The sequence below is a fragment of the Mesoplodon bidens genome (assembly GCF_964165515.1).
Source record: "Mesoplodon bidens genome assembly, chromosome: X".
Taxonomy (NCBI): Eukaryota; Metazoa; Chordata; class Mammalia; order Artiodactyla; family Ziphiidae; genus Mesoplodon; species Mesoplodon bidens.
In genome coordinates, this window is record NC_138163.1 from 313,573 (window position 1) to 435,592 (window position 122,020).

At 56.3% G+C, this 122,020-nt stretch overlaps 6 protein-coding genes across 25 annotated transcripts; 5 read left to right on the plus strand and 1 right to left on the minus strand.

Moving 5' to 3' along the window:
• Positions 1–55,644: 55,644 nt before the first annotated feature.
• IKBKG (inhibitor of nuclear factor kappa B kinase regulatory subunit gamma) lies at positions 55,645–80,907 on the minus strand. Of its 10 annotated transcripts, none has more exons than XM_081222548.1 (11): positions 80,811–80,863; positions 75,879–76,064; positions 72,474–72,675; positions 68,914–69,125; positions 64,435–64,550; positions 61,782–61,934; positions 61,196–61,271; positions 60,052–60,195; positions 59,620–59,762; positions 59,390–59,451; positions 55,645–59,101 (listed from the first exon to the last, which is right to left on the minus strand). In XM_081222548.1, the coding sequence occupies exons 3-11, from the start codon at positions 72,658–72,660 to the stop codon at positions 58,959–58,961; spliced, it is 1,236 nt and encodes a 411-aa protein (XP_081078674.1). In that variant the 5' UTR covers positions 72,661–72,675; positions 75,879–76,064; positions 80,811–80,863; the 3' UTR covers positions 55,645–58,958. The 10 variants fall into 10 exon arrangements, with proteins under 10 accessions (XP_081078674.1, XP_081078681.1, XP_081078682.1 ...); XM_081222555.1 differs by having other exon boundaries at positions 59,390–59,466; positions 64,435–64,553; positions 80,811–80,862; XM_081222556.1 differs by having other exon boundaries at positions 64,435–64,553; positions 80,811–80,828.
• Positions 76,463–89,922, plus strand: G6PD (glucose-6-phosphate dehydrogenase). 4 transcript variants are annotated; one of them, XM_081222540.1, is made up of 13 exons: positions 76,463–76,603; positions 77,463–77,590; positions 85,244–85,281; positions 85,362–85,470; positions 85,993–86,210; positions 87,300–87,458; positions 87,546–87,671; positions 87,923–88,016; positions 88,295–88,481; positions 88,569–88,804; positions 88,893–88,969; positions 89,055–89,147; positions 89,249–89,922. In XM_081222540.1, exons 1-13 carry the CDS (start codon positions 76,492–76,494, stop codon positions 89,337–89,339), a joined length of 1,668 nt encoding a protein of 555 aa, XP_081078666.1. In that variant the 5' UTR covers positions 76,463–76,491; the 3' UTR covers positions 89,340–89,922. The 4 variants fall into 4 exon arrangements, with proteins under 4 accessions (XP_081078666.1, XP_081078665.1, XP_081078668.1 ...); XM_081222539.1 differs by having other exon boundaries at positions 76,464–76,603; positions 77,460–77,590; XM_081222542.1 differs by lacking the exon at positions 76,463–76,603 and adding an exon at positions 76,790–76,896.
• Positions 89,923–94,014: 4,092 nt separating this feature from the next.
• FAM3A (FAM3 metabolism regulating signaling molecule A) lies at positions 94,015–101,964 on the plus strand. 4 transcript variants are annotated; one of them, XM_081222560.1, is made up of 10 exons: positions 94,018–94,209; positions 94,549–94,621; positions 96,468–96,581; positions 97,178–97,201; positions 99,256–99,379; positions 99,483–99,541; positions 99,886–99,936; positions 100,256–100,340; positions 100,417–100,543; positions 101,273–101,964. In XM_081222560.1, the coding sequence occupies exons 2-10, from the start codon at positions 94,609–94,611 to the stop codon at positions 101,366–101,368; spliced, it is 693 nt and encodes a 230-aa protein (XP_081078686.1). In that variant the 5' UTR covers positions 94,018–94,209; positions 94,549–94,608; the 3' UTR covers positions 101,369–101,964. The 4 variants fall into 4 exon arrangements, with proteins under 4 accessions (XP_081078689.1, XP_081078686.1, XP_081078687.1 ...); XM_081222561.1 differs by lacking the exon at positions 94,018–94,209 and adding an exon at positions 94,216–94,431; XM_081222562.1 differs by lacking the exon at positions 94,018–94,209 and adding an exon at positions 94,260–94,447.
• Positions 101,965–105,940: 3,976 nt separating this feature from the next.
• SLC10A3 (solute carrier family 10 member 3) lies at positions 105,941–109,639 on the plus strand. 3 transcript variants are annotated; one of them, XM_081222559.1, is made up of 2 exons: positions 105,941–105,966; positions 107,836–109,639. In XM_081222559.1, the coding sequence occupies exon 2, from the start codon at positions 107,974–107,976 to the stop codon at positions 109,405–109,407; it is 1,434 nt and encodes a 477-aa protein (XP_081078685.1). In that variant the 5' UTR covers positions 105,941–105,966; positions 107,836–107,973; the 3' UTR covers positions 109,408–109,639. The 3 variants fall into 3 exon arrangements, with proteins under 3 accessions (XP_081078685.1, XP_081078683.1, XP_081078684.1); XM_081222557.1 differs by lacking the exon at positions 105,941–105,966 and adding an exon at positions 106,494–106,604 and having other exon boundaries at positions 107,716–109,639; XM_081222558.1 differs by lacking the exon at positions 105,941–105,966 and adding an exon at positions 106,494–106,604.
• Positions 109,640–110,231: 592 nt separating this feature from the next.
• Positions 110,232–113,273, plus strand: UBL4A (ubiquitin like 4A). 3 transcript variants are annotated; one of them, XM_081223270.1, is made up of 5 exons: positions 110,232–110,381; positions 110,556–110,661; positions 110,877–111,091; positions 111,206–111,312; positions 113,222–113,273. In XM_081223270.1, the coding sequence occupies exons 1-5, from the start codon at positions 110,334–110,336 to the stop codon at positions 113,256–113,258; spliced, it is 513 nt and encodes a 170-aa protein (XP_081079396.1). In that variant the 5' UTR covers positions 110,232–110,333; the 3' UTR covers positions 113,259–113,273. The 3 variants fall into 3 exon arrangements, with proteins under 3 accessions (XP_081079396.1, XP_081079395.1, XP_081079397.1); XM_081223269.1 differs by lacking the exon at positions 113,222–113,273 and adding an exon at positions 112,703–112,853; XM_081223271.1 differs by lacking the exon at positions 113,222–113,273 and having other exon boundaries at positions 111,206–111,391.
• A 2,759-nt stretch (positions 113,274–116,032) lies between these two features.
• Positions 116,033–117,794, plus strand: LAGE3 (L antigen family member 3). The gene is made up of 3 exons (XM_081223272.1): positions 116,033–116,391; positions 116,745–116,873; positions 117,125–117,794. The coding sequence occupies exons 1-3, from the start codon at positions 116,177–116,179 to the stop codon at positions 117,237–117,239; spliced, it is 459 nt and encodes a 152-aa protein (XP_081079398.1). The 5' UTR covers positions 116,033–116,176; the 3' UTR covers positions 117,240–117,794.
• Positions 117,795–122,020: the final 4,226 nt, after the last annotated feature.

The window sequence follows — 122,020 nt, forward strand, 5'->3', positions numbered from 1 at the left end:
CATACCATACCACGCAGAGATTCTCAACTTGTTTTCATCTTTCTTAGTACCCAGCTATCTACTTTGCTCTTTCTCTAACTGCCACACGGTTTTCCACTAGGATGGGCTTATTGTAATTCACTGAATCTTTACTCAGTTGAAGTTTTTTTACTCAATGCTAGAATTAACATTCTGGTTAACTCTGCCTTGTTGGCATATGCAAGACTTTCTCTATGATAGATTCCCAAAGGCGGGCCAAAGGGTAAAAACAGCTTCAACTTCAATATAAAATGCCAAATAAATGTCCCGATAGATTTACTAACACTCCAACTGATGAAGTATAAGAGTCTTTGTTTCTAACAAATATTGGAGGTTGTTAATTAGTTAAATTATTCCTACACTAAAACCTGCCCTGTTCTCACCAAAAGGAAGACTTGAAAGGATCAAATTGGTTCCAAGTAACTTAACAGAGTCCCAGAAACAAGCTCAAGAATATGTTTGGGAACACAAATATCCAGCATCCAAGGTAAAATTTCACAGTGTCTGGCATCCAATATAAAATCACCAGGCATGAAAGCAGCAGGAAAATCCAATCCCATTAGGAGAGAAATCAATCACAAATAGGCATCCCAACTGGAAAGGAAAAGTAAGACTACCTTATCTTCAGACCACCTGATCGTGTATGTAGAAAATATGATGTAATTCACAGAAGAGCTACTAAAACTATAAGCAAATTTAGCGAGGTTGCAGGAAACACTATCCGTTAGAGGGGGCTAACTCCTCCCCCAAAGACTTAATTGTCCCAAAACTTTTCTTCACTCGTCTGAAACAAGGTCAGTAGACCACAAAGGTCCAGTTCCAGTGTTTCTGGGTTGTTTGATCTTCTCCTGCAAACTAAGCTTTTTATTTTGGCAGGAATCAGACCTACTGGTACAAGGTGGTGGGCAAGCTAGAATTCTGGTGGGAGGGCACACTTTCTGAGCAGCAACCATGTACCGTACACCAACGGCCTTAAAAAATCAATAGAAAAGTGAACTCTTACCTCAGTACTTCTACCCATTGAAATCGACCTTGAGGACATAACCAGCCAGGCAAATACTTACACAGAAGAATTCCACTGACTCGTTACTTACAATAGGGATAAACAGAAACGTATTAAATGTTTAACACTTATAGTTCTTCTTTTATGCAATGAAGTACATGTTTTTGAAGGAATTTTAGGGGAAAAAAAGCTCCTATGTTAAGTGAAAATAATTCAGGAAAAAAATTAACCATGAACTTGCAAAAATTACATTATATTATTGTTATATGTAAATGAAAGTATACAACTAAGAAGATATCCCAGAATACTGGTAGTAGTTAACGCTGAATGACAGGACATAGTGCATTTTAATGTGCTTCCACTTCCTAAACTGTCTTCAGTTACCTTGTACTACTAGAATATCTGAAGCCCAGAACCTTCCCTTGGAACCAAGGACAAAGCAAGAAACCGTGGAGGCGCAGTACCTGAAAGTATACTCAGACACGGAATAGTAGTTCAGTTTTATTTTCTGCCGTAACAAACATTTCAGCACCCTCCTCCTCCAGCAACAGGGAAGCAACAGGGAAACAACAGGGCCAAGATCTTGTGCCCAAGACCAATGCAAGCAAACAAATAGGGCCCCATAATGAAGTGGCAACTAGTATAGGAGTCAACGCCCTGGGGAGGGACGCCCTGCCTAGGAAGAGACGCTAGGTGAGTCCTACGCCCCCTCTCCTGGCCCGGGCTTAGTGGAAACACGGGACACAAAGTGCTGCATGGTCCGAACCAACGGGGAAGGCTGGGTGAGACCGGAGGTGATGGAAATCTGGAGTCGGCCAGGGTCCTCAGCACTCATTGGGCTAAAAGGGAGAGAGCAAAAGAAAACCAAGGTAAACATGGTAACTGTGAGCGGAACGCTCTGCCCCTCAGCGGGGGGCAGGCTCGGCGCGCAAGTCCACGTCCTCACACCTCGCCTCTGGGGTCTCCAACTCACTCTTAGAACGAGCCCGGCCACCGGCCCCCGGCCAGCGCCCCCCACCGGGGCCCCTCGGAGAACACACACGGCGACGGTGCTGCCGCTCACCGCGAGCTCCTTCCACACCGCCCCTCGGTGGGGCTGCGCATGCGGCGCCGGGGGCTGGCAGGCCCTCTCTGCCTGCCCTCTCTGCCTCCACGGGCCACCGGAGGGGCACCGGGAAGGAGCCGGTGGCGGCACAGTCAAGGAACCGTCGACCTGGCCTGGGCCGCAGGCCTGCGTCCCCTCAGGCCGTTCTCACTTGTCTCGGGCCCCTCCAGGTCTGCTCCCCTCCCTTCTGGTCCCTCAGGCCGTCTCCCCCCACCACCTCTCCCAGCCCCCGCTGACCCCCGGCCCCCCACCAGGCCAGCGCCTCCAACGGTCTTGGTCCCCCTTCCCCCACCCCTTCACATCCCCCGACTGACCCCCTTCTCCCCCCCCTTCCACTGCCTCCCGAAGGCGCATCCACCGGCCTCTCCTCAAACAGAATACAACTGGAGCAATTGGCCTCCGGATCCGCTGCCCACGGGCCCGACAAACTCACCCAGCCCTGAGGCGGCGTTTGCATCTGGTCCCCGCGCAGGGTCTCCACCTGGTCCCCGCGCAGGGTCTCCACCAGGTCCCCCCGCAGCGTCTCCACCAGGTCCCCCCGCAGCGTCTCCACCCTGTCTCATTGCGGCACATCCACCTCGGTTTCCCGGGAGATGGCGACCGGGCCCTGCGACGCCGCGTATGCCCGACCGGCGCAAAGCGTGTCCGTTCGGCCCACGAGCAGGCGGCAGCTGTGCGGCCGGTGGACCTCCACCCTCTTCTGGGACACCTCTGGGGCCTTCTCCGCCGCCCTGGACTACACCACCTCGCGCCACGCCGCGGCCAGCGCCTGGGGCTGCCTCCTCCATGCTGCCTCAGGCTTCGCTTCTGCCCTCCACGCCCAGCACGAGCTTCTGAGGAAACGAGGCCGCCACAGGAAGCTCTGCCCCTAGGTGGCTGACGTCACTGGGGCTACCAGAGGAGCGCCTGTGCAAGCAGGCCCCGCCGCCATTCCCCAGATGTCACGTTTGCGAGGCCTCTGGGCACGTGACTGCTTCCCAGCAAACCGGCAAACCCCAGGCGAGCCCGATGCACCTCCAAGTCTGTGCTGGTGCCAGCCGGGCCACCCTCACGTGTGACCAGCTTGCTGAGTGCAGGTCCCTGTCATCAACTTCTGCAGGGAGTCGGGTGCCTCTGGGACAGGCCCGGCCAGCCCTCTCGTCTCCCACACGTAGCTCAAGTCTGCATGTGTGTGTGCATGCACACGCATGCATGTGTGTGCACGTGCACGTGTGTTGGGGCCCGGCCCTGGGGGGCTGAGGCCAGAGACGCAGAGCGGGCGGTGCCTGCCCGTCTGGGGAAGGAAGTGGGGGACTGCTTCTGGGCCTGTTGTGGACGGCGTGGGGCCAGGCCACCAGCGGCTCCAAGGCTCCAGGGACACAGACTGCAGCCACTCCAGGCTGCAGGCTTGGCCCGGGCCGGCCAGGTGCGTGGGGAAAACCGGCTGGACGCAAGGGCTGCGGCAGGAGGGGTGGGGGGCGCAACCCCAGGGCCACCCCGAGTCTCCTGGCCCTTTGCTGGCACAGCCCTCATGGCCTTTCCCTCCCACAGGAACAAAGTCTTGCAGCTCTCCGGAGGGCTGGAGGTTCCGGGGGCCCTCAACTGGGAGGTGACCCTGTGTCTCCTGGCCCGCTGGGTGCTGGTCTACTTCTGTGTCTGGAAGGGGGTCAAGGCAACAGGAAAGGTACAGCCGGGGTGACGGCAGGCCTGGGGGCAGCACTGCGTGGGGGGCTGTGGGTGTCTGCCAGCGACCACTGCTGCCACGGGAGGAGACTGCACCAGGGCCAGAGCCCGAGGAGGGGCAGGGACTTCAGTCCGGGCCACTTGATCCCCACCCCCCTGGCTGGAGAGTCCTCCCCACCCTGCGCCTCCAGGCCCGGCAGCCTTCCCTCCCGAGTGGAGGGGGAGAGGCCCCGGCAGCGGGTGCCCCTTCCCTGCGGTGGGGGGCATCCCTGGCTCGCCTTCCCTCCCTTCCAGTTTCTCTGGGTTCTGGCTCTGAGTCAGTTTTTGACCTTCTCGGTCTGTCTTCCTCACCTGCCTGTCTGCCCTGGGGCACCCAGCAGGGAGCCTGCACACATCCCTCCCTCAGGGGCTCCCTGTCAGGTTGCGGGGACAACTGTGTGAACAGACACAATAAGACAGCGTGCCGACGGTTGCGGGACACGCGGGACACGGCCAGGTCTCTGGAGGGCGGGAGCATTCCAGCAGGGTCCGCAGAGCAGCCGCTTGGCGCTGCTTGGGTGGGAGGCAGAGGCCTTTGCTGTGGTCTTGATCTTGCCTCTGTCTCTGGCTAGCTGAGTTCTAATCCCCGGCACCGAGGACCCCCGCCTCTCTGCAGACGAGGACCTGGAGTCGGCACGGGAGGCGTGGGACCTGCCTGCGGGCTGCGGCCTCGCTCCCTGCCTCTCCCTCCCTCTGCAGCTGACCTGTACTTCTTGCCGTGGGGCTGCTGGTGCCCCAGCCAAACACCCAGCTTCCTTTGGGAGGAGCCGTGGCTCTGATGAGTAGAAGGGGGTGCCGCTGGGTGGCCTCCCTCCTCAGCACTGAGCACACCGGCCAGCTGTGGGGGGGGGGGGGTGCGGACGGGGACCGTGGCCTTCCTGGCAGCCCTGCGCAGGCTGAGGGCCCCTAAGGGGGAGGTGGGTGCCACAGGACCCCTCTGAGGGGCCCCGCCCCCCAGGTCGTGTATTTCACCGCTACATTCCCCTACGTGGTCCTGGTTGTGCTGCTCGTGCGGGGAGTGCTGCTGCCTGGAGCCCTGGACGGCATCGTCTACTATCTCAAGCCCGGCTGGTCGAAGCTGGCGTCCCCTCAGGTGAGGTAGAGGTCGGGTCGGGGGACACGGTGCGGGAGCAGGCCGGCCTAGCAGGGCTCCTCACAGCTGCTCTCCCCTCGCTCACCTCCAGGTATGGATAGATGCCGGGACCCAGATTTTCTTTCCTTACGCCATTGGCCTGGGGGCCCTCACGGCCCTGGGCAGCTACAATCGCTTCAACAACAACTGCTACAAGTAGGCACTACGGCCCTGCCACCCCTGCCCTGCCTGCCCGTGGGCAGCAGGCAGTCTCACCAGCCCACATGGTCCCCTCTGCCCCCAGGGATGCCATCATCCTCGCACTTATCAACAGCGGGACCAGCTTCTTTGCTGGCTTCGTGGTCTTCTCCATCCTGGGCTTCATGGCCACAGAGCAGGGCAAAGTGCGGGCTTTCTCTAGTTGTGGCAAGTGGGGGCTACTTTTCGTTGTGGTGTGCAGTCTTCTCATTTCTGTGGCTTCTCTTGTTGCAGAGCGTGGGCTCTAGGTGTGAGAGCTGCAGTAGTTATGGCACGTGGGCTCAGTAGATGGGGCTCGTGGTCTCTAGAGCTCAGACTCAGTAGTTGTCGCCACAACTTAGCTTAGCTGCTCCGCGGCATGTGGAATCTTCCCGGACCAGGGATCGAACCCGTGTCCCCTGCCTTTGCAGGCGGATCCTTAACCACTGCGCCACCAGGGAAGTCCCTTGCCTTCTACCTTTGGTTGGGCACTACTCTAGGTGTGTTGGCTGCCTCATCTCATTAGCAACTCTGAAGTAAGCAGATGGCATTCTGCCCTTTTTACAAATGGGAAAACTACAGCTCAGAGAGATTAAATAAGCGGCAGAGCTGTGACTTGTCCATGTGACCCCAGGGTCTGTGTTCCTGCCTGTACATGGCCAACATGATCTACCCATTCGTGTTCCAGAGAAATATCAATAAAGAATACAGATGCTTATAAGAGGCCCTCCCCAAGTTAAGTCACATGCTCCCTAAAAGAGGTTTTCTGTGTGATCATCTCTAGCACATTAATACCCATTTCTGTCAAGTACCATTTATCGGGATGGGGTGATGTCTGCAAAAATATGGACAGAGGGATCCTGATGGGGCTTCAAGGCAAGCTCACGCCTTTTATAAGTAATGCACTTGAGGAGAAAGTGGGATGCGATTTCAAATAGGGTGGCCAGCAAAGCCTGGCTGAGCGGGTGACATTTCAGTAACCCCGGTGAACTCTGGATGAAGAGTTCTAGACAAGAAAAGGCCAGTGCAAAGGCCCTGAGGCAGGAATGAATGGGCCTCGTTTCTCCTAAAGGGCAAAGAGCCCTGTGGGGCTGGATTCAAATAGGCAAGGGGAAAGGGGAAGGGGAAGGGGAAGGGGAAGGGATGAAGCCAGAGAGGATACAGGCTGGATCACGTAGGACTTTTCAGGCCACTGTAAGGCTTTGTTTTCAACTCTGACAGGGAGCCCCTTGGAGGGTTTGGAACTGAGTAGAACAAAAACAATCAAAAATATCCACATTGGCTTAAGCCAAAGGGAGAATTTCTGGGTCTGTGTAACTGAAATGTACAGAGGTAGTTCCTGTCTTCAGGCTTGGCTGGATCCAGGACTCGGTCCTCTGAGATCTGTCTCCTTGCTCTAGCTTCCCCTCTGTCCATTGCCAGCCTGCCTCCCCTGCAGCCCCAAAAGTGTCACTGGTTGGATGGGATCACCACGGCCGCAGGAAAGCAGTGCTCCGATTGGCCAGGCCTGAGCCACATGCCCACCCCTGGAATCAGAGGTGACGTCAACTCTATCAGAACCATAATGGCCGAGAGAAAAGGAAAGGGGAGATTTTCTAGCGTGACATGACGATACCAGTACCAAGAGAAGGGAAACGGATGCTGGGTGACAAAACCCATAGATGTCCTCTACAGTGGTGCAGACTTTTCATCAAATTCATAATCCATTTCCAATGTTTTAAAGGAACAAGACTAGGAAAGATTATTCCTTAATCTAATAGAACAGTATTTTTATTTTCCCAAAATAAAAATACTTATGTCAAAAGTAATACATACGTGATGAAAATACTTAAACAATACATACGTGTGAAATTTACAAGGTGGAAGTTTCTTTCCCTAACGCTAATGTCTGGAGATGAGCATTCCTGACAGTGGAGGGGGCTCACTCTAGGTAGTTACTATGCATATCCCCGCACTTTCACACGGTGGCAGCACACTGTGAGAAGAGAACATACCATACCACGCAGAGATTCTCAACTTGTTTTCATCTTTCTTAGTACCCAGCTATCTACCTTGCTCTTTCTCTAACTGCCACACGGTTTTCCACTAGGATGGGCTTATTGTAATTCACTGAATCTTTACTCAGTTGAAGTTTTTTTACTCAATGCTAGAATTAACATTCTGGTTAACTCTGCCTTGTTGGCATATGCAAGACTTTCTCTATGATAGATTCCCAAAGGCGGGCCAAAGGGTAAAAACAGCTTCAACTTCAATATAAAATGCCAAATAAATGTCCCGATAGATTTACTAACACTCCAACTGATGAAGTATAAGAGTCTTTGTTTCTAACAAATATTGGAGGTTGTTAATTAGTTAAATTATTCCTACACTAAAACCTGCCCTGTTCTCACCAAAAGGAAGACTTGAAAGGATCAAATTGGTTCCAAGTAACTTAACAGAGTCCCAGAAACAAGCTCAAGAATATGTTTGGGAACACAAATATCCAGCATCCAAGGTAAAATTTCACAGTGTCTGGCATCCAATATAAAATCACCAGGCATGAAAGCAGCAGGAAAATCCAATCCCATTAGGAGAGAAATCAATCACAAATAGGCATCCCAACTGGAAAGGAAAAGTAAGACTACCTTATCTTCAGACCACCTGATCGTGTATGTAGAAAATATGATGTAATTCACAGAAGAGCTACTAAAACTATAAGCAAATTTAGCGAGGTTGCAGGAAACACTATCCGTTAGAGGGGGCTAACTCCTCCCCCAAAGACTTAATTGTCCCAAAACTTTTCTTCACTCGTCTGAAACAAGGTCAGTAGACCACAAAGGTCCAGTTCCAGTGTTTCTGGGTTGTTTGATCTTCTCCTGCAAACTAAGCTTTTTATTTTGGCAGGAATCAGACCTACTGGTACAAGGTGGTGGGCAAGCTAGAATTCTGGTGGGAGGGCACACTTTCTGAGCAGCAACCATGTACCGTACACCAACGGCCTTAAAAAATCAATAGAAAAGTGAACTCTTACCTCAGTACTTCTACCCATTGAAATCGACCTTGAGGACATAACCAGCCAGGCAAATACTTACACAGAAGAATTCCACTGACTCGTTACTTACAATAGGGATAAACAGAAACGTATTAAATGTTTAACACTTATAGTTCTTCTTTTATGCAATAAAGTACATGTTTTTGAAGGAATTTTAGGGGAAAAAAAGCTCCTATGTTAAGTGAAAATAATTCAGGAAAAAAATTAACCATGAACTTGCAAAAATTACATTATATTATTGTTATATGTAAATGAAAGTATACAACTAAGAAGATATCCCAGAATACTGGTAGTAGTTAACGCTGAATGACAGGACATAGTGCATTTTAATGTGCTTCCACTTCCTAAACTGTCTTCAGTTACCTTGTACTACTAGAATATCTGAAGCCCAGAACCTTCCCTTGGAACCAAGGACAAAGCAAGAAACCGTGGAGGCGCAGTACCTGAAAGTATACTCAGACACGGAATAGTAGTTCAGTTTTATTTTCTGCCGTAACAAACATTTCAGCACCCTCCTCCTCCAGCAACAGGGAAGCAACAGGGAAACAACAGGGCCAAGATCTTGTGCCCAAGACCAATGCAAGCAAACAAATAGGGCCCCATAATGAAGTGGCAACTAGTATAGGAGTCAACGCCCTGGGGAGGGACGCCCTGCCTAGGAAGAGACGCTAGGTGAGTCCTACGCCCCCTCTCCTGGCCCGGGCTTAGTGGAAACACGGGACACAAAGTGCTGCATGGTCCGAACCAACGGGGAAGGCTGGGTGAGACCGGAGGTGATGGAAATCTGGAGTCGGCCAGGGTCCTCAGCACTCATTGGGCTAAAAGGGAGAGAGCAAAAGAAAACCAAGGTAAACATGGTAACTGTGAGCGGAACGCTCTGCCCCTCAGCGGGGGGCAGGCTCGGCGCGCAAGTCCACGTCCTCACACCTCGCCTCTGGGGTCTCCAACTCACTCTTAGAACGAGCCCGGCCACCGGCCCCCGGCCAGCGCCCCCCACCGGGGCCCCTCGGAGAACACACACGGCGACGGTGCTGCCGCTCACCGCGAGCTCCTTCCACACCGCCCCTCGGTGGGGCTGCGCATGCGGCGCCGGGGGCTGGCAGGCCCTCTCTGCCTCCACGGGCCACCGGAGGGGCACCGGGAAGGAGCCGGTGGCGGCACAGTCAAGGAACCGTCCGTCGACCTGGCCTGGGCCGCAGGCCTGCGTCCCCTCAGGCCGTTCTCACTTGTCTCGGGCCCCTCCAGGTCTGCTCCCCTCCCTTCTGGTCCCTCAGGCCGTCTCCCCCCACCACCTCTCCCAGCCCCCGCTGACCCCCGGCCCCCCACCAGGCCAGCGCCTCCAACGGTCTTGGTCCCCCTTCCCCCACCCCTTCACATCCCCCGACTGACCCCCTTCTCCCCCCCCTTCCACTGCCTCCCGAAGGCGCATCCACCGGCCTCTCCTCAAACAGAATACAACTGGAGCAATTGGCCTCCGGATCCGCTGCCCACGGGCCCGACAAACTCACCCAGCCCTGAGGCGGCGTTTGCATCTGGTCCCCGCGCAGGGTCTCCACCTGGTCCCCGCGCAGGGTCTCCACCAGGTCCCCCCGCAGCGTCTCCACCAGGTCCCCCCGCAGCGTCTCCACCCTGTCTCATTGCGGCACATCCACCTCGGTTTCCCGGGAGATGGCGACCGGGCCCTGCGACGCCGCGTATGCCCGACCGGCGCAAAGCGTGTCCGTTCGGCCCACGAGCAGGCGGCAGCTGTGCGGCCGGTGGACCTCCACCCTCTTCTGGGACACCTCTGGGGCCTTCTCCGCCGCCCTGGACTACACCACCTCGCGCCACGCCGCGGCCAGCGCCTGGGGCTGCCTCCTCCATGCTGCCTCAGGCTTCGCTTCTGCCCTCCACGCCCAGCACGAGCTTCTGAGGAAACGAGGCCGCCACAGGAAGCTCTGCCCCTAGGTGGCTGACGTCACTGGGGCTACCAGAGGAGCGCCTGTGCAAGCAGGCCCCGCCGCCATTCCCCAGATGTCACGTTTGCGAGGCCTCTGGGCACGTGACTGCTTCCCAGCAAACCGGCAAACCCCAGGCGAGCCCGATGCACCTCCAAGTCTGTGCTGGTGCCAGCCGGGCCACCCTCACGTGTGACCAGCTTGCTGAGTGCAGGTCCCTGTCATCAACTTCTGCAGGGAGTCGGGTGCCTCTGGGACAGGCCCGGCCAGCCCTCTCGTCTCCCACACGTAGCTCAAGTCTGCATGTGTGTGTGCATGCACACGCATGCATGTGTGTGCACGTGCACGTGTGTTGGGGCCCGGCCCTGGGGGGCTGAGGCCAGAGACGCAGAGCGGGCGGTGCCTGCCCGTCTGGGGAAGGAAGTGGGGGACTGCTTCTGGGCCTGTTGTGGACGGCGTGGGGCCAGGCCACCAGCGGCTCCAAGGCTCCAGGGACACAGACTGCAGCCACTCCAGGCTGCAGGCTTGGCCCGGGCCGGCCAGGTGCGTGGGGAAAACCGGCTGGACGCAAGGGCTGCGGCAGGAGGGGTGGGGGGCGCAACCCCAGGGCCACCCCGAGTCTCCTGGCCCTTTGCTGGCACAGCCCTCATGGCCTTTCCCTCCCACAGGAACAAAGTCTTGCAGCTCTCCGGAGGGCTGGAGGTTCCGGGGGCCCTCAACTGGGAGGTGACCCTGTGTCTCCTGGCCCGCTGGGTGCTGGTCTACTTCTGTGTCTGGAAGGGGGTCAAGGCAACAGGAAAGGTACAGCCGGGGTGACGGCAGGCCTGGGGGCAGCACTGCGTGGGGGGCTGTGGGTGTCTGCCAGCGACCACTGCTGCCACGGGAGGAGACTGCACCAGGGCCAGAGCCCGAGGAGGGGCAGGGACTTCAGTCCGGGCCACTTGATCCCCACCCCCCTGGCTGGAGAGTCCTCCCCACCCTGCGCCTCCAGGCCCGGCAGCCTTCCCTCCCGAGTGGAGGGGGAGAGGCCCCGGCAGCGGGTGCCCCTTCCCTGCGGTGGGGGGCATCCCTGGCTCGCCTTCCCTCCCTTCCAGTTTCTCTGGGTTCTGGCTCTGAGTCAGTTTTTGACCTTCTCGGTCTGTCTTCCTCACCTGCCTGTCTGCCCTGGGGCACCCAGCAGGGAGCCTGCACACATCCCTCCCTCAGGGGCTCCCTGTCAGGTTGCGGGGACAACTGTGTGAACAGACACAATAAGACAGCGTGCCGACGGTTGCGGGACACGCGGGACACGGCCAGGTCTCTGGAGGGCGGGAGCATTCCAGCAGGGTCCGCAGAGCAGCCGCTTGGCGCTGCTTGGGTGGGAGGCAGAGGCCTTTGCTGTGGTCTTGATCTTGCCTCTGTCTCTGGCTAGCTGAGTTCTAATCCCCGGCACCGAGGACCCCCGCCTCTCTGCAGACGAGGACCTGGAGTCGGCACGGGAGGCGTGGGACCTGCCTGCGGGCTGCGGCCTCGCTCCCTGCCTCTCCCTCCCTCTGCAGCTGACCTGTACTTCTTGCCGTGGGGCTGCTGGTGCCCCAGCCAAACACCCAGCTTCCTTTGGGAGGAGCCGTGGCTCTGATGAGTAGAAGGGGGTGCCGCTGGGTGGCCTCCCTCCTCAGCACTGAGCACACCGGCCAGCTGTGGGGGGGGGGGGTGCGGACGGGGACCGTGGCCTTCCTGGCAGCCCTGCGCAGGCTGAGGGCCCCTAAGGGGGAGGTGGGTGCCACAGGACCCCTCTGAGGGGCCCCGCCCCCCAGGTCGTGTATTTCACCGCTACATTCCCCTACGTGGTCCTGGTTGTGCTGCTCGTGCGGGGAGTGCTGCTGCCTGGAGCCCTGGACGGCATCGTCTACTATCTCAAGCCCGGCTGGTCGAAGCTGGCGTCCCCTCAGGTGAGGTAGAGGTCGGGTCGGGGGACACGGTGCGGGAGCAGGCCGGCCTAGCAGGGCTCCTCACAGCTGCTCTCCCCTCGCTCACCTCCAGGTATGGATAGATGCCGGGACCCAGATTTTCTTTCCTTACGCCATTGGCCTGGGGGCCCTCACGGCCCTGGGCAGCTACAATCGCTTCAACAACAACTGCTACAAGTAGGCACTACGGCCCTGCCACCCCTGCCCTGCCTGCCCGTGGGCAGCAGGCAGTCTCACCAGCCCACATGGTCCCCTCTGCCCCCAGGGATGCCATCATCCTCGCACTTATCAACAGCGGGACCAGCTTCTTTGCTGGCTTCGTGGTCTTCTCCATCCTGGGCTTCATGGCCACAGAGCAGGGCAAAGTGCGGGCTTTCTCTAGTTGTGGCAAGTGGGGGCTACTTTTCGTTGTGGTGTGCAGTCTTCTCATTTCTGTGGCTTCTCTTGTTGCAGAGCGTGGGCTCTAGGTGTGAGAGCTGCAGTAGTTATGGCACGTGGGCTCAGTAGATGGGGCTCGTGGTCTCTAGAGCTCAGACTCAGTAGTTGTCGCCACAACTTAGCTTAGCTGCTCCGCGGCATGTGGAATCTTCCCGGACCAGGGATCGAACCCGTGTCCCCTGCCTTTGCAGGCGGATCCTTAACCACTGCGCCACCAGGGAAGTCCCTTGCCTTCTACCTTTGGTTGGGCACTACTCTAGGTGTGTTGGCTGCCTCATCTCATTAGCAACTCTGAAGTAAGCAGATGGCATTCTGCCCTTTTTACAAATGGGAAAACTACAGCTCAGAGAGATTAAATAAGCGGCAGAGCTGTGACTTGTCCATGTGACCCCAGGGTCTGTGTTCCTGCCTGTACATGGCCAACATGATCTACCCATTCGTGTTCCAGAGAAATATCAATAAAGAATACAGATGCTTATAAGAGGCCCTCCCCAAGTTAAGTCACATGCTCCCTAAAAGAGGTTTTCTGTGTGATCATCTCTAGCACATTAATACCCATTTCTGTCAAGTACCATTTATCGGGATGGGGTGATGTCTGCAAAAATATGGACAGAGGGATCCTGATGGGGCTTCAAGGCAAGCTCACGCCTTTTATAAGTAATGCACTTGAGGAGAAAGTGGGATGCGATTTCAAATAGGGTGGCCAGCAAAGCCTGGCTGAGCGGGTGACATTTCAGTAACCCCGGTGAACTCTGGATGAAGAGTTCTAGACAAGAAAAGGCCAGTGCAAAGGCCCTGAGGCAGGAATGAATGGGCCTCGTTTCTCCTAAAGGGCAAAGAGCCCTGTGGGGCTGGATTCAAATAGGCAAGGGGAAAGGGGAAGGGGAAGGGGAAGGGATGAAGCCAGAGAGGATACAGGCTGGATCACGTAGGACTTTTCAGGCCACTGTAAGGCTTTGTTTTCAACTCTGACAGGGAGCCCCTTGGAGGGTTTGGAACTGAGTAGAACAAAAACAATCAAAAATATCCACATTGGCTTAAGCCAAAGGGAGAATTTCTGGGTCTGTGTAACTGAAATGTACAGAGGTAGTTCCTGTCTTCAGGCTTGGCTGGATCCAGGACTCGGTCCTCTGAGATCTGTCTCCTTGCTCTAGCTTCCCCTCTGTCCATTGCCAGCCTGCCTCCCCTGCAGCCCCAAAAGTGTCACTGGTTGGATGGGATCACCACGGCCGCAGGAAAGCAGTGCTCCGATTGGCCAGGCCTGAGCCACATGCCCACCCCCGGAATCAGAGGTGACGTCAACTCTATCAGAACCATAATGGCCGAGAGAAAAGGAAAGGGGAGATTTTCTAGCGTGACATGACGATACCAGTACCAAGAGAAGGGAAACGGATGCTGGGTGACAAAACCCATAGATGTCCTCTACAGTGGTGCAGACTTTTCATCAAATTCATAATCCATTTCCAATGTTTTAAAGGAACAAGACTAGGAAAGATTATTCCTTAATCTAATAGAACAGTATTTTTATTTTCCCAAAATAAAAATACTTATGTCAAAAGTAATACATACGTGATGAAAATACTTAAACAATACATACGTGTGAAATTTACAAGGTGGAAGTTTCTTTCCCTAACGCTAATGTCTGGAGATGAGCATTCCTGACAGTGGAGGGGGCTCACTCTAGGTAGTTACTATGCATATCCCCGCACTTTCACACGGTGGCAGCACACTGTGAGAAGAGAACATACCATACCACGCAGAGATTCTCAACTTGTTTTCATCTTTCTTAGTACCCAGCTATCTACCTTGCTCTTTCTCTAACTGCCACACGGTTTTCCACTAGGATGGGCTTATTGTAATTCACTGAATCTTTACTCAGTTGAAGTTTTTTTACTCAATGCTAGAATTAACATTCTGGTTAACTCTGCCTTGTTGGCATATGCAAGACTTTCTCTATGATAGATTCCCAAAGGCGGGCCAAAGGGTAAAAACAGCTTCAACTTCAATATAAAATGCCAAATAAATGTCCCGATAGATTTACTAACACTCCAACTGATGAAGTATAAGAGTCTTTGTTTCTAACAAATATTGGAGGTTGTTAATTAGTTAAATTATTCCTACACTAAAACCTGCCCTGTTCTCACCAAAAGGAAGACTTGAAAGGATCAAATTGGTTCCAAGTAACTTAACAGAGTCCCAGAAACAAGCTCAAGAATATGTTTGGGAACACAAATATCCAGCATCCAAGGTAAAATTTCACAGTGTCTGGCATCCAATATAAAATCACCAGGCATGAAAGCAGCAGGAAAATCCAATCCCATTAGGAGAGAAATCAATCACAAATAGGCATCCCAACTGGAAAGGAAAAGTAAGACTACCTTATCTTCAGACCACCTGATCGTGTATGTAGAAAATATGATGTAATTCACAGAAGAGCTACTAAAACTATAAGCAAATTTAGCGAGGTTGCAGGAAACACTATCCGTTAGAGGGGGCTAACTCCTCCCCCAAAGACTTAATTGTCCCAAAACTTTTCTTCACTCGTCTGAAACAAGGTCAGTAGACCACAAAGGTCCAGTTCCAGTGTTTCTGGGTTGTTTGATCTTCTCCTGCAAACTAAGCTTTTTATTTTGGCAGGAATCAGACCTACTGGTACAAGGTGGTGGGCAAGCTAGAATTCTGGTGGGAGGGCACACTTTCTGAGCAGCAACCATGTACCGTACACCAACGGCCTTAAAAAATCAATAGAAAAGTGAACTCTTACCTCAGTACTTCTACCCATTGAAATCGACCTTGAGGACATAACCAGCCAGGCAAATACTTACACAGAAGAATTCCACTGACTCGTTACTTACAATAGGGATAAACAGAAACGTATTAAATGTTTAACACTTATAGTTCTTCTTTTATGCAATAAAGTACATGTTTTTGAAGGAATTTTAGGGGAAAAAAAGCTCCTATGTTAAGTGAAAATAATTCAGGAAAAAAATTAACCATGAACTTGCAAAAATTACATTATATTATTGTTATATGTAAATGAAAGTATACAACTAAGAAGATATCCCAGAATACTGGTAGTAGTTAACGCTGAATGACAGGACATAGTGCATTTTAATGTGCTTCCACTTCCTAAACTGTCTTCAGTTACCTTGTACTACTAGAATATCTGAAGCCCAGAACCTTCCCTTGGAACCAAGGACAAAGCAAGAAACCGTGGAGGCGCAGTACCTGAAAGTATACTCAGACACGGAATAGTAGTTCAGTTTTATTTTCTGCCGTAACAAACATTTCAGCACCCTCCTCCTCCAGCAACAGGGAAGCAACAGGGAAACAACAGGGCCAAGATCTTGTGCCCAAGACCAATGCAAGCAAACAAATAGGGCCCCATAATGAAGTGGCAACTAGTATAGGAGTCAACGCCCTGGGGAGGGACGCCCTGCCTAGGAAGAGACGCTAGGTGAGTCCTACGCCCCCTCTCCTGGCCCGGGCTTAGTGGAAACACGGGACACAAAGTGCTGCATGGTCCGAACCAACGGGGAAGGCTGGGTGAGACCGGAGGTGATGGAAATCTGGAGTCGGCCAGGGTCCTCAGCACTCATTGGGCTAAAAGGGAGAGAGCAAAAGAAAACCAAGGTAAACATGGTAACTGTGAGCGGAACGCTCTGCCCCTCAGCGGGGGGCAGGCTCGGCGCGCAAGTCCACGTCCTCACACCTCGCCTCTGGGGTCTCCAACTCACTCTTAGAACGAGCCCGGCCACCGGCCCCCGGCCAGCGCCCCCCACCGGGGCCCCTCGGAGAACACACACGGCGACGGTGCTGCCGCTCACCGCGAGCTCCTTCCACACCGCCCCTCGGTGGGGCTGCGCATGCGGCGCCGGGGGCTGGCAGGCCCTCTCTGCCTCCACGGGCCACCGGAGGGGCACCGGGAAGGAGCCGGTGGCGGCACAGTCAAGGAACCGTCCGTCGACCTGGCCTGGGCCGCAGGCCTGCGTCCCCTCAGGCCGTTCTCACTTGTCTCGGGCCCCTCCAGGTCTGCTCCCCTCCCTTCTGGTCCCTCAGGCCGTCTCCCCCCACCACCTCTCCCAGCCCCCGCTGACCCCCGGCCCCCCACCAGGCCAGCGCCTCCAACGGTCTTGGTCCCCCTTCCCCCACCCCTTCACATCCCCCGACTGACCCCCTTCTCCCCCCCCTTCCACTGCCTCCCGAAGGCGCATCCACCGGCCTCTCCTCAAACAGAATACAACTGGAGCAATTGGCCTCCGGATCCGCTGCCCACGGGCCCGACAAACTCACCCAGCCCTGAGGCGGCGTTTGCATCTGGTCCCCGCGCAGGGTCTCCACCTGGTCCCCGCGCAGGGTCTCCACCAGGTCCCCCCGCAGCGTCTCCACCAGGTCCCCCCGCAGCGTCTCCACCCTGTCTCATTGCGGCACATCCACCTCGGTTTCCTGGGAGATGGCGACCGGGCCCTGCGACGCCGCGTATGCCCGACCGGCGCAAAGCGTGTCCGTTCGGCCCACGAGCAGGCGGCAGCTGTGCGGCCGGTGGACCTCCACCCTCTTCTGGGACACCTCTGGGGACTTCTCCGCCGCCCTGGACTACACCACCTCGCGCCACGCCGCGGCCAGCGCCTGGGGCTGCCTCCTCCATGCTGCCTCAGGCTTCGCTTCTGCCCTCCACGCCCAGCACGAGCTTCTGAGGAAACGAGGCCGCCACAGGAAGCTCTGCCCCTAGGTGGCTGACGTCACTGGGGCTACCAGAGGAGCGCCTGTGCAAGCAGGCCCCGCCGCCATTCCCCAGATGTCACGTTTGCGAGGCCTCTGGGCACGTGACTGCTTCCCAGCAAACCGGCAAACCCCAGGCGAGCCCGATGCACCTCCAAGTCTGTGCTGGTGCCAGCCGGGCCACCCTCACGTGTGACCAGCTTGCTGAGTGCAGGTCCCTGTCATCAACTTCTGCAGGGAGTCGGGTGCCTCTGGGACAGGCCCGGCCAGCCCTCTCGTCTCCCACACGTAGCTCAAGTCTGCATGTGTGTGTGCATGCACACGCATGCATGTGTGTGCACGTGCACGTGTGTTGGGGCCCGGCCCTGGGGGGCTGAGGCCAGAGACGCAGAGCGGGCGGTGCCTGCCCGTCTGGGGAAGGAAGTGGGGGACTGCTTCTGGGCCTGTTGTGGACGGCGTGGGGCCAGGCCACCAGCGGCTCCAAGGCTCCAGGGACACAGACTGCAGCCACTCCAGGCTGCAGGCTTGGCCCGGGCCGGCCAGGTGCGTGGGGAAAACCGGCTGGACGCAAGGGCTGCGGCAGGAGGGGTGGGGGGCGCAACCCCAGGGCCACCCCGAGTCTCCTGGCCCTTTGCTGGCACAGCCCTCATGGCCTTTCCCTCCCACAGGAACAAAGTCTTGCAGCTCTCCGGAGGGCTGGAGGTTCCGGGGGCCCTCAACTGGGAGGTGACCCTGTGTCTCCTGGCCCGCTGGGTGCTGGTCTACTTCTGTGTCTGGAAGGGGGTCAAGGCAACAGGAAAGGTACAGCCGGGGTGACGGCAGGCCTGGGGGCAGCACTGCGTGGGGGGCTGTGGGTGTCTGCCAGCGACCACTGCTGCCACGGGAGGAGACTGCACCAGGGCCAGAGCCCGAGGAGGGGCAGGGACTTCAGTCCGGGCCACTTGATCCCCACCCCCCTGGCTGGAGAGTCCTCCCCACCCTGCGCCTCCAGGCCCGGCAGCCTTCCCTCCCGAGTGGAGGGGGAGAGGCCCCGGCAGCGGGTGCCCCTTCCCTGCGGTGGGGGGCATCCCTGGCTCGCCTTCCCTCCCTTCCAGTTTCTCTGGGTTCTGGCTCTGAGTCAGTTTTTGACCTTCTCGGTCTGTCTTCCTCACCTGCCTGTCTGCCCTGGGGCACCCAGCAGGGAGCCTGCACACATCCCTCCCTCAGGGGCTCCCTGTCAGGTTGCGGGGACAACTGTGTGAACAGACACAATAAGACAGCGTGCCGACGGTTGCGGGACACGCGGGACACGGCCAGGTCTCTGGAGGGCGGGAGCATTCCAGCAGGGTCCGCAGAGCAGCCGCTTGGCGCTGCTTGGGTGGGAGGCAGAGGCCTTTGCTGTGGTCTTGATCTTGCCTCTGTCTCTGGCTAGCTGAGTTCTAATCCCCGGCACCGAGGACCCCCGCCTCTCTGCAGACGAGGACCTGGAGTCGGCACGGGAGGCGTGGGACCTGCCTGCGGGCTGCGGCCTCGCTCCCTGCCTCTCCCTCCCTCTGCAGCTGACCTGTACTTCTTGCCGTGGGGCTGCTGGTGCCCCAGCCAAACACCCAGCTTCCTTTGGGAGGAGCCGTGGCTCTGATGAGTAGAAGGGGGTGCCGCTGGGTGGCCTCCCTCCTCAGCACTGAGCACACCGGCCAGCTGTGGGGGGGGGGGTGCGGACGGGGACCGTGGCCTTCCTGGCAGCCCTGCGCAGGCTGAGGGCCCCTAAGGGGGAGGTGGGTGCCACAGGACCCCTCTGAGGGGCCCCGCCCCCCAGGTCGTGTATTTCACCGCTACATTCCCCTACGTGGTCCTGGTTGTGCTGCTCGTGCGGGGAGTGCTGCTGCCTGGAGCCCTGGACGGCATCGTCTACTATCTCAAGCCCGGCTGGTCGAAGCTGGCGTCCCCTCAGGTGAGGTAGAGGTCGGGTCGGGGGACACGGTGCGGGAGCAGGCCGGCCTAGCAGGGCTCCTCACAGCTGCTCTCCCCTCGCTCACCTCCAGGTATGGATAGATGCCGGGACCCAGATTTTCTTTCCTTACGCCATTGGCCTGGGGGCCCTCACGGCCCTGGGCAGCTACAATCGCTTCAACAACAACTGCTACAAGTAGGCACTACGGCCCTGCCACCCCTGCCCTGCCTGCCCGTGGGCAGCAGGCAGTCTCACCAGCCCACATGGTCCCCTCTGCCCCCAGGGATGCCATCATCCTCGCACTTATCAACAGCGGGACCAGCTTCTTTGCTGGCTTCGTGGTCTTCTCCATCCTGGGCTTCATGGCCACAGAGCAGGGCAAAGTGCGGGCTTTCTCTAGTTGTGGCAAGTGGGGGCTACTTTTCGTTGTGGTGTGCAGTCTTCTCATTTCTGTGGCTTCTCTTGTTGCAGAGCGTGGGCTCTAGGTGTGAGAGCTGCAGTAGTTATGGCACGTGGGCTCAGTAGATGGGGCTCGTGGTCTCTAGAGCTCAGACTCAGTAGTTGTCGCCACAACTTAGCTTAGCTGCTCCGCGGCATGTGGAATCTTCCCGGACCAGGGATCGAACCCGTGTCCCCTGCCTTTGCAGGCGGATCCTTAACCACTGCGCCACCAGGGAAGTCCCTTGCCTTCTACCTTTGGTTGGGCACTACTCTAGGTGTGTTGGCTGCCTCATCTCATTAGCAACTCTGAAGTAAGCAGATGGCATTCTGCCCTTTTTACAAATGGGAAAACTACAGCTCAGAGAGATTAAATAAGCGGCAGAGCTGTGACTTGTCCATGTGACCCCAGGGTCTGTGTTCCTGCCTGTACATGGCCAACATGATCTACCCATTCGTGTTCCAGAGAAATATCAATAAAGAATACAGATGCTTATAAGAGGCCCTCCCCAAGTTAAGTCACATGCTCCCTAAAAGAGGTTTTCTGTGTGATCATCTCTAGCACATTAATACCCATTTCTGTCAAGTACCATTTATCGGGATGGGGTGATGTCTGCAAAAATATGGACAGAGGGATCCTGATGGGGCTTCAAGGCAAGCTCACGCCTTTTATAAGTAATGCACTTGAGGAGAAAGTGGGATGCGATTTCAAATAGGGTGGCCAGCAAAGCCTGGCTGAGCGGGTGACATTTCAGTAACCCCGGTGAACTCTGGATGAAGAGTTCTAGACAAGAAAAGGCCAGTGCAAAGGCCCTGAGGCAGGAATGAATGGGCCTCGTTTCTCCTAAAGGGCAAAGAGCCCTGTGGGGCTGGATTCAAATAGGCAAGGGGAAAGGGGAAGGGGAAGGGGAAGGGGAAGGGATGAAGCCAGAGAGGATACAGGCTGGATCACGTAGGACTTTTCAGGCCACTGTAAGGCTTTGTTTTCAACTCTGACAGGGAGCCCCTTGGAGGGTTTGGAACTGAGTAGAACAAAAACAATCAAAAATATCCACATTGGCTTAAGCCAAAGGGAGAATTTCTGGGTCTGTGTAACTGAAATGTACAGAGGTAGTTCCTGTCTTCAGGCTTGGCTGGATCCAGGACTCGGTCCTCTGAGATCTGTCTCCTTGCTCTAGCTTCCCCTCTGTCCATTGCCAGCCTGCCTCCCCTGCAGCCCCAAAAGTGTCACTGGTTGGATGGGATCACCACGGCCGCAGGAAAGCAGTGCTCCGATTGGCCAGGCCTGAGCCACATGCCCACCCCCGGAATCAGAGGTGACGTCAACTCTATCAGAACCATAATGGCCGAGAGAAAAGGAAAGGGGAGATTTTCTAGCGTGACATGACGATACCAGTACCAAGAGAAGGGAAACGGATGCTGGGTGACAAAACCCATAGATGTCCTCTACAGTGGTGCAGACTTTTCATCAAATTCATAATCCATTTCCAATGTTTTAAAGGAACAAGACTAGGAAAGATTATTCCTTAATCTAATAGAACAGTATTTTTATTTTCCCAAAATAAAAATACTTATGTCAAAAGTAATACATACGTGATGAAAATACTTAAACAATACATACGTGTGAAATTTACAAGGTGGAAGTTTCTTTCCCTAACGCTAATGTCTGGAGATGAGCATTCCTGACAGTGGAGGGGGCTCACTCTAGGTAGTTACTATGCATATCCCCGCACTTTCACACGGTGGCAGCACACTGTGAGAAGAGAACATACCATACCACGCAGAGATTCTCAACTTGTTTTCATCTTTCTTAGTACCCAGCTATCTACCTTGCTCTTTCTCTAACTGCCACACGGTTTTCCACTAGGATGGGCTTATTGTAATTCACTGAATCTTTACTCAGTTGAAGTTTTTTTACTCAATGCTAGAATTAACATTCTGGTTAACTCTGCCTTGTTGGCATATGCAAGACTTTCTCTATGATAGATTCCCAAAGGCGGGCCAAAGGGTAAAAACAGCTTCAACTTCAATATAAAATGCCAAATAAATGTCCCGATAGATTTACTAACACTCCAACTGATGAAGTATAAGAGTCTTTGTTTCTAACAAATATTGGAGGTTGTTAATTAGTTAAATTATTCCTACACTAAAACCTGCCCTGTTCTCACCAAAAGGAAGACTTGAAAGGATCAAATTGGTTCCAAGTAACTTAACAGAGTCCCAGAAACAAGCTCAAGAATATGTTTGGGAACACAAATATCCAGCATCCAAGGTAAAATTTCACAGTGTCTGGCATCCAATATAAAATCACCAGGCATGAAAGCAGCAGGAAAATCCAATCCCATTAGGAGAGAAATCAATCACAAATAGGCATCCCAACTGGAAAGGAAAAGTAAGACTACCTTATCTTCAGACCACCTGATCGTGTATGTAGAAAATATGATGTAATTCACAGAAGAGCTACTAAAACTATAAGCAAATTTAGCGAGGTTGCAGGAAACACTATCCGTTAGAGGGGGCTAACTCCTCCCCCAAAGACTTAATTGTCCCCAAACTTTTCTTCACTCGTCTGAAACAAGGTCAGTAGACCACAAAGGTCCAGTTCCAGTGTTTCTGGGTTGTTTGATCTTCTCCTGCAAACTAAGCTTTTTATTTTGGCAGGAATCAGACCTACTGGTACAAGGTGGTGGGCAAGCTAGAATTCTGGTGGGAGGGCACACTTTCTGAGCAGCAACCATGTACCGTACACCAACGGCCTTAAAAAATCAATAGAAAAGTGAACTCTTACCTCAGTACTTCTACCCATTGAAATCGACCTTGAGGACATAACCAGCCAGGCAAATACTTACACAGAAGAATTCCACTGACTCGTTACTTACAATAGGGATAAACAGAAACGTATTAAATGTTTAACACTTATAGTTCTTCTTTTATGCAATGAAGTACATGTTTTTGAAGGAATTTTAGGGGAAAAAAAGCTCCTATGTTAAGTGAAAATAATTCAGGAAAAAAATTAACCATGAACTTGCAAAAATTACATTATATTATTGTTATATGTAAATGAAAGTATACAACTAAGAAGATATCCCAGAATACTGGTAGTAGTTAACGCTGAATGACAGGACATAGTGCATTTTAATGTGCTTCCACTTCCTAAACTGTCTTCAGTTACCTTGTACTACTAGAATATCTGAAGCCCAGAACCTTCCCTTGGAACCAAGGACAAAGCAAGAAACCGTGGAGGCGCAGTACCTGAAAGTATACTCAGACACGGAATAGTAGTTCAGTTTTATTTTCTGCCGTAACAAACATTTCAGCACCCTCCTCCTCCAGCAACAGGGAAGCAACAGGGAAACAACAGGGCCAAGATCTTGTGCCCAAGACCAATGCAAGCAAACAAATAGGGCCCCATAATGAAGTGGCAACTAGTATAGGAGTCAACGCCCTGGGGAGGGACGCCCTGCCTAGGAAGAGACACTAGGTGAGTCCTACGCCCCCTCTCCTGGCCCGGGCTTAGTGGAAACACGGGACACAAAGTGCTGCATGGTCCGAACCAACGGGGAAGGCTGGGTGAGACCGGAGGTGATGGAAATCTGGAGTCGGCCAGGGTCCTCAGCACTCATTGGGCTAAAAGGGAGAGAGCAAAAGAAAACCAAGGTAAACATGGTAACTGTGAGCGGAACGCTCTGCCCCTCAGCGGGGGGCAGGCTCGGCGCGCAAGTCCACGTCCTCACACCTCGCCTCTGGGGTCTCCAACTCACTCTTAGAACGAGCCCGGCCACCGGCCCCCGGCCAGCGCCCCCCACCGGGGCCCCTCGGAGAACACACACGGCGACGGTGCTGCCGCTCACCGCGAGCTCCTTCCACACCGCCCCTCGGTGGGGCTGCGCATGCGGCGCCGGGGGCTGGCAGGCCCTCTCTGCCTCCACGGGCCACCGGAGGGGCACCGGGAAGGAGCCGGTGGCGGCACAGTCAAGGAACCGTCCGTCGACCTGGCCTGGGCCGCAGGCCTGCGTCCCCTCAGGCCGTTCTCACTTGTCTCGGGCCCCTCCAGGTCTGCTCCCCTCCCTTCTGGTCCCTCAGGCCGTCTCCCCCCACCACCTCTCCCAGCCCCCGCTGACCCCCGGCCCCCCACCAGGCCAGCGCCTCCAACGGTCTTGGTCCCCCTTCCCCCACCCCTTCACATCCCCCGACTGACCCCCTTCTCCCCCCCCTTCCACTGCCTCCCGAAGGCGCATCCACCGGCCTCTCCTCAAACAGAATACAACTGGAGCAATTGGCCTCCGGATCCGCTGCCCACGGGCCCGACAAACTCACCCAGCCCTGAGGCGGCGTTTGCATCTGGTCCCCGCGCAGGGTCTCCACCTGGTCCCCGCGCAGGGTCTCCACCAGGTCCCCCCGCAGCGTCTCCACCAGGTCCCCCCGCAGCGTCTCCACCCTGTCTCATTGCGGCACATCCACCTCGGTTTCCCGGGAGATGGCGACCGGGCCCTGCGACGCCGCGTATGCCCGACCGGCGCAAAGCGTGTCCGTTCGGCCCACGAGCAGGCGGCAGCTGTGCGGCCGGTGGACCTCCACCCTCTTCTGGGACACCTCTGGGGCCTTCTCCGCCGCCCTGGACTACACCACCTCGCGCCACGCCGCGGCCAGCGCCTGGGGCTGCCTCCTCCATGCTGCCTCAGGCTTCGCTTCTGCCCTCCACGCCCAGCACGAGCTTCTGAGGAAACGAGGCCGCCACAGGAAGCTCTGCCCCTAGGTGGCTGACGTCACTGGGGCTACCAGAGGAGCGCCTGTGCAAGCAGGCCCCGCCGCCATTCCCCAGATGTCACGTTTGCGAGGCCTCTGGGCACGTGACTGCTTCCCAGCAAACCGGCAAACCCCAGGCGAGCCCGATGCACCTCCAAGTCTGTGCTGGTGCCAGCCGGGCCACCCTCACGTGTGACCAGCTTGCTGAGTGCAGGTCCCTGTCATCAACTTCTGCAGGGAGTCGGGTGCCTCTGGGACAGGCCCGGCCAGCCCTCTCGTCTCCCACACGTAGCTCAAGTCTGCATGTGTGTGTGCATGCACACGCATGCATGTGTGTGCACGTGCACGTGTGTTGGGGCCCGGCCCTGGGGGGCTGAGGCCAGAGACGCAGAGCGGGCGGTGCCTGCCCGTCTGGGGAAGGAAGTGGGGGACTGCTTCTGGGCCTGTTGTGGACGGCGTGGGGCCAGGCCACCAGCGGCTCCAAGGCTCCAGGGACACAGACTGCAGCCACTCCAGGCTGCAGGCTTGGCCCGGGCCGGCCAGGTGCGTGGGGAAAACCGGCTGGACGCAAGGGCTGCGGCAGGAGGGGTGGGGGGCGCAACCCCAGGGCCACCCCGAGTCTCCTGGCCCTTTGCTGGCACAGCCCTCATGGCCTTTCCCTCCCACAGGAACAAAGTCTTGCAGCTCTCCGGAGGGCTGGAGGTTCCGGGGGCCCTCAACTGGGAGGTGACCCTGTGTCTCCTGGCCCGCTGGGTGCTGGTCTACTTCTGTGTCTGGAAGGGGGTCAAGGCAACAGGAAAGGTACAGCCGGGGTGATGGCAGGCCTGGGGGCAGCACTGCGTGGGGGGCTGTGGGTGTCTGCCAGCGACCACTGCTGCCACGGGAGGAGACTGCACCAGGGCCAGAGCCCGAGGAGGGGCAGGGACTTCAGTCCGGGCCACTTGATCCCCACCCCCCTGGCTGGAGAGTCCTCCCCACCCTGCGCCTCCAGGCCCGGCAGCCTTCCCTCCCGAGTGGAGGGGGAGAGGCCCCGGCAGCGGGTGCCCCTTCCCTGCGGTGGGGGGCATCCCTGGCTCGCCTTCCCTCCCTTCCAGTTTCTCTGGGTTCTGGCTCTGAGTCAGTTTTTGACCTTCTCGGTCTGTCTTCCTCACCTGCCTGTCTGCCCTGGGGCACCCAGCAGGGAGCCTGCACACATCCCTCCCTCAGGGGCTCCCTGTCAGGTTGCGGGGACAACTGTGTGAACAGACACAATAAGACAGCGTGCCGACGGTTGCGGGACACGCGGGACACGGCCAGGTCTCTGGAGGGCGGGAGCATTCCAGCAGGGTCCGCAGAGCAGCCGCTTGGCGCTGCTTGGGTGGGAGGCAGAGGCCTTTGCTGTGGTCTTGATCTTGCCTCTGTCTCTGGCTAGCTGAGTTCTAATCCCCGGCACCGAGGACCCCCGCCTCTCTGCAGACGAGGACCTGGAGTCGGCACGGGAGGCGTGGGACCTGCCTGCGGGCTGCGGCCTCGCTCCCTGCCTCTCCCTCCCTCTGCAGCTGACCTGTACTTCTTGCCGTGGGGCTGCTGGTGCCCCAGCCAAACACCCAGCTTCCTTTGGGAGGAGCCGTGGCTCTGATGAGTAGAAGGGGGTGCCGCTGGGTGGCCTCCCTCCTCAGCACTGAGCACACCGGCCAGCTGTGGGGGGGGGGGTGCGGACGGGGACCGTGGCCTTCCTGGCAGCCCTGCGCAGGCTGAGGGCCCCTAAGGGGGAGGTGGGTGCCACAGGACCCCTCTGAGGGGCCCCGCCCCCCAGGTCGTGTATTTCACCGCTACATTCCCCTACGTGGTCCTGGTTGTGCTGCTCGTGCGGGGAGTGCTGCTGCCTGGAGCCCTGGACGGCATCGTCTACTATCTCAAGCCCGGCTGGTCGAAGCTGGCGTCCCCTCAGGTGAGGTAGAGGTCGGGTCGGGGGACACGGTGCGGGAGCAGGCCGGCCTAGCAGGGCTCCTCACAGCTGCTCTCCCCTCGCTCACCTCCAGGTATGGATAGATGCCGGGACCCAGATTTTCTTTCCTTACGCCATTGGCCTGGGGGCCCTCACGGCCCTGGGCGCCTACAATCGCTTCAACAACAACTGCTACAAGTAGGCACTACGGCCCTGCCACCCCTGCCCTGCCTGCCCGTGGGCAGCAGGCAGTCTCACCAGCCCACATGGTCCCCTCTGCCCCCAGGGATGCCATCATCCTCGCACTTATCAACAGCGGGACCAGCTTCTTTGCTGGCTTCGTGGTCTTCTCCATCCTGGGCTTCATGGCCACAGAGCAGGGCAAAGTGCGGGCTTTCTCTAGTTGTGGCAAGTGGGGGCTACTTTTCGTTGTGGTGTGCAGTCTTCTCATTTCTGTGGCTTCTCTTGTTGCAGAGCGTGGGCTCTAGGTGTGAGAGCTGCAGTAGTTATGGCACGTGGGCTCAGTAGATGGGGCTCGTGGTCTCTAGAGCTCAGACTCAGTAGTTGTCGCCACAACTTAGCTTAGCTGCTCCGCGGCATGTGGAATCTTCCCGGACCAGGGATCGAACCCGTGTCCCCTGCCTTTGCAGGCGGATCCTTAACCACTGCGCCACCAGGGAAGTCCCTTGCCTTCTACCTTTGGTTGGGCACTACTCTAGGTGTGTTGGCTGCCTCATCTCATTAGCAACTCTGAAGTAAGCAGATGGCATTCTGCCCTTTTTACAAATGGGAAAACTACAGCTCAGAGAGATTAAATAAGCGGCAGAGCTGTGACTTGTCCATGTGACCCCAGGGTCTGTGTTCCTGCCTGTACATGGCCAACATGATCTACCCATTCGTGTTCCAGAGAAATATCAATAAAGAATACAGATGCTTATAAGAGGCCCTCCCCAAGTTAAGTCACATGCTCCCTAAAAGAGGTTTTCTGTGTGATCATCTCTAGCACATTAATACCCATTTCTGTCAAGTACCATTTATCGGGATGGGGTGATGTCTGCAAAAATATGGACAGAGGGATCCTGATGGGGCTTCAAGGCAAGCTCACGCCTTTTATAAGTAATGCACTTGAGGAGAAAGTGGGATGCGATTTCAAATAGGGTGGCCAGCAAAGCCTGGCTGAGCGGGTGACATTTCAGTAACCCCAGTGAACTCTGGATGAAGAGTTCTAGACAAGAAAAGGCCAGTGCAAAGGCCCTGAGGCAGGAATGAATGGGCCTCGTTTCTCCTAAAGGGCAAAGAGCCCTGTGGGGCTGGATTCAAATAGGCAAGGGGAAAGGGGAAGGGGAAGGGGAAGGGGAAGGGATGAAGCCAGAGAGGATACAGGCTGGATCACGTAGGACTTTTCAGGCCACTGTAAGGCTTTGTTTTCAACTCTGACAGGGAGCCCCTTGGAGGGTTTGGAACTGAGTAGAACAAAAACAATCAAAAATATCCACATTGGCTTAAGCCAAAGGGAGAATTTCTGGGTCTGTGTAACTGAAATGTACAGAGGTAGTTCCTGTCTTCAGGCTTGGCTGGATCCAGGACTCGGTCCTCTGAGATCTGTCTTCTTGCTCTAGCTTCCCCTCTGTCCATTGCCAGCCTGCCTCCCCTGCAGCCCCAAAAGTGTCACTGGTTGGATGGGATCACCACGGCCGCAGGAAAGCAGTGCTCCGATTGGCCAGGCCTGAGCCACATGCCCACCCCCGGAATCAGAGGTGACGTCAACTCTATCAGAACCATAATGGCCGAGAGAAAAGGAAAGGGGAGATTTTCTAGCGTGACATGACGATACCAGTACCAAGAGAAGGGAAACGGATGCTGGGTGACAAAACCCATAGATGTCCTCTACAGTGGTGCAGACTTTTCATCAAATTCATAATCCATTTCCAATGTTTTAAAGGAACAAGACTAGGAAAGATTATTCCTTAATCTAATAGAACAGTATTTTTATTTTCCCAAAATAAAAATACTTATGTCAAAAGTAATACATACGTGATGAAAATACTTAAACAATACATACGTGTGAAATTTACAAGGTGGAAGTTTCTTTCCCTAACGCTAATGTCTGGAGATGAGCATTCCTGACAGTGGAGGGGGCTCACTCTAGGTAGTTACTATGCATATCCCCGCACTTTCACACGGTGGCAGCACACTGTGAGAAGAGAACATACCATACCACGCAGAGATTCTCAACTTGTTTTCATCTTTCTTAGTACCCAGCTATCTACCTTGCTCTTTCTCTAACTGCCACACGGTTTTCCACTAGGATGGGCTTATTGTAATTCACTGAATCTTTACTCAGTTGAAGTTTTTTTACTCAATGCTAGAATTAACATTCTGGTTAACTCTGCCTTGTTGGCATATGCAAGACTTTCTCTATGATAGATTCCCAAAGGCGGGCCAAAGGGTAAAAACAGCTTCAACTTCAATATAAAATGCCAAATAAATGTCCCGATAGATTTACTAACACTCCAACTGATGAAGTATAAGAGTCTTTGTTTCTAACAAATATTGGAGGTTGTTAATTAGTTAAATTATTCCTACACTAAAACCTGCCCTGTTCTCACCAAAAGGAAGACTTGAAAGGATCAAATTGGTTCCAAGTAACTTAACAGAGTCCCAGAAACAAGCTCAAGAATATGTTTGGGAACACAAATATCCAGCATCCAAGGTAAAATTTCACAGTGTCTGGCATCCAATATAAAATCACCAGGCATGAAAGCAGCAGGAAAATCCAATCCCATTAGGAGAGAAATCAATCACAAATAGGCATCCCAACTGGAAAGGAAAAGTAAGACTACCTTATCTTCAGACCACCTGATCGTGTATGTAGAAAATATGATGTAATTCACAGAAGAGCTACTAAAACTATAAGCAAATTTAGCGAGGTTGCAGGAAACACTATCCGTTAGAGGGGGCTAACTCCTCCCCCAAAGACTTAATTGTCCCCAAACTTTTCTTCACTCGTCTGAAACAAGGTCAGTAGACCACAAAGGTCCAGTTCCAGTGTTTCTGGGTTGTTTGATCTTCTCCTGCAAACTAAGCTTTTTATTTTGGCAGGAATCAGACCTACTGGTACAAGGTGGTGGGCAAGCTAGAATTCTGGTGGGAGGGCACACTTTCTGAGCAGCAACCATGTACCGTACACCAACGGCCTTAAAAAATCAATAGAAAAGTGAACTCTTACCTCAGTACTTCTACCCATTGAAATCGACCTTGAGGACATAACCAGCCAGGCAAATACTTACACAGAAGAATTCCACTGACTCGTTACTTACAATAGGGATAAACAGAAACGTATTAAATGTTTAACACTTATAGTTCTTCTTTTATGCAATAAAGTACATGTTTTTGAAGGAATTTTAGGGGAAAAAAAGCTCCTATGTTAAGTGAAAATAATTCAGGAAAAAAATTAACCATGAACTTGCAAAAATTACATTATATTATTGTTATATGTAAATGAAAGTATACAACTAAGAAGATATCCCAGAATACTGGTAGTAGTTAACGCTGAATGACAGGACATAGTGCATTTTAATGTGCTTCCACTTCCTAAACTGTCTTCAGTTACCTTGTACTACTAGAATATCTGAAGCCCAGAACCTTCCCTTGGAACCAAGGACAAAGCAAGAAACCGTGGAGGCGCAGTACCTGAAAGTATACTCAGACACGGAATAGTAGTTCAGTTTTATTTTCTGCCGTAACAAACATTTCAGCACCCTCCTCCTCCAGCAACAGGGAAGCAACAGGGAAACAACAGGGCCAAGATCTTGTGCCCAAGACCAATGCAAGCAAACAAATAGGGCCCCATAATGAAGTGGCAACTAGTATAGGAGTCAACGCCCTGGGGAGGGACGCCCTGCCTAGGAAGAGACGCTAGGTGAGTCCTACGCCCCCTCTCCTGGCCCGGGCTTAGTGGAAACACAGGACACAAAGTGCTGCATGGTCCGAACCAACGGGGAAGGCTGGGTGAGACCGGAGGTGATGGAAATCTGGAGTCGGCCAGGGTCCTCAGCACTCATTGGGCTAAAAGGGAGAGAGCAAAAGAAAACCAAGGTAAACATGGTAACTGTGAGCGGAACGCTCTGCCCCTCAGCGGGGGGCAGGCTCGGCGCGCAAGTCCACGTCCTCACACCTCGCCTCTGGGGTCTCCAACTCACTCTTAGAACGAGCCCGGCCACCGGCCCCCGGCCAGCGCCCCCCACCGGGGCCCCTCGGAGAACACACACGGCGACGGTGCTGCCGCTCACCGCGAGCTCCTTCCACACCGCCCCTCGGTGGGGCTGCGCATGCGGCGCCGGGGGCTGGCAGGCCCTCTCTGCCTCCACGGGCCACCGGAGGGGCACCGGGAAGGAGCCGGTGGCGGCACAGTCAAGGAACCGTCCGTCGACCTGGCCTGGGCCGCAGGCCTGCGTCCCCTCAGGCCGTTCTCACTTGTCTCGGGCCCCTCCAGGTCTGCTCCCCTCCCTTCTGGTCCCTCAGGCCGTCTCCCCCCACCACCTCTCCCAGCCCCCGCTGACCCCCGGCCCCCCACCAGGCCAGCGCCTCCAACGGTCTTGGTCCCCCTTCCCCCACCCCTTCACATCCCCCGACTGACCCCCTTCTCCCCCCCCTTCCACTGCCTCCCGAAGGCGCATCCACCGGCCTCTCCTCAAACAGAATACAACTGGAGCAATTGGCCTCCGGATCCGCTGCCCACGGGCCCGACAAACTCACCCAGCCCTGAGGCGGCGTTTGCATCTGGTCCCCGCGCAGGGTCTCCACCTGGTCCCCGCGCAGGGTCTCCACCAGGTCCCCCCGCAGCGTCTCCACCAGGTCCCCCCGCAGCGTCTCCACCCTGTCTCATTGCGGCACATCCACCTCGGTTTCCCGGGAGATGGCGACCGGGCCCTGCGACGCCGCGTATGCCCGACCGGCGCAAAGCGTGTCCGTTCGGCCCACGAGCAGGCGGCAGCTGTGCGGCCGGTGGACCTCCACCCTCTTCTGGGACACCTCTGGGGCCTTCTCCGCCGCCCTGGACTACACCACCTCGCGCCACGCCGCGGCCAGCGCCTGGGGCTGCCTCCTCCATGCTGCCTCAGGCTTCGCTTCTGCCCTCCACGCCCAGCACGAGCTTCTGAGGAAACGAGGCCGCCACAGGAAGCTCTGCCCCTAGGTGGCTGACGTCACTGGGGCTACCAGAGGAGCGCCTGTGCAAGCAGGCCCCGCCGCCATTCCCCAGATGTCACGTTTGCGAGGCCTCTGGGCACGTGACTGCTTCCCAGCAAACCGGCAAACCCCAGGCGAGCCCGATGCACCTCCAAGTCTGTGCTGGTGCCAGCCGGGCCACCCTCACGTGTGACCAGCTTGCTGAGTGCAGGTCCCTGTCATCAACTTCTGCAGGGAGTCGGGTGCCTCTGGGACAGGCCCGGCCAGCCCTCTCGTCTCCCACACGTAGCTCAAGTCTGCATGTGTGTGTGCATGCACACGCATGCATGTGTGTGCACGTGCACGTGTGTTGGGGCCCGGCCCTGGGGGGCTGAGGCCAGAGACGCAGAGCGGGCGGTGCCTGCCCGTCTGGGGAAGGAAGTGGGGGACTGCTTCTGGGCCTGTTGTGGACGGCGTGGGGCCAGGCCACCAGCGGCTCCAAGGCTCCAGGGACACAGACTGCAGCCACTCCAGGCTGCAGGCTTGGCCCGGGCCGGCCAGGTGCGTGGGGAAAACCGGCTGGACGCAAGGGCTGCGGCAGGAGGGGTGGGGGGCGCAACCCCAGGGCCACCCCGAGTCTCCTGGCCCTTTGCTGGCACAGCCCTCATGGCCTTTCCCTCCCACAGGAACAAAGTCTTGCAGCTCTCCGGAGGGCTGGAGGTTCCGGGGGCCCTCAACTGGGAGGTGACCCTGTGTCTCCTGGCCCGCTGGGTGCTGGTCTACTTCTGTGTCTGGAAGGGGGTCAAGGCAACAGGAAAGGTACAGCCGGGGTGACGGCAGGCCTGGGGGCAGCACTGCGTGGGGGGCTGTGGGTGTCTGCCAGCGACCACTGCTGCCACGGGAGGAGACTGCACCAGGGCCAGAGCCCGAGGAGGGGCAGGGACTTCAGTCCGGGCCACTTGATCCCCACCCCCCTGGCTGGAGAGTCCTCCCCACCCTGCGCCTCCAGGCCCGGCAGCCTTCCCTCCCGAGTGGAGGGGGAGAGGCCCCGGCAGCGGGTGCCCCTTCCCTGCGGTGGGGGGCATCCCTGGCTCGCCTTCCCTCCCTTCCAGTTTCTCTGGGTTCTGGCTCTGAGTCAGTTTTTGACCTTCTCGGTCTGTCTTCCTCACCTGCCTGTCTGCCCTGGGGCACCCAGCAGGGAGCCTGCACACATCCCTCCCTCAGGGGCTCCCTGTCAGGTTGCGGGGACAACTGTGTGAACAGACACAATAAGACAGCGTGCCGACGGTTGCGGGACACGCGGGACACGGCCAGGTCTCTGGAGGGCGGGAGCATTCCAGCAGGGTCCGCAGAGCAGCCGCTTGGCGCTGCTTGGGTGGGAGGCAGAGGCCTTTGCTGTGGTCTTGATCTTGCCTCTGTCTCTGGCTAGCTGAGTTCTAATCCCCGGCACCGAGGACCCCCGCCTCTCTGCAGACGAGGACCTGGAGTCGGCACGGGAGGCGTGGGACCTGCCTGCGGGCTGCGGCCTCGCTCCCTGCCTCTCCCTCCCTCTGCAGCTGACCTGTACTTCTTGCCGTGGGGCTGCTGGTGCCCCAGCCAAACACCCAGCTTCCTTTGGGAGGAGCCGTGGCTCTGATGAGTAGAAGGGGGTGCCGCTGGGTGGCCTCCCTCCTCAGCACTGAGCACACCGGCCAGCTGTGGGGGGGGGGTGCGGACGGGGACCGTGGCCTTCCTGGCAGCCCTGCGCAGGCTGAGGGCCCCTAAGGGGGAGGTGGGTGCCACAGGACCCCTCTGAGGGGCCCCGCCCCCCAGGTCGTGTATTTCACCGCTACATTCCCCTACGTGGTCCTGGTTGTGCTGCTCGTGCGGGGAGTGCTGCTGCCTGGAGCCCTGGACGGCATCGTCTACTATCTCAAGCCCGGCTGGTCGAAGCTGGCGTCCCCTCAGGTGAGGTAGAGGTCGGGTCGGGGGACACGGTGCGGGAGCAGGCCGGCCTAGCAGGGCTCCTCACAGCTGCTCTCCCCTCGCTCACCTCCAGGTATGGATAGATGCCGGGACCCAGATTTTCTTTCCTTACGCCATTGGCCTGGGGGCCCTCACGGCCCTGGGCAGCTACAATCGCTTCAACAACAACTGCTACAAGTAGGCACTACGGCCCTGCCACCCCTGCCCTGCCTGCCCGTGGGCAGCAGGCAGTCTCACCAGCCCACATGGTCCCCTCTGCCCCCAGGGATGCCATCATCCTCGCACTTATCAACAGCGGGACCAGCTTCTTTGCTGGCTTCGTGGTCTTCTCCATCCTGGGCTTCATGGCCACAGAGCAGGGCAAAGTGCGGGCTTTCTCTAGTTGTGGCAAGTGGGGGCTACTTTTCGTTGTGGTGTGCAGTCTTCTCATTTCTGTGGCTTCTCTTGTTGCAGAGCGTGGGCTCTAGGTGTGAGAGCTGCAGTAGTTATGGCACGTGGGCTCAGTAGATGGGGCTCGTGGTCTCTAGAGCTCAGACTCAGTAGTTGTGGCGCACGGGCTTAGCTGCTCCGCGGCATGTGGAATCTTCCCGGACCAGGGATCGAACCCGTGTCCCCTGCCTTTGCAGGCGGATCCTTAACCACTGCGCCACCAGGGAAGTCCCTTGCCTTCTACCTTTGGTTGGGCACTACTCTAGGTGTGTTGGCTGCCTCATCTCATTAGCAACTCTGAAGTAAGCAGATGGCATTCTGCCCTTTTTACAAATGGGAAAACTACAGCTCAGAGAGATTAAATAAGCGGCAGAGCTGTGACTTGTCCATGTGACCCCAGGGTCTGTGTTCCTGCCTGTACATGGCCAACATGATCTACCCATTCGTGTTCCAGAGAAATATCAATAAAGAATACAGATGCTTATAAGAGGCCCTCCCCAAGTTAAGTCACATTCTCCCTAAAAGAGGTTTTCTGTGTGATCATCTCTAGCACATTAATACCCATTTCTGTCAAGTACCATTTATCGGGATGGGGTGATGTCTGCAAAAATATGGACAGAGGGATCCTGATGGGGCTTCAAGGCAAGCTCACGCCTTTTATAAGTAATGCACTTGAGGAGAAAGTGGGATGCGATTTCAAATAGGGTGGCCAGCAAAGCCTGGCTGAGCGGGTGACATTTCAGTAACCCCGGTGAACTCTGGATGAAGAGTTCTAGACAAGAAAAGGCCAGTGCAAAGGCCCTGAGGCAGGAATGAATGGGCCTCGTTTCTCCTAAAGGGCAAAGAGCCCTGTGGGGCTGGATTCAAATAGGCAAGGGGAAAGGGGAAGGGGAAGGGGAAGGGGAAGGGATGAAGCCAGAGAGGATACAGGCTGGATCACGTAGGACTTTTCAGGCCACTGTAAGGCTTTGTTTTCAACTCTGACAGGGAGCCCCTTGGAGGGTTTGGAACTGAGTAGAACAAAAACAATCAAAAATATCCACATTGGCTTAAGCCAAAGGGAGAATTTCTGGGTCTGTGTAACTGAAATGTACAGAGGTAGTTCCTGTCTTCAGGCTTGGCTGGATCCAGGACTCGGTCCTCTGAGATCTGTCTTCTTGCTCTAGCTTCCCCTCTGTCCATTGCCAGCCTGCCTCCCCTGCAGCCCCAAAAGTGTCACTGGTTGGATGGGATCACCACGGCCGCAGGAAAGCAGTGCTCCGATTGGCCAGGCCTGAGCCACATGCCCACCCCCGGAATCAGAGGTGACGTCAACTCTATCAGAACCATAATGGCCGAGAGAAAAGGAAAGGGGAGATTTTCTAGCGTGACATGACGATACCAGTACCAAGAGAAGGGAAACGGATGCTGGGTGACAAAACCCATAGATGTCCTCTACAGTGGTGCAGACTTTTCATCAAATTCAAAATCCATTTCTAATGGTTTTTTTTTTTTTTAAAAAGCAAGACTAGGAAAGATTCTTCTCGTAATAGAGCATGTGCCCTGCTACTGGCCCTCCCATCAGCTTCCATCCCCTGACTCTGGGGTTCCACATCCACTTCAGGGGGGTGTCCTCTTCCTAATCCTCCCACACTGACCTTTGCTGGATTAAAGTTTGTTAAGTCAGTGGTTGTAAAGGGGAAAAATGGAGCAGACTATTATTTTCCAAAGGAAAAACATTTCAAAGCTAATAATTCCTTATGAAAATACTTAAACAACATGGAAATCTAAAATCTAAATAGTGAAAGGTTTCTTCCCCAATGCCCAGGGATGACATTGACAGCAGGGGTGGCTCATTCCAGGTGGTGACTCTGCCTTTCCCCACATGCTCATATGGTCCGAATGTATCGAAAAACAGGAATATGCCGTGCCCAGAATTCTGCAGTTTGCTTTACTCTCTTTCCATATTAGTTCCCAGCTATCTACTTTGCTCTGACTGCCATATGGTACTCCACCAGGACGGACTTGCCGTGACTTACTGAACCTTTCCCCTGTCGATGTACATTCTACCTGTTTTTCACAATGACAAACAATGCTGTAATTAACGCTGTGGTCAATTCTGCCTTGTTCACATACACAAGAGTTTTCCTGTGATAGATTCCCAAAGGTGGGTCAAAGGATAAGTATATCTTAATATTTAAGAGGAAATGCCAATCAAATGTCCAGACAGATTTTACCACCACTCTGATAGTGTATAAGAGTCCTTGTTTCTAACTATAGCCTTCTTGAACACTGAAGATTCCAGTTAATTAAATTAATCCTACACTGAGATTTGCTCTGGTCCCACAAAGCAAATTTTAAAAAGTACGACTCAAGAGGTTCAAACTGTTTCCAAGTAACTTAATAGGATCCCAGAACAAAGCTCAAGAATAAGTTTAGGAATAGAAAAACATCCAGCACCCAAGGGAAATCTTACAATGCCTGGCATCCAATCTAAAATTACCGGGCATGCAAAGAAGCAGGAAAATCCAAACCATTATGAAAGAAATCAGTTAAAATGCATCGATTGGAGAGGAAGAAGTAAATGTGCCTTTATTTACAGACAAAATGATTGTATATGTAGAAAGGCCCATGGGATTTATAAAAAGAGCTATTACTATCAACCAGTGAGTTTAGCAACGTTGCAGAATACAAGCTGTTTTAGAGGGAGCTAATCACCTCACCCCAAACACTTAACCAACTGCCCCAGCACTTTTCTTTGCAGATCTGAAACAAGGTCGGTAAGCCACAAATTCCTACTTAGTATTCTGGCATTATGTGTTAATATAAAAATGTAACTATAAAACTAAGAAAATATTCCAAGATTAACACTGAATGGCAGGACACAATTTTCTTTTTGTCCCATTGTCTTCAATTACGTGTACTACTTGAATAGCTGAATCCCAGACCTCCCCTCCAACCTGAGGACAAATGCAAGAATATTAGGAGGTGCAGAAGCTAAAACTAAACTCAGGCACAGAACAGCAGCTCAGTTGTATTTTCTGCAGTTAACATTTAATCACCAAACAAAATACGTGGACCCTGAGTGCCCAAGGGCCAGTACAGGCAAACGATGAAACGGCAACAACAAAGTGGTGACCACTGAAGAAAGCAATGCCCTAGGGAAGGACGCCAAGGACAGGACACAGAAGTTAGGGTTAGGCCCCTGTGGACTGCTGACGCTGAACTTAAAAGGGGCGCACAGAGCGCTGCAAGATGTGAAGCGCACAGGAAATCTTGTTCACACAGAGCATGATGGAAGTTCGGAGTTGGCCAAAGTCTTCACCACTCAATCGGCTAAAAGGGAGGGAAAAATAAAATTCAGGTTCGTGTGGAGGAGCACGTCCCTCCCTGTCCCCCCACGCCGACAATCCCAGAGCAGCACACTTCTTCTTTAGGCTTAACCCTCCCTTACAGCTCCACCGGGCCTGAGCTTGGCTCTGGCCACTTGCCACCACCCCCTCCCCAGCCCCCTCTAGAACTGACACGACCAGGACGCGGCCCTCCACGTCGAGCTCCTTCTGAATGGACCCTGGGACTTGAAAGTATACAGTCAGCCACTCGTGAGCGATCTCTGCGTCCATGTGCGTTGAGAAATCCACAGTAAGGGTGCTGGTGGAGATATGGTTAAGGCACCATCCACACTACTGATTTCGCCTGTGCGTCAGGCTTCCTCCTCACTGAGACCAGCCTTCACACCCCACCCCCAGGCTTCTCCCCGAGACCACCCCTTAGGCCGTCCACACCTCCCACCCTATACACTGAGGCCACCCTGGACATCACCACCCCTACCCTCTGGTTTCCCTCAGGTTGGTTTTCCCCACCACCATCCCGTCAGCCCAGACCACCCTTGGCCCATACCCTGCAGCTGCCCAGACTTCCCTCCTTCTACACTTCAGGCCCCACCGCCTGCAGCCCCTCCCCCCAAACCACCTCCAGCCCAGCCCCTGTCCGCCCGGAACACTGGGGCTCCTGAAAACGGTTACCACTGTAGCGCCTGCTGAGCCGCATCTCCACCCCTGCCTGCTGCGTCTGTACGTGGCCCTGCTGCGAGGGGTGCCCACGGGACCTGCACAAGGCCACCGGCTGCGCCACCTGCCTCTCCTGCGACGCCAGGATTGTTAGCGTCTCCAGGGTCGCCAGGATTGACTGGGTCACCAGGGTCACCCTGGTCGCCACGTGCTGCTCCCTCTGCAACGGCCGCGGCGCCTTCGCCTTCGTCTGCTGCCCTCATGGCTCCTCCACCATCTGCCTCAGACTCCATCTAGAACCGCTTCCACCCTCCCGACGAGCTGGGGAAGAACAAAACGCTCCCTTACGAAACTCAACCGTCTAGCGCCCCGAGCTACTCGGGATTCCCAGAGCGCCTGCGCAAACAGACCCCTGGTAACGCCTCCTGACTCGTGATTGGTTCCCACCGACAGAGCCTGCAGGCTCTCCAGCCAACGGGCGCCCCTGTATGAAGCTCCACACCTCAGAGCGCTGTGTAACCCCAATGAGCCTGCACAAACAGACACCCACACGGTCTGGTCCCTCTAACCGGTCTACCTCAGGCCCAGACACCCCGGAAGCGGCTTAGCCATGAGGCCTCCAGGTGACGCTCCTCCCCTTAGTGTGGCTGGGGCTCCCCAGTGCGCATGTCCAAACAGACCCGTGCCCCTCCTCCTAAGGCCTTTGTGTATGTAACTTTCCCGGCCAAGCCTGCAAACCCCAGGCGAGCCCCGTGCACTTCGAAGTCTGTATCAATGCCAGCCTGGCCAACTTCACATGTGACCAGCCTGCTGAGCGCAGGTCCCTGTCATCGACTTCTGCAGGGAGTAGGGCACTTCTGGGCCAGGCCCGGCCAGCCCTCTGGTCTCCCACAGGTAGCTCAAGTCTGCATGTGTGTGTGCATGCACACGCATGCATGTGTGGGCACGTGCACGCACGCGTGTGTCGGGGCCGGCCCTGGGGGCATGAGGCCAGGGATGCAGAGCGGCGGTGCCTGCCCGCCTGGGGAGGGAAGCGGGGAACTGCTGCTGGGCCCACTGAGGTGGCGTGGGGCCGGGCCGCCAGCGGCTCCAAGGCTCCCGGGACACAGACTGCAGCGACTCCAGGCTGCAGGCTTGGCCCGGGCCGGCCAGGTGCACGGGGGAGACCGGCTGGACTCAAGGGTTGTGGCAGGAGGGGCGGGGGGCGCAACCCCAGGGCCACCCCGAGTCTCCTGGCCCTTTGCTGGCACAGCCCTCATGGCCTTTCCCTCCCACAGGAACAAAGTCTTGCAGCTCTCCGGAGGGCTGGAGGTTCCGGGGGCCCTCAACTGGGAGGTGACCCTGTGTCTCCTGGCCCGCTGGGTGCTGGTCTACTTCTGTGTCTGGAAGGGGGTCAAGGCAACAGGAAAGGTACAGCCGGGGTGACGGCAGGCCTGGGGGCAGCACTGCGTGGGGGGCTGTGGGTGTCTGCCAGCGACCACTGCTGCCACGGGAGGAGACTGCACCAGGGCCAGAGCCCGAGGAGGGGCAGGGACTTCAGTCCGGGCCACTTGATCCCCACCCCCCTGGCTGGAGAGTCCTCCCCACCCTGCGCCTCCAGGCCCGGCAGCCTTCCCTCCCGAGTGGAGGGGGAGAGGCCCCGGCAGCGGGTGCCCCTTCCCTGCGGTGGGGGGCATCCCTGGCTCGCCTTCCCTCCCTTCCAGTTTCTCTGGGTTCTGGCTCTGAGTCAGTTTTTGACCTTCTCGGTCTGTCTTCCTCACCTGCCTGTCTGCCCTGGGGCACCCAGCAGGGAGCCTGCACACATCCCTCCCTCAGGGGCTCCCTGTCAGGTTGCGGGGACAACTGTGTGAACAGACACAATAAGACAGCGTGCCGACGGTTGCGGGACACGCGGGACACGGCCAGGTCTCTGGAGGGCGGGAGCATTCCAGCAGGGTCCGCAGAGCAGCCGCTTGGCGCTGCTTGGGTGGGAGGCAGAGGCCTTTGCTGTGGTCTTGATCTTGCCTCTGTCTCTGGCTAGCTGAGTTCTAATCCCCGGCACCGAGGACCCCCGCCTCTCTGCAGACGAGGACCTGGAGTCGGCACGGGAGGCGTGGGACCTGCCTGCGGGCTGCGGCCTCGCTCCCTGCCTCTCCCTCCCTCTGCAGCTGACCTGTACTTCTTGCCGTGGGGCTGCTGGTGCCCCAGCCAAACACCCAGCTTCCTTTGGGAGGAGCCGTGGCTCTGATGAGTAGAAGGGGGTGCCGCTGGGTGGCCTCCCTCCTCAGCACTGAGCACACCGGCCAGCTGTGGGGGGGGGGGGGTGCGGACGGGGACCGTGGCCTTCCTGGCAGCCCTGCGCAGGCTGAGGGCCCCTAAGGGGGAGGTGGGTGCCACAGGACCCCTCTGAGGGGCCCCGCCCCCCAGGTCGTGTATTTCACCGCTACATTCCCCTACGTGGTCCTGGTTGTGCTGCTCGTGCGGGGAGTGCTGCTGCCTGGAGCCCTGGACGGCATCGTCTACTATCTCAAGCCCGGCTGGTCGAAGCTGGCGTCCCCTCAGGTGAGGTAGAGGTCGGGTCGGGGGACACGGTGCGGGAGCAGGCCGGCCTAGCAGGGCTCCTCACAGCTGCTCTCCCCTCGCTCACCTCCAGGTATGGATAGATGCCGGGACCCAGATTTTCTTTCCTTACGCCATTGGCCTGGGGGCCCTCACGGCCCTGGGCAGCTACAATCGCTTCAACAACAACTGCTACAAGTAGGCACTACGGCCCTGCCACCCCTGCCCTGCCTGCCCGTGGGCAGCAGGCAGTCTCACCAGCCCACATGGTCCCCTCTGCCCCCAGGGATGCCATCATCCTCGCACTTATCAACAGCGGGACCAGCTTCTTTGCTGGCTTCGTGGTCTTCTCCATCCTGGGCTTCATGGCCACAGAGCAGGGCAAAGTGCGGGCTTTCTCTAGTTGTGGCAAGTGGGGGCTACTTTTCGTTGTGGTGTGCAGTCTTCTCATTTCTGTGGCTTCTCTTGTTGCAGAGCGTGGGCTCTAGGTGTGAGAGCTGCAGTAGTTATGGCACGTGGGCTCAGTAGATGGGGCTCGTGGTCTCTAGAGCTCAGACTCAGTAGTTGTCGCCACAACTTAGCTTAGCTGCTCCGCGGCATGTGGAATCTTCCCGGACCAGGGATCGAACCCGTGTCCCCTGCCTTTGCAGGCGGATCCTTAACCACTGCGCCACCAGGGAAGTCCCTTGCCTTCTACCTTTGGTTGGGCACTACTCTAGGTGTGTTGGCTGCCTCATCTCATTAGCAACTCTGAAGTAAGCAGATGGCATTCTGCCCTTTTTACAAATGGGAAAACTACAGCTCAGAGAGATTAAATAAGCGGCAGAGCTGTGACTTGTCCATGTGACCCCAGGGTCTGTGTTCCTGCCTGTACATGGCCAACATGATCTACCCATTCGTGTTCCAGAGAAATATCAATAAAGAATACAGATGCTTATAAGAGGCCCTCCCCAAGTTAAGTCACATGCTCCCTAAAAGAGGTTTTCTGTGTGATCATCTCTAGCACATTAATACCCATTTCTGTCAAGTACCATTTATCGGGATGGGGTGATGTCTGCAAAAATATGGACAGAGGGATCCTGATGGGGCTTCAAGGCAAGCTCACGCCTTTTATAAGTAATGCACTTGAGGAGAAAGTGGGATGCGATTTCAAATAGGGTGGCCAGCAAAGCCTGGCTGAGCGGGTGACATTTCAGTAACCCCGGTGAACTCCGGATGAAGAGTTCTAGACAAGAAAAGGCCAGTGCAAAGGCCCTGAGGCAGGAATGAATGGGCCTCGTTTCTCCTAAAGGGCAAAGAGCCCTGTGGGGCTGGATTCAAATAGGCAAGGGGAAAGGGGAAGGGGAAGGGGAAGGGGAAGGGATGAAGCCAGAGAGGATACAGGCTGGATCACGTAGGACTTTTAGGCCACTGTAAGGCTTTGTTTTCAACTCTGACAGGGAGCCCCTTGGAGGGTTTGGAACTGAGTAGAACAAAAACAATCAAAAATATCCACATTGGCTTAAGCCAAAGGGAGAATTTCTGGGTCTGTGTAACTGAAATGTACAGAGGTAGTGCCTGTCTTCAGGCTTGGCTGGATCCAGGACTCGGTCCTCTGAGATCTGTCTTCTTGCTCTAGCTTCCCCTCTGTCCATTGCCAGCCTGCCTCCCCTGCAGCCCCAAAAGTGTCACTGGTTGGATGGGATCACCACGGCCGCAGGAAAGCAGTGCTCCGATTGGCCAGGCCTGAGCCACATGCCCACCCCCGGAATCAGAGGTGACGTCAACTCTATCAGAACCATAATGGCCGAGAGAAAAGGAAAGGGGAGATTTTCTAGCGTGACATGACGATACCAGTACCAAGAGAAGGGAAACGGATGCTGGGTGACAAAACCCATAGATGTCCTCTACAGTGGTGCAGACTTTTCATCAAATTCAAAATCCATTTCTAATGGTTTTTTTTTTTTTTTAAAAGCAAGACTAGGAAAGATTCTTCTCGTAATAGAGCATGTGCCCTGCTACTGGCCCTCCCATCAGCTTCCATCCCCTGACTCTGGGGTTCCACATCCACTTCAGGGGGGTGTCCTCTTCCTAATCCTCCCACACTGACCTTTGCTGGATTAAAGTTTGTTAAGTCAGTGGTTGTAAAGGGGAAAAATGGAGCAGACTATTATTTTCCAAAGGAAAAACATTTCAAAGCTAATAATTCCTTATGAAAATACTTAAACAACATGGAAATCTAAAATCTAAATAGTGAAAGGTTTCTTCCCCAATGCCCAGGGATGACATTGACAGCAGGGGTGGCTCATTCCAGGTGGTGACTCTGCCTTTCCCCACATGCTCATATGGTCCGAATGTATCGAAAAACAGGAATATGCCGTGCCCAGAATTCTGCAGTTTGCTTTACTCTCTTTCCATATTAGTTCCCAGCTATCTACTTTGCTCTGACTGCCATATGGTACTCCACCAGGACGGACTTGCCGTGACTTACTGAACCTTTCCCCTGTCGATGTACATTCTACCTGTTTTTCACAATGACAAACAATGCTGTAATTAACGCTGTGGTCAATTCTGCCTTGTTCACATACACAAGAGTTTTCCTGTGATAGATTCCCAAAGGTGGGTCAAAGGATAAGTATATCTTAATATTTAAGAGGAAATGCCAATCAAATGTCCAGACAGATTTTACCACCACTCTGATAGTGTATAAGAGTCCTTGTTTCTAACTATAGCCTTCTTGAACACTGAAGATTCCAGTTAATTAAATTAATCCTACACTGAGATTTGCTCTGGTCCCACAAAGCAAATTTTAAAAAGTACGACTCAAGAGGTTCAAACTGTTTCCAAGTAACTTAATAGGATCCCAGAACAAAGCTCAAGAATAAGTTTAGGAATAGAAAAACATCCAGCACCCAAGGGAAATCTTACAATGCCTGGCATCCAATCTAAAATTACCGGGCATGCAAAGAAGCAGGAAAATCCAAACCATTATGAAAGAAATCAGTTAAAATGCATCGATTGGAGAGGAAGAAGTAAATGTGCCTTTATTTACAGACAAAATGATTGTATATGTAGAAAGGCCCATGGGATTTATAAAAAGAGCTATTACTATCAACCAGTGAGTTTAGCAACGTTGCAGAATACAAGCTGTTTTAGAGGGAGCTAATCACCTCACCCCAAACACTTAACCAACTGCCCCAGCACTTTTCTTTGCAGATCTGAAACAAGGTCGGTAAGCCACAAATTCCTACTTAGTATTCTGGCATTATGTGTTAATATAAAAATGTAACTATAAAACTAAGAAAATATTCCAAGATTAACACTGAATGGCAGGACGCAATTTTCTTTTTGTCCCATTGTCTTCAATTACGTGTACTACTTGAATAGCTGAATCCCAGACCTCCCCTCCAACCTGAGGACAAATGCAAGAATATTAGGAGGTGCAGAAGCTAAAACTAAACTCAGGCACAGAACAGCAGCTCAGTTGTATTTTCTGCAGTTAACATTTAATCACCAAACAAAATACGTGGACCCTGAGTGCCCAAGGGCCAGTACAGGCAAACGATGAAACGGCAACAACAAAGTGGTGACCACTGAAGAAAGCAATGCCCTAGGGAAGGACGCCAAGGACAGGACACAGAAGTTAGGGTTAGGCCCCTGTGGACTGCTGACGCTGAACTTAAAAGGGGCGCACAGAGCGCTGCAAGATGTGAAGCGCACAGGAAATCTTGTTCACACAGAGCATGATGGAAGTTCGGAGTTGGCCAAAGTCTTCACCACTCAATCGGCTAAAAGGGAGGGAAAAATAAAATTCAGGTTCGTGTGGAGGAGCACGTCCCTCCCTGTCCCCCCACGCCGACAATCCCAGAGCAGCACACTTCTTCTTTAGGCTTAACCCTCCCTTACAGCTCCACCGGGCCTGAGCTTGGCTCTGGCCACTTGCCACCACCCCCTCCCCAGCCCCCTCTAGAACTGACACGACCAGGACGCGGCCCTCCACGTCGAGCTCCTTCTGAATGGACCCTGGGACTTGAAAGTATACAGTCAGCCACTCGTGAGCGATCTCTGCGTCCATGTGCGTTGAGAAATCCACAGTAAGGGTGCTGGTGGAGATATGGTTAAGGCACCATCCACACTACTGATTTCGCCTGTGCGTCAGGCTTCCCCCTCACTGAGACCAGCCTTCACACCCCACCCCCAGGCTTCTCCCCGAGACCACCCCTTAGGCCGTCCACACCTCCCACCCTAAACACTGAGGCCACCCTGGACATCACCACCCCTACCCTCTGGTTTCCCTCAGGTTGGTTTTCCCCACCACCATCCCGTCAGCCCAGACCACCCTTGGCCCATACCCTGCAGCTGCCCAGACTTCCCTCCTTCTACACTTCAGGCCCCACCGCCTGCAGCCCCTCCCCCCAAACCACCTCCAGCCCAGCCCCTGTCCGCCCGGAACACTGGGGCTCCTGAAAACGGTTACCACTGTAGCGCCTGCTGAGCCGCATCTCCACCCCTGCCTGCTGCGTCTGTACGTGGCCCTGCTGCGAGGGGTGCCCACGGGACCTGCACAAGGCCACCGGCTGCGCCACCTGCCTCTCCTGCGACGCCAGGATTGTTAGCGTCTCCAGGGTCGCCAGGATTGACTGGGTCACCAGGGTCACCCTGGTCGCCACGTGCTGCTCCCTCTGCAACGGCCGCGGCGCCTTCGCCTTCGTCTGCTGCCCTCATGGCTCCTCCACCATCTGCCTCAGACTCCATCTAGAACCGCTTCCACCCTCCCGACGAGCTGGGGAAGAACAAAACGCTCCCTTACGAAACTCAACCGTCTAGCGCCCCGAGCTACTCGGGATTCCCAGAGCGCCTGCGCAAACAGACCCCTGGTAACGCCTCCTGACTCGTGATTGGTTCCCACCGACAGAGCCTGCAGGCTCTCCAGCCAACGGGCGCCCCTGTATGAAGCTCCACACTTCAGAGCGCTGTGTAACCCCAATGAGCCTGCACAAACAGGCACCCACACGGTCTGTTCCCTCTAACCGGTCTACCTCAGGCCCAGACACCCCGGAAGCGGCTTAGCCATGAGGCCTCCAGGTGACGCTCCTCCCCTTAGTGTGGCTGGGGCTCCCCAGTGCGCATGTCCAAACAGACCCGTGCCCCTCCTCCTAAGGCCTTTGTGTATGTAACTTTCCCGGCCAAGCCTGCAAACCCCAGGCGAGCCCCGTGCACTTCGAAGTCTGTATCAATGCCAGCCTGGCCAACTTCACATGTGACCAGCCTGCTGAGCGCAGGTCCCTGTCATCGAGTTCTGGAAGGGAGTAGGGCACTTCTGGGCCAGGCCCGGCCAGCCCTCTGGTCTCCCACAGGTAGCTCAAGTCGGCACGTGCACGCGCGCGTGTGTCGGGGCCGGCCCTGGGGGCATGAGGCCAGGGATGCAGAGCAGCGGTGCCTGCCCGCCTGGGGAGGGAAGCGGGGAACTGCTGCTGGGCCCACTGAGGTGGCGTGGGGCCGGGCCGCCAGCGGCTCCAAGGCTCCCGGGACACAGACTGCAGCGACTCCAGGCTGCAGGCTTGGCCCGGGCCGGCCAGGTGCACGGGGGAGACCGGCTGGACTCAAGGGTTGTGGCAGGAGGGGCGGGGGGCGCAACCCCAGGGCCACCCCGAGTCTCCTGGCCCTTTGCTGGCACAGCCCTCATGGCCTTTCCCTCCCCCAGGAACAAAGTCCTGTGGCTCTCCGGGGTGCTGGAGGTTCCAGGGGCCCTCAACTGGGAGGTGACCCTGTGTCTGCTGTCCTGCTGGTTGCTGGTCTACTTCTGTGTCTGGAAGGGATTCAAGTCAACCGGAAAGGTACAGCCTGGGTGACGGCAGGCCTGGGAGCAGCACTGCCTGGGGTGGGGGGGTGTGGCTGTCTGCCAGTGACCACTGCTGCCACGGAAGGAGACTGCACCAGGGCCAGAGCCCGAGGAGGGGCAGGGACTTCAGTCCGGGCCACTTGATCCCCACCCCCTGGCTGGAGAGTCCTCTCCACTCTGCGCCTCCAGGCCCGAGTGGAGGGGCAGAGGCGCCGGCAGCGGGTGCCTCTTCCCTGGGTTGAGGGGCATCCCTGGCTCGCCTTCCCTCCCTTCCAGTTTCTCTCCATTGTGGCTCTGAGTCAGTTTTTGAACGTCTCGGTACACCTGGTCTACGCCTGTCTCTCTCACCTGCCTGTCTGCCCTCGGGGACCCAGCGGGGAGCCTGGACACATGGCTCCCTCAGGGGCTCCCTGTCAGGTTGGGGTGACATATGTAAGAACAGTTGTGCCGTAGAACAGGGCTCACCAGATGAAGGTTGGAGTAGATGGCGAGGGGCCAAGCCACAGAACTCAGCAAGGTCCACCCTCTGGCTACTGGACTCCGTAGTAATAGCTGGCACTTCCTATGTTCCATACGCTGTTTCAAGTGCTTTCCGTGTATTAGTCCATCATGTAGGTTTTCAGACAATATTGCCAACGTCAGTCTCCTGTCTCCCATTTTGCAACTCTCCTCCAAACAGATAAAACACACCCACTCTCTCCCCAACACTAGCGATTCAAAGTCTTACCCTTCTCCGGGGGTTGTCCCTTCCATCTCTAATTCGAGCAGATACATGCACCCCAGTGTTCATAGCAGCACTATTTACAATAGCCAAGACATGGAAGCAACCCAAACGTCCATCAACAGTTAATGGATAGGGCTTCCCTGGTGGTGCAGTGGTTGAGAGTCCACCTGCTGATGCAGGGGACGAGGGTTTGTGCCCCGGTCCAGCAGGATCCCACATGCCGTGGAGCGGCTGGGCCCGTGGGCCATGGCTGGTGAGCCTTCACGTCTGGACCTGTGCTGCGCAACGGGAAATGCCACAACGGTGAGAGGCCCGCATACCACACAAAAAAAACACAACAGTTAATGGATAAAGAAGATGTGGTACATATATACAATGGAATATTACTCAGCCATAAAAAAGAATGAAACAATGCCATTTGTAGCAACATGGATGGACCTAGATATTGTCATACTAAGTGTAGTAAGTCAGACACAGAAAGACAAATATCATGATATCACTTATTTGTGGATTCTTAAAAAAATGGTACAAATGAACTCATGTACAAAACAGAAATAGAGTCACAGATGTAGAAAACAAACTTATGGTTACCAGGGGGGCAAGCGGGGGCGGGGGGAAGGGATAAACTTGGAGATTGGGATTGACAGATACACACTACTCTATATAAAATAGATAACTAGTAAGGACATACTGTATAGCACAGGCAACTCTACTCAATACTCTGTAATGACCTATATGGGAAAAGAATCAAAAATGAGTCGATATATGTATATGTATAACCAATTCTCTTTGCTGTACACCTGAAACTAACACAACATTGTAAATCAACTCCGATAAAAATTTTTTGAAAAAACCATCATCGGACATATCATTTGCAAATATTTTCTTCCATTCAGTAGGTGGCCTTTTTGTTTTGATAGTTTTCTTTGCTGTGGAAAATCTTTTAAGTTTGAGTAGGTCCCATTTGTTTATTTTTGCTTTTATTTCAATTTCCTGAGGTGTCTCAGGGCACCTGTCCTGTTCAGGATGCCTTGTGTTATTGAGTGCCTGGTTGTTTTTGAACTGTGTACTGCTCTCTGTCCTTAAGAAGATTTTTGTGGGGATTCTTTGGAACCTAGGATGGCATTCTCCAGAAAAGAACTGATTGCTTTTGCTTGGCATCTAATGGTACTATTATGGGTTGAATTATGCCATAGACTGAATGTTTGTGTCCCCTCAAAATTCATGTGTTGAAATCCTAACCTGCAAAGTGGGGCCTTTGGGAGATGATCTGGGTCATGAGGGTGGAGCCCTCACGAATGGGATTAGTGCCCTTACCAAAGAGACCCCAAAGAGCTCAGTCGCCCCTTCTGCCATGTGAGGACCCAGTGAGAAGATGGCTGTCTACAAAGCACAAGTGGGCCCTCACCAGACACCAAATCTGCCGGCACCTTGATCTTGGACTTCCAACCTGTCTGTTGGCAGCAGACGTTCATCCACGTGGTTCTGAGAAATCAGTCCCCACCTCGCCCCCAGACCCACAATGCTCAGAACCAATGGAACCAGTGGAATTCACAGAACGGTTCCATCCCTGGGTCTCCCTGCTTCCAGACCCGCCAGGACCTACCACACTTGCCCTGCACTCTGCTCCACCAAGGATGTGGTAGCGTCAGCTGCTGCCTGCCCACCCCCGACATGCACACCCCTCTCTGTGGGGGGTTCACCTCTGAATGACTCTAGAGAAAGCAGCCTCTAGGGAAAGGACAGAGTGGGGTCACCTGCATCATGAGACCAAGGCAGACAGTCCCCTGTTCTCTTCCGCCCTGTGGTTAGTGCACATGGCACCACCTGTCCAGTGGTCATCTGTCAAACAGAGCTTTGGGAAAGGTGTAAATGTTTTGCTGTATCTTCGTTTGCATGTTCATAGGAAGCTGCACAGGGCTCTTGGACAACAATTTTTATAAGGCTTTATTGAGATAAACTCACACACCATACAATCCAGCCGTCTAAAGTGCACAGTCAAGCGGGTTTTAGTATATTCATAGATTTTTGCAACCATCACCACAACCAACTTCACAATCTTCTTATCATCCCTGTACCCACTAGCAGTCACTTCCCAATTCCCCCAGCTCCTGCAGCCTAGCAGCCGCCAGGTGACTTTCCTTAAAATTTTAACTTATATTCACAATAGTTATAATCTAAAGGAAAATCCAGTTTTTTGGCATGGCCTGAAATGGAATTGTTTTCACAGTTTTCCCTTCCACCTTTGGTTTTTTCTTGTTTTGTCTTGTTTGGTTTTTTTGGCTGCGTTGGGTCTTCATTGCTGTGCGCGGGCTTCCTCTAGTTGCGGTGGTGAGCGGGGGTTATTCTTCGTTGCGGTGCCCGGGCTTCTCATTGCGGTGGCTTCTCTTGTTGCGGAGCACGGGCTCTAGGCATGAGGGCTTCAGTAGTTGTGGCTCGTAGGCTCAGTAGCTGTGGCTCGCGGGCTCTAGAGCTCAGACTCAGTAGTTGTGGCGCACGGGCTTCGCTGCTCGGCGGCATGTGGAATTTTCCCGGACCAGGGATCGAACCCGTGTCCCCTGCCTTTGCAGGCGGATCCTTAACCACTGCGCCACCAGGGAAGTCCCTTGCCTTCTACCTTTGGTTGGGCACTACTCTAGGTGTGTTGGCTGCCTCATCTCATTAGCAACTCTGAAGTAAGCAGATGGCATTCTGCCCTTTTTACAAATGGGAAAACTACAGCTCAGAGAGATTAATTAAGCGGCAGAGCTGTGACTTGTCCATGTGACCCCAGGGTCTGTGTTCCTGCCTGTACATGGCCAACATGATCTACCCATTCGTGTTCCAGAGAAATATCAATAAAGAATACAGATGCTTATAAGAGGCCCTCCCCAAGTTAAGTCACATGCTCCCTAAAAGAGGTTTTCTGTGTGATCATCTCTAGCACATTAATACCCATTTCTGTCAAGTACCATTTATCGGGATGGGGTGATGTCTGCAAAAATATGGACAGAGGGATCCTGATGGGGCTTCAAGGCAAGCTCACGCCTTCTATATGCACACTGTTCCAGGTGATTCTGCCCTCTACTTGAGGGAGATGTAAAACAAACCAGAAATTATGGGGAATTCAAACAGGTCAATGGATTTAGGATGGAGACTATAGATGGAGAAGGTGATGTTTCAACTTCAAGCTGAGCAACAAAAGAGAAACCAGGCAAAGCAAAGTTTTGGAAAAGGGCATTCCCCACAAGGGGGTGGGGAGGCCAGTAGGGACAAAGGCCTCAAGACACAGTTGAGGAAGGGGAAGAGGGTGACGTTGAGAACTACAAGAACTCTTGGCAGGAACATTCCATTCAACCTCTGGCACTCATGGATGGCAAACACTGTCTGGCTTCTTGCAGCCTAAGGTCACGACTCTGGGCCACCCAGCCCCCTTTTGAGTTCCTGTCTGAGAAAATAGGGCTGGCAAACGAGTGTACTGTTTGCTCCAGCCCACACCTGACCCAGCCCCCCACCATCCTCAGAGCCTTTCCTAAGAGGGCTCCCAACATGTGAATCCTTCCTCTGTCCCCCAGGAGTCTTCCTCGGGGACCTGAGAGCCATTCCTCGGAAACGGAATCCTCAGAAAGGAGAGGGCCTCGGTCTGCCCGTGTCTGCCTGGGATGGAATGCTGACTTCCAGAGCTGACTCCCGGGGTGGACGCCGCTGACCTCACCACACTGACACTGACCCACCCCGCGTGGGTTTTCACTTGAGCCCCTGCTCGCTGCCCCCACCTCACTCTCCCTTCAAATCGCCAGCACCTCTGTGCCCATCAGAAGGGTGCTCAGCGCCTTCCCCTGCTGTCAGTAGTTACCAAGCAAAACCCGTTTTTACCCCTTTACCTAATGGCCGGCTGAGCTGCTCTTTGCATGTCCTACACTGCTGACACAGGAGAGAGATGAGGACTGAGAGGGTTGGAGATGGGGTTAGTGTCTAACGGGGAGAGAGCTGCAGTTTGGGAGAATGAAAAAGTTCCGGGGATGGATGGTGGGGATGGTTGCACAACGCTGTGCAGGTGCTTCATGCCACTGAACTGTGCACTTAAAAATGGTTAAGATGGTAAATCTTACGTGTATTTTACTACAACTTATAAAAACACCCACATCACGAAGTGTTTGGAGAACACCTTTGAAAATAAAATTTTAAAATCAGCTTTTTAAGCTTTCCACAAAATTCAACACCCATTTATGATAAAAACCCTCCAGAAGAAACAACCTAAGTGTCCATCATCGGATGAATGGATAAAGAAGATGTGGTACATATATACAATGGAATATTACTCAGCCATAAAAAGAAATGAAACTGAGCTATTTGTAATGAGGTGGATAGACCTAGAGTCTGTCATACAGAGTGAATGAAGTAAGTCAGAAAGAGAAAGACAAATACCGTATGCTAACACATATATACGGAATTTTAAAAAAAAATGTCATGAAGAACCTAGGGGTAAAACGGGAATAAAGACACAGACCTACTTGAGAATGGACTTGAGGATATGGGGAGGGGGAAGGGTAAGCTGTGACAAAGCGAAAGAGAGGCATGGACATATATACACTACCAAACGTAAGGTAGATAGATAGTGGGAAGCAGCCGCAGAGCACAGGGAGATCAGCTCGGTGCTTTGTGACCGCCTGGAGGGGTGGGATGGGGAGGGTGGGAGGGAGGGAGATGCATGAGGGAAGAGATGTGGGAACAGATGTATATGTATGACTGATTCACTTTGTTATAAAGCAGAAACTAATTTAAAAAAAAAGACAGTATGGTACTGGCACAAAAACAGAAATATAGATCAGTGGAACAGTATAGAAAGCCCAGAGATAAACCCACACACTTATGGTCACCTTCTCTTTGATAAAGGAGGCAAGAGCATACAGTGGAGAAAAGACAACCTCTTCCATAAGTGGTGCTGGGAAAACTGGACAGCTACATGTAAAAGAATGAAATTAAAACACTCCCTAACACCATACACAAAAATAAGCTCCAAATGGATTAAAGACCGAAATGTAAGGCCAGACACTATCAAACTCTTAGAGGAAAACATAGGCAGAACACTGTATGACATAAATCACAGCAAGATCCTTTTTGACCCACCTGTTTTTTTTTTTTAAAGAGGATGTTGGGGGTAGGAGTTTATTAATTTATTTATTTTTGCTGTGTTGGGTCTTCGTTTCTGTGCGCGGGCTTTCTCTAATTGTGGCAAGCAGGGGCCACTCTTCATCGCAGTGAGCGGGCCTCTCACTATCGCGGCCTCTCTTGTTGTGGAGCACAGGCTCCAGATGCGCAGGCTCAGTAATTGTGGCTCACAGGCCCAGCCGCTCCACAGCATGTGGGATCCTCCCAGACCAGGGCTCGAACCCGTGTCCCCTGCATTAGCAGGCAGATTCTCAACCACTGCGCCACCAGGAAAGCCCCTGACCCACCTCTTAGAGAAATGGAAATAAAAACAAAAATAAACAAATGGGACTTAATGGAACTTAAAAGCTTTTGCACAACAAAGGAAACCATAAACAAGATGAGAAGACAACCCTCAGAATGGGAGAAAATATTTGCAAATGAAGCAACTGACAAAGGATTAATCTCCAAAATATACAAGCAGCTCATGCAGCTCAATATCGAAAAAACAAACAACCCAATCCAAAACTGGGTGGAAGACCTAAATAGACATTACTCCAAAGAAGATATACAGATTGCCAATAAACACCTGAAAGGATGCTCAACATCACTAATCCTTAGAGAAATGCAAATCAAAACTGAAATGAGGTATCACCTCACACCAGTCAGAATGGCCATCATCAAAATATCTACAAACAATAAATGCTGGAGAGGGTGTGGAGAAAAGGGAACCCTCTTGCACTGTTGGTGGGAATGTAAATGGATACAGCCACTATGGAGAACAGTATGGAGGTTCCTTAAAAAACTACAAATAGAACTACCATACGACCCAGCAATCTCACTACTGGGCATATACCCTGAGAAAACCATAATTCAAAAAAAAGAGTCATGTACCACAATGTTCATTGCAGCTCTATTTAGCCAGGACATGGAGGCAACGTAAGTGTCCATCAACAGATGAATGGATAAAGAAGATGTGGCACATATAGACAATGGAATATTACTCAGCCATAAAAAGAAACGAAATTGAGTTATTTGTAGTGAGGTGGATGCACCTCGAGTCTGTCATACAGAGTGAAGTAAGTCAGAAAGAGAAAGACAAATACTGTATGCTAACACATATATATGGAATCTAAAAAAAAATGGTTCTGAAGAAACTAGGGGCAGGACAGGAATAAAGACGCAGGACTAGAGAATGGACTTGAGGAAGGGGAAGGTGGGACGAAGTGAGAGAGTGGCATGGACATATACACACTACCAAATGTAAAACAGACAGCTAGTGGGAAGCAGCCGCATAGCCCAGGGAGACCAGCTCGGTGCTTTGTGACCACCTAGGGGGCGGGATGCGGGGGTGGGATAGGGTGGGTGGGAGGGAGATGCAAGAGGGAGGGGATATGGGAATACTTGTGTACGTATACCTGATTCACTTTGTTATACAGCAGAAACTAACACAACAAATGTAAAGCAATTATACTGCAATAAAGATGTTAAAAAAATCAGCTTTTTAAAAATGAATTACCAGTTTGGAATTATGTGCTCTTAGGTTTCCAGAATGAGTCTCATTATGTTTGAAGTTGCTTTGGGAGCACAAGTGGACAGCCGTGCAGACACCTCGATGTCTCACTCGGGCAGGCCAGGGATCAAGGAAGAGTTAGCAGTCAGAGTGAGTGAGTGAGTGAGTGAGTGAGTGAGTGAGTGAGTGTGTGTGTGTGTGTGTGTGTGTGTGTGTGTGTCTGGTTTGTTGTGAGCAACACCATGCAGTTGCTGGGGACGTGCTCAGAGAAGCCCAGCTGTTAGGAAGTCAGTGGTTGCCAACAACTGGGTAACAGAAGCACTTATGTAACAAACCCCCGGGTCTGTCAGAAGTTCATAAGCTGTGTTACCACACTCGAGAATAAGGCTTAGATGCATTGTTTACTTCTTCCTGATTTCCTAAGCAGCAGCTCCTCATGCCTGAGTGAAACATGGGGTTGGCCACCCCTGTGGTTAGCAGAGCAGCTAATCCAACCAAGAACACTGGAATCTCTGCCGTGGAGCACCGTGTTTACAACGTCTGTGTCAGCCCAACAGTCCCACTACGTTCTTATGAAATCAGTTTTGCTTCCCACTTAACTGCTCTCAGATGTCAGGGTCAGCGGGAAAGGTACAAGCACGGGTCAGGGTGCAGCTGTCTGTCCGAGCACGTTTACTCATTCCATTTCTGAATATCTACACACTGGTTACTTTGATGGGGCTAGAGGTCTTTTGCAAATAAATGAGGAAACACAGTGAAGGCTCACGACCATGCCCACCTGGCTGACCTCACAGACGTGGCAGTAACATGCTCCCCATTTTACACACCTGGATTTGGTGACATTCCCCCACCCACCCACCCATGGTGCAGTGCGCAGTTTGACTGTAGGCTGAGATGTCTGCTTCAGAGGCTTGTGGTTTGTACCTCAGCCACAGTTCAGCTCTGCCTTGGCCAAGGCTGTTCAAGAGCCACCCTTGCCATGGCTTCACCGCCACGAAGGCATGAGACACTCCAAAAAGTAAGGGAGGAGGTCACAGAAACCATGAAGCAGCCACAGCCCACACTGCCCACCCAGAAAGTGTTGCTACTGCAGTGCTATTTCGTTTCCTCTTCTCCATCCACCATGTACGAACAGTGTGTGAAGGACAACCTGCTCGAATGGAAGTCAATACTTGGATGGTCCCATTTTATGCATGAGGAGCCTGAGGCTCAGAAAGGTAAAATCACCAGGCCACCATCAAACAGCAGGCGGGCCCAGGGAGACATCGTCCGGGCCCATCTCCTGCCCAAGGAGCCGCTGCTGCTCTCTGCTCCTCAGCAAAGCCCGCACAGGGACGTGTCTGCTCTGTCTGTTCAGACGGGCAACGTCCTGCTGTGGCCAAGGGAACCTGCTCAGCCCTGTCCCCTTTCTAACGTGTCAGTGGTTGGCTGGCAACCAAAGGCATCCAGCTCGCGATGCAGGCAGAGCTGCGTTTTCTAACAGAAAATAGCAGACTCATTGCCGTCTCGGGCCTCCTATGAAACGGGGCTGAGTGCCCCACGTGCTATGGGTTGAAATGTGTCCCCCCAAAGAAGATACATGGGGGTCCTCACCCGCAGGACATGAGAATGCCACTGCATTTGGAGACAAGGTCTTTACAGAGGTGATCAAGTTAAAGTGAGGTCACTGGGGTGGGTCCTCATCCAATGGGACTCGTGTCCTTATAAAAAGGGGACATTTGGAGATGCAGACACGCACAGAGGAGAGACGACGTGAAGACACAAGGAGCAGACGGCAACTACAAGCCCAGGAGAGAGGCCTGGAACAGACCCTCCCTCACGGTCCCCAGAAGGAACTGCCCCTGCCCACACCCCTGGATCTTGGCCTCCCGGCCTGCACAACTGGGAGACGATACGTCTCTGTCGTTTGCCCCATCCAGTGTGCGCACGCAGCATGGAAGCATCAAGTCGGCCCTCGCACCATCTGCTGCCAGCCACCCCAGGGCAGTAACATACATCCTCTATGTATCAAACTCATACATGCAGATGATAGGCATCTAGAAAATACATACATCAGGAAAACTTAATCACTGGTAATCCTACCACCACATCCATCCAAATGGTAGCAGGGTGTGCACGGCACCTTTTACTCTTTTATTGGGGGTCGCACTTTATACATAACTGTGTCTATTGGCTTTTTCACACCAAGGTGCTACAGTGTGTTCCAGGTGATGAGGTGTCCACAGCGCTGGCTGCACAGGCCCAAGTCGTCACCCCACCTGACTGGCCCCTACGGAAGGGGGTCCCTGCGCCTTGTCAGCAGGGCACTGGACGTCTTCATTTGTTGCTATTTTGACATCACTTGTTGTGTAGTCTGAGTCTGTGTTGTTTTAGTCTTTCGTGAGGGAGAAAACCTTTCATATGGTGCTTATTTTATGGCTCATCTGGATTCCTCTTAAGCAGGGAATGAAGTGGGGTGTATGGGAATGACAACAGGGATGTGCTTCTGTCTGTCTCTACCTCCCAAACCCAGGGTCATGAGTATCAAGGGGCCACAGCTAATCCTACAGGCAGGCTGCTTCCCTCACGGGAGGAATCCAGCCACTTGTTCCCGAAGCCAGAGAGTGGAAGCCCTGTTTTACAACCCTCGCTCTCTCGGGTCCAGTCGGCCCTACAGGAGGAATCAGGCTCCCTAACTCCAGACTATACTCCAAAGTTACAGTAATCAAGACAGCCTCTGGGAAGAGCAAGTCCCGAAGAGCAGTGGTTCTCGGCCGGCGCCTGGTCCCAGCCCAGCCCCGACTCAGCCGGTCCGGGGCGTGGGCAGCACGTGTGTCAAGCTCTCGCCGCTGCCGCCGTGCTCCCTGCATGGGGGTCACTGCCGAGCCGCAGGCGCACTCCTGGGGGGCAGAACGTCCACCTCGCACCACTCCAGGGTCTCCCCTTCTTTCATCCCCCTTTCAGAAAAGGGAGCTGATCAGAGAAGGGCTCCTGTGCGCCCCTGTCACCCTGTTAGAAGCACGAAGCCAATCCCTCCACAGCCAGGAGCCAGCACAGGTTGCAGGTGGTCCAACGACACTGACCCCTTTTCCCGGCCACATCCGTCGGCCCCAGCAGCGGTGTCCAGCTGGAGACAAGACGTCCTAAGGATCGACAGTCCCCAAGCCTGCAAGGGCCCACCCACCCCCAACTCCAGCTTTCCTCACCACCATCACCCTGGGGAACAAGCCCTCCAACAAAGCTGCAGCTCCTGGAGACGCCTGCCTTTGACTGCGTTTGTCCTAATCTGTGGGCTCCAGAAGATGCCCCTGTGCTGGGCTGAATGGTGGCCAAGAGAGATATACGTGTCCTGACCCCCAGAACTTGCAAGTGTGATCGTATTTGGAAAAAGGGTCCTTGGGGATGTGGTGGAAGTTAAGGATCCACAGATGAGGTCCTCCTGGATGACACAGGTGGGCCCCAAATCCAACGACAAGTATCCTTAGAAGAGAAGAAAGAGGACACAGACAGAAGCGGAGAAGACCACGTAAAGACGGAGGCAGATGCTGGAGAGACGCGTCTACCAGCCAAGGAACACCAAGGACAGCCACCAGGAGCTGGGAGACAGGCCCAGAACCGATGCTCCCTCAGAGGTGCCAGAAGGAGGCAAGCCTGCCCGCACCTGAACCTCAGACTTTGGCCTCCACAACTGGGAAAGAATGAATTCCTGTTGTTTTAAGCCACCAAGTTTGCAGCCATTTGTTACAGCAGCAACAGGAAACTAACACATTCCCCCCAAAACAGAAAGTGCTCTTGTAGAAAAATGGCAGGATGTGGACTGAAACGCAGCACCCATGAGCAGAGAACCTATCTGTGCCTTTAACGTGTTCCCGAAGGACCATCTGCAACTACATACTTGGGCTTCAGGAAGTGGGTCAGCCCCTCCCACCCCTGCAGATGCCAAGAAAGCCCCCAGCCACGGCTTGTTTTTGGAACAGGATGCTGGCTGGGCCATCTTCCAGCAGACTTATACCCCGATCCTAGCCCACCCTGTCACTGCCACATAGCAGGGAGGCCTGGACAAAACCCAGGGACGGATCTGTGACATCCCATTCCCAACCAGGGCAGCCCACAGAGTGCAGGAAGAGGCTGGGCACTGAGGAGTAAACCACAGTTGCAGGGGTAATGCCCACAGCTTTGACATCCTCAGAAATATCCAGAATCTTGCAAAACAACAAGGAAGAGTCCTCTGGTGCTGGTAATCTGCCAAAGATTGCTGAGTGGCTTCTGCTGGCCAGGCCGGGGCATTTGTGGCTGGTGTGGGGAACGGCATCACAAACTTTTGGAATGTGATGACATACAGCCGCCACTGCTCACGCTGGGTGGCAACGCACTTGGGGAGGACAAGAGCGCACTGCAGCATCAGGGCAGGGACAGGGAAAGTGTACATGTGGGACGCGCCCCTCACCAGACCAAGAGGTGGTCACAACAACTCCAAACCCAAAGCCGTGAAGGAACAGTGGATAAATGTGACTACAAAGATGACCAGCTCCAGTCCAAACACACCGGTACCAAGTCAGGAGGAAAAGATAACCGAAATTTCTATCACACACAAGAGCTGATCCCCCTAATGACCAAAGAGCTCCTGTAAGTCAAGGAACAAAAGACTAACAGCCCAATAGAAAAATGGGCAAAAAATACAAACAAGCTGTCTACACCAGAACTGAAAAGGACCCTTCAAGCTCTGAAGAGATGCTCAAGCTCTCTCTTAACAGAGACCGGCTCGCCTGGTGGATGGCACAAGCCCACGGGTTGGACACCCGTCATCTGCGGCAGGGCTACAGGGAGTGAGTGGGGAGTGGGAAAGCATGCCCAGGGTAGGGGAGCGCCGGTACTGTCTACCCCCCTGCTCAGTGGTGCCGCTTCTGCGGGATCCAACCCAAAGGTACATATGATGGATGCACAAGGATTTTCACCGTGGTGTTGTTTATGACAGTAAAAAGACCAGTAACAACCCAAACGTCCACTAGCAGCAGACAAGTTCGATCCACAGTGGTGCAGCCGCCAGTGGAACAGCACACAGCCCATGAGAGCAGCGCCGCACTGGGCCAGGCGGCCGGGACGAAGGGTCCTGCCCGTCTCAGCCTGGGAAGCAACTGTCTGGGAGCCCTGGCCTTGGCTCTTGACTTCCCCAGCACAGGTGGAAGAAGAGCGAACCCCGGAGACAAGCAGTTCAAGCAGACAGAACGAACAAAAAAAGCAGAGCATCGGGCCTATCTGGGGCTCTGTGTGCCCTAAAAGAGGTGAACCAGCGGATGGGGGCGCAGAAGCGTAAGGCCCTGCGGCTAGCTCTCAGGGCTCAGAGAAGGGGCCCACCCTCTGTCACCCAGCCCCTAATTCAGGACCAGGCAGACAGGAGAGGAAAGCAACAGATTGCACTGTCCTGGGCTGGGTGTCGGTAGGCAGTCCTACTGGATGCACTCCATGACGTGTATCTGCAGGGTGTCCATGTCAGGAGCCTGATACTGGCACTTGGGGCAGCAGAAGTTGGGTGGCTCCTCAGGGGGGCTTCTCCTCTGGCTGGGCAGGGCCAGGTGAAAGGAGTGATGAGCTGGAGAAAGAGAAGAGACACGGGTGGGGGCGGGCTTCTTGTGTGTCCCCTTGCACAAACTGCAGGGAAGGGCCAAGGCACAAAGTGCTGAGATACCTTGGTTCCAGTGACCTGGGTCCCCACCGCTAGCGCCTCCCCTTTAGCCCCGCTCCCAGGGGCGGTACCGCTGGGGAGGAGGGGCCAGGGGCCAGTGCGAGCTCCCTGGAGCTCCCTCGCTGGGCTCCAGGATCCTCAGCACCTCCTCCCAGCACCCTGCCCTCCCCAGCCCTCCCCCTGCAGCTCCCTCACCTGGGGCAGGGGCTAAGGGGAGCTGGGAGACCTCTACATGCCGCTTCCTCATGTCTTCGATCCTTTGAGAAAAGAAACTGTCCAATCAATACGTATGAGTCAATCTCTAGCACGTACAAAGCTGATGGAAGGATGAGGCGCGAGGCGGGGAGAGGGAGGCCAGCTCCCCCTAACTTGACAGGCCCAGTACCCGGTGCCACTCCCTGTGGCTCCCGCGCTCCAAGGCCCACCTGGCCGACTCCTGACAGCTGGTCTTCAGCCTGCTGTACTCCCTCTGCAGCTGCTCCAGCTGCTCCTGCAGGAACTCCTTTTTCTCAGCCAGCTTCTCCCGGGCCTGCCTCTCAGCCTGGAAATCCGCCTTGTAGATATCCGCCTGGCAAAGCCAAGACAGGGGCAGTACCCACTCTCCATCAGCCACGCGTTGGACACTCCATGCCAGCCACGGGGGGCTGGAGGAAGGCACAGCCCACTCCTACTCTCCCAGAGCCCATGGCACGAAGACAGTCACCCCAAAGGCACTGAGAGTTCAAGGGACTCGCAGTGCGAGGGACTCAAAGAGCTTCTGAGAAGCCACTGCAAACTGACGCTGGAGACATGCCAGGTCCCAGCGCCAGTGGCCCGGTCCGCTCACCCACACACAGGCCACAGAGGAGAGCCCTCACCTGGGCTTTCAGCACCGGAACCGTCTCCATCACTATCTTGTGCTGCTCGGCCTCTTCCTTCAGTTTGTCGATCAGTTCCTGTTTGGCCACCAGGGCCTCCTCGGCCTGCTTGAGCTGCTGCTTGAGATCTTCCAGCTGCAGTCCCTAGATGTGGGCGACAGGGAACTGACAGAGCCCGATCTGGCTCAGCCTTGGAGCCAGGCTGCCCCCAGGCCGGCTGCTGCTCCAGGAAAGCAGAACCAAGAGGAACAAGAGATTGGGCCCAGCCAGCCCGTGCTGTGCAGGGCCCAGGAAAGGCAGAGGCTGGAGGGGACCTCGAGGTCACCGGGCACAACTGCCGCCCAGGCCGACATTCCCTTCCCAGCTGGACAGTCCTCCAACCCCTCAAAGGACGGGGGCCACACTCCCTCCTGAGGCCACGTGCTCCACACTGAGCCAGTCTCATGCACTAATGCTCCACCACGTGCCCGCTAAGCTGAGGCCCATCGGTCCTTCCACTCTGCCACCTGGTCGAGGGTCTGCTGGTCCCTCACGGATGCCCCGCCCCCCCCACACACACCCACACACAGACGCACACACCACTAAGCCTTCCCTCTGGAGATCAAGGGGACACGCCTTCATAACTAACTCTTCCTCATGTGACCCACTTTCAGGCTTTACCCTTATAAGTCCCTTCCAGGTCTGTTCAGGTTCGACTACATCCTTCCTAAACTGTGATCACTAGAAACTGCACTCAGTATAAGTCTGACGAGGACAAACTAGAAAAGGGGTATCAGCCACCTTCAACACTGGTATGGAAACATTCCCAAGGAAATCTGGGGACGCCTGGAGGGAGGGACCAGCTGCAGAGACAAGCGTGGGCCTGCCCACAGGCGGAGCATCTGGAGGCGCTGCCCAGTCCAACATGGGCTGCAAACAACACAGCCCAAGCGTCCCCGCGTCCCCACTGCCTGTCCTGAGCCATCACCCCACAGCCCTGACAAAGCTCTAGGCCGAATCGAGTATCCCTCTCCAAAGCCAACTCTGTGAGTCTGTTAAGGTAGGGCCTTGAGTTCCAATATCCCTGAATTGAGGGGAGTCAGCCCCAGGCTGACAGCCCAGGAGACGCCGCCACCATATTCACTCGGTTCCGCTCACCGCTCACCATGCTGCTCTTGATGTGGCTGTCATACTCTTGGAAGAGCTGGTGATAGGCCACCTGCAGCTGGGCCAGCTTCCTCCTAAGGAAAAGGAGCTTAGGCTGGAGAAACCACCTTGTCCTGACCCAGCCACAGGTCTTACTGCTTCCAACTCCACCCTCTTCCTTGTCGTCACGGCCACAGATCAGAATGTGGCTTTCAGGGTGCCTGTGTGCCTTGAAGGCCGTCAGCTCTGAGGCAAGCTTTGCTCCCTATTTCGTATCATTTTCCATCAATCTGGCATTTCAAAATGTACACAAAGAAATGTTTATAATAAAACAGAGCTGTCCTGTACTGTTCAAAAAAGTCAAGTTCAAGAAAAACAGAGAAAAGCAGGAGGACTGTTCTAGATTAAAGAAGACTCAAAAGACACGCCAACAAGGAGAAGGTAGGATCCCAGATGGGACACTGTTAACGTGTGGACTGGAGAGCGAATACTGTCACCCTCTGAAAGCCGGATTGTTGGGGTGTGACAACGGTAAGGGACAGCATTGGGCCCTCCCCCGCCGGCCGGCCCCTGGAAGGGCTCCCAGGAGGCAGCGGGCCACTCACTTCTCCTCCGAGGCAGCCTGGCGCTCCATGCGCAGGGCAGCATCCATACTCTGGTTCTGCAGGCGCAGCTGGTCCACCTGCACGCTGTGCTGCTGCTGCAGTGCCTCGCGCTCGTTCTCCAGCTGCCGGGCCTGCTCACTGGCGGCCCGGACCCTGGTGAAGGCATGGGAGGTCACGGAGGGCCCATAGCAGGACCCTCCTGTGCTCCCAGCATTCCCGCCACGCTGTGCAGAGGCAGGGACAAGTCACGGCCCAGTGGGACCAAGGGGGGGCGGACAAGTCACAGAGCAGTGGGACCAAGGGGGTCCTCCAGGCGTCACAGTGGACGCACTATCACTGGAAGCAGGGACAACTGCAGGGCAGCCGAATGGGGGCAGGTTCGGGCTGATGGTGGCCCCCAGAGAAGACCTTTGGAAGGTGAAGGAGGTGGTCCAGGGGAGAGGAGCCCCAGGGAACTGCCCATTGGGTTCTGACACGTGGGTGCTGGGGGCCCTGGCCAGAGCCATCTCAGTGGATGGGCTGGGAGGAAAGCAGGTGGAGACAGCCAGCAAACACAGCCTTTCTGGAAGCCGGAGAGGGAGAAGGTGAGAAATGGGGCAGGGCGGGGGGAGGTGGAGGGGAGGCAGGGTCAGTGCTCAGAGGCTCTTTGCCGACCAGTCACTGCTCCAGAAGTGGTGAGGAGGCTCAGGCCCGTCTGGACCCCGGGGTCCACACCTGCATGAAGAGCCTCGCACCTGCCCACCCAGGAGACGGCAGCAGAGAATCCCCAGTGCTCTGTCCCGTGGCGCAGTGACAGCTCAGCTCTCCTCAGCTACATCCGCCCCAGCCCGCGATCTCCCGACTCCACATCCCTACGTCCACACAGCTGCCTGCGGGGCGACAGTGGCTGCTTCTCGGTGGGGGAGGCTACTGGGGATGGTCTCTGGTCTCACTCACCGTGTGCACACGCCTATCCAAATCTACTGAACGCAGGTCCCCATCTGTGAGCCAACAAAAGTTAGCGGCTGCCACTGTCATCAGCAGATGGAAGTGCTACCTGCCAGGGGCCCGAGGTGACAGGCCAGGGCTCAAAGGGCAGCCATGTGCATTAAGTCTGAGGCCACTTAAATGGCCACGCCGAATGATGTGAGATGCAGGCAGGCTTCCTGCCCCGAGCCGTCCAGCTCAGCATGTACATGCTCAGCCACAGAGACGGGGGCAGGGGACAGGAAAGGAGGGTGCCCAAGAGCCTACAATAGCTGGAGTAACACCCTTGCAGGGTCATTAAGTGACCAAAGTCTGCTTCTTTCATGTGCATAGAAAAAAGATAGGCGGGGGGCTTCCCTGGTGGTGCAGTGGTTGGGGGTCCGCCTGCCGATGCAGGGGATGCGGGTTTGTGCCCCGGTCTGGGAGGATCCCACATGCCGTGGAGCGGCTGGGCCCGTGGGCCATGGCCGCTGGGCCTGCGTGTCCGGAGCCTGTGCTCCGCAAGGGGAGAGGCCATAACAGTGAGAGGCCCGCGTACCGCAAAAAAAAAAAAAAAAAAAAGATAGGCAGGGAAGACCCAAAAGTGCCCTGAAAATTACACGTGCCTTTTTGAAACCCGGAGGGACAGAAGCGTGTACGGGAAACAGCAGAATGCGAAGAGCCCAGGGCCAGGAGGCCCAGCCTTCCACGGCCTCCCTTTCGCTGTCTTCTTTCTAGAGGGCAGCGCGCTCACACGCTGTCACCCCTGCCTGCTCCTCCAGCCTCCTTCACAAAGGCGCCCCCAACACCGTCCAGGGCACCCGGATCACCTCCCGCGCTGGAAGAGCTGGGGCCACCTCTGTCGCCTGGACCTGTCTTTCTGGACGGCAGCGGCCCGGCGGCGTGAGAACCACTGAAACATCGTGCCCTTTGACCCAATGACCCCACTTACAGGAACCTCCCTCTGCAGGAGAGAGCGACTGGCGGACCTGAGGCTGCCAGCTTTGGAAGGGCCGGCTTGCAAGGCTGGCCCTGGGGTGGTGCCCGGGCAGTGGGCTGGTGCGAGTGCCCTGCACTGACAAGACACTTTCCCTACTGATAAGGGTGGTCCCTGTGCCTGGACTCTGGCACCACAGGGTGGTTTAGGGGGCGCACGTGCTTTCCTCTGGGAATTGGGAAGTTTGGCACGTGCCGGGCAGCGACCAGCCCTCAATGAAACCCGGGGTGCTGAGTCTCGAGTGGGCTCCCTGGGTCTCCAGGGAGGCATCTGTCACTGCCGGAGAAGGGAGAGTGCTCGGCTGGCCCCTCAGGGGAGGGAGAGAGGAAGCCGAAGGTGTGGGGTTCTCCACCCCCGACCCGCGTCTTCTGTCCTTGGGGGTGCTGGCGTGTGCCCTTTCCCTGTCATCAACCTCAGCCGGGAGGGCACTGGAGTGCTTTCCTGCAGATCACGGGGGTGCTCTTCCCCGCTGCCCGGCAAATGCCACCTCAGGAAATAATCCAAACTCCAGCAAAAGGTCGGAGAGGCCAGAAATCCCGCTGGGACTCAGGTCCTGGACACCCAGTCCACAGCCCCACCACACACCTGCCCCACGCCCGTGTGCTCCCGTCCATCCTGTCACAGAGGAACTCTCTGGAAGTCCCTGAATGGCCTCATTCTTCTCGGGCACCGTGACAACGGCCTCCAGGCTGGTTTTCCCTCCCTACTCACCTGCCCTCCAAAGCCTGCCGCTCCTTGGTGGCAGCCTCCAAGCGACTCTGGCTCTCCTGCAGCTCCCCCAGCAAGGATGTCACCTGGGCTTTCACTGAGGCCTTGTCCTCGGCCATCTGCTGCATGAAAAAAAAGCCACTTCCTGTCGGCGATGCTTCCTTACCAGCTGCTCACCCCTGGCAGCCCCAAGCCCCAGGGCAGCTGAAAGCACTGAGACGGGTCCCCCGAGGGCTCCCCTCGAGCCCTCAGCACCCCTACTCATCTCACCTCTCACCTCTGGAAGCTTCTCACCCCCAGCGAGGCAACTGAAGCGGTGGAAAGGGATCGAGTCCCATGAGCCCCCACTCCAAGCCCCTCCTCATCCCTGCAGATGGGGCAACGGGAGACCCAGGGACATGGAAGCACAGAGGTGCCTCGAGTCTCACAAGGCTGACAACCAGGCCACGAGGGCTGAGCCCAGCAGGAGTCTGTGTGCCTCCGTCATCAAACTGTCCAGATGCCGGTCCCCTGAGACCTCAGGCTGCTCAGGCCCAGGGTGCAGCCCCGGTCCTCTGCATACCTGGCCCCTCCACAGTAACCCCTCGGTAGGAACCAGCACCCCTGTGCTCCCGGCCACACACACGGCCCCGCCCACCATCCTTCTCCAGCTACACGCGCACGATGACCTGCTCCGTCTCAAGGCTTTCAGTACCCTCCACGGGCTGAGGGCTTCCAGATTCCTCCCTCCAGGAAAGATTTCCCTCCGGCACCGCAGCTTAGCTACCCAACTGCCTGCCCAGCTTCTCCACATTGGGGCCCGGAGGCTGCAGTAAGCTTTCCCCAAAAGGACCACAAAGCAGGGGGCTTAAGACAACAGAAACGGATTGCCTTCTGGAGGCCGGGAGTCCAAGAGTAAGGTGTCGGCGGGGCTGGTTCCTCCTGAGAGCCCTTGGCTGTAGCAGCCTCCATTGTCACGTGACCATCTTCCCTGGGTGTCTGTTTCTCTTCTTTTAGAGATACCAGTCATTGGATTTAGGCCCATCCTAAGCCAGTGTGACCTCATCTTAACTTGATTACATCTGCAAACAACCCATTTCTAAATAAGGTCACATTCTGAGGTCCCAGGGGTTAGGATACGGGCATTTCTTTGGGGGGAACATAATTCAACCCGTAACACCCCCTACACTAGACAGGAATCCAGACAATGTCTCACACTAGCACAGCACCCTCCCACAGTTCCTGTCACACTCAGGATCAAAGCCCAAATCCTTCACTGCCTTACTGATCCCACATGATTAGCCCCACCATGACTCTGCCCTCCTCAGCCCCTATCCACTCTGCCCCAGCCATGTTTGCCTCTTCGGTCTTCCCTGAACATCACAGGCATGCTCCTGCCTCAGGAACTTTGCACATGCTTTCCCCACCTCTACAACAGTCTTCCCCCAGATACCCACATGTATTCCAGTGCTGACTAGATGGCACCCCAGTGAGGCCTTCCCCATCTAGTCCATCCTCCAGTTACCGGCACAAAACCCTGGAGTCTTCTCTGCCTCTCACAGCTCACATCGGATCCATCAGGAAATCCTGTCAAAATGTATCTTAGAATCTATTTGATGACACTAAGCAGGTAATGGTAACTACTTTAGGTGGGACGGTGGTATTGTTCTTATGTTTCTTAGAGATGCACACTGAAATATTTACAGACGAAATTATGCAGTGTCTGGAATTTGGTTCAAAATAATGGGGGAACTCCTAGGTATCTACCTGAAAGAAATGAAAACCCATGTCCACACAGGAATGTTCACAGCAGCATTACTCCTAACAGCCAGAGTGGAAACGACCCAAATGTCCATCAAATGACGACTGGATAAACAAAACATAGTCTCTCCATACACTGGAATATCATCCAGCCATAAAGTGAAATGAGGTACTTGGACAGACTGCAGCGTGGATGAACCTCAAAAATATGGTGCTGGGACTTCCCTGGTGGCGCAGTGGTTAGGACTCTGAAGTCCCAATGCAGGGGGCCCAGGTTCAATCCCTGGTCAGGGAACTAGATCCCACAGGCATGTTGCAAGTAAGAATTCGCATGTCAATAGGGAGGGTGGGAGGGAGGGAGATGCAAGAGGGAAGAGATATGGGGACGTATGTGCATGTATAACTGATTCATTTTGTTATAAAGCAGAAACTAACACACCACTCTAAAGCAATTATACTTCAATAAAGATGTTAAAAAAAAAAGAATTTGCATGCCATGACTAAGGAGCCCACCTGCCACAACTAAGACCTGGTGCAACCAAATAAATAAATAAATAAATAAATTTTATTTTGTAAAAAAACGTGATGCTGAGTGAAAGCAGCCAGACATGAGAGCCACACGGTGGATTCTACTCACAGGAGACGCCCAGAACAGGCAAACACAGACAGGAAGATGGGCAGGTGCCCGGGTGGGGAAGATGGGACTGGGGAGTGCCTGCTCGTGGGGACGGGGTTTCTCCTTGGGATGGTGACAATGCTTTGGGAGCAGATGGAGGTGATGGCTGGACAACTCTATGACTATACTAAAAACTACTGAATTCTACACTTTCAAGGGGTGAATTTCATGGTATGTTGAGTTTTATCCTGGAAAAGCTGTTGGAAAAAACTCCAGCCTGTGGCTCTACCACTTTCTCCAGGGACGGGCACTCAGCTATGCCCAGGTTTTTGCTGGGGTCACCGTCTTATCCCCATCACCTGTTGTCCATGTGCAAGAGTTTCTCCTACGTATACCTGGGGTGCAACTGATGGGTTGGGGGTGACCTAAATTTTCAAGTTGAAGAGAAAATGCCAAATAGTTTTTCAAAGCAGTGGCACCAACTGATGCTGCCACCAGCAACAGGAAGCCATGGCCCCTCCAATACCCGCTACTGTCAGACTTGTCAGCTAGAAATAGGGCTTTGGCAGTGGCTCTGATCGCTACCATGAAGCCAGCATCCCATCATGTGAGCACGGGGCAGGCGGACGCTCTGAAGGCATCCTGAGAACAGCAGCCTTCTCCTTTTCATTTCTGTGCCGAGTACACCAGTTCAGGATTGTAGTGGCTTTGCCGCTGGCCCCAAAGTGACATGGCCACGGCCTAACCCCCAGTACCTGTAAATGGGACCTGATTTAGAGACAGGGTCTCTCCAGATGTGACCAACTTAAGATGAGATTGTACTGGAGGAGGGTGGGCCCCTGATCCAGTGACTGCTGAGAACTACAAAAGACTCGGACACTCGAGCAAACTCTAGAGTGGCTTCTTGCAGCCTAAGGTCACGACCCTGGGCCACCCAGCCCCCTTTTGAGTTCCTGTCTGAGAAAATAGGGCTGGCAAACGAGTGTACTGTTTGCTCCAGCCCACACCTGACCCAGCCCACCACCATCCTCAGAGCCTTTCCTAAGAGGGCTCCCAACATGTGAATCCTTCCTCTGTCCCCCAGGAGTCTTCCTCGGGGACCTGAGAGCCATTCCTCGGAAACGGAATCCTCAGAAAGGAGAGGGCCTCGGTCTGCCCGTGTCTGCCTGGGATGGAATGCTAACTTCCAGAGCTGACTCCCGGGGTGGACGCCGCTGACCTCACCACACTGACACTGACCCACCCCGCGTGGGTTTTCACTTGAGCCCCTGCTCGCTGCCCCCACCTCACTCTCCCTTCAAATCGCCAGCACCTCTGTGCCCATCAGAAGGGTGCTCAGCACCTTCCCCTGCTGTCGGTAGTTACCAAACAAAACCCGTTTTTACCCCTTTACCTAATGGCCGGCTGAGCTGCGCTTTGACACCAGTGTCTTCATAAGAGGAGAAGAGATGCCCAGACACACGGGGAGAAGGCCACGTGACAGTGTGTTTGCAAAGCAAGGAACGCCAAGTCCTGCCCGCCAGCACCCGAGGCTGGGAGAGAGGCCTTGACCAGATCCTGCCCTCACGGTCCTCAGAAGGAACCAACCCTGCCCTCACCTTGATCTTGGACTTCCGGCCTCCAGAACTGGGAGACAATACGTTTCTGTGGCTTAAAACTACCCGGTTTGTGGTACTTTGTTACAGCAGCTCCAGGAACCTAACACACCTCCCCGAGGGCCCCCACCAGGCAGTCTACACCATCAGGGTGATTTGGGGTGGGGCCCCAGGCCACATGTACCAGCTTGACCTGCGGGGCGCAGAGACCCGGTAACTAAGGTCAGTCACGTGGGCGCCCCAGGCCTCCGGGACCGACCCCCACTCAAGTCCCCGGACTGCACCACTCAGGGGAGCTTCCCTGGTGGTGGTACCCGTGCGTGTCATCACACGTGGCCCAGCCTCTCCTGGATCCGCCCTCTGTTCCTTTTATCTTTGCTGATTTCAACCTGCATCCCTCCTGGGTGACTAAGCCTAACGCCATGACCACGAGGACAATGGCTTTTCCCAACTCCGGGAGCCCCCCCCCCCAACCCCGTGACCCCGAGCGCAGTCCCTGCGGGTCCAGGGCGTGCGGCGGTGGCCTGCTACCTGCTGGCATGTCTTGAGGCGCTCCACCTCCTGCAGGGCCTGCTCCCTCTGCCGGTGCAGCTCCCGCTTCTCCAGGCTCAGCCTCTCCACCAGGTCCCGGGCCTCCTGGAACTTCTGCATAAGGAAGGCCTTCTCCTCCCTCTGGCTGCCCTGGAAACGCTGCAGCTCCTCGCAGCGTTCCCGCAGCATCTGGTTGCTCTGGCGGATGGCGTCTGCAGAGGTGGCAGGGGGCAGGTGCACCCGGTGGCCGCGGCCTCCACCACCCCGCGGCCTCCACCACCCTGACAGCTTCCAAACACTCCCTTCACTTCACCAAGCGCTTTCGAAGTCAACTACGCAAATGACGTGCCCCCAGTGTCTCCAAGATATTAACCACGTCAGCTTCACTTAAAAGCATGTGTCCGGGAGTTCCCTGGTGGCCTAGTGGTTAGGATTCCAGGCTTTCACTGTCAGGGCGTGGGTTCAATCCCTGGTCAGGGAACTGAGATCCCACAAGCCGCATGGGGCAGCCAAAAAAAAAAAAGAGAAAAGCACATGTCAAATGCCACTTTCTTTGCAAGTGACTCTGGAACTCATCTGCCCTCTGCGTGGGTCAGAGGCGGGCCGCCCTGGGGCCCTGGATCACTCACTGCCTTTGGGATCAGACTCGGGGGCACAGCCACCAGAACAAACTTGCCCGTGGCACTGCTGGCCACAGACCTGGGGGGGCGGACGAGAAGCCTTGGAGCAGGCCACTTAGCCACCTCTCTGAGCCTCACCATCCTCATGTACGTGTTCAACGGGGACAAGCATACCCATCTCACAGGATGAGGAGGGTAAACAAAAAAGCAGCCAAAATGCCTGGTTTTCAAGACAACCTCAAGAACCAGTCCATCCTCCTTTCCCCAGGCAGTCAGCAGGGCTTAAGGAAAGGACAGCCACACACCTGGGGACGCCCCTGGCAGCAGAAATCCGTTGGGGGTGACAGAACTGACCCGTGGCATGCAAAGGTTCTAGCCACCACAGAGCTGGACAAGAGGGGGGCAGGCAGTAGCTTCAGGCCCCCCTCTGGTCAAAACCCCCAACGAGCTAACTGGTGCCTTCTGATGGAACATTCTTTCACTGGAACCACAGTGGCTCCTGAGCCTGGCTCCAAAGCCACCTTCTGCGCCCCACTGTCACCTGCCTCAGATTCCTCACCAGCCCCCACCAAGGCTCAGCTCAGCTCACACGCAACTTCTGTTTTTAACTGAGGTACAATTCACAGAACACCAAATTCACCATTTTAACTATTTTAAAGTATACAGTCATTCAGTGGCTATAGTATATTCACCAAGATGTGCACCCATCACCTCTATCTAGCTCCAGAACATTTCCATCCTCCAAAAGAAACCTCATATCCACTGGCAGTCACTTCCCCTCTGGCCCCGGACCCTGGCGCCCACTCATGCTTCTCCCTCTACACTCACCTCTCCTGGACACGCCACATCAATGGACTCCTATACCAGGTAGAAGCAACTTCTTCTATGAAGCTTCCCCACAAATACTCCAAGCAAATCCTACGTCCTCCCTCCTGCCCCCTCCTCCATGGACATGATCACAAGCATCACAGGGGCAGACACCTTGGGCCCCGGGGGTTTGGACCAGGGCCTGATACACTGCAGCCGTATAAGCAGAAACGTGCAGAGCCTGAGCTCCCTGGGGGGCAGCTGGGGGTCCATGGTCCCTGTCCGGCCAGCCTGCCACACTCTCACCCCCGAGTCCCCTTTGCCAGAGTGCTGTCCTGGGGATGAGCAGAGACTACGCACATAGCTATGGAGGGTGAGCTGTCTCCCTGCCCCTCAACCTGGCTGCCAGCTCTATGTGGCCCCAACACAGTAGGACATTTGATGACATCTGGGGATATTGCTGCTTGTCTTAACTGAAGGGGTGCTATTGGCACCTCGTGGGTAGAGGCCAGGGATGCTGCTCAACACCCCACAGTGCCCAGAACAACCTCTAGATGTCTGAGAGCTGAGGGGGAGGACCCTGTCCTAAAGCAGGTAGGTCCCAGCCCTCTGTGCATGAATCAGGGCTGTCTCCAAAGCAGGCCAGCGCTCCAAAAGACCAAGCAGCCCCTAAGTGGCCGTTGACCACGCTGGACCCTTTCCATCCTGCAAGAGAAGGCGACTCATCTTCACAGAAGAAGAGACACAAATTCTGGGCACAAGTTTGGTCCCTGCCTGCAGGGCCTCAGCCAGCACCAGTCTCTGAGGCCTACAGGGCATGTGACTCGTCAACACAGGGCCCCATGTGACATCCCATCACACCAGAGGATGCACTGTCCAGCAGACGGGTGGGGGAGTGGCCCCATGACTGTGGCCTCCACTGCTTATGCCAACCTGCCAACCTGCCAACCTGCCCGCCAGCTTGGACAGTGGACGGCTGAGTGAAAACAACCAAGGCCCCGTCCTCTCGGATATGGTGTACACAAAGGCTGCGACCTTTATAAGCCCTGAGTTGCCAACAGGAACCAGGATGAAGCGAAAGTGGCCATGTGCCCCATCACTCCCCGTGACCCACCCGGGGAGTCTGTGCCCCCATCTCCACCTGCAGCTCTGGGCTCGGCAGTGTAGAAGGTCCTCACAGCACAAAACACAAGAGTCTCACTGAGTAAGAAGCAGGGACGCCGCCTGGGCACCTGGGGCTACCATACCCAAGGAGGGGCATGCCAGAGGAGGAGCCCCTGGGGCACGACCACCAAGGGGGGAGGGCTGTCCCACTGGAAGTGGTCAGGAGTGGGTCACACCCCAGGGCAGCCACACCAGCTGAGGGGCGCGATGCGACGGCCCCTGGGGCTTGGAAAAGCTGCCCCCGATGCAGGTGAGGACATGGAGGGTGAGGGAGTGGGGGCTGTGATGGAGATGGGGAGGGGGCGGCCCGGAAAGTACTCGAACCCGGCCACCTGGGGTGTGGGTGCTGCTGGAGGACAGCCCTCAGCTCCGGTATCTTCGAGGAGTGGCCCACCGGGCTCATGCCCCGCCCACAGGGCCTGGATGCCCCTTTTCCAAAGCAGCCCACTGGCCCCTCTCAGGAAGGCCACGCCCATTCCCAGAGCAGACCACAGCCCCTTTCTGGAGCAGGTCACGCTCCCTTCCCAGGATAGTCACGCCCCTCCTGGATAGCCAGTGCTTAATGACTGATCAGTACAGAGACACAGGGGGCCTGGCTGCGTTGGCCCAAGTGGGACAACGCAGAAGGGCCATTCCCGCTCCAGAGCTCCTTGTAGGGCTGGCCTGCACTGCGGCCCAGCTTCTCCCTCCACCCTCCTCTGCTTCTTCACTGCCCTGCCCTGCCCTTCCCCTCCCCAGTGTTACTCCTAAGAGGACTCTAAATAAACGTCCTGCATGCCACTCTGTATCTCAAAGTCCACTTCCAGGGAATCCCACCTGAAACAAAAAGGAAGGGTGGCTGAGCTTGAGTCTCTAAGTGGCCCACCCCAGTCCCAGTCAATGCAGAGGCGCAGGTGAGTGGGATAATCCTTCCCCCAGCAGTGCCGGGTCCCCGGACATTTTACTCCACACACCCGCCATATCCCTCACCTCGGAGCTCTTGATTCTCCTCCAGACAGCGCTGGAAGGTCTCAGGAGCACCCTGCTCTGAAGGCAGGTGGAGCATGGCTGGCTTCCCCAGAGAAGACTCTTCACCCAGCACGTCCTGGTCCCCTGCCGGGCCGCCGCTAGGCTGCACCATCTCACACAGTGGACTCTTCCAGGGGGGCCTGCTCATCCAACACGTCAGGGTCTGAAACAGAGAGCCAGCAGAGGCGTCACATGAGGAGGCCTATGCAGAATTCTCCTACCCTGCAGGCTGGGGAGGAGTTCGGGCACCACACTTTAAGCAGAATGATGAGCACTGTGCCAAGCGGAAAAGGATGCTAAGAGGTGGCACATACTCCCATTCCAAAGGGAGGTACAGGCATTTATGTGGCGCTTGGAAAGGTCACGGTTCAGCACTGGTTGTAAACTGTGCCTAGCACTATCTCCAGGCTGTAACCTGAAGAACTTCACCAGAGAGGGGAAAGCACGGAGATTATTTTTGGAGGGAGGTGTCAGTGTGCCGGGAATCCTACCCCGACACATACACCTCCAAGCACGAGTGGAGGGTGCTGGTCCCTCACCTACTGTACTGAGTGGAATGATGGCCCCCAATAAGGTATGTCCATTCCCTGACGCCCAGAACCTGTGACTGTGACCTGACTTGGCAAAAGGGTCTTTGCAGATGTAATAAAGTTAAGGATCTGAAGATGAGATCATCCGGGATGAGAGTGCCCCTAAATCCAATGGCAGGGTCCTTCTAAGACACGGAAGAGCAGAGACACAGACGCAGAGGAGAAGCCACGTGAAGATGGAGGCAGAGACGGGAGGGATGTGGCCACAAGCCAAGCGGCACCTGGAGCCCCCAGAAGCTGGAAGAGGCAGGAAGAACCCTCCCCTGGAGCCTCCAAAGGAAGCACGGCCCTGCCAACACCTTGATCTCAGGCTTCTGGTCTCCAGAGCTGGGAGAGGATAAATTTCTGTTGTTTTCAGCCCCCTGGCTCGTGGACATCTCCTACAGCAGCCCTAGGAAATCCATACACCAAGTAAGAGGGGCTTCACTCAGAGCCTGATGAGTGTTCCCTGGACCTGAGGGGCCGAGGTGGACATCTAGCATCTGACATGTACTGAAGCATCTGAAAGTGGGAGCTGGGCTCACAGCCGAAGAGAGAGTAGCAGACACAGGCTGAGCTGTTTGCGTTCTCTTGTGAACTAGAGTACAGAGAGGGAGGCTATGCCGGACAGCAGCAGCCTGGAGCCCTTTTAAGTCCTGACCAAGAAGACTGACTACACGGAGGAGGAGGCCAATCCCAACAGAAGTTTCCAGGAGTAGGGCCTGAGCTTCAGCCAGAGACCTGAACACCGTGTGAGCTTGGACGTTTCACTATTACACTGACACTCACCTGAACACCCTCCTGACCCATCAGCAGTATCTGACGGATCGCTGATTCCTGATTCCAGAACAGCCCACTCTCCTGGCTCTCCTCCCACCTCACTGGCTGCTCCTGCTCAGGCTCTTTCACTGGACCATCCTCGTCAGCCCAGTCCTTCACGTGGTGGTGCCCAGGACTCTGTTCTGGGATCTTTTCTCTAACTCCAGTCACTCCAATACTAATTCCATCCAGACTCAAAGCTGTAACCCTCATCTTAATGCTGATGATACCCCAAATCACAACTCTTTCTTGAACTCCAAACTAACACATCAAACTCCACATCTCCACTTGGGTATCTAGTCATCCTCTCAAAACTAACGTCTCTAAAAGTGCACTCCTGACAGTCCCCAGAAGCCAGCTCACCCACGGCCTTCCTTATTAGCAGTTGATGGCAAATCCATCCTCCAGTTAGCAGGGACAAAACCTAGGAGTCCTTCTTGAGTCCTCTCTGCCTCTCGCAGCTCACATCGGATCCATCAAGAAATCCTGTCAAAATGTATCTTAGAATTTATTTGATGATGCTAAGCAAATAATGGTAACTATTTTAAGTGTGATAGTGGTATCGTGGTTATGTTTCTTTCAAAGTCACTTCTTAGAGATGCACACTGAAATATTTATGGACGAAATTACACTATCTGGAATTTGGTTCAAAATAATGGGGGAACTCCTAGGTATCTACCTGAAAGAAATGAAAACCCATGTCCACACACGGATGTTCACAGCAGCATTACTCCTAACAGCCAAAGAGTGGAAATGACCCAAATGTCCATCAACTGATGAATAAACAAAATCTAGTAGGTTCCCACGCTGCAACATTATACAAAGGGAAAGAAACAAGTCACAAAAGACCACATATTATATGATTCCATTTATGTGAAATGTCCAGAATAGGCAAATACATAGAGACTAGTGGATGCTTAGAGCTGGGGTAGATGGGGTGATGGGGGTGATGGCTAAAGTTTATGGGATTTCTTTTTGGAGTGATGAAAATGTTCTGGAATTAATGGTGATGGTTGTGCAAGTCTGTGAATATACCAGCAAATTGTACACTTTAAATGGGTGAATTTTAAGGCATGTGAATTATATGTCAGTAAAGCTATTTTTGAAAATAATAGAATACTGTGAGGGGTATAAATTAAATAAAAGTAGCCACAAGTTGGTAACTGTTGAAGCTGGGAAGTGGATACATTGGATTTACTAGACTATTCTTTCTACTTTTGAACATCTTTGAAATTTTACATAATAAAATGATCAGAGTACCATCGTCTCTCACCTGGATTACTACAATAACCTCCTAACAGGTCACCCTGCTCCTACCCTTGCCCCCTACAGTCTGTTCTCCCCACTGCGCCAGAACAATCAGCCTAAAAGGTGATCCTGATCACATTCCTCTTCTACTCGGATCCCTACCATGGTTCCTCATTGCCCATCGCGTAAAACTCAAAGACCCTACAACCCGCCTACAAGGCCGTGCACTATCTGGTCCCCCATGGCTTCCACTCTAAGTACTCTCCCCTCGCTCACTCTACTCCAGGTATAGTGGCCTCCTTAATGAGTTCCTCGAACACGCCAGGATGGCCCATGCATCCTCAAGTCACAGAAATGATATGAGGTCCGGGAGACAGTCACCTTTTGAAAAGGAGCAAAATGAGGCACATGAGTTAAGATACTTAGCTGCCAAGTTATATTTGAGGCCTTTTTAAAGAACTTAACCTCAAATGCAGTCAAGTTTGATGAACAGAAAATGTCTCCGAACTAGAAGAGTCATTCACAAACTAGGGGTGTGGTCAGACTCCGCCGTGGTGGAGGAAGAAGAGGCAGAAACAGTCCCGCTCGCCGCTAAAGTAACCTGAGTCCTAAATCGGCCGGCCTCGGCCCCTGGTCTAGAAGCTGGCGCCAGAACCCGGCCGGGGCCCAACAGGAGGGGGAAGCCTGGTCGTCCTGGGGGGGGGGGTCTCGGAGGCGGCGGAACACCCACCGATGGTACCCTGTCTTCGGAGAAGAGGACCACACCTGTCAGCAGAGTCGGTCCGACGTGAGAAAGGCGGGAGTGGCGGGCCCCGAGCGCTCCTTGGACCCCGATGCTCCGAGAAAGCCCGGGTTCCGCGGTAGCCCTTCCCTTCTCCTGCTGCCAAATTCCCACTTCCGGCTTCCGGTGTCGTAGCTGTGGGATCCGGAAGTAAAACACTCAGGCCCCGACCCCGGCCGGCCGGCGAGTGGTGTGAGGGAGGCTGCCTCAGACCGAAACCGGAGCCTGGCAGCCTCGGCTGGCCCTCAGGACGTTCCCCAGTAATATGCGTCGCGACCCGCATTCCCCCTTGTCTCTCCGTCGTTGGCATCCAGCCACGGGGCGCTTGGCCGCCCCGCCCCCGTTAGGGGAGGAGCCACGACGAGGCTATCATCTAATAGGGCCGGTTTGACCTGATCCGGCGACAGGTCCGGCGAGGGGACGGGGCTGCTGAAGGCCCCGCCCACAAACAAGGTCGAGGGGCGTGACCACGCGGCCGGCGGAAGTGGAGCCCTTCGGGAGGGCGCGGGACCTCCCAGGGCCCGCGAGAAAGCTGGACTATAGGGGCGGGGTCGGGTCGGGGATGGGCACGCGGGCGAGCAGCGGAGAGCAGCACGCGGACTCTCGAAGCATCGGGGACACGGTGCAGCGGCGGCGGGTAAAGGAGGCGGGTCGCAGCCCGGCGGCCAGCGCAGGTGCTCAAAGGGCAGGGCGGGCCAGGGCTGGGCCCTCGCACGGGGTCTGCGGGGAGGGGCGGGGGGGGGGGGGGGTCGACCTGGGATGCGCGCGCACCTGCCCGCCCCTTGGCCCTCCCCGCCCCTCGAGGGAGGAGCCTGCAGAGGCCCCACCCGCGCGTCTCGCCTGAGGCTGGTCAGCTCAGACCAGGTGCCCGCCCCCGCCGGTTAAATGGGCCGGCGGGGAGTAGCCCCCGGAAACTGCTGGGAACTCCGGGGCTGCGAGCGCGACAGGCGGCAGCGTCGAAGCACAGGTAACTGAGTGGGCGGTCGCGGTGCTGCGAGGCACTTTGATTTCCCATACTTGGGAACGGGGCAAAATCGAGAGGGTCTTAGCCGATCTCACAGTCCCCTGCATCCCCGCCCCCCCACCACACTGGACACGGGACTTGCCGGTGTCTCGCAGCGTGGCAGGAGGAGGGCTGGAGCTACCCTCCATCAGCTGCACAATCTAGCATGCTCCAGCTCATTGTGGAGTTTCCGCCTGAATCCCGGGTGAGATAGTCTTAAGCAGGTCGTACGATGCTCCAGCAGGGTTTTATTCAGTCCCCCAGAGTGGAGGCCCTAGTAGGAACTCACTAATGCTTTGGGTAATTTTGTAACATACACCATGAAAGAAGGTTGCCCAGAGAGTACGGCCAGAGCCCAGGGCCAGCAGTTTCTAACCTCCCAAACATCCTGCTCCCCAGCCATTCACAGTGAGTGATTTCAATAATCAGGCACCAGCTGGGTGAGAGCCCAAAGGACCCCTCCAGAAAGGGGCCAGCTTCTCAATGCTCTTCTGTTCTCCTGCGTTGTTAACGAGTTTTTCTTCCAGCAGAGAGCATCATGGCAGGGCAGGTGGCTCTGAGCCGGACCCAGGTGTGTGGGATCCTGCGGGAAGAGCTGTACCAGGGCGATGCCTTCCATCAGGCTGATACGCATATCTTTATCATCATGGGTGCATCGGTGAGTCTCCCCCAGGCCCCACATCGTAGAAGCAGCAGACTTAGAGCATGACGTTGCTTCAGGTCCCTTCCCTTTAGGTGCCTGGGCTTTCCCAACTGATTGTCGTCGGGTCCCTCGGGCTCTGCTCGGTTGGGCTCTCGCTGTTGCCCTTGCTCATGTGCCACTCCTCCTGCCACCACCCAGTGTACACACACCGCGAGGCATTTCTGAAGTCCGTGTGCAGCCATTGACTGTGGACCTATGTCCTGGAGCTGGGAGGTCCTTAGAGACTGTCTGGTTGGACTTCCTCCTCCACAGGGAAAACTGAGATGCAAACAGGGGAAGTGATTCATTCTGGCAGTATGTTTTCCAAACCTGTTTCTGACTTGACAGATGTCCCACAGTTAGATCCAGAGGTAGGATTCGAGGCCAGATCTCTACCTTATCTCTACCGTCAAGTTCCCTGAGGAAAAACACTCAACCTTTCTTGAAACACCATCTCTTTGCCCCAGCTTCCAAGGCCTGCTGAGGAACTGAGACCAGCCCCATTGTCTAACCAGTGGAACTGCCACTTTGCTCTGATCAGAAAGGCCACAGAGTAGAAGCAAAGGCAGAAGTAAAGCACACTGACCATACGTGATGAGGGTGGGGGAACAGGAGAGGGAGGGGGGGGTCCTCGGAGAGCCATGACCCCTGACTGAAGCACTCTCCCCACGTGCCATGTGGAAACAAGATCTACCCAGTGGTAAGACGTGAGCAGGGGCTGGGGAGCTGTCAGGGTTTCATCTCAAAGTGAAAGTGGTCCCTTTTCTCTTTTCACTTTTCACCGCGGACTTGACCAAGAATCTGCTACCCATGATATGAGCGTTTTTGCTGGTAACTTATTATATAAACCTCAGGCGAGAGTTCTACCCAAACTAGTCAGCTCTTGACGGGGCAGACATTGTCTCTTTGTGACTTCCACACCACTGTCCTCTCAGCTCTGGAGGAACTCGGTTTTTCGTTCATGTGTCGTAACACGCCACCGTGCTTTGCAGAGCCTGCTTCCTGCCAGTTTTGTGATTCTGTTCAGAACTTGGAAAAGCGAGCCAGAATGCAGGGCTCTGCCAGTGGGAGGGAAGGAAGGTCACCCCAAACACTGTCCCCTGACCCCCTGTCACCCAAGACTGGGGGGTGCCCAGGAGGAGCACACGGAGCAGGCCTAGCCCCCACCCTGGCCCCAGCCTTATCCCCTTAGAGGAGCCAGAAACCTTAACACCTGGGACTTTGTCCAAGAAATAGCTTGGGGGAGAAAGGAACTCAGGATTATCTTTCCTCCTTCCCCCCCGCCCCGTCCCCATACCGGCCTGTCACAGGATGCTCCAATAGAGGGTCCCAGGCCTCAGTAAATGGCATATGACCCCAGGCCCTCAACACTTAGATACCTCATTCAGAGCATCCAAGTTTGCTCTGTGGCCTGGGGCAGGTATCTTTCCTTCTCTGAACCTCATTGTCTCCACTTAGCAACTGAGGTCTTTTGAAGCAAGTGCGTAGGGCCCTGGGGCTCTGCGGCTCTGCTGAGCTGATTCTGTGACTCCACTGCCTTCCTGTGGGATGGCCTTGGGCTTAGGCAACTTTGTTTCTTTGCCAACAGTAGGGTTCCCCTTTGCTCTCCTCTGCTGTGGGAGCCATAACCAGAGGCTTCTAGGGCAGAAGTGGGAAGTGCCGCTCCAGCAGGGTGGAGTGGGGGAGGAGGAGGGTCCTTGAGGAAGAGCCCTTGTGTATTTCTCCCTCCTCCTCTTTCGGGTGCGGGGGGTGTCCCTGCATGGGCAGCACCTAGAAGAGCTCCCACCCAGCCCAGCTGGGAGGCTTCCTCCCCCCTCCCTCCCCCCTCCTTCCCCCTCCTTCCCCCTCCTCGTGGGAACTGTGCTGGGGGCCAGAACCCAAGGTGAGTTCATGTGACAGCAGATACTGCCAGGCCTTCATGTTCCCAGGCCACGGAACAGAGCCTTCCTCCCAGAAGGACGAGCGGCCGCAGAGCCCCTGGGGCGGGCTGCGCTGCGGGGCTGTCCTCTGCCCCCTCTTCTCCCTGGGCCGCTTACCCAGCCGTCGCCCACGTGCCCAGCTTCCTTCCTGGGGCGTCCTGAGGCTGGCTCGTGGACTTACCGATGGGCGTTCAGCCACTCTCCTCTCCCTGCTCTGAGACCACTATCTCCCTTCTCAGGACTCCCACCCTCGGCTGGGAAGGGAGTGGAGGTACTTACTGTCCCAGTCCAGAGAGCTCTGGAATGAAAGAGCTCAGTTCCTCCTTATAGACCAGCATTGGGAGAGGAACCTGGGGCCTGGCACGTCGTATGTATCCTCTCCCAGGCTGGAGCCACTTTCCCCCCACAGTGGACGGAGAGAGCAATCGGGGCAAGAGAAAGAGAACAGGACTGGGAGCCCCCTTGGGCAGGGTTGGCTCACTGCACGGTCCTCAGCACGTCCCTCACCTCTCTGGGCCTCGGTTTCCCCACCTGCACCACGAGGGCCGTGGGCTCGATGGGTGCTCAAGTCCCATACCAGTGATGGGCCCGTGCATGGCATGACCTGGCAGCCTCACCCTCCCTCTCCTCGGGGTGTCTCTGGGCTGCCTCCCCTCTCAGGGCGATAAGATTCTTGCTGTGTCATGATGACTCTGGCACTCCCCCAAAGGCCTGATGATTCATGAGCCCCAGGGAGTAGGAGGGAGGCCCTTTTGTTGGTTTTGCAGCCCAGCCTGCCTCAGCAGCCCCAGGGTCTCACCCCAGTGGCTGGGATCCAGCTGGGCCCCAGCAGAGCTGTGCTCCACCCCAGGACCTGGGCGATCCTTGACCTGGGTGGCCCTAGTGGGACAGGGATAGCCCACCCCTCCCTGGCCTCCAGCTGGCAGCTAGCCTCTGCATTCTCTGCTGCGCCCCTCCACCCTAAAAGCCTCCGAGACTGAGACCGAGGGTTTATAAAACTGGAGACTGAGGTCAGACCTGGGCGGTGACGGGCAGGTGGCGGCCCACAGCCCTTTGCTGACAGCTGGAAATGTGAATCAGGTACTGCTTCTCCTGCTACATCACCATGTGTCCCCAGGCACGTCCCTCCCCGCTGTGGTCCTCGGGAGCCCCATCATCACCCCCACTATGCGCAGCATGCTCTCTTCCCACAGTGGTTCTGGCAGGGGAGTCCAGCCCAGGCTGGTGGGGAGGGTGGGCCTCCCCAGGCCCCTGCCCCCCACTGTCCTGGGTCCTACCTTGTCCTTCCGTCGGGTGACCGGAGCCCGACAGGCCACTGGTCGCAGGGCTGAGCTGAGCAGGCGAGCAGGTTCTATCGCTAGTTAATCCCAAAGGGGCCAGCGACAGCAGTGGGGTGCGGGGCGCCGTGAGTCAGGACGCTGGGCCCGGCGGGCAGCCTGCTGGAATTTGATCGGAAGCAAACATTCCACTTGGCCAGGAAGGCGGGAGGTGGCTGTGGGCCGTGGTGCTGGTCGTTTCTCCTGGCCAGTCCCTGACAAGCCCGGGAGCAGGCGGGGCCCATCGAGCCCTGGGAACCAGAGTGGAGTCTCCCACCAGCCCAGTCCCAGTGATGGAGAAGCAGGAAGCAGGCACCGATGGGCCCTAGGAAGAGTGGGGCCGCAGTTGGGGGCTGCTGGGCTCGGGGGCAGCTCGAGGCCCCGGCTGGGGGTCGGAGCCGGACCTTGATGCGCTGCTGTCTCCGTGGCTCCTGTGGAAGGTGGCAGGCACGTGGGGGATCAGTTCTGAGCAGTTGGTAAGACATGGGCAGGGGCTGCAGCACGGGGAGCCCTGGCTTGGGAACCGCCCACTTCGGGCCGTCGGGGTCCCGGTGGAGCCTGGATGTGGTGACCTGGAGTGGAACAGACACCTGGGCTTGTCTGCATGCAGAGGTCAGCTCAGCCCGGGAGTTGGAGGCCGAAGCCAAGGACAGGAGGAACGCGAACGTTTGAGTCTCATAAGTGGCCCGCCCCGACCTCCACCGCCACCCGGGAGCCCCCCAAGTGCCTTCCTAACTTCCTGTCTAGGGGGCAGGGATTTTAATCAGGTTGGAATTGCTTCACTTCTGGTCACACGGCTTCTGTTCTGCACTGGTTCATAGAACCCGTCCAATGGTTACGTGGCTCCTAAGGTCATTTTGCCGTGAAGATTTGGGTCCTTATCCCTGGAGGTGGTTTTCCTGCCCAGGGTGAGTCCAGCACCTCTGCCTAGCGGCCCTGTAATCCCTGATTACAGGGCGGGCGCATGAAAGGGTGGCCTGCTGTGCCCCGCAGGCTTCCTCTGCCCCCCAGGCCATGCCCTCACTGGAAGCCTCTTCCACCTGAGTGGAGAATTCCTTTGTCAGGTCACCAAATTAACACATGTTGCCATGGCTACGGCGACTGAACTGGAGTGGAGAGAAGGGACTTTTTAGTGAGTCTTCTGTCACCTTCGTGGGATGACCATATTGTCGCCCACAGTTGCTGTGTATTCATACCCTCGCTCTTACCTTGGAAAGTTTCACGCGGACACAAGTCAGCAGACGAGTGCTATGAGCAGCCAGCACCCCGCTCCCCAGTCACCTCAGGTTACCCAGGCCCCAGGCTTTTTATTTTTAGGCAAAATTTGTACACGTTGAAAGGTACCCATTTTCACTGTACAATCAGTTACACACCTTTATTAGCAAAGAGGATGTTCCCACCTCCCCAGGAAGTCCTTGGGCGGCAGTCCACCTCCTGCTCTGGAACACCATGGCTGTCATTTCCATCACGGTGCAACCATTTTGCCTTTTCTAAAGCTTCACTTAAATGAACTCAGGGTATTTAGTCTTGTGTCTGGGTCTGGGGCTTAGCATTATGGTTTTGAGATTCACATGTGCTGGGTGGGTCACTGGCTCATCCCTTTTCTTTTTGTTTTTGTTTTTGTTTTGGCCTCGTGCACAGCTTGCAGGATCTTAGTTCCCCGACCAGGGATCGAACCCAGGCCCCCTGAAGTGGAAGCAGGAACCCTAACCCTAACCACTGGCCCGCCAGGGAATTCCCCCGGCTCACCCCTTGATGTTGCTTGTCCATCCCCTGTTGATGGATTTGAGCCTTTGGGTGGATTCATCTTCTTGTTTTTCTTTTTTTCTATTCACCTTCTTAGTAGTGTATTATGGTGAACAGGAGTTTCTAATTTTGCTGAAACCTTCATTTATCCGTTTTTCTGGTTACTACTTTCTGTGTCCTAAGAAGTCTGTTTCTACTCCCATCTGTTGATTTTTTTAAATCTAGCAACCTTGCTAAAATCTCATTAATTGTAATAATTTGCCTGTAGCTTGCTTTGAGGTGGTTTTCTTTTTTTTTTTTTTTTTTTTTTTTGCTGTACACGGGCCTCTCGCTGTTGTGGCCTCTCCCGTTGCGGACGGAGCACAGGCTCCAGACGCGCAGACTCAGCGGCCATGGCTCACGGGCCCAGCCGCTCCGCGGCATGTGGGATCTTCCCGGACCTGGGCACGAACCCACGTCCCCTGCATCGGCAAGCGGACTCTCAACCACTGCGCCACCAGGGAAGCCCGAGGTGGTTTTCTTTTAATGGACAGACTGCCAGCTACAAAGAGGGCCAGCGTGGCTCTTCGTTTCCCGTCCTCGCGTCTTGTCTGCTCCCCGCCTGCCACTGTCAGGGCCTCTGGTGGGGCGTTGAATAAACAGCCAATGGCAGGCACTCTTTTCTTGCTCCTGGCTGTTTAAAGGGGATTATTTCAACATTTCCCCACAATATATGATGTTTATGAGGGTTTTTATAGGTGCTGTTTATCAAGGTAAGGAAGTTCCCTTTTATTCCTAGTTTGGTAAGAGGTCCTATTGTGATAGATGTTGATGTCTGGAACACTTTATCTACATCTGGTGAGTTTAGCAAGGTTGCTAGATTGAAAAATCAAGAGAAGTAGATAGATTTCTTACAGCTTTTTTCCCTTAATCTGTTAATGTGGTGAATTTCAGTGATTTTTTTTTTTTTTTTTTTTTTTTGCTTTTCAGCATCAAACCAACCTTTCGTTTGCAGGATGACCCCAACTTGATTCTGACATATTCCATTTTTGACGTTGCAGGATTGGGTTTGCTGGTATCTTCTGCAGAAATTTTGCATCTGCATCTGTGTACATGGATGAGATGGGCTTGGGGCCTCCTGTGTGCATTTCTCAGAGGTTCCAGCCACAGGGTTCTGGGACCCCATCACATGGCTCAGCAGGTGCTTCCCAGGCAGGCTTTGCCTCAGACTGGTGTTCTCTCTTCCTGGGAGACCCGCTGGCACAGCTTTCTGTGCCAGGATCAGGGCAAGGCTTGTCTTGGTGGGAAGGCTGTGGCTGCACTCCTGTCTCCTTAATAACCATTGCCTGCTCAGGTCCCTTGCTCCCTTTTGGTATATTGGATTTTTCTAGAAATGTGTCCATTTCATGTAAGTTGTCAGACATGCAGTAAGGTTGTTCATAAACCCCTCTTCTGTCTGTCCTGTCGGTAGTTTTTTCCCACTGCACTCCTAATTCTTGGTGCTTGTTTAAAAAGCAGTCTTGGGACTTCCCTGCTGGTGCAGTGTTTAAGAATCCACCTGCCAATGCAGGGGACACGGGTTTGAGCCCTGGTCCAGGAAGATCCCACATGCCGCAGAGCAACTAAGCCCGTGCGCCACAACTACTGAGCCCTCGAGCCACAACTGCTGAAGCCTGTGCTCCACAACAAGAGAAGCCACCGCAATGAGAAGCCCGCGCACAGCAACCAAGAGTAGTCCCCGCTCGCTGCAACTAGAGAAAGCCCATGCACAGCAAGGAAGACCCAACGCAGCCAATAATTATTTATTTATTTATTTATTTTTTAAAAACCAGTCTTGCCAGAAGGCTGTCTGTTTTGATTAGTCTTTTTCAAACACCGACTTTTGGCTTTCTGATCTTTTCTTTTGGTTGGTTTTCCATTTTATTCATTTTTTACTTTTCATTGTTCCCTACCTTGTAATTTGTCTGGCTTTAAAATTCTGCTGTCCTGGGCCTCCCTGGTGGCGCAGTGGTTGAGAGTCCGCCTGCCGATGCAGGGGATACGGGTTCGTGCCCCGGTCCGGGAGGATCCCATATGCCGTGGAGCGGCTGGGCCCATGAGCCATGGCCGCTGAGCCTGCGCATCCGGAGCCTGTGCTCCGCAACGGGAGAGGCCACAACAGTGAGAGGCCTGCATACCGCAAAAAGAAAAAAAAAAAAAATTCTGCTGTCCTTTTTCTAACTTCTTCAATTGAATTCTGAGCTCATCAGCTTCCAGCCGTTCTTTTTTGCTAACCTAAGCATTTAAGGTCATGTCTCAGTTTTGATGTGTGCTACTTCCACTGCCATTTGGTTCCAGGGAATTTACGGTTTCCTTTAGCCCGTGAGCTGTTTAGAAGCGGGCATCTTGTGTTGGCTTTGGTTCTGCCTGCTCGGCCAGAGACTGGGGTCTGTGGATCGTGCAACCAGCGGGTTGGTGGTTGCCTCCTGGCTAGCACGATGTCTGTTTGCCTTGAAGTGCCCCCGGCAGTGTGCGAGCACTATCGGGTCAGGGTCAAGGGCTAGGCTGGGCTCTAGTTCAAGCTGCTCAGGCTATACACGGGGGCAGGACAAGGGTACCTGGGTGTCCTGGGGGGAGATGATCTAGGGCAGGTCCTCAGCTCCTAACCATTCCTGTTTTCTCTGCCACAGGGTGACCTGGCCAAGAAGAAGATCTACCCCACCATCTGGTAAGCTTGTCCCCCCACTGCTCACTGCCCCCCGCAGCCCTCTTGCCCTCGCCCTCGCCACAGCCGTGCTCTGCCCTCAGGTGGCTGTTCCGGGATGGCCTTTTGCCCGAAGACACCTATGTCGTGGGCTACGCCCGCTCCCGCCTCACGGTGGCTGACATCCGCAAGCAGAGCGAGCCCTTCTTCAAGGTGAGTGGCTTCTGGGGTCTCCATACGTGCCATACCCCCCTCCCATCGCATATGCCCTTCCTCCCTCCCCCCAGGCCCAGCCTTTCCCCCCTGTGCCGGGGCCACTTCCTCCCTAGTGATCCTCAGCCTGGCACTCCTCCCCACCTGCTCCCACCGCTTCCTTGATGCCAGCCTGAGACCCCTGTTTCCCAGCCCCCTCTGACTTGGGCTCACCAGGTCCTCCCCACTGTACCCTGCGGCCCCTCCACCATGCAAATGCTGCATGCCTGACTTTTCTCAACATACCGTACTTTGGTGGAATGACTTTGGAGAGAGATCTTTCTCCCACGTCAAAGTTTCCTGAACTCTGGCTTCCGTCTTAGGTCACGCGGCCCCCGCCCCCATGGGTGTGCAAAGCCAACGAGATGGGAGTGAACCCAGTGCAGGGCTAGGATGGCTGACTTCTCAGGAAGCCCACCCTGCCTATGGGATCAGGGAGGGAGGGAGGGGCCGGGCCGACATCCTTGTGTCCGTATTTTCTAGGCTGCCCCGGAGGAGAAGCCCAAACTGGAGGAGTTCTTTGCCCGCAACTCCTACGTGGCCGGCCAGTACAACGATGCAGCCTCCTACGAGCGCCTCAACAGCCACATGAACGCTCTCCACCAGGGGCCACAGGCCAACCGCCTCTTCTACCTGGCCTTGCCCCCCACTGTCTATGAGGCTGTCACCAAGAACATCCACGAAACCTGCATGAGCCAGACGTAAGGCTGCTCTTTCACCCTCCCTTCCTGCCTTCTGGGCCGACCTAGGGAGTCTGAAAAAGATAGATGTCCCGTGTTTGTTCTTGCCATGAATTAGGTCTCCAAAGAAGGGAATGGGAGTAAGAGTAGTTCTCTAACAGCCTTTACTGAAAATGCTACCACGCGTGTTTACTGTCCAAATCCCCCGTATGCAATCCCGTTGTCCCTGGCAGCAGTCCCGGCTAGCACCACAAGGTGGCAGTGTTGCTCCACGAAACTCTTGCTGCCGGTTGCTTACTCTAGCTTTCGGCGTTTCCCAGGGTCCCTTCGACCAGCACCAGAGAGCGGCGTTGGTCCACGGGAACCCTGCTGCCTGTGCCGCAGCAGCTCAGCGCTCTGTTGTTTTTCCAAAGCCACGGCCATGTCGGTTTCACTTTGTCCCACATTAACTCTCCGTGAGGAACAAGGGGTCTTTCCCCACATTAAAACCCACGGAGGGGCTTCCCTGGTGGCGCAGTGGTTGAGAGTCCGCCTGCCGATGCAGGGGACACGGGTTCGTGCCCCGGTCTGGGAAGATCCCACATGCCGCGGAGCGGCTAGGCCCGTGAGCCATGGCCGCTGAGCCTGTGCGTCCGGAGCCTGTGCTCCGCAAGGGGAGAGGCCACAACAGTGAGAGGCCCACGTAACAAAAAAAAAAAAAAAAAAAAAAAAAAAAAAAAAAAAAAAAAAAAAAAACCCACGGAGGTGGCTCTGCTTTTGGCATCCCCTCCCCGTTTTCTCACTAGCTCGCGGCCACTCCTGACCCTCGGGGACCAGGAGGGAGCAGAGCCGACCAGTGGCGCTCCTTCCAGCCACCAGCCAGTCAGCCCGGAAGGCTTCTGAGGAGGCTTTGAGCGTGGCGCTGAGGGCTGGGAAGGAGAGCAGGTGTTCTCCGTGCTGAGGCCGGGGGAGGGCCAGCCCGGCAGATCTTCGCTGGCTCATCTCACCGCAGAGTGGCGGCAGGGAGGCTCTGCCCCCACTCCCTGGGGAAGGGGCTGTGGAAGGGGATGAGGGTCTCGGCCCTGGTCCCCAGGGAGGGTGTGGGAGTGACGCAGCTCTGGCTTCCCGCAGAGGCTGGAATCGCATCATCGTGGAGAAGCCCTTCGGGAGGGACCTGCAGAGCTCCAACCGGCTGTCCAACCACATCGCCTCCCTGTTCCGCGAGGACCAGATCTACCGCATCGACCACTACCTGGGCAAGGAGATGGTCCAGAACCTTATGGTGCTGAGGTGCGAGCGGGGCCAGGGCTGGGCGCTGGGGGGCCCTGCTGCTGCCCCCTCGGACGCCCACCAGCCTTCACCCTGCCCCTCCTGCAGGTTCGCCAACAGGATCTTCGGCCCGATCTGGAACCGGGACAACATCGCCTGCGTCATTCTCACCTTCAAAGAGCCCTTTGGCACTGAGGGTCGTGGGGGCTACTTCGATGAATTTGGGATCATCCGGTGAGAGCCTGGTTCCCCTTCCTGGGAGATCGGGGGGACGGGCATCCCGCCACCCTGCAGGGTTGCCTCTTCCTGTTTTGGCAGCAGGAGTGTCTGAGCAGTCAGGAGTGGTCACGGTCTTCTTCCTTGCCTTAAGGGGACCTGGCAGACACGGGGGATCAGGAAACAAGCCCAGTTTAAGGCCCTGAGCCCCCAGAAGCTGGCCAACAAGGAGGGGCCTTAGCTCACTGTCTGCTCCTTCCTCCCGCCAGGGATGTGATGCAGAACCACCTCCTGCAGATGCTGTGTCTGGTGGCCATGGAGAAGCCCGCCTCCACCCACTCGGATGACGTCCGGGATGAGAAGGTGGGTGGAGCTGTGCCCTCCCAGGCCCCGCCCCCTTCCGCAGCCACCAGTCCTGAGCCCGAGGTGTCTTGTCCCAAAACTGACCTTCTAGGCCTCAGCTTCTCCTTCAGAAACAGTGAGGGTGGGCTGAGGTGGCCCCAGAGGGCCCTTGCGTGACGGAGCCTCCTGACTATCTGGGCCATTCACCCGTCCAGGAAGGCCACCCCTCGGAGTCACATGGTTCCTGGCGCCTGCTGTCCTTGTTACCCAAGGGTCCCCTCTCCCTGGCTCTTTTCCAGGTCAAGGTGTTGAAATGTATCTCAGAGGTGCAGGCGAGCAACGTGGTTCTGGGTCAGTATGTGGGGAACCCCAACGGAGAGGGAGAGGCCACCAAAGGGTACCTGGATGACCCCACAGTGCCCCATGGGTCCACCACGGCCACCTTTGCGGCTGTCGTCCTCTACGTGGAGAACGAGCGGTGGGACGGTAGGTGATGCCGTCAGGCCCGCGGTGCTGGGACCTGGCCCCCTCATCCACCCGAACGGCCCCCCAAGGTTGGCCTTGTCCCCCCAGGGGTGCCCTTCATCCTGCGCTGTGGCAAAGCCCTGAACGAGCGCAAGGCCGAGGTGCGCCTGCAGTTCTGCGACGTGGCCGGGGACATCTTCCGACAGCAGTGCAAGCGCAATGAGCTGGTGATCCGCGTGCAGCCCAACGAGGCCGTGTACACCAAGATGATGACCAAGAAGCCTGGCATGTTCTTCAACCCCGAGGAGTCGGAGCTGGACCTGACCTACGGCAACAGATACAAGGTGGGTGCCCGCCTGCGGGGAGGGGGTGGCGGCCAGGGCTCCAAGGGGCGCGCGCCTCAGTGACTCCCTCCCACCTGTCCGCTGGCAGAACGTGAAGCTCCCCGACGCCTACGAGCGCCTCATCCTGGACGTCTTCTGTGGGAGCCAGATGCACTTCGTGCGCAGGTGAGGGGCGGCCCTCCCTCCCTCCTTCCCCACCTCCTTCCCTCTGGGCCGCCACCCGCCCCATCGCCGCCCCCTGTCCCCTCAGTGACGAGCTGCGGGAGGCCTGGCGTATCTTCACTCCTCTGCTGCACCAGATTGAACGCGAGAAGGCCCAGCCCATCCCCTACGTCTACGGCAGGTGCGGGGGGCGGGCAGGGGGAGGTGATGGGGGTGATGGGGGAGGGAGACTCTGGGGCTCAGGGTTTCTTCACCTCTCCCCTCGACCTGTCCCCCTCCCAGCCGCGGCCCTGTGGAAGCGGACGAGCTGATGAAGAGAGTGGGCTTCCAGTACGAGGGCACCTACAAGTGGGTGAACCCGCACAAGCTCTGAACCTGTGCCGGGCCCACCCCCGCCCCGCCTCTCCGTGCTCCCCCGCTGCCCCCCCCCCGCCCCCGCCTCACCCACCTCGGGAGGACCCGCCTCTGGAGGACTCGGGACCACAGCCCTCAGCCTCACATTCCCGCCCGGGCTCGAGCCACGCCACCCGCCCCTGGGCCCAGTCTCATTCCTCTGCCACCCAGCACTGTGACCGTCCCCGCCTGAGCCAGCCTCTGTCCCCCAGACTGAGCCCCGCTGGAGGAAGGAGAAGGAGGGCTGCAGTTGTGGGCAGCAGGGGGGCAAGGTCCTCGGAGCGCAGGGGAAGGGGGCAGGCGCGGCCCAGTCTCAGTGCCACTTGACATTCCTGGCTCCCCACTGGAAGGGACCTCTGTGCTGGAAGGGCCCAGCAGCGCACCTGTGTCAGGCCTCCCGAATGGCTCTCTGCCCCCGCCAGCTCCCGCGGCCACCCTAACTCAGCACTCCACGGCCGCCCCATCTCACCCCACCCTCAGGTGGTGCCCTCGCCACCGGAAAAGCAGAAGCGGCAGGTGGGATGCCCCAGCTCAGTCCCCTGCCATTAAATCCGCAGACAGGCCTGCCTGTCCCCTGGTTGTTTCTTTCCTGCCACCTGCGACCACGGGCCCCCAGCCCTCGCCTCTCCCCGCCACCCACTCCCCTCTGCCGCTGGCTCGGGCGGGAACGTGGGTATCCTTCAGTCCTGACCAAGCCCGGCCTTCCCCTCCTCTCTGCCCCGCACCCTAGAACTTTGTCACGAGACCACCTTGGGCACAAGAACAAGTCACGTTCATTTCCCTTTCCCTCCCCAGGCAGTGCCCCTGCCCCAGCCTGGGCACTCAGGGGGCACTGCCGGCCCACTGAGGCGACAAGTATTTAGGAAGGAGTGGCTAAGGGATTTGGGAACAGATGCCAAGGGGGAGGGGCAAGTCCAGGGCGCACCCTGGGCACCGCGGAGAGGTGCATAGCTGGCCTCACCAGCCTCCCTCGCGTGTGTTTTCTCGGGCGCCCGTAACAAAGTGCCACACGCAGGGAAGCTTAAGGCAACAGAAAGGTATCCTCTCCCCGTGCCAGAGGCCGGAAGGCTGAGCTCCAGGACCAGCGCCCTCCATGGGCTCAGCTGGCCACGTAGACCCATCACTCCGGTCTCTCTGTGTCTTCATATGACATTCTCCTCCGTGTGTCTGTCTCGCTCTGTTTTCCCTTTACAAGAACACAAGTCATATTAGATTTGGGGCCCAGTCTCCTCCAGGATGACCTCACCTTAACCTGATTACGTCTGCACACACCCCACTACTGAGTAAGAGCGTACTCCCTGGGCGTCTGTCCTGCCCTCCCCCCGGCTCAGCTCTTCACTGAGCTCCGGGGAGCGCAGCGGCAGGCTGTGGAGTCCCTGCTCTCGGCCTGGGTTCTGGTAGGTGCGGCTGACCCAAACCAAACGAACAGACAAAAGACTCAGTTGCTGGTACGTCTTACGGAGGGAAGGAGCCAGCAGCCCGATGCGTGCCCCAGGCAGGCAGACTCCACGCCCCAGGGCCTCACAGCTGGCGGGGCTCAGGGCTCCCGGGTCCGGGGCGGTGGCAGCGGGGCCAGGCCCTCAGGCCATTGGCAAGAACCTGGCCAGTGGCTCCTCCCTTCAGCTGGGCCTGTGGCCCGTCTATCCCCACCCCCACTGTTGAAGGCAACTGTCCAGGGCTTTTCGCTCCCATCACGGAGGCCTCTCCTCAGCCTGACACTGACAACCAGCTCTCCTTAACCCCGCACGGCCCCCGGGGCTGGGGGCAGAGCTGAGGCTCCCACCCAGGACTCTGCAGGAGCGGTAAGTAGACGAGAAGGAACTCGAGTGGGGGCTGGCTGCCTCCTGTCCCGTAAGCTAGGGTGGTGAGTCACACCCTGCACACGGCTGCATCCTCAGGTGCCATCCCCGCTTTCCCCGACCCCTCCTGTAACCAGAGGACGTGCCGCTTCCAGCTTGTGCAGGAGGGAGACCACAGAGTTCACATGGAAGGGAGGGGCTTTCTGGGACAGGGGCGGCTGGAATCCGGATCCTGCGGTGCCTCCTGGCCCAGGTCCACACAGAGCAGCTGAGAAGGCCCCACGTGGACAGGACTACAGGCCAGACTTCAGCCTGGGGGCGGGGGGGCAGTGGCCTTGGTCCTCCTGATGCCTGTGGCCTGGAGAAGGGGCCAGAAGTCGCCCAGGTTCACCAGGAGCTGATGGTGTGGGCCTAGGGACTCACGCGCCCCCTGTAACGCTTTGGCTCCAGCGTGGCTATAGAGGGTCCTGCCCTTGACTCGCTGTGGTGCAGCCACGTGCCCGTGAGGGGCAAATGAGGCTTTGCAAAAGGCCCAGGATGGCGTGAGAGCGCCAGACCCCGAGATGGTGGCCTGGAATTCGATGGAGCGGGTCCTCGGAGCCGCAGCCGGGCCTTTTGCTCGCTGCCAGGGGCGCTGTGCTGCTCCCAGGGAAGGGACGGCTGAGTCCCTGGCCCAGTCCTGGGACCTCAAACCCTCAAAATCCGGGACTGAGGATGACCTCAAACCTTCGGGATAAAAACCAAATAAACGGAGGTGCAGGGGGCCCTTCCTGACCCCGCTGGGGTCTTGGTGCTCAGAGCCCCCTCACAGAGCCCCACAGATGCCTACAGGCTTTTGGGGGACCCAGTAGAGCTGTGTGCTGGGGATAGTCCTCCCAGGACCCAGGACCCTTGGGGAACCTTCTGGCATGGCGTCACCGAGGGGGGCTCTTAGCAGCACAGAAGATCCATGTAGGGGCAGGAGCCTGAAGTGGAGGAGGGACCCAGCTCCTCCTGGGCCCCCAAAATGTGATAACCGCCTGTGAGAAGGGAGGGAGGGGGGACCCTCCCCATCTGTCTGAGTGTCCCCACCATGACAGAGGGCCCAGGCCAGGGCAATCAACGGACACCTCCGATCTGGGTGCTACCCTGTGGCAGTGATGAGAGGGCTCTAGTGAGGATGCCCCACTATCACCTGACACCAGGTGCCTGTGAGTGACAGAGATGAGAGACCTGAGAGGGACAGTAGCTGTGATCTCAGCTCTAGGAGCCTGAAATGAAGAAGCATGAGGTCCCAGGTAAGGACGTTCAGCTGTCACCTCCATTCTGGAGCCACAAGCATGAGGGACCCCGTGAGGACAGTCACTGGTCACCTCATCTCTGACATAGTCCTTAGGGCCTCGCTGAATTGAGACAAATGTCACAGCTCTGGGGCCCTAGGATGGGGAACAGACACAACGGACTGGTGAGGAAAGACACCTGTCACCTAAGCTCTGGGTGGCAACATTGGCTCTGAGGGCTTTCAACTGGCACTGAACCTCTACAGTGGGACAGAGCAGGAGGGCCCGGGCAAGGACAGCCAACAGTCCCCTCAGCCCTGGGTGCCTACACTGGGTGAGAGGCGTTGGGCCCAGGTTTCGACGTTCAACTCACATTTAACTGTGGGATGCCTGGACCAGGGGAGGCTTAAAGGCCCAACCTCAGGTAAAGGCATGAGGGGCAGGTGAGGGCAGACAGGTAGCACTTCAGCGATGGCAGCCACCCTGGGGCAGAGACATGAGGCCCAGCAGGGGGCACTCAAATGCCACTTCACCTCCGTACAGCTCCACACCGCAGAGATGTGAGGGCCAGGTGAGGTGAGTCGACTACAAGCACAAATCTTGGTAGCTACATTGGAACGGAGAGCGAGGGACCATGGAGGTCATTTAACTGTCACCTCGGCTCTGGATTCCTACACTGTGGCAGAGGTGGCCTCAGGTGAGGGCATTCAACTGTCACCGGAGATCCGATTGCCTAACCTAGGGTATAGGCAAGAGGTCCCGCGATAAGACGGTCGCCCGTCACCTCAGCTCTGGGTGCCTACTCGGGTAGAGGTGGGAGGTGCTGGCACAGGGGCATGAGCATGCAGGCCCACGTGAGCACTGTCAAGTGACAACTCCGTGCTCGGTGTCTACACTGAGAGGGGAGCGAGGGGTCAGCTGAGCACGCGGGCTCTGGTGCCTACACTCAGGCAGGGACACAGAGCCAAGGAAGCACAGTGAACTGGCACCGCAGCTGTGGGAACTTCATTCTCTGCCATCTCCCACTGGGTGCCTGCACTGGGGTAGGGCCATGACAAGAGGGTCTCATGCTCTCCAAGTCCCCACTGGAAAACACTTCTGGAGAAACAAAGCTGCCCCTTGAGGCACAGAAGGCTTGGGATGAGTCCCAGGCCTCTGGCCCTCTCGAGGGTGGTGCCCCTGGGGTTGGTGAATGTGCCTCTGGGCCCACAGGGGGCGCTCATTAAACCAGCCTTTCCAAAATGCCTGCTCTGAGCAAGATGTAAACACTGTCCTCTAAGAACTAGCCGTCTGGCCGCTGCCCTGTGCCTGGCAGGAGGTTCGTCTACTGGGCACCACAACTGCCAGCCTTACAAAAGGCACACACTTGAACTTTGAAACAATATCTAATTACGCCCCCAGATCCATCCGCCCCTTCCTAAACTTCAGAAATCCGAGCGCAGGGCACGAGCCTGGGGACGCTGGGCTGTCTCTCCTGAATGAAGTCTCAGAGGAGACCTCGGGGGCGGGGCTGAGTAGGGCCCCTCCCCTTGGCGGCCTGGCAGTCCGGCCCCGCGGCTCCGCCGGAGCGTGCGTCAGGGGCGGGGCAGGCTCGGGCCCCTCCCACGCGATGGCCGGTCGCCCAGCCCCAACCGATGGCGGGGTGGCGCCTGCGGGCCGTGCTACCGCCCTGGGCCGCCATTGCCGGGCCTCTAGCTCCGCGCCGCGGAGCTCCCTCGCCTCGCCGAGCAGAGCGGGGCGGCCAGCCTGACGGGGCTGCCCCTGACCGAGCTCACATCCCCCCCACCGCCAGGCAAGTCTCTGGCCTGCCCGGCCCGCGTCGCCGACCTCCAGGCCCGGGGGGCCGCGGGGGGAGGGGGGCCTGAGCTGGGGCCTCCCACTCCCGCGTCCGGGAGAACCACTTCCACTTCCCAGGCCCAGAGGCTCCCATGGGCACGATCGTGAGCCTCCAGGTTCCCGAGGCCCCTCCGTTCCCAGCCGGGCTTCTCTCCGCCTTCCTGAGGAGCCTGGCCAGGTAGTTGGACGAGCAAGTCGGTGCACCGATCGCGCCCGCCCCACAGCTGGGACCCAGCACGGGCTCATCATCCCTGACCCCCACCCAAGCCTGCTCTTCTGCTTTGTTGCCCCCCAGAGCGCACGGTCCACAAACGCTGCACCTGACGGCTGCCCCACCCCAGCGGGAGAAGTGGCCATGAGGTTGGCAGGTGGGTGGCTTCCACAGTGAACCGGAGAGAGTTGGAAAGGAGACTTGTCTGGAGGCCCAGGTGTCCAGAGGTCTGTCTGGAAGGGCCAGAGGCGGTGGGACCACTGGGTTTGGGGGTTGGTTTTTTTATTATTTATTTTTGGCTATGTTGGGTCTTCCTTGCAGTGTGCGAGCTTCTCATTGCGGTGGCTTCTCTTGTTGCAGAGCACGGGCTCTAGGCGCGCGGGCTTCAGGAGTTGTGGCACGTGGGCTCAGTAGTTGTGGCTCGCAGGCTCTAGAGCACAGGCTTAGTAGCTGTGCTGCATGGGCTTAGTCGCTCCGCGGCATGTGGGATCTCCCCGGACCAGGGCTCGAACCGGTGTCCCCTGCATTGGCAGGCGGATTCTTAACCACGGTGCCACCAGGGAAGTCCCTGGGTTTGGTTTTTGAAACAGAGGACTCTGCAGAAACACTCATTCTATGACCTTGAGCAAATCCTTTCACCTCTGAGGACTTCAGCTCCTAGCTCTCTCTTTTCAGCTGTGAGATGAGGATCATAATAGATTTCTCCCAAATGACATAACTGGCCGCTGTTTGGAAAAAGTTGTGGGAGAGAGCTCCAGGGAGCACGGCGGCTGGGTGGACAGGGAGAGGCAGTGGTCTTAGATGAGAAGCTGACCATAGTGGCCCTGCGGTTGGATGTGAACCTAGTGCCAGCCCTGCTGTCGCCTGGACAGCTACGATGAAGGGGGCTTGGGGATGGATAGGTTGGGGGGTGGACTTCATACCTGCCGAAATTGAAGCATTATGAATGTATCCCGGGGAAGCTGACCCATGAGGAACTGGCTGGGAGAGTGGGGCCTCAAGAGTGGTCAGGGCTGGAGTGGTGAAATACAGTCAGTGCTCGTGAGGGTTAGTTCAAGGCTGGGAGCAGAGCAGGGCGCCTACAGGTAGAGTCGAGGCAGGAGAGGAGACGGGGAGTAGGGTAAAGGCGGAGAGGACGCTGTGGGACAGGAGCTGGGGAAAGTCCAGCTTTTCAGGGGAGGGTCAAGGAGGACGATCTAAGCAAGAAGGATGAGGAGCATCCAGGTGGGGCTCAAGGGTGCCGTCCCAGAAGCCAGCCGAGAAGGGTTTCCGCGGGAGGGCTTCAGCCTGCGCGGCCACCCGAGGGGTCAAGGGACATTAGGGCCAAGAGGTAACCTGGGGCGCTGGCATCAAGAAGGTCCCAGGCGGCCTTGGCCACAAGCCGTCCTGCAGGGGTAATGGAGGCAAGGGCAGAGTGGAGCAGGTTGCGAGATGGGGAAGGAAGTCTGTGGAAGAAGCCAGCGCACAGGACTTTGGAGGAGCCGGCAGGGAGAGGAAGGGAGGGCGCAGAGCCCCGCCGCTGGCTGTGGAGGTGATTCCGAAGGAGGCCTTTCCTCCCGCGTTTTCTGAGGACGGGAGGTGTTGAAAATAGAGGGGAAAGAGGGAGACAAAGTGACCGCTATGCTAAGAAAGCCGAGCAGGGTGGAGAGCTCGGCGCCCAGCTCACAGCGGGGGAAGGGAGGACTGCCTGGCCTTCCAAAGGAGTAGGAACTTCCTCCGTCACCATCACAGGAGAAAGGAGCGCAGGATGGCAGGGACTCAAAGACACTGGTAGCCTCAGAAGCAGCAGATTAGGCGGCCCCTCCACACCGCCAGAGAGAGCCAAGCTGAGCCTTGAACTTGGAGCTCAGCTTCCTCCTTCACCCACCAGGAGCTCCCACCTTCCTGTTCTCCACTTGCTTCTTCCCAAGTGCCTGGGGAGATCCGATCATGAGAGGCCCTGGGGTCGTTCGGGAGCTCGCTGGCATCTGAGGAGGCCTTGCCCGTGTCTGTCATGCCTCTAGGTCCCCTCCGCATCGTGGCCCTGGTCATCACCGTGGGCCTCACCTGGCTCGTAGCCAGCATCCTCCTCGGTGGGCCTGGCGGTGGCTTTCCTCGCATCCAGCAACTCTTTGCCAGTGAGTATGGGACTCTCCCTCACCCCGCTACGAGGTCCCCGGCACGGCCGCCTGGGCCTGCAGCCTGAGGCTCACGGTGGAGGTGGCGGTGGCCTGGGTTTGCTGTCTCTTCCTGGCAGGGCACCTATAGCTGCCCTCGGTCCGCCTCCTGGCATCCGGCACAGCCTTCCCCCTACCTCCCAGTTGCTTCGGCTGGAAACGCCAATCCCCGCTAATTAGAATTCTTTGTTCACTGGGGCCTGCGTGAGGGGCAGGGGGGCTTCTGCTGAACACTGGGGATGACTCCCGAGTTGTTCCCTGCAGGCTTTCTGCTGGGTTCTGAGATGGGGAGGGGACTCGACACCTCATTACTGGTGACACATCACCTAAGTACTTCTTGCAATTCCCGTCTACCCTTTTCCTGGAGCAGAGAGCTCTGCATCTGAACATCATTTAGACTCGAGCAGGAACGCACGTGCCAAGGTCAGCCTGGCTAAGCCCTTGGCCCCTGAACCTGACTGCCCCTCCACCTTGACTTCACAGTGTAGGAGCAGGCTGCCCTGCTGCAGGCCCTGGGAAAGGTCCACACTAACAGAAACAACTCTCTGTACCCACAGGCCCAGAGAACTCAGTGACTGCAGGTAAGGCTCCTGTCACCTCCCTGCTCCTGCCCTGTGCCCACCCCTCTTACCACTTTAGTGACACCCGTGCCTGTCCCCAGCCCTCCAGGGTTTCTCTTCTTCATTCATCCCTCCCCAAACTAGCCGTCACAGCCCACTGGAGCTGCTTGCATGCTGTGAGCCTAGACAACAAGTTACATGCTTCCAGAATACACTAGGGGGACAGGCATAGGATAGACATTCCCATTCCAAAAGGGAGAAATTGGAAGGAATAAAGGGGTCATCAGTCTCAAGCAAGTCCCAAACCCAGCAGGGCAAATCCATTCGATTTCAAAACATAAGAAGAATCCCTGGGCCTTTGGTGGGGGTAGGGGGGATCTGGAACGTAGGGGACGATCCTACCCTCCCTCTGGGCCTGAGCCAACTCTGGCCTCTGCAGCCATTGCTCTGCCCTTGGAATCATCCTTCCTCCCTTCTGTCCTTTCTCTGTCCCTTTCCGTCCAGGCTGGCAGTGTTTCTACTGGTATAAAATTCTCAAAAACTTTGTTGATCTCCTGTGCAATTCATGAGGGTCTAAGCTGTAAGACAAGAGAGTCCTCCAAATCTTTCCTGGATAACCGCATCTCTCCGTTCCTGGCTTCCGCTGACATGCTTGAGTGGGTCCACAGGTCACGCGGCCCAGCTCTTCATGGACACTTGTCCAGCCACACCCTTGGTGTTCTCTCCCGAGCCTGCTTTCTCATTGTTTGCAATATGATTACCCTGAGAATCTTCTAGATCTTCACATTCTGGTTCCTTCATACTTAACAATTACATCCTCAATTCATCAACCTCCAAGTTCAGCATTTACAAGTTCTGCCTTCCACAAAACAGTGGAAAACAATTTGGCCAAGTTCTTTGCCACTTTATGACAAGGATGGCCTTTCCTCCAGTGTCCCATAGCATGTTCCTCATTTCTGTCTGAGAGCTCACCAGAAGCACCTGTAGCATTCACATTTCTATTGACAGTCTGGTCATGATGATATGTGCGTTACCCCGGACCGTAGGAGCTCTCTCTACTACCCTTCTCTCTTCTTTCTGAGCCCTCACCAGAATCACCTATACTGTCCATATTTCTACCAACAGTCTCTTCAAGGCAATCTAGGCCTTTCCTAATATGCACCTCAAAATTCTACAGCCTCTACCCGTTACCCAATTGCAAAGCCACTTCCACATATTTAGGGATTTATTATGGCAGCACCCCACTTCTTGGTATCAGAATCTGTATCAGTTTCCTGGGGCTGCCATAACAAAATAGCACAAACCAGGTGGCTTAAACAACAGAAGTGTATTCTCTCACAGTTCCGGAAGGTAGAAGTCTGAAATCTAGGTGCTGGAAGGCTACACTCCCTCCAGAGGCTCCAGGGAGGACCCTTACTCACCTCTGCCAGCTTCTGGTGGCCTCAGGTGTCCCTGGACTTGTGGCCACCTCCCTCCCATCTCCACCTCCGTCTTCACAAGGACTTCTCCGTGTGTGTGTCTTCTCTTCTGTCTTTTGTAAGAACACGTGTCATTAGATTTAGGTCCCACCCTATTCCAGGATGATCTCATCTTAATGAATTATAACTTCAATGACTCTATTTCCACAAAGGGTCACATTCTGAGGTCCTGGGAGTTGGGACTTGAGAACATCTTTTGTGGGGACACAGGTCACCTCGTAATAGAGACCAACCTCCTCGTGCCCTCTCCACGGGGTCCTTGCACCTGCCCTCCCAGCAGCTTTCCTTCCCTCCTATCCTCTGTTCCCGGTGGGGCCACAGCCCAGGCCAGCCCTCCTGCCTCCTTTCTCTTCTCCCACCAGTGGCCGAAGAGCCTCCCTGGGGTCCCTGTCACCTTGCCCTGAGGCCAGCCCCAGTGGGATACAGAGTGTCCATGGAAGTGTCCCTTCCTTGGCCTGAGCCACATCCCCACCCCACGCCAGTCCCCTGGTCTGTGGTCACTCATTCCTCCCTGTGGGCTGGTCCTGACCTCCCCCTCTCAGATCTCGGGTGCCCCCAGGGCCAGGCCCATGGGTCACCCCTGTTGTCCCTACCCAGAGCCGAGGGCCAGGAAGTACAAATGCGGCCTGCCTCAGCCATGTCCCGAGGAGCACCTGGCCTTCCGCATGGTCAGCGGGGCTGCCAACGTCATTGGACCCAAGATCTGCCTGGAGGACAGGATGTGAGCCCCTCAGGCGGGCAGGGGTGGGGAGGGGAGCTGGGTCTGTGAGGACTGGGCTCGAGCAGGGTAGACGTGCCACTGGAAGGCTCTGTCCCCCTGCTAGGCTCATGAGCAGTGTCAAGGACAACGTGGGCCGGGGACTGAACATCGCCCTGGTGAACGGTGAGTTGCCCACGGAGCAGAGAGGCAAAGCTCAGCCGTGACCTGCCGCCCTCCTTCCACCCCGTCACCAGGGATTCGCAGGGGGGCTTGGGAAAGGGTCTGTGCGAGCTGAAGGCTCCACAGAAGAGGTGACCCAATGGACGAGAGCGTGGCAGCAGTGAAGAACTGGAAGTTTCCAGGAAGTGGGAGTCTGCTTCACGGGGAGTCCCTGGAGAGCCCCCAATGCTGAGCAGAAGCTCCACAGCCTCGGGTGGGTCCCAGCGGTCTGAACGAGGGGCACGGTGGGCGTGAATATGGGGGGAGGTGAAAAGCTTCCAGCAGCACCCATCCTTCCCTCCGACCAGGGGTAAGCGGAGAGCTCATCGAGGCCCGCGCCTTCGACATGTGGGCGGGAGGTGAGTCAAGCCGCGGCCTCCGCCTTCTGACTGTGGGCGGAATGACAGCATCTTCCCCCTGAAAGCTGCTCCCTCTGTCCGCTCGCTGGGGCATCTTGACCACTTCCTTGGGTTCAGAAAAGCCAGGGAGAAGGACAGGTGTACGGTCAGGGCTTCAGCCCTGGTTTCTTATACCATTTGGTCCCTGCATTCACTCAGCAACCCTGGCCGGGGTGTGTCCGTGGCCTGATCACTACTTTAGTTTCCTCATCTGGAGAACGGGTTGGTGAGGGAGGGGTGCTCAGTGGTGCCTGATGCTCCATGGGAACTGTCCCCCCAGATGTCAATGATCTACTGAAGTTTATCCGGCCGCTGCATGAAGGCACCCTGGTGTTTGTGGCTTCCTACGATGACCCAGCCACCAAGTAAGTAATGGCCGAGGCTGGCCGAGGCCTCACCCTTCTGTGGTCACGGCTCATATCTCTTCCTTCTGTGGGGCAGGATGAATGAAGAGACCAGGAAGCTTTTCAGCGATCTGGGCAGCAAGAATGTCAAGGACCTGGCCTTCCGGGACAGCTGGGTGTTTGTAGGGGCCAAGGGTGTGCAGAACAAGAGCCCCTTTGAGCAGGTATGGGGCGCAGGCCCTGGGACCCCCACTGCACGGCGCAGGCCAGTCTGCCCTCCCCTCCTGCCTGCATCCTCTGAGGTCCCCTCTGTTCACACCCAGCACCCACACACACAGCGGCCCACACATCTTTAAGATGCTCCTGAGACTTCCCCGGCAGTCCAGTGTTTGGGACTTTGCGCTTCCACTGCAAGGGGCACAGGTTGAATCCCTGGTCGGGGAACTAAGATCCTGCGTGCCAGGATGCTCAGTCCTGTCCCATCCCCCCAAAACCCAGCACCCCAGTTCACACTGCACACCCTGCTCCCCACAGCAGAACAAGGCAAACAGGCTGTTCCGCCAGTTTCTGGAAGGCTCCGGCTGCCAAAAGAGCAGCTCAGCCCCCAGAGAAGAAACGCCCCCTCTGGCCTCGCTCTTCCTGCAGCTTCCAGCGGCTCCCTGAGGGCTGGGGGAGGGCAGGGTGAGGGCAGGGACACACTCCCCCTCCTTCCCTTCCCAGCGTGTGCCAGGACCACCTAAGTTCAAAGAAGGTGACCCCCCCCACCTGCGAGGGGGCAAGCCAGGGCAGCTGCTGCCATCTTTAGAGGAGAACGCTGAGGCGCTGGGACAGACAGGTGGCGGGTGCCCGAGGCTGCACGCTTGGTTGACCCCAGCACAGGGGGACAGACAATTCTGTCTGGCCCTGGTGCCCGAGGGCTGAACCCGTGCCTTCCTGCCCCCACCGACCCGCAGCACGTGAAGAACAGTAAGCACACCAATAAGTACGAAGGCTGGCCCGAGGCGCTGGAGATGGAAGGCTGCATCCCCAGGAGGACCACAGCCAGCTAGCGGCCAAGCTCGAGAACCAGACTAAGCGAGGCTGCTTGTACCTAGCCAGGAGGAGGCGCCGGCACAGCACTGAGGCCCGACCCCACGCCCAGCCAGGAGCACTCCTGCCCCAGCACGTCAGGGCTCCGAGGCGGTGACCAGTGACCAGATCGTGCCCAGTGGTGGGGCTGCGCTGCGGCCCCATGGCGCTTTGTCCGGGGACCCCAGGTACCCATCTCCTTTTCCTAAAGCTGCTCTGCTGGCCGACACCCACCCAAGTCCCAAGCGCCTGCGGCCCCAAGTCTGGTAGCAGCTGCCTGGCAGGTCGGGGCATCTTCCGGAAGCTATCCGTCCCAGAGTGGCTCGCTGCTCTGCAGGCCAGTCCTGTTTCCAGTGTGGTTCGTTCTGCTGAGCCGAACGTGGTGGCCACTCCCGGCGCCTGGCTGCCTCCTGCCTTGCTCTCACGGGAAGGGGTGACCGCCTGGGAGCCAGGCCGGCCGGGCAGTGAGGTCACCAGCCCGATGGCAGTTCCTAGCACGGTGGGTGGCAGCTCCTGCGGTTTGTCTGTCAGAGGGCCCGCTTTCTAGATGATGTCTTAATAAACTGGTGGCCCCCGATGGAATGAGGTGCATTCAGAGGGGAGTCGGGTGGTCTTGTCCTTGAGATGTGATTCAGGTGGTGAGCAGAGGGGCTCCCCTGCGGGCATCCCTGTAGCCTTGCCCTTAGACACGGCACAGGCCTATAGGGACAGGGATGGGGATTAAAACCAACCCAGGAGCTTCCCCCCTCCCCCCAGCCTCCTGCAAGAGCTAGTGTGTCTCCCCCACAGTGCTCAGTGTTATATGCCTTTGAAATCAGGCCAGCAAGAGGCCGAGTCACATGGGCTATTTGGCATTTCTCACAGACTGCAGTTATATTTCCCTGCAAGGGGTGAGAACCAGCAAGAAACTATAAGGAGTTTTCTGGAAAAGTACATGAGGGTGCAGAAATGGCCTGGGGTCACAAAAAGGAGAGAAGGCGGTTGGGACTTCCCAGATGGAGGAATCGGGGCGCCAGCCAGGTAGGCTCAAGGGGGCCATGGCGGGGGCAGTGGACTTGCGAGTCCCCCCTCTAGGGGTTAGGTGCTGCGAGAGAGTGAACACGGCATCAGGAAATGAAAGTATTTAAGGAGGTGGCAGAAGAGGAGAGAGAGGCGAGGGACGGCCCGGGAGGAGAAGCTGTGGTCGTGAGGCCATAGCCACGGCTGCGAAGCATCAGGAAGTGGAGACGTGAGGACGGCCCGGGTTGCTTACCTGGGAGACGGTGTTCACAGAAGCTGAAACGCAGCCTGACCCTGTGCCAAGAGCTTTATGTGTCTTCATTTTTAAATAGACTCCCTGTTTTAGAGCAGTTTTACGTTCCCAGCAAAGTTGAGCAGAAAGTCCAGAGTTCCCACATACCCAGCCTCTACTGACACGTCATCACCACCCAAAGCCCAGGGTGGACATCAGGGTTCCCTCTTGGTGTCGTACGGTCTGTGCGTTTGACAGTGTTTATAATGACGAATACTTACCACTATAGTATCATATACATGTATTCATTTTTTAAACCTTCTATTATGGACATTTTCAACATCCTCCAAAGTAGAGAGACTAGTCTGATGAATCTAGATGTACCCAGTGGGGCTGCCACAGTGATCATCGTGTGGCCACTGTTTCATTTACACACCCCAGCGAGCAAGTGCTGCTGGTTGCTGGTGAGCCCCGTTTACGGAAGATAAATGGTCCCTGGTGTGCTCAGGAAAGTTTCCCTGGAGCTGGGAGGTTAGAAGCCAGATGAATAGGGCCCCACAAGGTTAGTCGCTTGCCCCAAATGAAACGCATCTCAGCGAAGGGCCGCACCGCAAGGCTGGGAGGTGCCTCTTATACAACTGCTGAGCCAGCTGACCTGCCCCAGACCTTCACTGCGTGTGCCAGAGTCACACAGATGGAAATGGCAGGCCAGCTTTATCCCCCATGTGGCCCAACGCAGGTAGGATGCTGACAGTGGTGTGGGATGCAGCCCGCCCGACCTTCCAAAGCGGAGGTACGTCTTTCTACATCCTACGGTCCTCTTCCGCCAGGGTTTTGTCCCCCAGGCCTACCCTCAGGAGTTAAGACGTCATCAGTTACAAGTGACAGGGTCCCAACGCAACTGGCATATGCAAAGATAAATACATAATGACGGGAGGGAGGCTTAATGTTCCTGTAACAGACCCCAACGCCCATGGGTGATTACAGCTCCAGTAACGTCCTTGGGATACGGGCTCTCCATCTCTTGGCTCCACTTTTCTTTGTGTTTGCATCCTTTTCAAACATGCTGTCTTCCCCAGGCAGGGGGAGTGACAGTAGATGTCCCAGGTTAGCAACCCCAGCAAGAAAAGAGCTCCCACCTTCCAGCCCAAGTCCCCGGGCACTACCTCTCATGGGTCCAGATTGAATTATGGGTTTATCCTTGTCTCAATCTGTGTGGCTCTGATTGGCTACCCCTGGGCCTGTGCCCACCCCAGAGGCCAGTGTTGGGGTCATCCTCATGCAAACCTTGTGTACCGAGAATGGAGGAGGGATGGCCCCCGAAAGAAAACTCGGGGGCCGTGACCTGTTGCTGGGCATGCAAAAACGCCAGTTGTCACTACATTTCCCAGTAAATACCAAATGCATCCCGTACTTGTGCTTGTATAGAATACGCCTTCCATGCGTGCTGATTTATCACACGGTTTACTTGGAGCCCCCTGCCTGGAGAGCAGGAGGTAGGCACACTTTTCAGGGTCATCACTGTGACCCTGTTAGCAGGACGGTGGCAGGTCTCCCATCTGAAGTGCACGGATGTTTTAGCTGTCACTGTCGTTTGTGCCATCTATTCTGTCGGTCCAGATGACTTCTCTTTTGGAACTAGATATCCTTGACTGATTTGTAGAGACCTTCCTTCTCTTCTGGGGTAAATTATTAATCCCCTAAACTAACTACAAACATTCTCTTGTCTTTAATTTAGCCACACCTTTTTTCCTGCAGGGAAGGCCTCTAAATTCCCTCATCTCGGACAGCCCAGCAGCCCACTCTGGCTTTTCAGGGGAGACTGAAAGGACTGACGGTAGTGGGGAGCAGCCTTCTAACTACATTTGCTCCCCTTGACCCCTGGCACCAATTCCCGTCCAGCTGGAATATAAAAACACAGGTTTCCTCAAGAGCGAACACATCTTTTAGGTTTTCCATCCCCCGTTCTTCCAGCTGACCCATCCCCCTTCTCCCTCTGGCCAGTTTTACCCCATCCTCAGGCAGCGACAGCACCACTGCTCTTTTGCAAACTGCAGTCTTCAACACAGCATGTGCCAAGCTCAGCCCTCTCACCTGTGCCAGCCTGCTTCCATCAGGACAGCTCAACCCATTTGAGAGGGACAGTACAGACTTTCTGGGACACCAAGTCCACGCACAAATGGCTTATGAACTGAGGCTAAAGAACAGCCTAGAGCTATAGCCTCAGAATGTTTCTGCATTATTGACATAAATCAAACCCTGAGTGTGTACCCTCACCATGTTTGTGTCTGCTTACATGTCACACGCATGTACTAATCTGAACTTTATAGCACACATACACAAGTAGAATTTTTAAATAAGGCTAGATGAAAATTAATAGGTTTTTATTTAAATGATTACAATTATTTATTGGAAAAATTAAATAGAAGAGATGCTACAGGTCTTTTTGGACATTCTCTACGATGTGTCTTATGCACCTCCTGGGGGCAAGAACCTGCAAGTTTGGGCACCACTGGCCTCCATCACAGCCCTTCAAGAGGTCTTCCAGACCAGTGGGTAGCCATCGTCCCGCTGCCTGACTGCAGTTGCCCAGCAGCCTCTGGGAACGTGCAAATCCCCGTGATTCTATACTTGCTTGCTTACTGTCTGCCCATGTCCACATTCTACATCCTCACCACCTTTTTGCCCTTCCTATGCCATGTGTGTGCATGCCTTTTCCGTGAAGCCTCCGGACCTGGCTGGTGGCCCCAAATAGTTTTGAGAGGTTGAAAAGTTCACTGATATTACACAGTGTGGAAATAGGCGCTCGGTCGAAGCTTGAACGAAGCGAAGGTGGAACAAGGCCGAGCCTGGGACCCGAAATCTGGGTCGGTCGGACTTGGCTCTCGAGCTACAGGGCTGGGCGCCCTGAGCAGGAACGTGGCCTTTACCCTGACCCCGGTCTCCCGCCACTAGCAGCAGCCCTCGGGCGTCCTAGTTCGGCTAACGTCTAAGCCTGTGTCCCAGTGCCCCCAGAGGTCGCAGCGTGTTTGGGAACGACTGGGGTGCCTACCCGGAGCGAGTCGCCCCGGCAGCGACCACAGGAAGCTAGGACCCGCGGCTGGGTGGCCACACGAGTCCGCACCCAGCGCCGACCAACCACCACCCGGAAGGCTGCCAAGCCGGCGCGCGCGCGCCATCTCGTCGCTCCCAGACACGCCACATCCGGTCGGGACCCGCCCCGGCCGCGAGAGGTGAGGAGGCCGCCGCGGGGTAGGCGGGGCGGGGCCTCGTCGGCTCGGGGCGGGGCCCCGGCGGGCCGAGCTCGCAGGCGTCCGCCCGCGCCGAGCTTCGGGGCCGCGGAGGCAGGTGAGGGCCTCGGTCCGGGAAGGGCGGTTGGAAGGCGGCTTCTGGCCCCGGCCGGGGAAGGGCCACCACCGCGCGTTCGTGAGGCCTGGCGCGGCCGCGGGGACCGGGAATGGCGTGAGAGACCCCGGAACCGCCCGGGCGGGTCGCCGGCCTGCCGGCTGCGGGGCTGCAGCGCGAACTCGGCGGCGGCGCGCTCCTCCTCCCCTCCCTCCCCGATTCCTGCCCGAGCTCTGATTGTGCCCCATCCGACAACTTCTGGACTCCCAGGTAGGGAGGAGACCCGGGTCAGCACTGCCAACTGCCCCGACACCGAACGCTTGGCCCGTGTGGAAAAAGCCGCCGGCCCGGGGTTCCCTCGCCTGCCTAGGGGCGCATCTGCCCAAACTGTAGCGGTACCTCAAGCAGAAGTAGTGGGGGTCCGGGCCAGACCCCTCACGCAGTGACTCAGTGACTCAAAGCCGCCAGCGGTACTGGAAGGACGGGGTGGATGGCCCATCGCCTCCGCTCCCTTCTGAACTGGTTCACAGCACCCCGGTGGCTTCAGTACCGGGTGCCTTCATCTTTTCCCTGTGACTCCCTCTGGTTTTCCTGCCTCCCTCTTCGGTGGTGGGACTCAAGGCTGGACCAAGGCCTCCAGGGTAAGTGACGCAAACCCCAGGCAGGAGAGGCCATAGCATCCCAGGGTGGCACAGCGGAACTTCACCACCTACTTCCCCTGCTCCCCCGGCATCGGTGAGGGGGGCGGCCAGGACCCAACCCTGATAGGATCTAGAGAAGCAGGGGCCTCTTCCAAGACTGGGACAGGGCAGGATGTGAGTCAATCAACAGTTATGATGAAAAATCACTGTGTCCTCATCCCAGTTGCTCCAGTTCCTGCAGGTGATGTGGCAATAGGCTGCTGGCTGCCCAAATTGAGAAGTGGAAGGAGACAAACGTCCTCCTTTCCCCCTGAGGCGCCCTGCCCTCCTAGAAACACTCCTCCTCTCACTGGTAGTTCCAGGCTCTGCTAGGGGCACATGTGGGCAGGGGAGGAATCCCTGGACTTTGAGCAGAGCCCCTCAGATGTGGCACAGTGGCTCTAGGAGCTCAAATTCTGGGACTGCCAGGGGAGTGGGAGCTCTGACAGAAGGAGGAGAACCCCCAGTGGACACGTGGCCCTAACTGATCCCTTCCTGCTGCCCCTTCCGGCAACTCCCCTGGGGAGAGGGGACCTGTTCCCTCCCAGAACCCCCATCTCACCCCTGTCAGCAGGAAGGGTAGGCCAGGTGGCCATGCACGGCAACGCCGTTCACGTGTCAATGGTGAACATCAGCCCCTGGGGCCTTTGGCCTGGTGGTCACACACTGCCCCACCCTTTGCTGGCTGCTCTCTGCCTGGCAGATGACACTCAAATGCCCTAACCTGCTCTCAGCGGGCCTGCTTCCTTGGCATCCCTGGGCAGTCCTTCAGAGATTTCGTCCCAGTTGTGGTACTGCTGCAGCTGCGTCTCAAAGCAGGTGGGGCACAGGCTAGTGGTGACAGGATTGAGGGTGGCTCTCCCAGATCCTCTGGTATCGGGACATCTCCAGATGGTCACTGTGGTGGGCAAACCCAGGGGAATCGGTGCTTATCAGCGGGCTGAAGGCGAACTCCGACCTATACGTGGCCCCTCTGGGTGAGGGATGGGAAGCTTGAGGCAGTTGTGACTGCGGAGGGGGCAGCCGAATGGCAGTCAAGGGCCAGCACTAGGCCTCGCGTTTCCATCCCCAGGCTTGCGGCAAGGGGCCCTGCCGAGTCTCTGAACAGTGGGCTTCCAGATCCTGTGCTCCTGGGCTCACAGCCGCTCACCCTCACCAGCCACCTACCACTCTGTGTCCCTTCACTCCTCAGGAAGACCTCTGCCATCAAGAAAGGCAGCACAGGGCCAGGCCTTGCCCATGGACCCTTCTCAGGACAACCCGACGGCACCCGCAGAGCCGCTCTCCTAAGCTGCAGGGGGCCCGGGCTCCCCATCTTTTGGGAGGAGCCATGGTGTTTAGGAGGGGCGGGTGCAGCTCCCTGAGGTGGCCGGGCCCGGGAGGGGGCAGTGTCTGCACAGGCCCCCTAGGCATGCTCAGGGCCAGCCTGCTGCTTGTCAGCCTGCTCTGGGGGGCACGGGGCACAGCCAGCGCCAGTCTTAGCACGGCTGTGGGCCGTACCGTGCCCCTGACAGGGCGCTGCTACTTGAGCATTGGGGATGGCTCCGTGACAGAGTTTGAGTTCCCAGAGGAGAGCGAGGGCATCATCGTGGTCTCAAGCCAGTACCCGGGCCAGGGCAACGGGACAGGGCCTAGCCCCGTGCTGAGGGTCACCTCCCTGGACACAGAGGTGCTGACCATCAAGAACGTGAGTGCCATAGCCTGGGCTGGTGGGGGCGGCTTCGTGGTGAGCATCCACTCGGGCCTGCCTGGGCTAGCGCCACTCCACCTCCAGCTCCTGGACCCCCGTGAGGCCCCATCCACGCTGGTTGAGGAGCGGAGAGATTTCTGCATCAGGGTCTCAGCTGCTGAAGACACGCCTGCCCCCCTTGGCACCGACTTGGCCCACTTCTCGGAGAGCCCAGTACTCTACTTGCTTCTGCCTCTTATCTTTGTCAACAAGTGTTCGTTTGGGTGCAAAGTAGAGCTCGAGGTTCTGAAGGGGCTCCTGCACAGCCCCCAGCCCATGCTGCTGGGCCTCCTGGGCCAGTTTCTGGTTATGCCCTTCTATGCTTTTCTGATGGCTAAGGTCTTCATGCTGCCCAAGGCCCTGGCTCTGGGCCTCATCATCACTTGCTCGTCGCCCGGCGGCGGGGGGAGCTACCTCTTCAGCCTCCTCCTTGGGGGGGACGTCACCCTGGCCATCTCCATGACTTTCATCTCAACAGTGGCTGCCACCGGTTTCCTGCCGCTGTCCTCGGCCATCTACAGCCGCCTGCTCAGCATCCACGAAACACTCCACGTGCCCATTTCCAAGATCCTGGGGACCCTGCTGTTCATCGCCATCCCCATAGCAGCAGGTGTGGTGATCAAGTCCAAGCTCCCCAAGTTCTCGCAGCTGCTGCTGCAGGTCATCAAGCCCTTCAGCTTCGTGCTGCTCCTGGGTGGCCTCTTCCTGGCCTACCACATGGGGGTCTTCATCCTGGCGGGCGTCAGGCTGCCCATTGTGCTGGTGGGCCTCACAGTGCCCCCAGTTGGCCTCCTGGTGGGTTACTGCCTGGCCACGTGCCTGAAGCTGCCAGTGGCCCAGCGTCGGACTGTCAGCATCGAGGTCGGGGTGCAGAACAGCCTGCTGGCCTTGGCCATGCTGCAGCTGTCCCTCCGCCGCCTTCAGGCTGACTATGCCTCCCAGGCCCCCTTCCTTGTGGCACTGAGTGGCACCTCAGAGATGCTGGCCTTAGTTACTGGCCACTTCATCTATAGCAGTGTGTGTGCAGTTCCCTGAGGCGCCCCGGGTCAAGCTTTCGCCACCCCTAGCCCCCAGCCTCCACCCACGGTCCCCACAGTTCTTGTGTACCAAAGGCCTTTAGTTCTCATGCACTATGCACTCAGAAAAATCCAGGCTTATTTTTTTTACTCGTTTTTTATTCTCCAGCTTTCAGTGCCAAAGAGGCCATGCTGAGTTCAGTAGGTGGGCACTGCCTAGAAAATATATTTCAATAAAAGAGAGAAGCAAGCTTGGGTCCCTTCCAGTCTTTGCCCTCTGAGGCCTGCGGGTGGGGGGAAGGAAGGGTGTGGCTGGGTAAGTGTGGGCCAGGGTGGAGGGCTGGCTTGGGTGACACGGTGACCTCTGCCCAGACTTTCTCTCTCAGCCTTCCTTCCCCATGCATCCCCTCTGAGAGTTGGGTCTCTCTGTTCTAGAAGGAGCGGTGGGAAGATGAGAGCGGAGGACTGGCTCCCCCGCCCTCTCCCAGGCTCAGCTGATTTTCCGCAGGCCGACTAGGAAGGAGGCAGCAGGAGGCCCGCGGGCCGCGGGGCGAGCTCTGCAGGGCCGGGTCATCAGCGCACTCCTGAGAGGCAGGGAATCGGCCTCGGCGCTGACCTGTTCCGCCCGCGGGCGGTGAGCGGGGGCGAGCGAACCCCTGGCCCGCCTTCTCCCCCGAGTCCCAGCTCCCCGACTCCGCCGACCGGGCCCGACTAGTTCCTCCACCCCTTCTCAACCCCGCGGGCTTCCCGGCTCAGTCGCCGCGGGGCCCGGGTCCGGGCGGTCCCTGTGCTCCGGGGGGGTGGGGGGCGGGGGAACGCGACGCCGGGCGCGCCCCTCGCGCGACTTCCGGCAACGGCAGCTCGTGGCGCGCGCCCGGAGCGGCGGCGCGCGGCGGGGGTCTGTAGGGCTTCGCGCCGGTTGGAGTGGACGCCGCCGCGGTCGCCATGCAGCTAACAGTGAAGGCGCTCCAGGGCCGCGAGTGCAACCTGCAGGTAGCGTCGCCGGGCCCCGCCGCCGTGTCGGCTCACGCGGTTGGCCCCTGGGCGCAGGGCCGGGCCGAGGGCGGGGACGGACCGGGCGGGCTGGCCTCGCAGGGGAAGCCAGGAGAGCCGCCCTCCGCGGGGGCTGCGGCCTCACCGCCTGCCTCTCATCCTCGGCCCGGCCAGGTGTCGGAGGACGAGCTGGTGTCCACGCTGAAACATCTGGTCTCCGAGAGGCTGAACGTCCCCGTCCGCCAGCAGCGGCTGCTGTTCAAGGGCAAGGCCCTGGCAGGTAACCGGGGAGAGGAGACGCCCGGGGAGCCCCGCGGGAAGTCAGGGGACGGGGAGTCCGGGCCGAGCCCGGGCAGCAGTGGACTGGAGGGGGCTCTGGCCACTTGACCCCCGGGGAGGCTGTATCCTCAGCCGGATGCCGCGGCGCTCCGCCTGGCCTCCCCGAGGCCTTTCCCACCACCGTGGGCCACAGCTCCATCAATCTCTCTCGGGCAGATGGGAAAAGACTCTCGGATTACAGCATTGGGCCCAATTCCAAGCTCAACCTAGTGGTCAAACCTCTGGAGAAGGTGTTACTGGAAGAAAGCAGCGCGCGGATAGTGGCCGAGGCCCCGGCCCCACCCCCGGCCGCCTGGTCTCTAATCTCCAAAGTCCTGGCCCGTCATTTCAGCGCCGCAGATGCCAGCAGGGTCCTGGACCAACTCCAGAGGGTGAGCAGCGTCGCCCGGAACTCCCACGTCCCACCCAGCCGCTCGCAGCCCCTGCCCCTATCCCAGTGTCCCCCCGACCCGCGCCACTGAATCCGCCTGGCCTTCTCTCCTCAGGATTATGAGAGGTCCCTGAGCCGCCTGACGCTGGATGACATGGAACGCTTGGCTGGCCGCTTCCTGCACCCTGAAGTGACTGAAGCTATGGAGAAGGGGTTCTCCAAGTAGGATTCCCGGAGCGTGGGGAGGAGCCGGGCCAGGCCACAAGCTGCATGTAGCATTAAATGTGTTCTAATGTTGCAATTCGGCTCATAATGCTAGCTGGCGGGTACGCGGGTACCTGTATCTGGCTCTTGACCTGGGTTTGCTTCCATGTTTGGCGCTAGTGCTGAAGTGGGAGAGCCACGACCTGAGTCCAGCAGCTTCTAGAAGTGCCTCAGGGTGAGAGGGTTGTTTAGAAGGGTTCTGAGGGGTGGGCTTTGGCTTTCCATGTTCAGCCCACTGAGGAGAAACCCTCGAGCAATACCTTTCCAGGCCTGAAAGGGGAAGCAGCTGGCCCCTGCTGCCCAGTCCTGTCACCTCGCCTCTGGCAGGTCTGACATTGGCAGGTCAAGTGACAGCCAGCCTTGGGCCCCCTCAAGCTGCTGCCACCAGTGTGCACTCGATGAAGGGAAAGCATGTCGGGGGGTCTGGGACGTCACCCAGCTCTGCGGTGTTACTTTAGGCAAGTCCCTGTGTCATGTTGGTCCCCAGCCATTGACTCTGCACAGTGAGGGTCACTCCTTAGACCTCAGTCAGTTTCCTTTACCCACAACCCCCCGGGGTCGGGAGTCTGCAGCCATCCTCCCCCTTGTGTCCCAGATACAAAGTGAGGCCAAAAGCTGAGTGATGGCCCTCAGTGTCACAGCTTTTCTCTGGGCACCCCCTCTGCTTGTCTCCTCCGGGACATGGGCGGTCGTCGACCCTTAGAGATGACAGGTGGTGGGCTCGAGTTTACTCAGCCAGGCCCCTACACCCTGCGCTCACCCACGGCCTGAAAGTAGACCCTTCCCCTGCCGCGTGTGTACAGGGCCTTTCACTGTGCACGCCACTCACTGCCTGACAAGGAACGTCGTGGGGGGCCAGGGAGGGGCAGAAGCCGCTGGCAGGTGGGCCCTAGAGATCATCGAGGCACCTGCTCCTCGGAGCAGGGCGCCTGGGCCGCCCTCCTGCCTGGGCCTCGTGGGGTAAGCGCCGGGTCCCCGGGCTGGGAGGACGGACAGAGGCCTGACGGGCAAAGGCTGTGAAGAACAGATGGAAGGCCCGGGCCCCGCCCAGCAGCAGGGCCCGTGTGATGATAGACTTGCCTACACTCTCATCTCTCTTCCGTCAGGAAGGTTTATACTGACACTGCCAGTCACACTAGAGGTGAATGTGAGACTTTGATCCGAAAGGAACTGTATTAGCTGGGCGGCTTTTGGTTTCCAGTAATTGATTTAACCGTAGAGGAAGTTGGTTTAAGCAATAAAGGAAATGCATTGGTTTACGAAACTGAGAAGTCCAGGGGTATTGGCAGCAGATAAACAGTTTCACCAAATACCCAGTTTCTTCCTACCTCCCCTCTGCACTCTGCAGCGTCTGCTTCATCCCAGGCCTCTGCCTCAGGATCAGAAGATGGTTGCCTGCAGCTTCCACCAAATCCCTTGATCACAGCCAGCAAGGAGCACCTTCCCGACCTGTAGCGTAGCTTCTTTCTCAGACGCCCCCAGCAAATAAACGCTGTCCTTTTGTTGGTCAGAACTGGGTGGTGCCTCCATCGTTTTGGCCGGGGATGGGGTGGGCTTGGGCGGGAGAGGGAGATTCTCAGCGAAAGCCAGGTCCTCGGGGAGGGCTGACCGGTGCAGTGCAAGGGAGTGACACACACAAACGCATGCTGCAGACAGACCCTAGAGGCGGTTGTTAAGTCCCTTGTGCCAGTGCCTCCCGGCTTGGGGGTGACAAAGCCATCTGCTGGGCAGTTGGACAGGGGGGTCAGGAAGTCGGCGGCGGGTAGATCAGGCTGGACAGGGAGACAGGAGTGGAGTCTTCAGGGTGTATGGTAGGCGCCTCGCTGACAGGACTGACTGGGATCCGGACCCGGTCTGATTTCCACAGCCCCGTGCAGCCTTCCATGACGTTCGGGATGTCCTAGATGCCGTGAGGACGGATGAGACGGCTTCCCTGGGAGCATGGTGTAAAAAGAGGGGAGAGGACTGGGCCGTGAGGGACTTCACCAACTGGAGACGCTGTGGAGGCCGCAGGGAGAGCTCGGTGTCAGAGGCCAAGAACGCCCCTCCAGGAAGGTGGGGTGGGTGGCTAGTGCTGCCGAGAAGCACAGGGAGGGCACGGCAGAGCCTCCTCTTGCCTCGGTAGCAAGAAGGTCGTCGGCAGCGCCGTGGGGAAGGGGCCGTGACGGTGACCGCGGACCCCTGCTTCTGGAAGCCTGTCTGCGCAGCAGGGTGTAGCTGTGGAGGGGCAGGGCCGGGGAGGGAACATGGAGAGGGAGGAGATGCTGCCGGCATGAGAGATGGGAGGCCCAGCTGGGAAGGCCCATGCCGTCGTGAGAGGAGATGGGTGACCGCACGTGAAGACGGAATGGCCGCAGGCTGCACCCCGCCTTTGCCCTTAGATTCTCGGGGTGGCCCCATGTACACCACAGGCTCCAAATGCTGAGATCCTTCCACAGGGGCCGGAATGTTTATCGCGGGCACTGTACCCCTTGGGCCAAGTGTCCGCCCCGGAGGTGGGTGCTGACCCACCTGTTACCCCCTGGCCCCTGGCCGCTGTAGGGCCCCGAGACCCGCTGTCCGCTCATGGCGGAGGGGCCTCGAGACAGTCGCTGATCCCCGTGGTGCAGCTCACAGCCCCTGTGGGGGTCACAGTGCCGCTAGGAGACGGCAGGATGAGTGAAGGGCCCAGCTGAAGTGGCCTCTCAGACAGAAATGGTCTGGCACCTGGAATGAGATGCCTGTGGTGCCATTTCCCACGGGCACACAGGAGGAGGGGCAGACGCAGAGGAAAGCAGCGTTTCTTCGGAGCGGGGCTCATGGAGTTGGAAGCGCCCAGGCGACAGATCAGCTGTGCCCACGATTTGCTGGCGCCTCGCAGGCTTTCCCCGCAGGCCTGGACGAGACCAGCTCCAGTAGGTGGGACAGGTGCTGCTCAGCCGCGCCAGGCCCTGCCAGCAGCAGATGCGACAGCCGTGGCGGCCTCAGCCCTCCAGGCCTTGAAAAGCCTGCAGGAGAGACAGTCGCCCCTGTCCCCCTCCAGGGCCCAGCCGGAGCAGCCTCCCCGAGTTCCTGGGGACCTGCCCCTGGCCACCTCTGCTGCCGCCCTGTCCGCTTCCCCTTCCTCTTGGTGGCTCACTCCTCTGTCTCCTTTGCTGGTTCTCCCCCCACACCCCCATCTCTTACTGTCGGGGGGCCCCAAGACTCCGTCCCCGGACCCCTTCTCCATGTCACTCCCTGGGGAGCCTGTCCACCTTCATCTCCATTTCTGTGTTTTGCACCTGTGTCTGTGGCTCATCCCAGCCCTGTCTCTGAGCTTCAGGCCACAACTCTGGGCTGTGACTCTGAGGCCATGCCCGGCTCCCCTGCACAAGCCTTCCTGTCATTCTTTTAGTGCATGTCCCAGTTGATGGCGGCACGGGTACTGGAAGACACAGTTCCCTCCCGCCTGGCACCTGCATCTGCACGTGTGCCCGGCCCTGAAGGGCAGCACCGCCGGCCAGGCTTTTAACGACAGGAAGTGGGAGGCCGACTTTGCTTCTCCCAACCCTCCCTTCTCCACGGGCAATCAGGCAACAGTATTTTTTGAAGAGTTCAGGGCACTCGCCTTGTAGAAAGTCCCAGTATGGATTTGCCCGCTTCCTCCCTGGTTAGATTCAGCTTAGGTGTTTTGAGGACGGCACCGCCCAGGGCAGGCTATGTCTTTCTCCCTCCCCGCACAGGGCGAGGAGGGGCAGGGGACCGGGCTGCCCACCGTTAGGGAGGCTCGGTTTGATCACCTGGTGTCTCCCTTGTAAAGTTGCATTTTCCCTCCCTAATGCACAAGTAATCTGGGTGACACCTTGAGACCCAGTGACTATCTTTTCCCCAACAACCTTTATCTAATGGTTTTACCATCCAAGGATGATCCCCAACTGGATGAATTGCATTGGTGGCTGCAAAATGCCTTAATTTGTTAGAATTCTAGCAGGGACACAGCACTACACGCCAACATGTGACTGGCCCAGTGAATGGCATGCCCCCAGTTGAGGCTGCCTGGACAAGCCATACCGTCCACCCCCAGAACTCTGTGCCCACTCTTTCTGCCCAGGGGCAGGAGCGAGAGAAGGAAGAAGCACAGGAAGCCTTCATCTCAAAGGACTTTTTAGTAGTTTGGGGCTGGTGTGTGTGTCTGGGTACCCATGTGAGCTGCCTGTAGGTTGGTAAGGATGTGTGTGATGGGAAGAGGCTCGGTTAGTTGCACGTAGCCTGGAAGAACAGGTTATGTCCCTTGGGGCCCCACCTGGTCAATTATCCCTGGAAATTGATTTGATAGGTGTGAGATGAGGCCTCCCCCCTCTTATTTGTAATAAACTCACTTCCTAGGGTGATATTGACATAATTTGGGGCTTCACTGATTTATCCCAAGTCCTGAGCGAGGTCCTAGCTACTCAAAGTGTAGTCTGAGGACCAGCAGCATGGACATCCCCCGGGAGGTTGTGAGTAATGCAGAATCCCAGGCCCGACCCTGGACCTGCTCAAGCAGATCCTGCATTTTAACGAGGGCCTCAGGGAAGTTAAAATCGCGTCACACAGTTTGCGAAGGGCCAGGGCTTTGGGAGGGAGCCTCAGTTTCTCTGCGGCCAAGGGAGTCTTGGAGAACGCCCAGCCGGGCCGGTTCCGCGGGAACCCACCTCGCACCCCCTCGGCCTCAGAGGGGCCTGTTTGCGCAGGCGCACGGGGCGGAGTCAGCGCGAGGGGGCGGAGCTTCAGGAAGGAGCCGTTGTCTCTCAGCCGACAGCGGAGAGAGCGGATGGGGAGACCAGCGGCCTGAAGGCAGAGTCGGAGGCGGAGCGCTGCAGCCATGCAGGCGGCAGAGGCGGACACAGGCGCAGGCAGGATGGCGGGCGGCGCTGAAGGCCTGGACAGCCAGGGGGGCAGGGGCGGCCCTCGCAGCGGGGGTGCTGCTGCCGCTGCAAACGACGGAGCTCTGTGTGTCACGCCGGCACAGCACTCTCCGGGGCCGGGCGGACACCCCGCGTCCACGGTCAGAAGGCCGGGAAGCCGGCCACACGTATTGTATCCTACCCGAGGGCAGAGTGGGGAATGGACTGCAGGCTGCCTGCGGTGGGAGGTGGGACAGAGGGGCGCACGAGTCAGGGGCAGCCTGGGAGCGAAGGGGAGAAGGGGGAGTCAGGGGCTGCTGCGGGGTGGTCTTGAGGGGGAGAAATAAGAGCAGAAGGAAACCCGGGGCGCCTGGGGGCGAAGAAATGAGAGCACGGGGCAGCGGGGCGGCTGGGGCGGATTAGGGCCAGGCGTGGTCTGGGGGGCCAGAAGCAGTCCTGAAAGGGGTGAGGCTGGTCAGGATGCCCTGAGACAGGGCCCAAAGCACCAGATCCGTGTGGATGGTGCCTTAACCGAATCTCCATCAGCGCCCTAAGTGTGCCTTTCCCGTCCACCTTGGAGGCGGAGATCGCCCGTGGGTCCCTGGCCCCAGATGCCGAACTGCACCATGGGGCTGTTGGGAAGGAGCTCACAGTAAGCGGCAGCGTCCTGGCAGTGTAAGTTCTAGAAAGGGCTGCTTGGGAGTGGCAGCAGGTGGCCGGGCCAGTCTCCCCCAAGGGCGCTCTATTGGAGACTCGGAGATACTGCAGGGTTGGATCTAGGGAGGTGACACGGTGCACTGGACCCATCTCCGCCCCAGCGGGCACTCCAATGGAGATGGCAGCGGCTTCGGTGTCATAGAGGGGCAGAGCCAGGGACTGGAGGGGTTGCTACCATCACCTTGATTTTCTTTTTCCATCACTTTTAGCCACTGGAGAGCTGAAGATTCCCACCTCCTCCAAATTTCCATCGTCAACTTTCTTGACCAGCTTTCTCTGGTGATACGGACCATGCAGCGCTTTGGGCCCCCTGTTGCACGCTAAGTCAGGGCTAGAGAAAGGGATTAAGGTCTAAACTTGTGTCCCTTCCTAGACAGTGCATCCCTCCCAGGGCAGTGATTCCTGTAGTAGTTGCCACTTTATTATGGGGGCCTCATCTTTTGCCTCTACTGGCCCTTGGGTGCTGAGGGTTCACTTGCTTTGTTTGGTGCTTAAATGTTTCTTAACTACTGAAAATAAAACTGAGCTACGGGGCTTCCCTGGTGGCGCAGTGGTTGAGAATCTGCCTGCTAATGCAGGGGACATGGGTTCGAGCCCTGGTCTGGGAGGATCCCACATGCCGTGGAGCAGCTAGGCCCGTGAGCCACAACTACTGAGCCTGCGCGTCTGGAGCCTGTGCTCCACAACAAGAGAGGCCACGATAGTGAGAGGCCCGCGCACCGCGATGAAGAGTGGCCCCTGCTCGCCACAACTAGAGAAACCCCTCACACAGAAACGAAGACCCAACAAAGCAAAAATAAGTTAATTAATTAATAAAACTCCTACCCACAGCATCTTCTAAGAAAAAATAACTGAGCTACGATGCTGTGTCTGACTTTATTTTCAACTACAGCACCTTTAAATATTCTTTCCTTTGTCCTTAAATTGGAGGGGAGGTTCTGTGATTCAGATATTCAAGTAGTACAACGTAACTGAAGACAGTTTAAGAAATGGAAGAGGATAGGTCCTGTCTGTCATTCAGTATTAACTACTGTCCACATTTTGGAATATTTTCTTAGTTTTATAGTGGTATTTATGTAGTAAATGTGTAACAGCAATAATATTTTGCAAGTTTAGCATTTTTCCTGATATTTTTCATCTAACATGAACCTTTTTCTACAAATTCTTCAAAAGCATTATTGAATGGATACATAAAAGATACATTATTGAATGTTTACATTATTTTCAATTTTTGCCATATTATAGGTAATGATTCAGTGGAATGCTTGTATGTGGAGCTTTGCCTGAATGATTGTTTTCTTAAGATAGACTACAAGAGGTAGAATTGGTTAAATATGTAAAGCTCTCACGCTGCAGTGTGTGAAATTGCTCTCCAAATTGTACAGAAAATGTACCCTCCCACCAGAATGCTGGTTTCCCACATCCTTGTCACTACTGGGTCTCCTTGGTAAAATTTTTTTTAAAAACTGGGTTTGTATGACAAGAGCAAACAACCGAGAAACACTCGAATAGGAGCTTTGTGGCTTACTGGCCTTGTCTCAGATCAATGAAGAAAAAGTGCTAGGACAGTCATTTAAGCCTTTAGTTAGAAGGAGTTTTAGTTTCCTGTAAAAGGTGTTGTATCCTGCAGCCTTTCTCAACTCACTTATATTCTAGTAGCTCTTTGGTAGATGCCATTGGATTTTCATCATTGATCACGTTTTCAGAATAAAGGCACTTTTGCTTCTTCCTTTCCAATCTGCGTGCCTTTCAGTGATGAATTTTTCTCCTGGTTAAGGATTGGATTTGGCTGCTTTGTATCCCTGGTAGTTTCTTCTTCCGTGTCAGACCTTGAGCCTTTTCCCCTGGGTGCTGGGTATCTTTGTATTCCTAGACATATTTTTTGAGCTTTGTTCTGGGATGCTGTTAGATTACTGGGGACAGATCCTTTTGAGTCTTGCTTTGAAGATTTGCTGTGTGGCACCAGAGCAGCTTTCAGTGTAGGGTTCACTTTTTTTTTTTTTTTTTTTTTTGGTTTTTGGCCGCACCCCGTGGCATGTGACATCTCAGTTCCCTGACCAGGGATCAAACCCGCACCTCCTGCATTGGAAGTGCAGAGTCCTAACCACTGGACTGCCGGGGAAGTCCCATAGGATTCATTTTTTTCCCCCACTACTGAAGCGGGGGCCTTCTGAGCCCCCTTCCGGATGCCTTCCCAATCATGAGGTTTGCATTCTGGCCGGTGGGGACAGCCCCCAGTCCGTGTCCTGCTCGAGCGCTGGGCAGAGTTACCTTCCATCCTTTGGGTGGCCCTGTCCCCCGCCTCGCAGAGTTTCCTTCCACGCTGGTGCTGCTCAGTGGTCCTCGGCGCGCTTCAGTGGACCCTCCGCCCTTGGGCACGGTTCTGTCCCTGTGCCGCTGTGTCCTCTCCAGTCCTCCACCCGCCAACTCCGGCTGCGTGCGCTCTGCGATCCACCCCCGAGACCCGGGGAGGCGGCTGGACTCGGTCCGGACGGTCCGTGTAGACAGCAAGCTGGGGCAGCTGCACGGCTCACCTCTTCGGGGTCTCAGCTCCCAGAGGTCACTGACGGTCCTCCCTCACCCGAGGCCCAGTTTCTTCACAGCCTGTGTTTCATAACTTTTGGCTGCGTTTAGGGGATTCTTTCAAGCCAGTGCGGGGGAGATCCGGTCCCTGTTCCTGCATGTGCGTGAACGGAGTCCGCCGGCACAGAGCCCAGAGAGCTCTGACAGCGTGGGCTGGAGGGAGGGCGATGCTGGTGCTGGGGATGGTGGCGGTGGGCATGGCGACGACGGTGATGATGGAGCATCTCCCCTGCCAGCACGCAGCAGCTCTGGTGGCTACAGAAAGGGTCCTTTTCTTTCTTTCCTTTTTAAAAACCATTTTTAGGACTTTAATTATCGATGGGGAGCTGAGAATCGAGCACTTTCACGCCACTGTCCCTCTGCCTCCTCCCCAAATGGTTCTCGTCTACTCACTCCAGAAACTGTGCCCTCCCACCACAATCCTGGTTTCCCCACATCTATGTCACCATTACGTTAGTGTCCCGCAAAAATAAAAACCTCAGTGTGTGTGAGAAGAGCAAACAACCCAGAAACACTAGGCTAGGAATTTTGTAGTTTACTGGCTTTGTTTCAGATCAGTGAAGAAAACTGCTGGCACACCTGGCTCAGGGTCTGGGCAGGGGGAGTTAGCTCCCTCTAAAATATCCTGCGATCTTGGAAGTTTTACTTCTTCCTTTGCAATCTGGTTGCCTTTTATTGATTGCTCTATCTATCTCCTTCTAATGGGCTGGTCTTTACTTACTATTTTCATGCCAAGTGTTTTTGCTTGGATAGCAGACCTTGTATGTTTTACCTTGGGTGCTGGCTATTTTTGTATCCGTAAACATACTTGAACTTTGTTCTCAGGTGCTGCGGTTACTTGGAGACAATTTGATTCTTTAGAATCTTGCTTCTAAGATTTGCTACATGGCACTAGAGCAGCTTCTAGTATAGAATTAATTATTTTCCCGCTACTGAGGCAAGACCCTTCTGAGTGCCCTCCCTCAGGCCTCTTGAATTCTGAGGTTTCCATTCTGGCCAGTGGGGACAGGTGCTCATCCAGGTCCTGCTTGAGCCCTGAGCATAGTTACCTTTAATCCTTCTTGGCAGCCCTTTCCCAGGCCCGGGGCGGTTTCCTCACACACTTGTGCTGATCAGCACCCCCGATACTCCAGGGGGACCCTCTGCAGACCCCCAGGATCCTCTCTGCCGGCAGCTCCTGAGCTACAGTACCCCAGGCTCTAGGGCCCGACGTCAATCTGATTCTCCCTCCCTCACCCAGCAAAGCCCAGAATCAGCCTACTGCCTTGACCTGACAGATGAACTGGTGAAGCTGCCAGGTTGCTTTAAAACATGTCAGATTGCGTCACTCTTCCGTTAAAAAGAATCTCCAAAATGGACTCTTAGGGACAAAGCCAAAGAACTTACAATGGCCTGAAAAACCAGACGTGAGAGACTTCCCTGGTGGCGCAGTGGTTGAGAGTCCACCTGCCAATGCAGGGGACACGGGTTCGATCCCTGGTGCGCGAACATCCCACATGCCACAGAGCAGCTAAGCCCGTGTGCCACAACTACTGAGCCCACGCGCCACAACTACTGAAGTCTGCGCACCTAGAGCCCGAACTCTGCAAGAGAAACCACCGCAATGAAAAGCCCGTGCACTGCAACGAAGAATAGCCTCCACTCGCCACAACTAGAGAAAGCCTGCATGCAGCAACGAAGACCCAACAACGAGGACCCAGTGCAGCCAAAAAAAAAAAAAAAAAAAAAGCCAGATGTGATCCAGCCCGTTTCCTCTCCAATCTTCTCCATTCCCACCTTTCGCTTGCTCATCCTGATTCAGCCTCACTGGCTTCCTTGGCCATTCAAAAATGCCAGGCCGGGGGCTTCCCTGGTGGCTCAGTGGTTAAGAATCTGCCTGCCAATGCCGGGGACATGGGTTCGAGCCCTGGTCCAAGAAGATCGCACGTGCCGCGGGGCAACTAAGCCCGTGCACCACAGCTACTGAGCCTGCGCTCTAGAGCCCGCGAGCCACAACTACTGAAGCCCGCATGCCTAGAGCCTGTGCTCCGCGACCAGAGAAGCCACCGCAATGAGAAGCCCGCGCACCGCAAGGAAGAGTAGCCCCCACTCGCCGCAACTAGAGAAAGGCCGTGCGCAGCAACGAAGACCCAACGCAGCCAAAAATATAAATAAGTTTATTTAAAAAAATAACATGCCAGGCTGGCTCCTGCCTCAAGGCCTTTGCACTGGTTCTCTTCAGTCTGGAACCCTCTTCCTCTGGGGATCCCCCTGGCTCACCCGAAAATCATTCCTGGCTGCTCTATTTAAAATCGGATCCTGCTTTCTCCCCACCCGGCTTACTTGAACAGGTGTGTGGCGTAAGAGGGTAAGAGGTAGGAGGTAGGTAGGAGCACAGTGACTGCAGTGCGCTTGGGACAGTAAAGGGTTGTCAGATATGAAGGCGTTTGGGGGCCATAAAGCCCTGGATGGTTTTGAACAGAGTGGGGACAAGGTCCACCGTGTATGTTAACAGGGTCCCAGTGCCTCCCACGTTGAGAAGA

What these genes read in the sequence shown, in the direction of transcription:
- SLC10A3 (XM_081222559.1), top strand. Translation starts at nt 107,974, where the DNA reads ATGGTGTTTAGGAGGGGCGGGTGCAGCTCCCTGAGGTGGCCGGGCCCG.
- IKBKG (XM_081222549.1), bottom strand. Translation starts at nt 72,660, where the DNA reads ATGAGCAGGCCCCCCTGGAAGAGTCCACTGTGTGAGATGGTGCAGCCT. An exon ending in TTCCGGTGCTGAAAGCCCAG is followed by an intron (nt 59,763 to 60,051) that starts GTGAGGGCTCTC and finishes TGGCTTTGCCAG; the next exon opens with GCGGATATCTACAAGGCGGA. An exon ending in CCCCTTAGCCCCTGCCCCAG is followed by an intron (nt 59,102 to 59,389) that starts GTGAGGGAGCTG and finishes CTCTTTCTCCAG; the next exon opens with CTCATCACTCCTTTCACCTG.
- UBL4A (XM_081223269.1), top strand. Translation starts at nt 110,334, where the DNA reads ATGCAGCTAACAGTGAAGGCGCTCCAGGGCCGCGAGTGCAACCTGCAG. An exon ending in GCCGCGAGTGCAACCTGCAG is followed by an intron (nt 110,382 to 110,555) that starts GTAGCGTCGCCG and finishes CGGCCCGGCCAG; the next exon opens with GTGTCGGAGGACGAGCTGGT. An exon ending in CAAGGGCAAGGCCCTGGCAG is followed by an intron (nt 110,662 to 110,876) that starts GTAACCGGGGAG and finishes TCTCTCGGGCAG; the next exon opens with ATGGGAAAAGACTCTCGGAT.
- FAM3A (XM_081222560.1), top strand. An exon ending in CATCCAGCAACTCTTTGCCA is followed by an intron (nt 96,582 to 97,177) that starts GTGAGTATGGGA and finishes CTGTACCCACAG; the next exon opens with GCCCAGAGAACTCAGTGACT. An exon ending in ACAAGAGCCCCTTTGAGCAG is followed by an intron (nt 100,544 to 101,272) that starts GTATGGGGCGCA and finishes ACCGACCCGCAG; the next exon opens with CACGTGAAGAACAGTAAGCA.
- LAGE3 (XM_081223272.1), top strand. Translation starts at nt 116,177, where the DNA reads ATGCAGGCGGCAGAGGCGGACACAGGCGCAGGCAGGATGGCGGGCGGC. An exon ending in GGAAGCCGGCCACACGTATT is followed by an intron (nt 116,392 to 116,744) that starts GTATCCTACCCG and finishes AATCTCCATCAG; the next exon opens with CGCCCTAAGTGTGCCTTTCC. An exon ending in AGCGGCAGCGTCCTGGCAGT is followed by an intron (nt 116,874 to 117,124) that starts GTAAGTTCTAGA and finishes CATCACTTTTAG; the next exon opens with CCACTGGAGAGCTGAAGATT.
- G6PD (XM_081222539.1), top strand. Translation starts at nt 76,492, where the DNA reads ATGGGCACGCGGGCGAGCAGCGGAGAGCAGCACGCGGACTCTCGAAGC. An exon ending in CAGCCCGGCGGCCAGCGCAG is followed by an intron (nt 76,604 to 77,459) that starts GTGCTCAAAGGG and finishes TTTTTCTTCCAG; the next exon opens with CAGAGAGCATCATGGCAGGG. An exon ending in CAGATGCACTTCGTGCGCAG is followed by an intron (nt 88,970 to 89,054) that starts GTGAGGGGCGGC and finishes CTGTCCCCTCAG; the next exon opens with TGACGAGCTGCGGGAGGCCT.